Source organism: Vanessa tameamea, chromosome 30, assembly GCF_037043105.1.
Source record: "Vanessa tameamea isolate UH-Manoa-2023 chromosome 30, ilVanTame1 primary haplotype, whole genome shotgun sequence".
Classification (NCBI taxonomy): Eukaryota; Metazoa; Arthropoda; class Insecta; order Lepidoptera; family Nymphalidae; genus Vanessa; species Vanessa tameamea.
The window spans coordinates 2381216-2512440 of NC_087338.1; the positions used below are offsets into that span (position 1 = coordinate 2381216).

The following is a 131225-nucleotide window of genomic DNA, read 5'->3' on the forward strand; positions in this document are numbered from 1 at the left end:
TTTTCAAGTGACAGTACAAAAATAGGTAAATCCTCCTAGAAAAATAGTTTTTAAACAAATTGAACTACTTCCTACCTTTTTAAAAAGGTTAAATTTTTAGGTTCATATTTATTTATTAACTTAATTATTTAAGAAATAAGGTTAACTTATAAAAATAAAAAAAAAAACATTTAAAAAACAAAATCACAAACGTCCGTATAACTCCGAAGCGCATATTCTCAAAACAAATTAATATGTACGCTTGCCTCCTGGTTTTTGCTGCATTTCGCGGGGCAAGGCGTACAAGGTCTGAGGTACTGTTGCCTAAACGAATGTGACAGTTGCTGTTTGGATTTTGATTTAATTTGCTCGCATGCTGAGACACCAATTGGTCGGAACGATATTTATAACCTACGATACGATTAATTCGAGAGATATTAAATATAAATAGTATTCATTGTCTTCTGGGCAGAATATTAAAAAAAAATGGTTGTTTACTGACAGACTCTGTAGTTAAAATGGTGGAAAAGAGTAACTACTTAGTTTCTAAGTAGAATCTACTTTCCGAACCGGTGGTACATTTAAATTTAATTCAACAATGTAACATGACGATTCAAAAGTGCTTTTATGAGCCTACTTGAATAAAGTTTTTTTTTATTTTTATTTTGATTTAAATAATAAATTGTTAAAACTAAACTTACAGTAGTTTATATGAGTACATAACAATAAAAAAAGGAAGACGTCATACTGTTAAATTTATAAACGAAGAGACTTATTTTTGTTTTCAAACGGTCATTTTTTATATGTAATAAGTAGGCGGATCGGCAAATGGGTCACCAGGTGTTAAGTGGTCACCACCGCCCATAGACATTCATCATCACATCATCAGCCCATATTGGTCCACTGCTGGACATAGGCCTCTCCAAATGCACGCCATTGTGGTCTTTCTTCGGCAACTCGCATCCAGCTCCTGCCAGCCGTCTTGCGCAAATCGTCACTCCACCGTGCCTGAGGACGTCCTACACTACGCCATTGACTCTGTCTAAAAAAAAAACAAAAATAAAATCTACTAAACATACTACTCTTCTATCAGAAGATGCATCGCGTTTTGCGTTCATAATACCTAGCAGAAAGAGTCGCCGACGGTTTTGCTTGTGTCGTAATTCAATCAAAATCAAAATATACTTTATTCAACTAGGCTTTTACAAGCACTTTTGAATCGTAATTTAACACTATATTAAGTGAAGCTACCACCGGTTCGGAATGCAAATTGTACAGAGAAGAACCGGCAAGCAACTCAGTAGTTACTTTTTTTCAACATTTAAAAATACAAAGTCATGTTAGTTGAATACAATTATATATGTACGTAATATATATCCTGCCTAAAAGTCAACAAGTATTAGCTCCACGCTTTTTTATCATCTATATAATCTTGTATTTACTAATGTGCCTTCTTTAGCATTGTATTTTTACAAATGATTTGAATTTATGAAATGGAAAACTTAAAAATGTCTGCGGAATTTTATTATAGAAACGGATACCTGGCCCCAGGAAGGCTTAGTTGTCACTAATCGGTTTCGCTCGCGTTTTAGGGTTTGATTATCAGGTGGGGGTATAAAAAGTTAATGCCCTTCCTTAGGGTTCAATATTGCTACAAATTTCATTAAAATTGGTTCAGTTTAGTGTAACAAACATACCTACTTTCACATTTATAATATGACATGAAATTATATAATTGTTTTACATATAATAATAAATCAATCAAGCACACGCATTTTTGACAAAATTATAAGTGCTAGTGTTTTTGGGGTTGGTTGTCATGTGTTAGGCAAAAAAAGTAGTCTATGTCCTTAATTGGAGTTCAAGTTTGCTTCATAGCCAATGTCATCAAATTCGGTTCATTGGTTTGGCAGTGAAAGAGCGACAGACAGAGTTACTCTCACATTTATAATATTAAGTATAGAAGTATAGACTACTTACAAAAGTAAAAGACTTATAACAGTTGCTCAGTGGGTGTTTAGGTAAAGAGATTTCTCCCTCTGTCTTCCAGGGGCGGATTTAGGGGAGCCGCCCCTAAACCACACAACCCACAGTAGAGTTTAAAACAAAACTATAATTCAAGCCTTTTTTTCACACAAATCAATTTGTAAACGTATTTAATACCTTTCGCTTAATAACATAGTTTTTAAATATACACAGTGATATATGAAATTATGTTCAGAATATTGTAATATATGAATTATGTCTTAGAAATAATGGAGTGCAGTTTGCAGAGTTGTTTTTTTATGATATAGGTGGCAAACGAGCAGGAGGCTCACCTGATGAAAAGTGACTACTACCTATGGATATCTGCAACACAGGCGGGCCTTTAAGAAATGTGTAGGCTGTTTTCTTTAGGTTCCCAGGTCGCATCGGTTCACGGTCGCACAGAGTGGTTCTACGAGGCAGTAAAATGTTTAAAGATCGCGCTGTTGTGGATGTTTAGAGAAAATAATATGAAGCATGTTACTTGTCATTATGATTTTTCAGTAGAGCGATTTTAACTTTCATCTTTGCATTGTTCAGCCACCAAATACAGTTTGTGATTAATTTTGGACAGCACTGATTGTAGGTTAGAGTAAAATAAGACATTTTCATTAAATATAAAAACTCATATTTTAGTAAAAAAAGTGTGAAAAATAAAAACTGACTGTTGGTATTCTTTGATACAATAGTATAGTATTTTTATATATAATTTGAGAGTAAAAGTATCTGTCTCAGTAGAATATATGTTTCCAACCTGTAGATTAAGATAAAATGTAATGTTCAACATTAAGACAAGACGATTAAAAAGATCTTACTTTGTGCCACCTAATGGTAAGCTCACCATATGTAAAGCTGCTGTAAGAAATATTAATCATTCCTTATATCACTAATGCGCCATCTTGGAATCTAACACGTTACGTCCCTTGTGCCTGTAGTTACACTGGCTCATTCACCCTTCAAACCGGAACACAATAATACTAAATATTGCTGTTTTGCGTTAGAATATCTGATGGTACCTAACCTAACCAGAGTGGCTTGTACAAAGCCTTATCACCGAGTAAAAGACTTAACAGAACCTACTCGAATAAATAATATTTTGTAAAAACGTACGACAAATCGTACAGTATAAAATCTCGATACGTTTTTAGCTCACAAACGCTTATAACGTTAAAGTAATTATTTTAGCAGCATTAAATGAGCTAATTATAGTAAATAAACCTGCAGCAAGAAATTAAATAGGTTTTTAACAGCTTAAGTACTGATTACGACCCTGTAAGTAGCCGTGGCACCATATTAGGAATGACTTACACAAAATTTTGTTGTAATGCGTTTAAAATGTACCCGTTTAACACATTTTAATAGGATACCTTGATGTAAAAATACTTTAACAAAATTCGCTGGTTACTGTGTGATACAAGTATTAAGTACTTTTTGCGATGACAAATCATTGGGATACTTGAAGTCCTAAGACTCCATTGAACTAGACGACAGTGTACTATTCTATTCTGCCTTGAGCTTGACTGATTTCGTACCAGTCATAACCAATAGTCTTTACTGCTGGATAATTATCATTATTGAGTTATTTATTTATTTATTTAATATTTGGGAAACAAACAGATATAAAATATAATCTGATTACATAATACAATTTAAATATCACATTATCCAGCGAAGTTTCCACCGATTGATAAAACATAACATGCACTCAAATATTTTAACACATTTATCTTGTTAAATTACTATTTCTACAGAGACATGGAGTCTACTCTAATATAGCCCTCTGGCGTACTGTCAAATATTATATATATAACACTCATAGACAATGAGATACAAATATAGACAAAACTATTTATTTATGCTATCATGACATTCTTAACAATTTCCGCCAGAATAATTCGTCTCCAGATATATTTAATCTTGATAACTGCTTAAAAAGTTCATGATGAAATCTTGTAATAACGAATTTTTTTCGGGTACTAAACCAGATATTACCAATATTAGGGAGGTCAAGGTCAAGGATCCGAAGGAAGTATTTGAGTCCCTCTTCCACTATGGATTGTGACATGTGATAATACTTCCGATACAGAGGTTACGAGGGTTCAAATTACGTTTTTCTTAGCCAAGGGCAAGGTGAACACTTCTTTCGTTTTCGTTTAGTTGTGGTCGGTGCAGTTTATTATATTACATTGAAATGAATTGGGAGACGCTTACTTCCAGTAGCCTGTGTGTCGCCAACTCGTGTTGGTAATACTTTTACGGGTTGGTTTTGTCGCCAACAAATCCATTGGGACGCAGTCTATTGTGCAGGCAGAGGATATCTAGCAACTATTGTGGAATCATTAAACATATTGAGTGTTTTGAGAACATTTAAATAAAATAGGTAAACATACATTTCACTGCGGTCACTTGGTGGAAGACCTTGTGGAAACCCATCTGGGTAGGTACCACCCACTCATCAAATATTGTACCGCCAAGCAGCAATAATTATTATTATTGAAATGCGGCTTAAAGACTAAGTGAACCAATGTTACTCAAGGCACAAAAGAACATCAAATCGTCCTAATTCCAACGTAAACAACTAAGAAATAACGTTGTAGTTGCTAACGTTGGCAGCGCATTGGCGATGTAAGGAACGGTTAATATTTCTTACGTCGACAATGTCTATAGGCCGTGGTAACCATTTACCAATAAATGGCTAGTATAAAAGTTTGCCTACCTATAACCTATGCTATAAAATGTCCTATCAAGTAAACTTGACTTGATGAGTATGAGTACCAGCTGGTAACAAACTTACAAGTCATTCTTATTCTATTTATCGAAACGTCTTTCATTTTTCATTATGTCACGACATTTTTAGTCGTCTGAAATCCTTTAATTCTAATCATCAACTTTTTTACGTAGTTTCTGAAACGCTGATCAAAGGCAGATTAACTGATTAATAAACTGTCATTGGACGGATTACGGTGACGCAATTAGTGATCAATACTATACGGATTCAGATTAATGCTAAAACATATGTAGTTAATCTGAGTTTGAACAACGTTTTGAAACAGGTTCTTTTTGCGTAATTCTAGTTTTAGATAATTATTCGTATCACTTCAACATCGCGTCAACGTAAATTTTATTTTAAAATTTCGCTGTCACAAATAGTTTCAGAAATTCAGATTACTGTCACTAGATGGCGCTGTTTTGAATCCATACAAATTGCAGTAAATGAAAATAAACCGGTGTTATACCTTAGTAATACTATATAAATATATTTAATAACAAGGTTTTCACAAGAGTGTCCATGAACTACAACATAGCTATCTAGTTATTAATAGTAAAATTACAAAATTAATTCCGTAATAAATACATTTTGATTCATCCAGATAAAATATTAAGAAAAAAAAATCACTATTCTTTGAAAATTAATTGCCTAATGCAGTTTAGATATTCTTTTATAGATGTTTTTAACATATGTTTTCTGACATAAGATCACCTCACTGTAGACTCATTGTTAAATTTTTTAACTTAAAGTTTCGGTATACGATACTGTAATGGTATAATTTATTACACACTAACGACCAGCCCCGTCATCGCACAGGTGCTATTTATTACAAAAAGAAAACGATATGAAATAAATATAATTTATCATCATTAGATCCTGAGATTACCAGCTACATACAAACAAAACAATTTCATTCCTATTTTCCTTTATTAGTATTAGTAAAGATTCTATTAAATCCTAAAAAACAGTCTGTTTTTGGGCTATACTGTATTGCAACCATAAGAGGAGAAAAGCTCAATAAACAACATTTGACATCAAATTGACGCGATATCATTGGCCGAGAGCTTGATTAATCTATGATATTCAACAGACGGCAAGCAGATATTAATGTAGTCAGTTTACGCACAGGGCATTATGTACGTGCTTTCCACTGGATTGTAAGCCTTGCCCAACTCAACTTTCAACCACGGTACTGCCACTGAGAATTACGTGGCCGTAATACCCTGTAGCGTAACCCAGTATTTGTAGCCAGCACATCAGAAGCCAGAAGTTATGAAATTCAACACAAAGTATTAATAAAACAATTTAATTTTAAGTTATTTATTTAAACCAAACCCAGTATTATAAAATCACAATTCTGTTTAAAATACTATAAATTTACAATTACTAACTCGACATACAGAACAGAAGCGTTTACATCAACTACATGCAGCTTGCAATAATTTAAATAATCGTTACAGGTTTATTAGCAAAACCGCCATTTGACAATATCATCAGTGACATTAAAATTACAAGAAATTTAATCAATCAAATTTGAATATAATTACAACGAATGACAAAATTCCTTATAAATAAATTATCACAACTGATTAAACTATCAAGAGTTTCGCAGTAAAACCGTGACAAATAGATGAACATGAACGAGAAAGGGACGAAACGATCGTGACGTCAGAGCTTCGTTCGAGCCTATAATACCTAGTTGACAAAAATTCGCAAAAACACTGCGTCTCTTTCGCTCAAAACTTTATAGTTTAAATTTATTACATGAACTTTAGCCTTGAAATTTTTCCATAACTGCTCGTGAACAAATACAGAATAATTTGAAATAATGTTGCATAGACTTGCAATGTTACATATAAACCAAAACTGCACGTTATTGATATAAAATAGTATGTGTATATCTAAATTTAATATATTATTATTCTTTATAATTATACAATATTTACATATCGGCAAACGTTTCTACAATATAAACACATATATAATATTTTTTTATAATAATTTAAAAGAAAAATTGTGAAATATACAAAAAAAAAAAAAATGCTCAACTGTTAAACAAACCATAAATTTGAAAGCATATACGTAGCTTTTTAAATATTATCTTTCTAGAAATACACTTATATTGTTTTTTTTTTTTTGCAGAAAGCCCTAAATAAATGCAATGACATAAACCTGGACAGACAGAAAAAAAAAAATGAGTTGTCGCTTAAAATTTAAATCTGTTGATTACAACAACATGAAATAAAAGCAAAGTGAATTTAAACAAAAAAAAAAAGCAAACATTATATAATTTTTTTTTTACACTATAAACAATTAAAAACTAGATTACATCTAATTTATTACATATATTTTTTATATAAAACATAGTTTCTATTAATAAATGTATGTATTTATACATCATACAATTTTCCAATTTGCGTTTTTTTTTTCTTAAATCGTAAATCGTTTTCAGTCTAAGATGTTAGGCACTTAGCATCCTCATTTTTATACAATATTATTAAATTAGTGTGCCGTTCTTGGTTGTCGTAATCTTCGCAATTGGTATAACCGTGTCTCGAAGATAACCTCCGCAACTTATGAGACAGATGTTGATGATACTCAAATTCGACCTTGAAACTCTACTCAAATCCCTTCTCCTCTCCTAGCAATCTCCTCTTCACTTAAATTGAGACCGTATACAGAACAGTACTTATATTTTTGACATGATATTTATTTCTTTTCATATATCCGTTGACGACAATATACAATACACAACAAAGGAATAACATATATTTCAACATAGTGTATATACATACATGTTTTTGAACAAATTGTCCTATAACATAATATTGCACCAATTTTTGTAAAATATATAGATTTGCATATAGTTTTATTATACGCATGTAGTTTTGACTAAAAATATGAACAATTTTAGAGACCTAATAAAATAATAAAAGTGTGCTGAGAAAATTATATTAATAAATATTATTTAACATTTTTTTTTTGGATTTTTCTTGTAATATCATCCATACCTTTACCTTACTTTATTCAAAATATCAACATACTCGTCTGGAAGTTTTAATAAACAATATTATTCTGACGGAACTTTATTTTTTATCGATATTAGCAACAATTTAAGCGCCAGGATCGTGTCATTGCGAGGCACGACTCACCTCACTCAAACTATTACTAAATTTTAATGTTTTTTTTTTGTGCTGGCAACACATTTTCTTGCTTCAATTTTTTATCTGCATTTCATATTTTCAGTAAACACTTTAATTCTTTTGCTATATACATAAAATACAAGTCATTCTTTGTATATATCGTACTTCAAATATTTTATTATTTATGTTAAACGTTTCGTTTCGCTAGTTTTAATTGGTTCAGATTTTTCCTATATCTGCAATTATCGTTTATATATCCGCCAATCAAACATTAAGAATTCGAGAATTTGAATTCCAGTCGAGGCTTTTTGATCCTCGAGTAAGTTTGAAACACTCTAGCAGCCCCAAGCGCACCCCCTCCTCCCTTCCTCCTCAAACATTAAATATTGGTTGTATAGTTACACAGTCTGAATATCTTCCGGTCTTTCCCAAGACAGAGGAATTTTTTTCCTGACCGTTGCTAAATTATTGACACTCACTAAGGAAAGTATAACACTTCTATATCTAAAAGATAAATAAATCTAACATTGTTTTGATTCAAATTTAAGTCTTTTCTTTAATGTGACAATACCACAGGTTTAGAGTAAGCTAGATGATACTTTAGTTTGGGTTCGTGTAATTGTTCTGTTATAAATTGTAAGAACTCTTGTAGGGAAGAATTAGCCAATGGAAGTATTACCACTGGTAAGTAATTTTGTTGCTCAAATAGCTGTAATTAATTTTGAAATCATTCATGATGTTCATGAGCGGCTGAGGTGACGTCGTCGGCAGAAAAGATGACAAGCTTGATTTCCATTCATCTAGCCTACTCGATTTGTGGTCAAATCACTGATGTGGGCAGAAAGAGATGAAATATCAGTGTAACTATTCTTTCATGATCACTAGCGAAGCCGTCAATATACCTTTTTATAGCATAAAACACATTTCTCTGTATTGTAAACGTAGGTAGGACAGGATTATTGTGTGATCGAAGTTCGTAATTGGCCGTTATCAAAGATATTTAGCATTGATATGGTTTTATCAATATGACATTAGGGACCATTATCATTTAGAATATCAACTTCTGCTATAGAAAGAATGACTTCTTTAAAACGTTTATAATTCGTCAAGTATCAACACGGCCGTCCGTTATTAACAAATCACCTATTTTAATAAACAACATATCATTATTTGTTGTTTCATTAGAATTATTTATTTCATTCGAATAAACAAAGTCATTGCTATCATTATTATAAGCTTGAGTATTTAAATCATTTCGACCCCTATCATTATCATTATTCGGTGATTTAAAAATGTACCCATCGACGGGCAATTCTGTATTTTTACATTTCTCTTGAGTTGTGTTGTTGTTTAGAATATAACCTTGATCAACATTTGCTGTTGTAATGTCACTAGAAATTTTAACAATTTGTCCTTCGTTCTGATCATAATCTGTTTTATCTGAACCTGTGCTTTCGTCTAAACTAGCTTTACTGCCGTTAACGTCTGATTTATTAATTAACTTACAATTATCTGCGTCTTTTTGATCTTCTGTTTGCAATTTGAGGCTCTTCTCTCTTTCTTCTATTTCTTTCTTCTCCGCTAATTCTTTCCGCTTCTGCGCATTCCACCACGGTCTGAATCTTTGGAATATGACTCTTGCACGATGTTGGGGCTTGAGAACCCACGATATTGCCATTTCTACATCCGCTATCCTGTAACGGAATTGATTAGAGAAAATTAATAAGGGAAACCATTTGACATTTATTAATTGTATTTAAAATCATTTGACAATTTCAAAATTAAATTAGTCGCAGTAATTGCAGTTTTAAAAGAAAAAATATATAAGGGCTTTTCAATAAACAAATGTAATCATAGTTACCAATGATACATGTTTGATAAGTAAAATTTAAATCATATCAAAGCATACGAGCAACATACATAGCTGGTACTATTGCCAGTAATAGTCATAAAACTGTTAATCAGAAAGTTTGAAGAATATTCCACAATGTTCTTCCAATGAGTTGTCGTGCTCATCCAAGCCTACTTAGCGTAGCTGCTCTTATTCTTATGTAAATTACCTCCTCTTGAATCTCTCCCGGTCAAGCGCGTGCCTCTCCCAGTGCCCGGCCCTGGCCTGACGCGCTGCAAACGCCCAGACCCTCATCACGTGCACCTTTGGTGGCAATGTTGAAAAGTGGACCTAGAAAAAGTAAATTAAACCAGTTAAAGATCAGCCTCCGAAAAATCTTGTGACAAAATATTTTTTCGTCCATAGTTCGGGCTCAGGACCAATGGACTAGTATACCAGTTATCAACAGAATAACTCCATAATACTTTACTGACCCGATACAGGGTTTGAGCCCGGGATATCTGGATTTGTAATCTTATAAGTAAACTGGTCAGACCGACGAGATACTCAATTGGAAGCTACAACAAATCGATCCGTATAATATCAAACGACTAGTAATTACGGACCTGGTGAAAAAAGCCACATTTGGTTTTCTCCTAGCGTGCACTCTGTCAATTGCGCCAACTGTCAAACAACTGACAGTTATGTCAATCGCTATACGGTTAATTAAAAATCTATAATTATGATCGTCAATTTATGGTTAAACTTTCTAATGTTCCTCGTAACTTTTTTAATTTTTCCCTTCACGAAAACCTTCTCCAGACACAATAAAAGAAGTATTAGCAAAATTGGTTCAGCCGTTAACGGGTGATGCCGTGACCAAGGTAAATAGGGTTTCATTTATATATATATATATATATATATCTACGATGCATGCACAGTAATAATAATTCTCAATGATGTAGATAATACACTTTATTCAAGTTGGCACTTATGAGCACTTTTGACCAGTCATTTTAAAAGATATTAAACTATTGATCGCTCGAGGATTCGCTCCCTTTTTAAGGGTTCGTAAATGTTCGGGTATAAAAAAGTAGCATATTTCATTCCTTGGAGTTCCAGATTGTTTCATAGGAAATTTCATCAAATGCGCTTCTCTGGTTTGGCCGTGAAAACGTAACACAAAGTTAGACACCGGTTTGTAATATGGATTCTACGGATAATCGACGAGGAACTTAGCACTTTTTTCCAACCAATTCAATATTATATGTCAATTTTAATAAAATACGATAATATTTATAAATAGGTAAAATAGCTAAAAATCAACAAATAATAATTCCTAGCTTTTTTCGGGTATATGATCTTGTCTAGGGTTATATTTTAATTATTAACGACATTTAACAAATATATATTAATAGAGCCGTAGAGTTCATTTGTTTCTAATTTTTAATCTTTGGAAATATCAGTCGGATTAAAAAAAACTTTTTCAATTATAGTCCAAACGTAAGGAAGGTACAGGCTATTTGACATCACGCTACGATCCTCTCAGTCGGAACGTTTAAACCGAATGAAACTACGCGAAGCAGCGAGTATATTAATAGATATATACTCTATCATTGTACATATATAAATGAAGTACATATATCCTTATCATAATAAACAAGTTTATACCTACATTAGGTTGCTTATCGTTTATTAATAATTCCTTCTATGTACAATTGATTTTATTATTAATATATACTAAAATTTCTCACAAAACAAACTCATTTACATGGTGATAGAATCTTGTTCTAGTCTTTCAAGGTATGGATGATAACATCCTATCATTGAACCAGCGAACGACATGCCCAAGGGACATAACATTTTAGTTCCCAAGTTTGGTGGTTGTGAAATTTCTTGGCACATTTTCCGAACTGCCTACCGTCGTGTTTCATATATTTTTGTCATAAATTATAAGGATATATGTAATTATATCCAAATATAATGCATTGTGTATTTTTTTTTCGTTCATCTAACGCACACTAAGGCATCTCGTGAACACTAATGCACGCCGATGATTTAGCGTGGAGGGGCACGCCTTCATTACTGTCGTGTTTTCCAAGTAATCTCAATCGCCTTGTACAATTTGATAGGTCTCGTTCAATGCCGTTTGAATAAGGCTGGGCGGACCACCAAGTGAGGTCATACTGGACATGACATCAGCCGTTGGAATATTTGTAAACATGTACATTGTTTAAATTGATAGACTCATTGTATTGAGCTATACTTATTTGAACTAACTACTTATTTAAATATGTAAGAAATGTGATTTTATGATGGCAAGATTTAAAGGCATCGTCGGACCCAATGAGAACCAACAAATTTTCTAAATTGTTCTTCATTTTTCGAGAAGCAGACTGTATTTTTTTGCACGTGTATATGCGGGGCATACGGCCGTGGATCCGTGGCTGTCAAGACAAGATCGAAAAAATATACATTATAGAATTTAAGACTTAGAACTATATTTGATACAATTATATACTATGCTAATTAGAATCGACACATTTATTCATTAGTTTATTCCAACCATAAAAAGACAATAGTCAACTTAACAACATTTGACATAGAATTGACCGACATCAATGGTCGAGAGCTTAACTAATCTATGATATTCATTATGGATTTTCGGAAAAAATGCGTTTTTAACGTCGACGAAGCTGTTGTCGTAACTATGGACGTAAAATCACACTGGTAGTAGTAAAATTTAATAGTGCTATATTATATATAAAGACATATTGATCAAGAAATATTATTGTAGCTGTGCAAAATAGCTGAGGTTTGTTTATATGTGATTCCTTCTTCGGTTGGATAATCAAATTTTTCACTGGGGCCGACATATATGCCTATAAAGGCCCCTTAAAAATACTAGAACAAAAAAAAAATCTTTACAATTTAAAGTATCGATATAAAAGCCGAACGATACTTGGTACGAAATAAATGATCGCTTAAATAACTCAATTGAAAGAATGCACCAGACATTTTGGACCGCCATGTACGTAACGTAATTACGTCGTTACAAATTATTGATGGACTGCTTATCATGAGAACATCGTCGTCAAATCGATTTTTGCTTATTGTAAATAATATTTATTTACTTTCACAAATTATATAAATATAGACAATAATGCCGAAGCTTGATTTTCTAGTTAACCCTGAGTTCAACAGAGAATAACTTGAATTGAGCATAGACTCGTGTTCTACCACCAAACAGCCAGTGAAAAAAAAAAAGTTATCCCAAGGAGAGATGCAATGGTTAGTATTTCGCACAATCAGGTCAGCTTGCACGCTTAACTATATGAAAAAAAAAAAAACATTGTTTGACCTTAGGAATTGCAGTAAAGGTCGTCTGTAGGTATGCCAAAAATATATAGATATCAATTTACGTTACAAATACACATAAAAACATATGTATGTGTGTGACTTACTTAAGAACACGTGATTTGAAATATACGCATAAAAATTAATGTTTTTATGTTAGTCCTTCAACTTCAACAAGTCTACATAACAATTATACATACATACATACATATATATGTATTATGTATATATACTATGACCATATGGTTATTTATATCCATAACATAAAGCAGTGTTGTTTACTAGAATACCCAAGAATACGAAATTATTTCTAGCTGAACGTAACACTTCGTCATCTTAAAACGAATGAGTCATCAGAGACGTCACCAGTGACGTCACCGCTGAGCAGCTAGTCCAATTTAACCGGTGAGAGTCAGATCATTAACCTCAGTCGTGACTAACGGATGATTTTATAACTGGGTTACAATTGTTAAAATATGATTGACATTAGTAGATTGTTTAAGGAGATATTCGCAACAAAGATATCGTATATCTTGTTTGTCTCACAATATTCACCGAAATCAGCCACCGACTGGTGGTAAATTGGCACTTGGCTTCTATTATATATTTATTCCTAAAACTATGGAAATAATAATAATTATTATTTATTCAAGTTACCAGTGACTCATAAAGGTTAGTATACAATATATCTTACAGACTATGTTAGTTATATTTACAATGATACCCCTGGTACTGCTGAGCTCAGCTCAGGTCAGATCGTTAACATAAATGTCAAAAAGAGTTGGGGAAGTCAAACCCCCTTGTCTCACGCCACACTCCAGGCCATACGGCTGTGACAGCGCCCCCCTCCCACCGAACATTGTTTATCTGGTTTCCATACCAATACTTAAAAATGTTAACGAGCTCTACATGTAAACCGCTATTCTTTAGTTTCTTCCACAAAATATCATATGAGACCAGATCGAAAGCCTTAGAGAGATCAAGGAAACATGCAATGATTGGCGTCTCTCTTTGCGTAGTAGGAGACAGCACTCTTAAGACACAGCACTGCAGTTTCTGTTGATAGACCCGGTTTAAAACCAAACTGATTGTCGTGTAGTTGGACGTACGCATTAAGCTGTGTATTAAGAACGCTGTCAAATACTTGTGAAATGACAGTTGCCAACGAAATAGGCCTATAGTTATTCTTAGCAGCGCTGTCGCCCGTTCTATTTTTGACTATAGGAACCACCACTGTACGCATCATATCATCCGGCATATAACTATGACTCAGGCATAAATTAAATAATATACTCAAAACACGGGGTAAATGAGAACCAGCCCACTGTAAATGCTCAATGCTAAGACCATCATGATCAGGTGACTAGCCTGTGGTCATTGACATTATAGTTCGAGCAATACTTTTCGTTGTGATTTTTGTCAACCTGTTCACTCCGGCCCCAGCATCCTGCACATGTTTTGACCTACCAAGTGGTGACTTCACCGAAAAGTATATATATATATATATATGTATGTATAAAAGCTCTTAATATGTAATAATAATTTCGTGCAGGTCTACAATAGATCCGATCGAAACCTATCCACAATTATAGATCGTTAAAAAATAATTATTTTTTATTCGACAACGTAAATCAGCAAAATTCGAATAATCGAGATATTTCGACATTAAATCCATGAAATTCAATGACATGACATTTCAACGGGCGGCCATGTTTGACGTTTACGGGTGATGCTTAGATGTTTGATAATCACAATGTTCATAATAAAGTTATATGTTATATGAAAAGTAAATGATAAATTTATTTAGTTTTAATTATTTTACTCGGGCGAAGCCGGCTTTTCATCTTGTATATAATAATAAACCACTCATTGTTTTTTTTATTTACTTTTTTCAATTTCTCCTCTTAAGCTGTGTAATGGGCGAGAGAGCGTTAGAAACACAAAGTCCTCTGACTTCCTCGGATTTGAACTCGTAATCTTCGTTTAAGATTCACGCATTCAAACCACTAGGCCGATTCGACTCAATAAAAAGAACATGAGTATTTTTAGACAACTTTTATTATTAATAGCGATACGCTTTAAAGGTCACCGGATGACTTGAAAAACGTTCGTAACCAACCAGATTTATATTAACGACTACGAAATGTGCGGACACATTAAAATAACACAGAAACACACACATTACAAAGTCGCAGCTTGTTGGAACTAGTTAATCTAAGGATCTATTAATATATGTATGTATGAAATAGTATATATATATATATATATATATATATATATCTTTACCTAATAGTCTGCAGTCTGTGTGTTTCAGGGACGGAGTTGGTGCCGGTGTTAGGTACTTTTTTTTCCGGGATTTATGGTTACCCTATGGTCTATCTCTGTTCCAAATTTATAGTATTTCAGACCCGTTCACCTCTTCCGGTGTAATTGAGTTACAAGCAGCCATCAATCCAAACTTTCGCATTTATGATATTAGTATGATAACATCAAGTCAAATGGGAAGCAGTTACAAAAAAAATGGTCTGTTTGTCCTCTAAGAATTTCTAAACTACTCATTATTAGTAGCATATTTAAATGTGTTTAGATTTATTTATTTTACCCGAGCGAAGCCGGGTTTTTTATCTAGTATATAGATATCCCAGCTGCATTGGCGAAGTGACTACACAATATGTCATAAGTACCAAATTTTGGCAACTAACAACGCTTTAAACAATTCAAACTAAACGTAAATTAACATTATTCAGTGCGCAAAATGAGATAAAGGAACGTGTCTGGTTGTACGCCAATGCTATTAAGATTATTACCGGACAGATTGATTTATATTTGAAAGTAATTAGGGAGCGTTCACAGTGCGGCTTTTACGAGGGCAAGGGATAATTTGATAAGTAATTTAAAAACATATAAAATGTCCAACTCAATTCATAAAATTATTGGTTGTAGGGCTTTGTGCAAGTCTGGGTAGATACCACCCACTAATCAGATATTCTACCGCCAAACAGCAGTACTGAGTACTGTTGTGTTCCGGTTTGAAGTTACCATCTTAGTTTCCAAGGTCGGTGGCGTATTGGGGGTGTATGGAATAGTTAATATATCTTATAGCGCCATTGTCTATGGACGGTAGTGACCACTTACAATAAAATTGCCTGAGAATTTTTATGAAGAAAAAGATCGTCTCATCAAAATTAAGCTACCCACGGAAAATCAACTTGACAGTAATCAATTGTAAAAAACGGACACGGGATCCTGGACTATATGACAATACCAAGAAATAAATGATATTGTTGCTAATAAACCAGCAGAACCGGACATTAGAACGAGTTGAGAACTTGACACAAACGATATTAAAAATTCAAAAGAATATTCAAAATCAGCCAAACGTCCTCTACGTCGGTCGAAAGAATATTTATGACTTAATTAACATATTAATTCATATAAATTTGCTGAAAACCAGATCTGTGACTAGTAAACGAAAATAAGAGCAATTACAAGCAAGGGTAATGACTTCTTAGTTCCGAAGGTTGGACACCTATGACCAGACAACCGCGTTGGGGTTGGAAATAAACAACAACATTAACAGCCTGTAAATTTCCTACTGTCTCTAAGGCCTCCTCTCTCTTTGAGAGGAAGGTTTGGAGCATATTCCACCACGTTGTAAATACACATCTGGCAGAATTTCGTTGAAATTAGACACTTGTAGGTTTCCTTCACCGCCGAGCACGAGATGAATTATAAACACAAATTAAGCACATGAAAATTCAGTGGTGCTCGTTTGGGTTTGAAACCGCTTCGGTTAAAATTCACGCGTTCTAACCACTGAGCCATCTCGGGTTTGAAATAAGCCAGTAATTAATATAAGATACAATTGGTTCCTTTTGCACATATTTATTACTAAGTGGTAGGGCGTTCTGCAAACCCGTCTATGTAAACACCACCTACTATCAAGTATTCTATCAATTCTCAGCATTGTTGTCTTCCGGTTTGAAGGGTGAAGGTTTGTGTAATTACAGGCACAAGGGAGATAACATGTTAGATACCAAGTCTGTTTCGAATTGGCGGTGTAAGGTACGCTCATTATTAGTAAGCCCCAATGCGTAATACTATATTTAGCTAATATGACTTTGTATTTTTGAGAAACGTTGAAAAAGAGTAACTACTGTATTTCTTGCCGGTTCTTCTCGGTAGAATCTGCATTCCGAACCGGTGGTAGCTTCTAGCTAAAGCCTACTTGAATAAAGTATATTTTGAATTTATAAAAAGACCTAAGAAAGAGTCGTTTAAATGTAGGCTACGATTGTGATTGTCATATGTCAAACAGGAGTTTGAAATTATATTTGATGCGAGTTTCTCCTGACAGATTGCGGTCACTATTCTCAAGGGAGGCTAGCCAACTGCGCAGGACATATTATAGTGGACAAAAGTGTGCCCAAACAGAGATGCACTCTCTATTCCCTCAGTGTAATAATTCGATGCTTTACCAACAATTTTACGTGCTTTCTCAGAAACTTCCGACTCCGGACTGCTACTCGGAATTTTTTTATCGCTTCGCACTGGGGGGGTTTGTACCCAGAACCTTGATTTCTGCGGCTACATAATCCAGCCGCTAACCAACGGGGTAGTCAATACAATATTATAACAGGAAATATTCACAGCGGCAGTCAACAAAGGCTTCAATTGTTGTAAACAACGTATTGATCATAACGATAATGTTTGTAACAAGCTTACAAACACATATAAAATTTTACTGATGTACAAAACAAACAAAAGGCTAACGCAATCGTATTTACAATTTGTAATGGGTTTAGTATTTCTGCTAACATCCGTCCGCCATTTAAATTCTTTCTGACGTCACATCGTCGATGACATACGAAACGCTTAATTTTTTTATACATTATAGTAGTTACACATTTCATCATCCTCCTGCCCTTATCCCAATTTTACTTGGGGTCGGCGCAGCATGTCTTCTTCTCCCATACATCTCTGTCTGACGTCATCTCACAGGTAACATTCTTTCTAACCATATCGTCTTTCACACAATCCATCCATATATATGTGTGTGTAACTTAATGGTTCATCTGTCAACCGGAAGAGCGAAGTCGCAGGAAGAAACTACCAGTCTAAAAATGTCCATAGAAATCGTATGAAATACTTTAAAGGCGGTAGTAAAATTTCGTCATAATTAAACAAAATTACTATCAAATGTTAGTAAACATTAATCACAGGTTGTGACTAATGAGTGCCACGTGGACAGCCTGGGGGAAACCACTTTGAACAAACACCCAAGTCATGCAGAAATTGCCTTTCATGCAACGTTTGTAAGATTCAAAGAAATGTTATCATATATACGTATAGCCTATTCCAATGGAAGTAGGAAAAAAAGTTAAATGAACCTTATATTTCCGTATTTCATGCGATTTGCTATGTTGTGCACTACTAAGAGTTTATGATTAATATATATTTATTTATAATACAACACTATCACACTTAACTACTTATTTCCACTTTTATTTTACATCCAAAATTCCGATAACAGTTTCGTCGACGTTCAAAAGTTCAAAACGCCATTTTCTCGCAAATCCATAGAGAATATCATAGATCAATCAAGCTCTCGACCAATGATATCGCATCGATTTGCTGTCAAATGTTGTTTAATTGGCTTTTATCCTGTTATGGTTGGAATAGAGTATAAATTAATATCCCTGTTATAATGTTTGCCAGTATCAACGGACAGACAAAACTAGATTTGTTATAATTGAATGGAACTGTGTAACACATTTTTATAGTCAGATTAAATTATATAAAACCGTAAATGAATTGTGCGTGTCGAAGTTATAAATAAAAATGTTTTATGTTACGTAGCTCAGCATCTTCAAGAAGGATTTTATGGAAATTTCAAGTGTTAATGGAGTTAGGACTTCCGTAAATGGAAACATTAATTTTATCGCTTTTTTTTTAATATGACTTGCGGAAACTAGGGTGTCAAGTAACACGCGCCTGTTACACTGGCTCACTCACATTTAAAACCAGAACACAACAATAATGAGAATTGCTGCTTGGCGGTTGAATATATGCCCATCTATCTATGTGGGTGGCACCCAGATGGGCCTGCAGAAAGCCGAACCACCAAGTTAATTTGTAGGTGTAGGGACGGGCGTCTATATATAGTCTATAATATGTCGCAGCCATTTGGTTAAATTAGCTATTCAACAAAACGCCTAGTCACAAAAGGCACCGTTCGCCCAGCGACCTGGATGACATCAGCCAGAATATATGTGATTAATCCGTTTGAGTTCAAAGTTTTCACAATATTTGTTTACAATTGTGTGAAGTTAATCTGACATACGAGCCGAGCGACTCATATCGATAAAATTGTTTACAAACAAAACTAGTAGATTTTACATATAATATATATATTATAGCCCCACTATAATCGAAGTAGTTAAGACTAAAAAAACATATAGGGCCGTATTCCCTGCAATTTCCTTATATATATATACTTGTTATGATCTCCTACAATTGAAGGAGCACACGACTTGTAACCCTTACATTGCTTAATTTTAATAATTATATATTCTTCAGTATGTCTTGTTGGAGACTCATAAATTAAATAGATAAACATATCGAAATATTCCTCATTCAAGTAGCATCATAAAAGCACTTTTGAATCGTGATGTTAGTGTTAAATTAAGTGGAAAGCTACCAGCCGTTCCAAAAGTATCTTAAGACTATATGCCTTTTATCTTCCCCAGTAACAACAACTGAATTTTACTGCCAAAGTCCTGACAACAACTTCCCCTTCAATCAACCCCATTAATTCGACCAACTACATAATCATATCATAGACAATTCAAGATCACGATCAATGATATCGCGTCAGCTCAATGTCAAATATTGTTTATTTTACTTTACTCCTCTTGCGGTTGAAATAACAACATTACACGTGTTAATATCATGCATATATACATGTATGTTTACAACGGTATTACATATAATATATTTTATATAAAACTATTGCATCATTCGACTTTCGTTTCGACCACAACCCACCTACGCGAAGGTCACACACGCTGGTGATCCTCGCACTATTTTTATGCGCATTTAGAACCGCCAAAGGACTATACTATGTACCTGAGTACGTATAATAGTACACACGCAGTATGCCGCGCTAATATATGTTTCTTACTTGATGGTAGTGCTTGGTGTTAACCCACCTGGGTCTTATTAATATTGCATACATTACCATAAAACTGTTAGTTGTCCAATAAATAAGAATAATAATAAATATATATAATATATATTTATAGTTAATATCGACATTTTTAAACAATTAATTATAGCAAAAAATAGTTTTAATATAAAACTTTAATTTTTTTTAGGCATCAGTTTTCAATCACGAATCCTCGACTAACTTCATGGAACCGGCTGGACCGACTAGGCCTCAATATTAGACCGCGTAACAAAATGATAAAATTATTCCCAAACGAAAACCACATAATAAAAATGGCGACTATATTACGATATCGGTGAAACATGCGGGAAGGAAAGATAAAATTATAATTAAGGTTGTTTTGTACAACACGTTTACCTACAAGTTATTTGGAAACGAAATGATGAAACATTTTGTAAATTGATAAAGTTTTTACTAATTTAACACGTAGTTAGTAACAGAATCACATTTTTTTTTAAATTATTTATAGATATGTAGCGTAAGACCCACGACCTCCTCTACTATTGAGAAGATTTGAAGAGTATCCCACCACGCAATGGTTACACAAGTGGCAGAATCACCTACCTTCACCGCCGAGCACGAGATGAACTATAAATACAAATATTTTTGACTATTGAGCATATATATACAAAAAAAAAAAATAATATAACCCAATCGACCCCCAATTACGGCGGATAAAGCTGATTTTTAGTGATATTTTGGCACGCAACCAATGTAACCGGTATACTTCCCACGTGTAAAGGCGCGTGAAAGATCAAGATATCTGTATAGTAAATTGCCAAAAACGATACTGTAAAAAATATTCTCAGAGAACAATAAAGTTTTCTAAAGGCATACATTTTTACGTAAGTATCTTCTCCTAGGTTCAAACCTAAATCGGTTGTGTTGCTGTTATAATGATTGTCAGATCGACCTAATACCATTACAATAATTATGACCATTTAATACGCTACAATATAACAATAATACCGTCGGAGACGGGAGAGTATAAAAACTATTGTGACACACGCGCGGTCGTCTCGGCTTAATCACTGGACGACTCTGTACTTTCCTTTCCGTCACTGTGACATAGTTTCAGTTTTTCATATAATTCAAAGAAACAATTAATATTTAAACGAATAGATACAACAAGAGAAATAGAGATGAATGATTTTATTCGTAGAAATAATTACCATTCAAACGAGATACGAAGATTATGACAAGGTTGTAAAGAACTCAACGAGCGTGAAGTTAACGCAACAAACAAATCAAATCTTACACCACAATAAACAAAACTTGCGAATAGATGGCATTGCACTCAATGACGTGGCAGATAGCCCCGATTCGCAGCAAAGATGACGTGGAAAAGATATGACAAAATATTGTAATTCGAAATGTTTGAAACACAAATGTTCTGAGAAATTCCATATAGAACTTTTTAGAGGACATTACGATAGACATTTTGAGAAAACGACATTAACTTTTATTTCCTAAATATCTTTGTGTACGTCTAGCTTTAGAACTGTTTTTTTTTAAATGTAGAGTACAATTCAGAGTATTTGTATCTGTGCAATCCGGAAAGAAATGGCCTATTAAAACATTTCAAAAAGAAACATTATGCGTTTAAATCGTTTCACGGGTTGTGTTGATGGTGCAGGTGTAGGGATAAAGTGACCTATGTGTTATTCTAGACTATAATCTATCTCTGTATCGAATTTCATTCAGATCCGTTCAGCCGTTCTATTGTGATTGAGTAACAAACATCCTTCCGTCCAAACTTTGAATTATTATTTTTATGTGAATACCTTCTGCGTGTTAGAATCAGGTCGTAGATTTTAAATATAAAAAGTAGCCAATGTCCTTTCTTTGGGGGGTTCAAGCTCGCTTTATACCAAATTTCGCCAATTCGGTTTAATAGTTTAGCCGAGAAAGTGTAAAGATAGACAGACAGGGTTACTTTCGCATTTATATATAAGAATATTTGTATTCATCAGGGTGATAATTATCATGATAATAACAGGTTGATAATTATCAATTGATAATAACAAAAAATTGCGCCCGTGAAATAGAACTATATTCTAAGTATCCAAACGTGTATTTCCGCACTTGTTGCGTGTATCCGAAGGCACGTCTAGCCGCGACACGAGAATTCCCGCAATTCACAAAAAAAATCAGTTGGTGTTACGTAAAGCGAAGTGAACTCGAATGTTATTATTTTACTAAGTTAAATATTGTTTATTGTGTTGAATTTCAACAATGCCACGCGAGAAAGATCCAGTGTGGTCATACTTTAGTTGCACTAAGACAAAAAATACTGGGTTATGGGCTCGGTGCAAAAAATGTAACAAAGAGATGCAAGGAATACTAAATAGAATGAAATCTCACGTAAAAATATGTCAGCCGCAAGTAAAGATAACAGAACCAGATTCCCAGCCATCAACCAGTTCCAGTTCAGTTCAGCCTCAGTCACAACATACTAAAATGCGTCAAAACACAGGTTTGGCATTTCATGTTTCTTTATTAAGAGTTATATTTACAATCATAAATCATAATAAATAATCACAAATTGTTGATACACGAGAACAAGGTTCAGTACTCAGTTCACACAAAGACGCAATAAGAGGCCAGTAGTTTCAAGCAGCGCGACTCCGCGCGGGAATTTCAAATTCTAGTACCTAAATGAATTTGTATTTTGTATCGCTAATAAGATTTGTACGCGCGCCGGGTCGCGTCGCTATGTGTAGTGACTGTCTCTAAGTAACCTCAACCTCAGTTTTTAAGAATACCTAAATAAATTCGTTTTTTTGTTTAGGCAAAACAATAGAAGTTAGTGAGGAAACTGGAAGTGGCCGAAAGCAGTTACCTACACAATCGAAAATACTATGTCTTAAAAATTCCGAAGTCATAACAACAACCAAGGAATATAAACAAAAAATTGATATGCAGGTCGGAAAATACTTTTATGCGACTAACACTCCATTCAATCATGTTGAACACGAAGAGTTTAAAAAATTGTGCGCTCTTTTACGGCCTGGGTATAGACCTCCATCAGCATATGAAATAGGCAATCCCATTTTAGAAAAAAAATATGCTGACACAATGTCTATATGCAAAGAAAAACTTACGAATCAAACAGTTTGCATATCTCAGGATGGCTGGAGCAATGTTCACACTGATCCTCTGGTTTGCAGCAACATTGTTACTGCTCAAGGCGACTCAATGTTTGTAGAATGTGCGGATACAAAAGAAAATCCACATACAGCACTTAATTTGAAGGACATCGCACTAATGCAATGGCTAAAGCTAAGCAGGAATTAGGCGTTACTGTTAGAAGTTTTGTCACAGACAGTGCTGCAAATGAACGATTAATGCGGAATCATCTTGAGAAAACTGAAGACGTGGATATAATACAATATGGATGTTCAACTCATATCTTAAATCTTCTGGCTAAAGATTTGGAGATCCCTGCCGTTACCAAATCGATTATCAAAGAAATAAAATACTTTCGCAACCATCACATTCCAGCAGCTCCATACAAACAAGAAGGCGGTAAAAAGTTAGTCCTCCCTCTAGAAGTACGATGGAACACGATGAACGACGCTATTCGCTCGTATCTGGACAATAGAGGAATTTTAGTTCAAGTTAGCCAAGACCATAAAGACAAAATCGGTAGGGAGGTTATAAAAATTGTGAATGACTGTCAGATTACAATGAATGCTGTAGATTTCCTTAAAACATTGTCACCCATTACAACAGCTCTCGACAGGATGCAACGTAATACTACCACAATAGCTATAGCTGTTGAAATGTGGAATAAACTCGAGGTTGACCTGTTGGGTAACAGTGCATACCAAAGTGCCAATACAAAGAAAGTATTTTTGAGCCGCAGAGCAATGGCGCTGCAAGGCTTACATTACGCTGCGAATATGATAGATCATAGGTTCCTTGGTCGAAACCTAAACAATGAACAGAAAAAACAAGCGAATGACTTCATAACTGCTGGAGGAGTTGATGAAAACTTCGCTCCTTTCATAATGGCACTAACAGCAAAATCTCACCATTTTCCGAAATTCATGTTTGGCGAATCGTTCAAGAACACCTGCCCTATGTTGTGGTGGACTTCCGTGACTCTAGAAGATGAAGAGAGATGGCCACAAAAAGAAAAGTTCATAAAGTTTTGTGAACAGTTATTAACCGCAACAGCTTCAACTGCACCATTAGAGAGATGTTTTTCAACATTTGGGCTTGTGCAGTCAAAGCTAAGAAACCGACTGGGCAACGAAAAGGCTGCAAAGCTGGTTTTTCTTGTTTAAGTATTACAACCAAGAAGACAAAACCAAGAAGCAAGATCTAGGTTGGCTTTTAGAAGAACAAATAAGTTCTAGTTCTACTGAAGCTATATCAGCAACAATGCCAATGGAAATAGAATCATCATCTGATGAAGATATTCCTTTGGCTTCTTTGGTCAATTAGTTTAGTTGCAAATCTGTCAAATCTGACGAACACCGATTTCACCTTTAATTAATTATATTAATGTTGATTTGTATTGTATTATGTTATATAAAAAAAAATTAACATATAGTTTTTGTTCGTTTTGAGACAATAAACCATCGATATTTCTTATGAAACAATTTAACAAATGATATTTTAATAATGGTGATAATTATCGGATAATTATCGGATAATTATCACGGCTCGTTATTATCTTGATAATTTCGAACCCTGGTATTCATTGAATTCCAATTAAAATACAAAAACAAATATTGTTAAGGTAAACTAACGAGAAACAGTTAACGTTTAACTCCATCCTGTTTTGTATCTTGAGGTCGTTCTAACTAACGACCTTCAATTTGACATTGCAATACGAACCTTATAATTGAGCAACAAGAACGATTATAGAATAAATAATTACTAATTATTGAAAGTATATTAATATGAATTTGTGCACGCGACTTAGATTGCGAACGGACAACATTTTTAACGAGCAATCTCAAAGAATAACATCTGCGTGTGAGATTTATTATTTATAATATAATAGTTGTTCATCCCTACTTCGTACGGGTAAAATTAATAAAAAAAAGTCATGCCCAAAGGAACCGACTACACAGGACACATTATAGTGCAAAAATGTGTGCACAAGCAAAGATTTCATTTCATACCTCATTATAATAATCCAATGGCAAATCCCACGTCGGGTCTACGTGTTTTTTGAGACACGGAAAAGTTAACACTTTCAACTTCTTGATTCCGAGCCGCTCCTGATGATTTCTTGACAGGAAAACCCAATAACTTTTTGTCGGTCCTCGAGATCAGCGACGACAACGACGAATAAACAGACTGGCCGAATACTATTCAGACCGGCCAAGAAACCAGAATCCCAAGACGACGAATCCCCCTTCCAATTTAAATTGTGATACTGTCTGGTAACAAAAATATTCAAGCTCACATAAAAAAAAATACTACTCGTTTTAGGGGTTGGTCGTCACTCGTCAGCTGTTTGGCATAAGTAAGTAGTATGTTCCTCTTCTTTCTGTCTGTGTTCTAGTTATGCTTGTGTACTACCTTGGAGCTCAAGCTCGTTTCATAAGAAATTACATCAAATTCGATTCAGTACTTTGGTCGAGAAAGAGCAACAGACAGACAGAGTTAATTTCGCATTTATAATATTAGTTTAGTTAGTGTACAAGTTGTGAATGGGAATGTATATAATGGTTTAGTAGTTCTATGGTATGTTCGAGTTGATTTTTTGATTAACTACAATATAATCACATTTCATCGCATTGTACAGTAACAAAGATACGATCACTTTAACCTGCTTTCCAAACCAGTAGTTACATGTCTCCCCAATAATTGATGTACACTCCTAGCTAGTACCAACCAAACCAGATTTCACTTGGATACAATATCGAGATATTTTAAAAGTTATGACCTTGAAAAACAATTAGCGTATATATTTACGATAACATTCGTTATCAGCAGAGAAAGGGGGGGGGGGATATCGATGGGACTATTTTTAGGAACCCGATGTCTTTTTCTGTAGCACTGAAAATTTGTATGCAAATTTCAAGAGTATCGGTTGAGTAGTTAAGTCATAAGTTATTATATAACAAATTAATTTGTAAGTGTTGACCTTGAAAATCAAATTTGCGCTTATCGTAATCGTTATCAACGAGTCAGTACTTACACAAAATCTATACTAATACTAATATTAAAAATGTGAAATTAACTCTGTCTGTCTGTTGAGCTTTAACGTCTACACCATAAAGTTGATTTTGATGAAACACGCTTAGAGTCCAAGGGCATACTTTTGTGTAATTTTAATTCAAGGGAGTGAAGTTGGGGATGTATTCGTTCCGTAACTTTCTTGTCCGTGACAGACGATACTATGAACTGACTTTCTTAACGATTATTCTCAGTAAAATACAAACTAATACAGCACTAACCGGTGATAGCTTTACATACATTTTTTTAAAATGACGATTCAAAAGATTCATGCTTGAAAAAGCCTACTGGAACCAGAATATATTGATATTGATATAGATTGATAAATGTTATCTAAATAACGTTAATTATTATTACAGTGCTTATATATATGTTTTTTTTTATTTTATTTATGTCAGTGGTGAGTTTAAGTCTAGTACTCACTCTAGATATTAAAGCTGTTAGAAATATTAACCAATTCCTATATCGAGAATACCACGCTATTTTTTAAATTGACTAACCCTTAAAGCCGAAATTGAACAATATTAAGCATCGCTGTTTGGCGGTAGAACATCTGATTTTTGGGTGGTACCTATTACTATGTTAGCCGAGAGCTGTAGTACATATATATTACTAGTTATTGTACAAGAGAATGAGAACACGTCGAAAGAAAAAATATTGTCGAAGAGTTGATCACTAAGTACACGCACACTAGTAAATTAGAGACGTTTGGGAGTGTCAAGCTGTCACGAAAACCAAAATAATAAAGTTGGTCCTTTTCCTTTAGTTCTTTATTATTGCGACCCTCTTTTGATATTGCTTATATAGATAGCTATATACATATATAAATAATCTAAGATACGTACTATCAATGTTTATTGTAGGACGAGAACTTTTTTTGTATATTAAAAAAAAAAAAGTTGCAAATGACGCGTAACGTACTAACGATTCCTTATCATCCCTGGGTTTGGATTTTTTTTTATCATATTATTAATTTTTATCTTTTCATAACAGCGGCAACGTTTACACGTGTTCATTGAAAATTTCAACTGCCGAGCTGTTGAGATTCTAAAGATATGTCACATACAAACAGACGCCGTAGTCATGATAATAGGTTATTTACTACTTTTAAATAAACAAGTGCGAGTAGGACTCGCGGACGAATGGATCCGTACTATAAAAAAACGGCCAAAAAAACATGTCTGTTGTATGGAAGTCCCCTTAAAAAATTTATTATACTTATTCTGTTTTTTAGTATTTGTCGTTATTGCGGCGACAGAACTACATTGTATATGAAAATTTCAAATGTCATAACTATAAGGGTTCCTGAGATACAGCTGGTGATAGACGGACCAATAAAGTACGTAATCACCATGAATATCATTAGATACATAATAATGATAAGCATTATATATACAACAACATCATTGTTAAGTTACAAGAATGATTTGTCTCTTTCTCGTCTTTGATAAATTTATAGGTAAAGACGCTACTGGTTTCTGTTTGAAGAGTAAACAAAAACAATACTTCATCAATATAACCTTTTCCACATCCTGTGTGTTGCATATCGTGAATACTGTTTGTTTTATTATTTTATATTGGTCTGGTATGGAATAGATGATAATATTTAACAAAATTGTTGGTGTTTTGAGTATATGTATATACTATATACTATACAATACATTTGTTTTTGCCTTTGATGAATCTTGTAGTTCATGTCATAATTCAAATATACAAATATGTTGAAATAAATTAAAGATATAAATGCATATAATTTTCCATAAACACTTAACTTTTGCCAGTAACATTCCTATCAATCATATTTATCAATGATTGATACAAGTCATAAGCTACACTCATGGTGGGCACAATTCTCAATAATGAGGAAACGACTAGGAAGAAGAAGATACAAGTCATAATTTGATGATAGTTATATCACAATTTATTAAATTTATTTAATTAATTGTTGAATTGTTTTATTGAATTTTTTATTCATGTTATAATCACTTTTATTTATATCTGAAAATATGTTTCAAATAATTGAAATTAAATTGTTGAGAAATTAAGTTTTGAAATAATATATAACTGTTATGTGACAGAATTGTTAATTACGACATTTTAATTACTATAATATTTCATATAATTAAAATTGTAATTATATATTGTAACTGTATGTTATAAAAATAAAACATTACTAATAATCCTATTCCTTGTCCAGAGTGTAAATACAATAATAAATTGAAATAACTAAAAAAACAAGCGAAATATCAGTACTTTTTTTTTTATGCTAACGATCCTGATAAGGATGATAGCACAAACTTATTAAATAATTGTATTGTCATGGTCCTTAATAAGGGTTAAGATTCAAATGAATCCATAACAATGAAGTAAGCAAATATTCCAATGATTCTGTTAAGTACTTACAGAGGAAGCTAATAAAAACATATTAATAAAGTTATTTATGGTATGCCTACACATCTTAAATATCAAAGAAGGATTTTTCAAATATCGCTTACCTTCTTAGCTGGTAGTTTCTTCTTTTGATTCTTTCTTGTTTCATCGAGAAGTAACCCCGTCTTTTCCTTTGTCACCGCACTGGGTGCACTCATTTGCACACTGTCCACAACATCCTGGCTATATAAGCTATTGTCTGTCAAATCACAAAACGTCCTAGACAGATTTGGTGATAATTTACACGTAGCCCCACACCCAGAATCTTCATCGTAATTAGAGTCAGCATCTGAGCTATCATTATCCAGATCAATTTCATCTCCGAACACTTCATTCGACGTGTAACAGCTATCTGGCGATTCTTCAAATACAATAAAAGAGTCTTCAGACTCACAATCAGATGATAACCGCTTTCTGCAATTCTTTGGGCTATCGGTAAAGACTATTTGAAACGAATCTTCACTCTCAACTGATGAAGAATTAAATTTCCCAGTTACTTCGTTGAAATAATCACTGTTTTGAGAACTATTTGAATTTTGTATGCCCGATGAATTAATTTCTGAACCAAATACAGTTTCAATTGGAAGTTCTGGGCTTGGTATGGCAATAGGTGCTGTTATATCTACTTCTTTATTTGTTTCTTTGGTTGTAGACTTATGACATTTTGACTGTAACAAAGCTTTGAGTTTACTAATTTTATCCTCACATGACGACACAACTTCATCGTTTGTTTTAGTCAGGATGATTTCATCTTTTAAACAGTTTTCAGTGTTTAAATTTTTTTTTGTCTCTGAAGGTTTATTTTCCGTATCTTCTTGTAGATTTTTAGTAATGTCTATAGAACTGAAAACATTCAAATCAGTCTTTATTCGTGGGGCATCTGACACAACCAATAATTCATCGTGATAACTAAACGGACTGTAGTATTCTATAAATGTATCATTTGGGAGATGTAGAAAGTTTTCTGGCGAGAAAGCATCTTCAAAGCTTTCTTCTACAGAACTGGCTTCTATGAAAGCTTTCTTTGGTCTTCTTGAATACTTACTGCTTTTCGAATTTTGAACATTTTGTTTATTTTCATTACTGAGTAGAAGTCTTACTTCATTTAATTTCTTTTCACAATGGGTGGCAGCTGTTCTACAATCAACGTTCATATCTGAATCCAAATTTGTATGAGAATCATTGTTACTTTCAAACAGCATGTCTGCTTGTTCATTTTTATTTTGAACCTCAAAGTTGGAAGTCTGCCATATTATCGACGGCGCCAACTGCTGGTCATCGTAATCACTATCAAAACTATCGTAGTACTGTGAAGCGGGAGAACTCGCGCGTTTATGAAAAATAGTACCCATTATGTTGAGAACTCCGGAAAAGAAATTTGTAATTCCAGCCAGTGATGGATAATAATCCGTTCTTTGAGTGTTTGGAGGCTTAACAGCCTCCTGCGTTGCATACTCCTTTGTTTCTAACATATTTTTCTTTTTTTCCACGCCTGTTATCACAGAATCGGCCAAATTTTTCTTCAACGGATCGGATAGTAGATGGAAGTTGCGAAACAAATCGTCTTCAAACGTATGCTTCATTTCTGACTTTATATGAGCGTCAGTCGAATAATTAGATCTAGGAAAATGGTTCGGAGTGAAACCTTTTATGTCTAGAAGGTTGCGCCTATTACGCATAAGACTACCACTAAAATTATCCATTTTTACAAAAATACAATAACTTTACAATATCAAAGAGGATGCTAAGCCATTTTAATTCACGCGTACATGTTCAAAACGTAAAATCTACACTCAATATAATCAGGGAAAGGCTTGTGAGTGGTTCTAGAGCACTTGTAATTTACTCCAACACTTCGGGGATTCCGCGGTCCCGAGTCACAAATATTCACTTTGTTAATCGCGCTACACACTGTATCACCACAATTGACGATGTCTGTAACGTCCGAATAACTTGTAAATTCGATTTCTTGAGAATAATAATCGTTTGTTAGCTCCATTGTAACGATATTTAGAAAATACACGTCTTTACAGTTCAGCCATTTTGTAAAATAATACCATTTCTTGACTTTTGCGAATTGATATAAATGTGAGCACAGATTACTAATAACTTATGTGAAAAGTCGATCAATGATAGTTGACTCGATTATTTTTTAGCTATAAATATTTTTTTTATTGGTTACATGTTCTGATGGTAATAATATTCTAAGGAAAACTTATAACTTTTATAAAACAATCAATCAGCCTATACCAGCCACAAGAGTAAAACCAAATAAACAACTTTAAAATTGAATTGACGCGATATCATTGGTCGATATCTTTAATAATCTATGTTATTCGTTATGGACTTGTGAAAAAACGGCGTTCAGACTTTATGATATCAACGAAGTTTTATTTGAACTTTGGAATTAAAGCGAATTTAAGTAGGTTTGTGGAATAGCGTTGTATTATGAATACATTTATATTAATCAAGAACTAATGATTGTTTTGATTAAAATTAACGTATTAAAATTTAACAAAATTGCACCTAGCATAAAAAATATTTATAAAGATACGCTTTGCCTCCTTGTTTACAGCACTGTTTGATGAAAGCATAAAGTCTATTTTAAATGATGGAGATCTTAAATTCCCATATACCTTAAAAAACTGTCTTTTTGTTCCAAAATTAATGTACATTCTATGCGCGGGCCCAATCTGGAAATTTTCTAGCATTATCGATGAAATCGATGTCATCCTTAAAAAACCATTAAGAAAAATCCTAAATTTTACGCCCGATGCGTATTTTTGGACTCAAGCTAAACTTTCCATTCCATATGGTGGCATCGGCGTGAGAAAAATGTCAAGTGTTGGTCAATATTTTCGGCCTTCCTCTCTTCTGTACATTTCACAAATTTGAAAATCAAATTCAGTCAAAATCACAGAGGGGATAGAGAACTGAAAAACGAACTCAAAAACTTAAGGATTCGCGATTGGTCCACATTGCACTTAATAATTCGACACAATATTTAACAAGTGCCAAAAATTGTGCCTGGCTTCTAATATTATCAATCACTGTATAAAAATCTTGGGATACTTTTAGACAATGAATATTTTCCCATATCAATAGGGCTCCGACAAAAAACATCGCTGTGTTTGAGTATAGATGTTCGTATGGAAAAGAGGTGCGCTCTTTCGGATTAGATGGTCTTTCTTGTCCAAGGAGTTCAGGTAGGCTATTCCGCCACGGTTTTCTTATTGTTACAATAACCTTGGTTCCCTGAGAACGTGAACGGGCTTCAGTGTGGAACACTAACTGCGTCGACACGCTGGTCACATCTCATATCAGAGAATACATATTAAGAACCGGAGCCGAAACGAATAACCGATCCAAATTTTCTTTCAATCAACCATTTACTTATTCAAATTATGTCTTTGTCCCATTTGCAGTTGCAACACTTGGAGTAGTAGTGCAAAAACGTTCATTAAAAGTAAAACATCTCGCCTTATTGCTTCCACTGGTGGCCAGATGACTAGAGCATTTTTTGCCCAGTAGATCGGAATTGCGATTAAACGGATAAATACTGCTAGCATTCTTGCCACAATTCTACGCGGTCATGATTTGTATAATAACATATTTTTTTTGTTAGCACCTTAATGTTAGTATTTCTTTAAATATATGTATTGTACATGTTAAATAGATATCAACAACTGTCTATAGTTCAAAATATAGCAGAGCTACTAGCATGGAATGAATAATGAATAATAATAGAATGGAATAATATATAAATCTAAGGTTTACACATTACTTAATCTACTTTCTATCCTTCTATTGGAATATGCTCTATCCGACAGTATTATGCTTACAGAGTACGGACGTAAATACACGCCTTACGATTTTTTCATAGGTTATTAACCTTCTAGGTTAATACCTACTGTCTTCATAGACATTGTCGATAAAGATTTATTTAATTATTTGTAGTCATTTTCATGTTGTCTTTGTTATTTGCAAACTTCTAATTTTTATGTCCCATCGCAATGATTGTTGAAATTTTAAATCGATAATCAATACTTCAAACTTAGTATTAATTCGTAAATAATTTTATTCGATTCTACTTTTATATTCAGCGAATAAGTCCAAGGGCATTTGTACCATAGACATATTTTTACTTTTTCTGATGCAATCATTTATTAACGCTGTCAAAATTATAATTAAATTATATTCATATAATAATAAATTATTATACCTACGAATATAAAATGTAAAAAATTAATAATTCTGTTCTGTGGGTTATGTAATAAAGTTTTAAAATGCTTACATTACATTACCAATAGTGTTGTCTTCTCCTAGTAATAACAAAGCTCTTTTCTGTGTTGTATGTTTTTTACACAAATTAACTATTTAATTGAAATTTTGAAATACCGGCAACTTAAAAAAACTATAATATTCTTTTTGACAGTTAAAACAAAAATAAAACTTGAAAACCATGAACATGTTTTACGAAATGTGGTTATTATTTTAAAAATATACAAAAAACCAAAAAAAAAAATTGTAAAATTCTAATATAAAAGTGTAACTTAAAATAAAAATTAATTATTTTCTAAATTTTATTTAAATCCATAGCTTTCCGTTTTAAGTGTCGACTTGATAGCAAATAACAATACGAAATGGCAGACAGAAACAAGTAAGATATTTTTTATTTTATTGTAAAAATAAATCTATTTCGCTCTATGACAGCTCTGTAATTTATAGTTTTTCTTTTAATATTTATAAAATTCCTAAAAGAAGATGCGTGGTAAAGGAAAAGCACGCAATGTATTTAAAAGAAAAAGACGCTAATTATCAAGTGCCGCTAAATTTGTATAGTTGTGAAGACCCAGCTTCAAGTAAATAGGAACGTCAAATAATTAACAATATTTAATATAGTTTACAACATTTATTTTTCCAGTTTTTGTTACAATCATCCATTATCTTCCGCTTTCCAACCCCGATTAACAATTCCCATGTCAAATTCAAAAATATTCTTCCTCTACTTTTATTATAAAAATGTCAAACCAAAAAGTATTCATCACATTTATATAATTCTGTGATTGAATATAACTCAATAGCTAAAAGCTATACAACCTTAAATGATTATTTATAAATATTTTATATAAAATAATTTATAGGCTTACAGTTGTTTATTAGTGAAGGTTGACATAGATCGTAGCACTTTAGAAAGGCATACAGAAGAATGCTATCCAATATTAAATAATATTTTCTTTACGTGAAATTTAGGACAGGTAGTTTTTTTCATTTCATTTCAGGGTAGTTCAGCAGTGCTGGATATAGGTTCAAATTTTTTATTGTTTGATTTTTTTCATAAAAAAAATTCTAACGATACGACGATCTTAGGATTTACAGCCTTTTAAAATTTACTGCCTATAACAAAAGTCAAATTAAGACTATCATAAAAAAAACGTATATATTACATACTAAATAATAATAATAAAAATTATTTACTACTCTGTATAAAAGTAATTACTTTAACAACACGTTAATCATTATTAACTTGTTGTCTGAACGATTTTGAAGTACCTAGATACCGGTAATTTTAATTATATTTGTTTTTCTAGAGGATTAAAGGGTACATACTTATTAACGCAACCGCAGCAAAAAAAACTGCGAATGCGCCAATATATGTTAGAAACACATAGAAATAAATAAAACTAACCTAACCTAACCTTTTTTTTTGCTGAGGTGGCTTTAATACGTAAGTACCGATTACCATTGTTGTATTTGTTTTAAAGCCTTTAAATTATTTAATTTAAGAGTGTATTGTATGTGGTGTACACACTGCATCAGTCAGTGTATTTTGATCAATTTGTTTTTGTATATATTATGTTTATGTATATGCCGATGGTGTTTCTAAATAAAATTGTAAATAAATAAATAATATTTCCAAGGTCACAAGCAGCTGGCGATGCACCAGATAAGAAAAGAGATAAAAGTAAAACTAGAATAAGGGAGGAACCGCTTTTCGAACCAGACGAGCTCCCTAAGACACCGTCGCAAATTGCACGCGAGTATGTTATTTTATTTAATCTATATTTTGATCTGGTAACATCTATTGGTGCACGTAATAACGCCTCTTGTGTCTGTTAATGTTAATAATATTTTTTGCGTGTATTTGAGTTAGGATGGTTTAAATTGGAACCGATAGATGGCGCGACGGCCAGGAAGTAAATAACACTCTGATTTCACCCGGAAGAAATCGGGACAGGCGGCTTTACTTGTAAATTATTTAAATAGCCAATTCGATGTTTCTGAAGAAGAAGATTTATATAATTATTATAACAATTTATCCTTACTGCTCAGTTGCGTGGTTTCGTCTGGGGAATGTTAAATATGATAACGATAGCGGAAAGAAAGAAAAGAAAAGCTGCAGCGCCAAAATGTACTTTTGAAAAATGTGGTTTACTTACTTAGAGTTAAAAGTCATTTCGCAATGGTATCATTTTGGTGCTTAGGCTTTTCTTCCTTTTGATGATGATATATTAGTTAGTAGTGACATACCGTCGCAGTTTGGTGATTTCAAAATGGTGTTTATAGATATGCATTTGTTTTGTTTTTCGTTGTAAAGTTACAAAATAGGTATTCTTCAAATTTCATGTCTCTGTAATAAAATAACAGTCTATTATTTTTTTAGTATAGTATTAGATGAATATTTTCTCTTTTTTTTTAAATATGTATACAATTATGTACATAATATATACGAATCAAGACTACGTGAATTTTTGGTATATAATAAAATTGTTATGTAATTGTTATGTAATTATGTAATTAATAGTGCAGTGGTAACTGCTGGGGTAGAATCTTATAAGTGTTTTTTTTTTATGATTCGTCCCCTTTTGTTGGTTAGTTTTATCGACTTGTGAATTATAAGATCGGAAAGATGTGATCTTTTACAGAGAGGCAGAATACAGATCGATGTTACGTAAACAACGATTTAAGCGACGATGGCCGGAGGTCACCAAGGTGACGATTCGAACACGACCCTGGAGACCACCACCACCACCACAGAGATTGCCACGTATTGTAAGATTTAGATTAGATTTTATAAGTAACTGTTTCATAAGTACATATGTTTTCATTCAGACCACAGATGATGAACAAAATGTAGATGGAGCATGCTTAACATTATAGTGGATCAACAAAAGCGAATACAAAACCAATAGCACATACAAATTTCCGTTAGGGTGAAACGTCGCGTCTTTTTGTTAAGACGTCAACAGTGCTGGCATTTTAATTATTAGTTTTATTGACGTATTAACAAATGTTGATCAGTACACACACTGCCAGGGTGTGCATTTGTTTCTGAATTTTTGACTAAAATGTACGTTTGTAACAATATCCTTTCTTGGTAGGGCTTTGTGCAAGCCCGTCTGGGTAGGTACCACCCACTCGTCAGATATTCTACGGTCAAACAGCAGTACTCGGTATTGTTGTGTTCCGGTTTTAAGGGTGAGTGAGTCAGTGTAACTACAGGCACAATAAGTGAAAATCTGTAAATAAATATAAATCTTAGTTCCCAAGGTTGGTGGCGCTTTGGCGATGTAAGGGCGATGGTGACCATTTACCATCAGTTGGCCTATTTGCTTGTCCGTCGACCAATATCATAAAAAAAATTAAGCTAGTGACCAACCTAAAATACTATCATGCCACTTAGGATGATCATAATTCGTTACGGCGTCTCGTGAGCGAATGAGAATTTGCAGTATAAAGGACATTCCTTTGTACACATAATATTTACAAACGAAAAACATCTCCTTCGTTGATAAATATTACGTGATTAATGTTACGTACGCTTAACATTTATATAAAACAGATGATAGATCTACCGGAGCTGACAACCCGTAAATGGGTACCTCCGTATATGAGGCGTAGGAGAAGAAGAAGGAAGCTGCCGAGAATAGCTCCCGAGGAGATCACGCAGCCGTTGTACGAAGGAGCTAAATTAAAAAAGGTACCCAGTTCCTAGTACATTCTTATTTTAAAAATTTAAGTAAAGCTTTAGTAGTACCTAATAGTCTTAAAAGAAATTTTTATTTAGGATGAAAAAAGTTTAACAGTATGTTGATGTTTCTTATTTAGTAACCGCTTAGATATCCGAAATTTAGAATGCGTGTTCTGAAGTTCTAGGAATATGTTTCCACCATGGTATCAGATATACTATATATAATGTACCGGATGTTTGGTGCAAATTAATTTATGGTACTCACCGGAAGACGGTTCAGTATATGACCCTACGATCTGGTGTGTGATGATGTCGTTTTGACAGATATCCTGCTGGATTTCGGCCACGATGGGGATTCTCCTCAAGCCTCAGAAGTTCTGATGTTTTGTTGGGATCAATAGTTCAGTTTCAGTTATGACGTCAAGTGACAAGGACAGTCTCCTTGTCCACGCTATATCTTTTCATACCATGACGATTCTTGGAACGTGTCAGTAAAACACGATTATTTTTGAAAAATACGAGACTATGCAACATGGTCGACGAGAATATTTTGGCGGTACTGTTACGCTCTGTGCATTCGCGTGGTCCATTATACGCGTTTATGCTACACTGTTGATAAGTTTTAGTAGACATAGTTATCTTTGCGCCTTACTTGAGACGTTAGTAGCACGGATTTGTTATGGAAAGGTGTAGTTAGCCGGCTCTTGTAAAGTGCACAAGTGTACACGCAAACACTTTTGCAAGTGCACTCTTTTCTATGATGGTAATTATGACACGTCAGGAAAGAGTTCAAGCCCAAGAAGACTTACGAGCAGACTTGGTTTGTAGTAGACTAGACATTAACTGGATATGAGTAACTATATATAGGCTTGTTATAAAAACTATAATGCGATTTGACAATGATTTCTTGGTGGTGGGGCTTTGTGCGATCCCGTATGGCTAGGTACCACTCACTCATCAAACATTCTACCGCCAAACTAAAGCAGTACTCAGTATTGTTGTGTTCCGGTTTGAAGGTTGAGTGAGCCAGTGTAACTACAGGTACAAGGGACATAAAACTTAGTTCCGTTGTAAGGAATGATTAATATTTCTTACAGGGCCATTGTCTATGGGCGATGGTGACCATTTACCATCAGGTGACCCATTTGCTCGTCCGCCAACATATATCATAAAATAAAAATAAATATATGAATATTTTTGTCAGATATGGCATAACTTCAGTCAAGTGGAGAAGAATAAGATGATACTTCAAGGGAACATTGGATGTAACTCGAAGAAATATTCATCGACTGCTTGTGGTATGAACGGTAGAATTTACGTAGCAACACGCGCTAGCTAACACAATCGTGCTTAAAACAAATCGTTTTTCGGATACTTTATTATATTAGCGATTTAAGACCAAATCTCCTATATATCCCAATGCTGGTTAAAAGTCTCCTCCGTTTTTTTACAGTTTGGCGAATACAGATTCGATAGACTTTTATTCAACACATGCAGGTTTTCGTACGATGTATTTTTCAGTCACGTTCGCCTGAAATCTATAAGGTTTAAGGTCCACATGTCCTATCCGTTGTAGAGCCATCGTGCGTTTTTCATTATGTTCGATGTTACATTTTGATGGTTATCTTTTTTGAATCGCGATACGCAATATTTTTCTCCAATTTTTCACACGTTTACATGAATTTTTCCGAATTCCTTGTCAGGAGCGTCGCCTTTTAATGAACCGTAGTTTCTTATAGATTTATTAGTCTTCTCATTAGTTAGATATTTTGAATTAGATTATTTATAAAACTAGATAGAGCCGCACTACAAAAGAACTAAAACCAACGGGTCAACTTTATTATTTTAGTATTGCATGACAGCTATTCTTGACACTCGCTGAACGTCATACTAATTTACTAATGTGCGTGTTTAGTGGCCACTGTGACACTATTTTTAAATTTAAATTTAATAATTAGACAACATCACATACATTACTCTGATCCCAATGTAAGTAGCTAAAGCACTTGTGTTATGGATAATCAGAAGTAACGACGGTACCACAAACACCCAGACCCAAGACAACATAGAAAACTGAAGAACTTTTTCTACATCGACTCGGCCGGGAATTGAACCCGGGACCTCGGAGTGGCGTACTCATGAAAACCGCGATCGCGTCATAAAAATGATCGCGATTTTTAATAGTCTATCTAGTCTATCTCATAAACGGTAGGTAAATTACCTACCAATATTAATAAAGTAGTATTTATCTCTTTAAAGAGTGAGTGAGTGAGTGAGTGAGTGAGTAGCGTGGAGTTTACCATGAGACAAAATAAAGGGTTTAAATGGTTATCAAATTTTTACGTAAGTAAGTTAGTTATGCAATCGATTAATATGTAATTTTTCTCTATTATACAAAGGCGCCCAAACTGCTTGCATAGCGGTTATATGCCGAGCTTTTCTAGAAGAGAAAACTCCAGCTGAATTCGTTAGACAAGATGTCGACGAGCTCATTGAATCTGGTGACAGATACTATAGACAGTGTATGCTGTCTCTTAAGTGCTATAAAGGTAAGTTTAGTTTTTTTTATTATATTCTCGCGAATGTGAGTTGGTTTGTAACGACTTCACGCTGTACTGACTGATCGACTGAGTAGTCGATCATCACGCAATTGTATTCAAATTGTTTCTGACCTAATATTTACCCCCCGACCCCTCATAGACGGAAGCTGGTTAGCCACAAAAAATGTTTGAGATGAAGAAAGTATCACTCAGTATCAGGCTACTGGTTATGTTTGAAGGTAGAGCCCTTAAGCATAAGCTACTTTATATATGACTAGTTGGTCGGTGCTTATTGGAATATCTCGACGACTACCTACGTCATGCTTTAAACCTTATTTCGTGACGTCACAATATTACCGTTACAGTAGTTTAAAATGACCAAATACTTTTTTTAAATGAACCAACCAGAGCAGTGTTCGATTTGTTTTAAACCAATTACATTTTACAGGAAAACCTCAATTACAACTTAATCAGCTTTTAACGTCTTTCTTCTTCCATGACAATAAGTACACTGTCAAGATGGTCGAGATAGAGAGGGGTTTGTTAGCAAAGCATCCGGATAACATACAGGCTGGGCCAGATTTGATGGCGTTAGTAGATTTATGGTCTAATTGGATATTGATTTTATCTTGTTGATCTAGTTATCACTTTATTAGGCTGCAGATCACGAAGTCGCATGTCCAAAGTCTTGTCTAAAATTTTTCAATTCTGGCCTGAAATTTAGAAGCCAAGTTGAAGATCATCATCAATGTTCTACTTATCTGTTATAATAGTAAAAACTTGCTCGGAACTGCTGAGCTATTCCGTAAACAGAACTCACCGCAGAACAGGAACGAATATCTCGTTCCTGTTCTGCGGTGAGTTCTGTACGGATTATTTTATACGACATTATGATAATGATGGTAGCTTCACTTAATTTGACGACCTCCGTGGTCGAGTAGTGTGTACACCGGTTTTTATGGGTACGCCACTCTGAGGTCCCGGGTTCGATTACCGGCCGAGTCGATGTAGAAAAAGTTCATTCGTTTTCTATGTTGTCTTGCGTCTGGGTGTTTGTGGTACCGCCGTTACTTCTGTTTATCCATAACACAAGTGCTTTAGCTACTTACATTGGGATCAGAGTAATGTATGTTATGTTGTCCAATATTTATTTTATATTTATATACTATAGTTTTGTAAAATTACGATTCAAAAACCTCCTTGAATATAGTATATTTTAATTTTGATTGATTAAATTTACTCGTCAAAATGGCGTATCATCTAAAATCGATTGTCAATATTTCAAGAGTGAGAAGTGAATTTTTACAGAACTATATCCCATTATGTATGTTTACATATAATTTATCATAAATATAGATTTATTTAAAGATGACATACGTGACTATTCATATTATATTGTATGTTAAATGTTAAGTTAATTTTAGTCTTACTTTAAACGATTTTGTCTTCAGATTTATGGAGAAACGTGTAGGAACTTCGTATATGATGATTTTGTCAGCCGGGGACCGCCACTTTTTGATTTGGGGCCACCCCCCATCACCGGAGAGTGGGAGTCAAGTGAAAACCGTTTGCTACATATTAGACCCTCACATGTTGAATGAATTGGGACAACCGCACAAGTTGTAAGCATCTAATATTCCAAGATTATTTTAGATTTACTTATATATGTAGCTGTAGCTGAACGCGGCTTTAGTTGGTGAAGTTTCGTAAAATCCGTTGTTAGCGGATGTCTAAACCCTGTAAGGATCAGAGTTCCCTTGGCTTACCTTAAAAATTTAACACATCAATAATAATAGCCTTTTTCTTACAATATTATCATGAACCAGATGTCAGTGTGACGGTGAAGATTTTGGAGAAATTAATTCAACTGATATTAATGTTGAAGGTTCGGAGCTGGTGCGTTTCTCCGTTACGCCGGGATAACATCATTTGTATTGGACTTCCTAGCCAATTACGGTGACCTGGATGCTGCTAAAAAGGGCACGCCGAAGCCTGTCATAACCCTTACTAATATCGAGGTAAAAATAATGGAGAGCTTTCTGAAAAAAATTGTACTTATCGTTCGATTTTAAAAGTATTCATACTTGTTTGAACTAGTTGTCGCCGCTCGTGGGTTCGTTTGTATGTCTTCTCGTGGAACTTTGCATTTTATTTTCAATCGTAGTTATCTGAGAGATATGGCGTTATTGCGTGTTTGTAGTCCAGGCGTCGCCGTTCTTTTGCCGCCAAAATAACTACTACAAGGGTAAATGTAAAAGACCGAGACACATTCAATTTCATCATACACATTAAACAAAGTCGTTTTACACAGACAGATATAATTATATATATATATATTTATGGCGAGCGTATACTTACGGGACCATGTTACTCCTTGTAACATTAAGAAGAAACTCAAATCACACTTTTTAAGTAAGTTATGATAGTTTATACACCATGTTTGACTGGCATACGTGTTCTGGTAGATAACGAACCTAGATTTAACTCGTATGTTAGCATTTATTACAAACCTGGGTGGTTTTCTGATGCTAGCTATAAGTATTGTGTTTTGTAAACTTTGTAAAATGTATAAATAAATAATAAAATATTGTAAAGGATTTGGAAGCAGTTCTTTGAAATGATATGAAAAATAATTCTACGATTATCAAAATTTATATCCGTAATATATTGTTTCACCTTCACGTTCCGAACGCACTTTTAAAACAAATGGCAGATGAAGCGTACGGAACTATAATCTGAGCATAATTCCAAAATGTTCTAGATTGATACATGAATATCAGAAACTATATTAATTTTAAAAGGAGAATAGGAAACTCAGAATATCTTCAAATTTGTCAAATATTGTCCAAGAAAAGTTTTGATCACACGCGTAGTAAAATTGTTTAATTTTATCTCAATGGCTTACTTATATGTATATTTTCAAGACCATTACTAACTATAGGTTGTGCAAAAAGAACCGCTTCTCCGTGATCCGAACTATGAATTGGATTTGAAGGCTTTAAAGGTGCATTGTAAGAGCGAATGGGAGAGCATGAACAGGAACGCGCTGATTGAAAAGAAGCTGAAAGAGGTAAGTGGAGTGATGACGTCATTACAAAGATATAATAGATGTATCTATCTCTGTATGTCTTGCAAATAGATGACAGTGACAATAAAACCCCTCTGTCTGATGTTAGTAGGGTGTGCTATTTTAATTTTGTTTGTAATCAAAAAGGTAGGTACTCTGGAATATAGAAAACCGATTTTTGGAGCTAAGATGTTAAGTGCTTTGTGTCTGTAGTTACTGTTTTAATGACGATTCTAACGAAAAAAATATTACGTGTTGCTGTTTTGGGGTTGAATAAGCGATGTACGGGTGGTACTTATCCATGCGGACTTTTATAAAAAAAAATGACTGAATATAGACAAATTATGATATTCTTCGAGATTATTTCGAGTATTAGAGTGATCGTCTATTTCAGGGTAAATATCCGCAAGGTTCGTTGAGCGCTGTCAGTTTAGCAACTTCAAGGGCTACTTCCAGGAAGAAGGTTCAAGACTTTTATCAAAAAACACCGAAAGAGGTTATTACATATAATACTAATAAAATTAAACAATAAAAGAAAGAATTTAATATTAAAATTTAAAGTTAATTTTGAACTAAAATGTGTATGAAATTAATCAACAGCATCATACTGGCATAAAACCATTATCCTCCTTAATAAACTTCTTTTATAAAGTACTTTGTTTTTTTTTTCTCATCATGTTTTATCTGTATCACATTTTTTAATTTTTTAATCTTAAAAAAATCCCTTAACGTTGATACTCTCAGTGGCCGCATGGGAGATTCTGAAAATTTTGAGGAAATTTACGCTGAATTATTATCATTTTTAGATACGTTAGTTTTTTTCCTGCCTCATTGGTTTAGCGGCTAGATGTAAGGCCGCAGATCAAGAATTCCTGGATTCAAATCTCAGGGTCGTTCTACAAAAAACTTATTGGATTTCTATCGAAAAAAAAAACTCAATAATCGCCCGGAGTCTGTACATCATACTATTTTGTTTTCATAAGTAACCTCTGCGTTAACATAATTTTGGTAAAATACACATTCAATTGTATTTTATAAAATATATCTTTTTTTTCTATTCACGCAGCCACCACCTCAACTGCCTGTTCCACCGGAGCGAGCTCCTCCAGCTCCGACTCAGGAACAGATAATGCAGCTGCGAGGCGAAGACTTTTTCCTGTACTGTCCCAAATCAGACGGACATGCATATGGCAGGTGTGTGAAAGTACAGACCGGATTCCCGATTTTTTATTTTTTTAAATACTTACTTCTCTTTTACCAATTTCAAAACAATAATAATAATAATGATGATTTATTTGCACCCAAGAAACTGATGTACCTACATCATTTGTTTGCAGTATTATCCACATGTAGGGTTTGAATAGGGATTGAAATTACATTACAAAACGACCATGATTTGATTCAGCTTAATTTAGTATTTGTATCATACTAGATTTAGCCTACGGTCTCGCTTGCGTTTAAAGGCTTTGTTTTCAGGTGTTAGGCATAAAAAAAGTATGTCTGCCTATTCCTTCCTTAGAGTCCAAGCTTTCTTCATAGCAAATTTCATCAAATTCGGTCCAGTGGTTAGGCCGCGAAAGAGCGACACAGATACACAGACATCAGTTGTAATTAGTACTTATTGATTTTAGAGATGATATGATACCTCGACCAAAATCCGAGACGGTATTGCATAGCGTGGTGGAGATTGCTGATCAGAATTATCATTCTCAATATCATCAGGTGGATGTGGACAAGTGGATCCTGAGAGCTACGAGACACATGGCTAGCTACAGGTAGGTAAGGGGGTAGCCAAGCCAAACGTTGGTACGTACGCTATCGTGGATCAGTATACTCTCTCGGTCTTGTTCATTACAAGTTATCGTTGGTTTAACACCTCGTTAGAAGTAGATTGTAAAAAGTGTTATTCATAAACGTTCGATAGCTCTCCGATAAAGTGTCTTTTGATTTATACAAGCTAGGACCCTACTATAAACCTTTGATAAACGAATGTTAGCAAAAAAAAGAACAGCTGCGCAGTCAACTGACGTTTGCGATGGCATTTGATTTCTATCGCAATTTTTATTGTTAAAATAAATCTTAAGTATTTTCTTAAATATGCAAGCATTACAAAAACTTTGAAGTAAGGGAGTTTAGAGTATAATATTTATTGTACTAAACAGATACCAAACATTTAAAACATTTACGGGCGTTTCGTGTTGCGTTGCCGCCTTGGCGATGTTGCGTAGACTGAGAGCTCGGGCTTGGAACGAGGACATCCTAGATGAGACCTTGGACATTGGGTATAATTTCTTTAGGGTTAGTCATGCTTTAATTAATTTTATAGCTTAAGGGAAAGAAATTCAGATCCTATTCTCTATTATTAACATAATATTCAACGATTTAGCGTTACAATACTGGAGAGTATTCACAGGAGGTCAGAAACACGCAAAATACCTAATTATTAGGAAACTCTAGACAATCTATGAAAATTCGCAAATGGCCTGTGCTGAGATGATGAGTCTTCATATATGATAGAAAAATACTATGTGTGTGTACAATATTTTCCCAACATTAGGTCGAAGTAATGTGATCATTGTAACAAAGTTTTTCCCAAAGTCTACTACCAAGTATGTTAATTCACTGATCACTGACATTGGAGCAGCGTGGTGAAATAAGTTCCAAACCTTCTCAAGAAGATGATTTAAGCCAGCACTGGGAAAATTACATCTTCCTTTGTATTTTTCTATTTTCTTTGTGTGTTGTGTATGGGTGTTTGCAATAAAGTTTCCTTTTAAAAATAAGGTTTTATAATGTCTTCTATTGTCTCTGGACACATGTCATTATTAAATTTTTAACTTTAGTAACATTTGCCTATTGCATATTCCATATTGAGGGAATAAATAACTTCTCGGTTACTGTGTTTTAGGAAGACTATAGGTTATGATTAGTGTTTCATCGCGAACATGTAAAATTGTGCTCGAACTGTTTTTTGATGTTGCGTACCCAAGTGTAAATGGACCCTATTACTAAGACTTCGCTGTCCGTACGTCTGTCCGTCTGTCACCAGGATGTATCTCATGAACGGTGATAGACACTTAAAATGTTCATAGATGATGTATTTCTGTTGCCACTATAACAACAAATTCTGAAAAGCAGAATAAAATAAATATTTAAGGGGATTCCCATAATTTTTTTGAACTGATGTTTTAGGAGTCACTGGTTGAAAGGGGTGGTCCGATAAGACGGCTCGTATTAGGAGAATTGAAAGAAAGTTTCACGATCAGGGACAAGGACTACATGCATAAGGTAACTGAACTTTATACCTTGATGAAATGTGAATTGGTTAGCGAGAGTCTTCTTGGGTTGAGTAGTTGTTAAACTTATCCCACAGACAAAAGCTAAATGTGACTTAAAATATATTGATATACAGGGATGTCGTTGACCTTGTTCGATTGGGCTTTAACCTCACCCCCTTTGTCCTGTAATTGCAGAAAAAAAGTGTCACGGGTCCGTTGAACACAATGTCTCGTCCCGTTATAATTTATTAGGTGATAAAGCGGTTGCATCGCGATTTGCACGTATCGGTTTCGTAAAGTAATCGTTAAAGAAATCGCAAAACTAAACCGAAGGTTCATTAGTATTGTGCCACTTAATATTATTAGAAAACTTTTAATAACAAATTTATAGGGTACTTGCATATTTATTTCTCTTAATTGTCATTGTTTTTAATATTTTTTTGGAGAAGAGGAATTGCTATATTTTATTTAAGTTAACATAAATTAAGTTTTTTCGAGTTTGATTTTTCCTTTGTTTTACTTAATGTCTAAGTCAATTAATTCTTAAGAGCATATCTGGTGTGATAATCTCAATTTAAAAACAAAAGAACTTATGCGAATCAATTTATTTGCAATTCCATTTAGGAGCGAGGAATAGCGGTTTGGGGCAAACTGATATCAACCAATACAAAAGTTTTCGATCTCTGTCGAGGGATCGAGGCTTTTTTCAAGGAATCGGATACTGGTATACTCCAGGTATGTCTCACGGCTTCAAATTGCTATAACGAATTGTCACAGAACTATCACAGTTTTTTAATAATAATTTGGAAATTATTATTGTATATCTGGAGCTGAGATGGCCCTCGTACAAGCACTACTGAATTATCATATGCTTAATTTGTATTGTAAATTCATGTCGTTTTTGGTGGTCAAGAAAAACATCGCGAGGATAAGGAGAACCTGCATGTGTATCATTTCAAGGGAATAATGCCACACGTGTATACACTGGATACGTATGTGTGCATTGGAGCAGCGTGGTAGAATATGCTCCAAACCTTCTTCTCAAAAGGAGAGAATGGCTTAGCCCAGAAGTAGGACATTTACAGGTTTCTTTACTTAAACTTTTACACTTGTTGCCAAAATGACAGTTCCTGACTGCTTTCAAAGTAAAGGTGCCTGTGATGCTTAATGGGGACTACTGGAGAATCCTGATACCTGATATTTTTAAATAAGATAAATAAATGATTATGCTGCTCTAGACGCACACCCTTATACCAAAGTCTTATGTAGTGGATGTTCTGCGTGGCGAACGGAAAATAAACAACTTATTATATCAAATATCGACGGTTCCTTACTTTAAGAATATATTTTCTTAAATGTGCAATGTTGTGCAATGTGCGTGATAAGTGACACAACATCTTAGCTGCCAAGGTTGGTTGGGCATTGGCGATGTAAGGGACTGTCAAAATTTCTTGCAGCACCAAAGTCTATAAGGCAGTGGCGATCACTTATCTGCCGCTGACATTATTACAAAAAAGAGTCGTGTAACGGTAATGTTGTCTTCGATACATTTAGATTCCTGGGGAATTTGAAGTCGCTATCTGGAACGAGGGTGGTAAATATTACGTTTATCATCCCTGGCCGGCCGACAGATACGGGTATAAGGTGAGTTTAACTTTAATGGTTTGTTGCTATTTTTATGGTGTTGTTTAAAACAATAGTTTTATTATTGTATACAATGTACTAGTATTGTTCGTTATTTTGATAATTCTGATTTGTTCTTAAGTTAATATTATAGCTAGACTTTACTTACGAATGATTTTAAATTTACTTTTTGTTTTTTTTTTTTTTTCTGAATTTAGTAAGCTGTAATGCCTATTAATATTATAAATGCAAAAGTCTGTCTGTTACCTTTTCACGATTAATGCGCTGGAATGTGCGATTTGGATGTTTTGGAAATGGTTTGGGATCGAAGGACAAAGGATAGGTTGAATCGCGATAAAATTAAGTCTATGATAACGTAGTCGGGGGTAAAAGCTAGTTGTCCATATATCAGAGGAATTTAAGTATCTAAACATTATTGGTAATCTATGTTATGTATTCAAATGTTGTTATTATTCTTTCATATTGAAACATTTTACGTTCGAAAATTGTACGAATTAATTCGAAGACCAAATATTTAGTTTTTATTTATATGGCGAACATATATAAAGAAAATTTAAACTAAATAGTAAGTTATAAATTTAGATAAATATTCAGTCGCTTATCTCCTGTCATGTAATAAAACAGGTTGGCCTACAAGATGGCGGTAAAGCCTGCATCCTCAACTTCAACCGTGTCTCGCGTCTCTGCGAGCATTTCTTGGATAGCGTCGCAGACTTGAAGAGGAAGCCGTTCAGTATATCTGATGTCTACGTCACGGAGAGGGGGGACATGCCGGAGCCGGTCAATAAGTTGAAACGTGAGACCCTCTTTGAGAATATGGTGTGATAAAAAAAAGTCATGTTATTGTTTAGTTGTTTAAGGTCGAGTTAGAACCATCTAGAAGAAACTTTTGAAGAATTGTACCTAGTATTATGAATCGGTGTTTTAATCTAAAATTACAATTAGCCGGATCCAATCTTAGAGCTGCGTCTGAGCACTATAAAATGCCGCCACATCTTTATGTGAAATTTCGATACACAAATATTTAAGTAAATAAAATGATACGGAAAATTAATAAAATTGTTCATCTTTTGGAAGGTAAAGCATTTTCGATAGGGCAAGGGCTTTTTTTGTCAACCTCCTATTTTTACCGCCCTTGGTACTAAGCCCTGAGTGTCCCTATTGCAAATCCAGCGCTGTCACCATTAATCAGTTGTTCGTGTATCCGAAGAAAATAGAATATCAGAATAGGTACAAATGTTTGATAGGATTATTTTGATATATAGTGGTTATATTACAAAAGGCATCGTTTAAAATCATATTCAATCAGATCGTTTTAGTTCCAATAATACTCTATTTGGAATTATAAATAAATTATTATAAATGCCCCATATGCGTAAAGTTAAAGGCCAGACACACATAATTTTTTCAACAGCGGTAGCCCCCAACCGGTGGGTGATTCGTGGTAAGTTTCACGAATCGGACCTTCGATTTCCGGAGGAACACCGTGGAAAGCAAGCGACGCCGGTATCCATAGCGGCTATCGCTATGGCGCATGTTCTAGAACCTTCGAATTGGACAGCTGACGATATTGACGAGGTTAGTTATTTTTCTTGCCTATTGTTTCTTATTTCCATATTTGTATGATCTAATAATCTTAAGAAGTGTATTATTTGCTACAAATATATTTTAAATAATATATTCTGATTCTCATTTTCATGGGACTGGTAGCAAAAGTCTCAAACTCTCGACATATTTAAAGATATAAGATCACATGACAGCAACAGAACAATTTGAAATCCGCAATGTAAATAAGAAATCTATGCCTCAGGTTCGGAGTATTTCGATTATGTAATTTTACTAAAATTTTAGCCATATTAGCAAGTCGTAATATTCTTACTAAAAATAGCTATAAATATTGACTTAGGCATTAAAAACAAAAGAAACCACAAATTGTTTCGGCAACATTTTTAACGTGAACAATATCTTGCGTTAGGTCCATAAATTCCTCTTCCAAGAACATGAGCACTATATATATTAAGCCAGACATATAAACAACATAGACTGAGGTTATAAATCATGACATAATATACTATGATTAGCAATAAAGACGTGCATAGTTAGTTCATATTAAACGTTTTCGAAATAGACCCTTGTTCGAGGCGACATTCTTTACCAAAATACAATGGAATATCTCGATCGTATGGGAATTACACTCGAGACTCCTCGCGGAGAAGAGGAGGCAGAAGAAGAGGAAAAGGGTAAAACGGGCACGTTGGCCGCAGCTGACGTGCTGACTAGGTTCAAGATATCGGAGTATGATTGTATCGAGACTGAGGTCATGGACAGCGCGTATAGCGGTTTGACATTTATTTTGTTTGAAAATCATTATCATCATCCTCATAATCATCATCATAATCATCTTCATCATCTTCTTTATCATCATCATAACCATCATCATCTTCTTCATCATCATCATTTGTTAGCTCTTATTCCGCTTATTTGTGATCGTCGCTGATTGCATGAAAACGGATTTGACAAACTGTCCGGGTAGTTTCCGGGTGATGCTTGTCGGTTGATTTCCCTCTGTCATACAGATGATTAAGGCCCTTGAATGCTCGATGATATTGATTGTTAACAAAAAACCTTAAGTGCCGTCTTAAGTCTGACTTTATCCACGAGGTTATTTGAGAGTTGTTTTATATGATCTTCTTAGAAAAAAAAATTTACGTCATTTACATTTGTTATTAACATTTATTGGGTACGTGCATGGTAGGTATAAGTTGTCTCTTCTGTGCATCATGATATAATTGGAATACACAGTACACAGCTTTGCGCCGAACAATATATTTTTTACGGAAATGAACGTATGATCTTTGTTCGTAGTATCGACCTTTCTCTACCAAAAAAACTTATTAGAGAGATTATCAAGTTTGGAAAAATTTTGTGCTTAATTTTCGTTATGTATTACGTTCAAAAACTTGCCTTTATATGGACATATTATCTAATATTGTTTATAACGTTAATCTTCCAGGTCAATTAAACCCAGAACCGGGTAGTGGTATCGTCGCTCTTAAGGACTCGATTCGGCAACTGTTCAAAGAACACACTCACGCCGTTGTCACGGCCAGGGGAGGTTCAACGGCTATTTGGAGGTTTGATGACAGTTACTACTTCTTTGATCCTCACGGTTGTGATGAGAATGGTAAGTGTTTTGGATCGTTTTTTTTTTTAAATTACATTGTTCGTAAATCACACTTTAATAGGGGAAAATGTTGGTTATAATTTTTCTTTTAAGGATTCAAGAAGTAAATTTAATCTAGACTTAAACCAGATAATTTGATAGTCGCTTTGTTGTTAGGTACTTTATTGTTGACTAGCGATCCGCCCAGGCTTCGCACGAGTGTAGTTTGTTAATAACGAAAATGATATATAAATATAATTTATACCCTACTGCGCTCGGGAATAATATGGCATATGGCGGCGAAAAAAAATCGGATCGCATCATTATTTCGGAACATTATCCCCTACATACCAACAAATAAACTTTAACTGTTTATAATATTAATAGAGATATAGATTTTTTTTATGTGATTAGAGTAATAAACTGGTCTGATCACATAATAAACAGCTACTTTTAAAAATATTAGGTTATCCGTCCGAAGAGCCAAGATCAGCGGCGTGCCTGGTTAGAGTAAAGGGAACACCTGATGATTTAGCCAATGTGATTCTGGGCAACTTGGCTCCGGGACTTGACGATAGCTTTAACATATCACCAGTGGCAGTTAACGCAAGTAAACTTAATATGGAAATTGGTGCGCCAGAAACGAAACTAGACGTGAGTGTTGGTTTGATTGAAGACGATCAATTAAATTCATACTTGACAAATGACTAGGAACTTGTTAATATTATTTAGCTTTTATATTTATTTCGTGGTACGGCTTTGTGAAAGTTTATCTGGTGAGTACCTCAGGTGGGTGGTACCTCATCAGATTTTGTACTGCCAAAAGATAATACTCAGTATTGGTGTGTTCTGGTTTGAAGGGTGAGTGAGCTAGTCGAACTACAGTCATTAAATTATGTTTCTTGTGTTCTCAATTCCACGAAGTTTTCATTCTTCGAGCCAGAACATACTACTACAGAGAGATTATTAGTGATACAATCAAGATCTCATGTAAGACGTACCTATCAGAGACTGTTATTTATTTCTTTTTTTCTCTTGGAGATATGAAATAGAGAGGATGAATATTTGGAGTTTATGTAAGTTTTATGACCAGATATATTTGTATGATAACTGTTTTTGATTACAGAGTAAAGCATTCAATTGGATAGCAAAAGGCAGCGCCGCCATCATGATGGGACCGAGGGGAGAGAACACAGCAATCGGTAAAGCTGCTGAGAAGGCCGGCATTACCGTGAGTTGTGATATTAAATATTATAAAACTATCTAAACAACTTAAGCACAGTAAGGTTCTTAATGAAATGATTTGATGTTCCGTTGGTTAGGTATACTAAAAGGGTATTTTCAGGATTGAAAAGTAAATCATAATATATGTAGAAATATACTTGAATAATTTGATTGAGTCATAAAAGCGCGTTATTAATTTATTATATTGAAATTTTATTTTATTTAGTCGTAATTTTTAGTCTGGTTATCGCCTAACCTAAAACACGAGTCGCCATCGCCACGGTGTGCAGTCAGATAGGTAAAAACTGTCATTTCGATATCACCTGGCACTTTGATAAACAAGTTTTCTAGAGTTTTAATGTTTAGTTTAGTATTTGTATATTACACTCCAACGAATAGTGATTATAATTCATTATTTTCCCAAAAAACACCAAATATTTGTAATTATAACTGTTAACGTTGAATGAATGCCATTTTCACACAACTGTTGTTTTTATCAATTTGACGTCACCAAAATGACTGGCAGCGTTTTTGCGGGAATAAAAAAAGGTTAAAATTTTATTTAATTTTATGGCAAAAAAACGTGTTTATTTTGCCGAAATATATTTTTTTGTGGCTTTTTATTAGGGAAACCGACATTTGGAAGTACTTTTTCAAACATAGTGAAATACCCTATTGCTTAATTTGAAGAACTCGTAGGAATACGTGAATCCTCATCGAAGATAAAGGATAAAGAGCACCTCAAAATCATTTGTTGTGAAGGAAATCTTCGACATGTGATTCACATTAATTGTCGGTAGAAAATATTTCACAGGTGTATAAATAAAAAAAAAGATTACATTTTAAGCTTATCATTTCTATTAGGAGTGGGGACGACAATAGCTCAAAGGGTGAGGTTCGATCCTGCGACTTCTTACATCGCTAGCCGGCTCGTTTACCATTGCGCTATGATGCTTGAATCGCATATTGGAATAACCTTATCTTCAAAAGGAGAGAAAGACTCAGCCCAGCAGTGGTACATTTAAAGCCTATGGTACTTTAAAACTGAATAAATCTGTGAGGCTTTGAGGAAAGATTTCTTTTTTCAAGATGTATTCAAGTCGATTATGACGATGAATTTGATTTTGACGTTTCAATTTAATAGGACGAAGATATGGCGGGTCGCACTTTAGCGCTGCCAGTAGTTGCCGCCTTTGCCGCTGCTACCGAGGCTGTTCCGCCACCGCATATGCATCAGGATCACATGTACAATTTTCTCGGTTAGTTGTCATTCAATTCAATTCTGCCGTTCAATTACACTCAAATACCTATCAAAGGCATCAATAGAACTATTTCCATGAGACGGTAGTAGTCGATGTTGGTCTTGTAAAATTACACTGGATTTGCTTTGCGTTGATACATTAATGATTTCTTTTAAAGATACTGGGCATAAAAATATCATTTGTTAATTTTTTTATCATCAACTGCCAAAATAAACTTAAATATTTCCATTAAATTTTCAATTATAAAAATAACACTTTCATTTTCGTGTTCATCGTTTGATTTTCTTATAATACCTTCAATTATTATTATTATTATTATTAAGTGAGCTTTTGAAAAAACATTATACTGTTTAAAGCTGTCAAGAAAAGTTGAGTTTCTATTATCTGTTTTTTTTTTGTTCGTGTATAAAGCACGTGCATTGTTATCATGCCGTTCTGATGTTTTAGAAAACAGATAAATTATATAAATTGCACAATTTCAATGTAAATTGTCAACCCCAGATGCTGGTGTTGAATATTATTTGAATCACATTAAGAAGACTGGCCGTAAGGAAATTGAGCCAAATGATCTGACGGAGAAGTTTGAAATGGGTGCTAACACATTCTCTATTGAACTTGACGACTCTATCCGGCTACCGTTAAGGCTTCCCGATGAACCAGCAGGGGTAAGTGGGCTGATGCAGCAGGTATGAGGTTTCTTGGTTAGTTTGGGTGCAACGATTGTACAGGATTGAGCTATTAAAAGCTACCAAGTTGAGCATATAATTGCGAAGGAACTCGTAATGGAATATAAACTATGAATTGAGCCCCTTGGTGATGTTGTAATCATTATTTTTTTGGTGTGCGTCATGAGTCATGGCACATAGGGTGCAGTGGAGGCACGTAACAATTATTCGAGTGTCTAGACTGCGAGTGGACGCATAGACAAACAATTCCATAATGCTGACGGAGCCGCTTGCTCTATCACTCAGGACCAGTTGTAGTTAGCGTTAATGGTAATTTATTATATATACCAAAATTATCAAAATCTGGAAGTTACTTTGTCTGTGCTTGGTATTATGATAGATTCATATGTTAAAGTCGCCTTAAATGAAGATAAATTATTTTTAACTGTTTAGGAATTTAAAACTCTTTACAGGAAGGAGGCGAAGAAGAAGCAGCCGAAAAAGAAGAACTTGGAGAAGAGGAAGAAGAGAACGAAAAGGAACCGCCCATGAAACGTTAGTTATATTGTCTATCCAGTAAGTTCGTACGTGAGAATATTGTGTTTTTTAATTTTATATTTTTATAAGGAAAATGTAAATGTGTTTTTTATGGCATTTGCTATTTATGTTGTCCGCTTAAATAGGTTTTGAATATTTGGCGAGGATTGTATTAATAAAAAAAGTATAATTCAACAGAAATTAAGGATGCTTTATTCAAAATGTGGTACGATCCGACGAAGCCTACATCGGTATCGTTACTTGTTGGCGACTACCACCAGCTGGGAGTGTGGGTGTCTGCTGGAGGGAAAGTGGTTGCATTCGATCCCGCCCCAACCTTGCCCAAGGGGATGTTGACAGCACAGAGGATACAAAAGGGTGAGTGACCTTATATATATTTTAGTTTCGAAATAATTATATCTTTTAAAAAAATCAGTCGATTTAAATTTCAAATGTATGCAATGGCGCAAGATAAAATCAAACACAAACGCAAATCAAACACAAACTCTTACTCTAGTAGGTTCATAAAAGCATGAATTCGTGAAAGTACCCTTTGAATAATCATTTTACAGTGTTGAATTAATGTAAAAAATATATAATTTTGTATACAAGTGTGCGGGCAAATACAGACCCAGTGTCTTTTCCCTCATTCAACATATGAAAAAAGTTTAAGCGCCACTGCCAACGATTAAATTCCGGCCTGCCACTGAGCGTATCATGAAATAAGCGTCTGTGATATAAACACGCCCCGCGTTTTTCTGAAATCACGTAGACATTTGTCAGGGTCTCGTGGTTCTGCAGCATTTTGATCTATCAATGAGACCAGATTCATAATTTCTTGAAAAAGTTGTTGATAAAATTGTAGCTTAAAATAATACAGTTAATAATAATGACAAGATTATTGTAATCAACGAACACTTGCTTCGGTCGGTACAGCATAAGATGAATGAAAATATAATTTGGTAGATCGCTTTCCCGAAAACAATTCCCGTAAAGGGTTGACACCTTTTTGGGAAGGTCTTTTTATGTTGGTTAGATTCGTTTACAGAAATAAAATTTACAGATTGTTATTATTGTAAAGAATATTAATTGTTGTAAAGGTGACGAGTTGCGCATTCAAAGAATTAAAGATGAGATGGCCGGCGAAGGTGGCGGTGGTGGCGAAGAGGAAGGAGATGAAGAAGCTGGAGCAGGTGAGAACCCGGATATGTGTATTACTTTGTGTTAAATACAAAATATAGACTGTACGTCTGTACGTACGTGTATGTTTTAATAAATTTGCTATTAACAAACATACTTGTATGCCATCAACAAGTAACTTCAAATATGTATAAGTAATATCTTGAAAAGAGTCTTTGTTTATGTTGATGGGCAAATGGGCCACCTGATGGTAATTGGTCATTACTGCCCATAGATATTAGTTTAAGAAATATTAAACATTCCTTGCGTCGCCAATGCGCAACCGAGCTTGGGAGTACACTAGCTCACTCACCTTACAAACCGGAACACAATAATGCTAATTATTGTGTGGCAGTAGAATATCTGATAAATTGTAAACTGTTGCGAATTAATATACAAATATTAATGTTTGTATGTAGTTCACGTACTTCTTAAATGGATGGTTAATTTACAGAAGGCGAAGAGAAACCAGAACCGGAACCGGAATTCGTTCCACCCGAGGCTTGTCCAGCTCTGATGGTATTTGCGAGCCCCGGAGAGTTCATCGACAAACTCAGTAAGATGATCTATAATAAAACTTACCGATGCGTTTTATCTGTTGCCCATTTTATGTTTATAATCGCACCGCACGTTTTTCAGACCCTTGTGATATTATCTGTGTATGATAACAAATGACAAATTATTAATATAAAAAATAAAATAGGTAGGTAATTATTAATTATTCAAGTAGGCTTTTGAATTGTCGTGTTACAAAATTATTGAATGTAAAGCTCTCAGCTCCGTAACCGAGAATAGTTTGTGTTTTAATTAGTCGTTGTTTAAGTTGTATTACCTAAACTTTATGTTTACAATCTTAACTTTTTTGAATCTTTATAATTATCAAACAGCCCTTCAAGGAGGACTCGATAGGAAACAATGCTTGGCGCCCTACAAACTGTATCCGGTTAAGATTACGAATGAATTGACATCAGTGTTGAAGGAGAGGAAGGGAACAGTACCCAAGGGTGATGATGATGAAGCCGATGATGAAGAAGGTAGAGTTACTAATAATTATGTATTTAGAGTCGTCAAAAAGTTCGTTCGTTAAAATTTGATAATAGTGAAACAGGTTTTAGACAAAAATCTCGCTGAATTTAAGTAATACAATTCATAATGAAGGTCACCTGACAAAAATATTCTCCACCTGATTGTTTAATGTTTGAGTATATCAAGATCTTGCACTTGCAAGAGAACAAAAATTACTCTGCATCGACTTGAAGTTGTAAAACTAATCTACACTTGGTTTTATTTTAGGTTTCGGATAAATCGATTACAGGCTTTGCAAATTCTTACCTGCTAACTAGATCCAGTTGATATAGTTCAGGCTAGTCACTCACAAACAACACCTCTCCCCCCCCACCAAGTTAACCTTAAAAACAAAGGTAATCATGTAATCGCATATGGATTATTTTGCTGTCGTTACATTTATGTTAATCTTCTTACACACATTAAGATGTCTTGTAAGCACGAACGACGAAGGTCACTCATACGAATGCACGCCGATAATTTAACGCGTGGGAGCATTTCTTATGATGGTGATCTAGAACTACAACTGGCTTATGATGATGTTTTACATCTAAAAGAATAGATTTGTCGGTTCTATACTAGAGATGAGTGTGTGTCAGCGAAAGAGAAAATTTACGAGTTTGTGTGTGAGAGAGTTTATTTTTCTCAATTTTAACAATTCTTTTCAAGAGGGAGAATTGCTCATAGAGCCTTTGGAGGACGCAGCCATTGGCAAGTATTTTACAAGGATCGGAAGAGCGGTTGCGTCGGTTCGAGGTCGTGTCGCGCAAAATGAGGATTACTTCTTGGATCAACCAAACAGAGATAATCAGGTAGTTATTATCATCATCATCATCATTAAAGCCTTCTAAAGATATATTGGCCTCTCTTGCCATAAGCATATTCTTCTTCGGTCCTAAATACAGTAGTGGAAAATTTACAGGCTGTTGTTAATTTGTAGTTAAGGCTTTCATTGTAATGAGAAATATTCGATTAAAACTTTACGATACTGGTTAAAATGAATATGCAACCGCTTGGTCAGCAGTTTCCGGAATATACAGAATAAGAGACGACGGGTATTTAATTTAACTTTGATAATGAAAAGAATATTACCACCTGCACCATCTACTCAGATTATGTTTTAAAATCTCTCTAAGATTGGATTGTCTGGAAGAAATGGATAATTAGCCATAAGTCAAATATATTTTTTAGTCCAAGGATTTACGTGTGGAGGAAAACTAGGTATACAATAATTATATTTTTTGGGTTCCATTCGTTTGTTTGTAGCGATTTGTATCGTATTTAGAATCGTTTGTATAAAGTTTGGGTGAGATATGTAGGGATACGAAAATTTCGTCACCAAAAGGTAAAAAATGTTATGTTTGTGGTGTCCGTGTAAGTAAAATTGTTTTTATGTTTGTCCACTACGCGTTCTTAAGCCATTAATCCTATTGTGATGAAGATTTGGTGGGTTCTACTGCGTACGATGCGAAGGTTACTGGATGTATCCGTTTTATATTTAACCTTATTATATCTCGCTCTGTGAGGTTGTGATGGATAGGTAGTTTAAAATAAACTACCTATCCAGCGACGTTCTTAATTGTTACATTTTAAATATTTTTACAGTAGTTGGAAATATTACTAGTACTCCTTTAAACGATAATATACTACACAGGATGCAGCTAACGCCATAATGGGCATCGTCGTGGACCACATTGAGCCTTACATATATTGGAAACCGAAGCTCTTAGATGCGATACTGAAGTACGGTGATCGTCTTTACACGATGTCTTTACCTCGAGCTTCAGCTCCGCCCAGACTAACTCCCGATGAAGTAAAGAAGGAGTTTCATGTTACTACGTTCAATGTAAATACAGTGATATTATATTTATTGGTATAATTGAGTGAGCCGAGATGGTCCAGTGGTTAGAACGCGTGCATCTTAAACGATGATTGCGGGCTCAAACCCAGGCAATCATCACTGAATTTTTATGTGCTTAATTTGTGCTTATAATATGAATTATAATGAATTATATCGTGCTCTGCGGTGAAGGAAAACATCGTGAGGAAACCTGCGTGTGTATAATTTCAACGAAATTCTGCCACATTTGTATACCAACCCGCATTAGAGCAGCGTGGTGGAGTATGCTCCATTCCTTCTCCTCAACGGGAGAGGAGGCCTTAGCCCAGCAGTGGGAAATTTACATGCTGTTACTAAGAGCGGGGTATAAGGTTCTAAATTATATTCCAATGGCGGAAAGGGTAAAGATGAACAAACCTTAGATTTCTATACGATTTTCGTAATTTCAATAATTTAGATTTAATTTTTTTTAGGTTAGATCAATTTTAAGGTACCAATTTTTAATTTTATACCTACAGGTCAGGTTGGAAATAGAGAGTGATGCAGTGACAGGTGATATCAAGGCTGGGGAAAGTGGAACTCTTCTGAATCTTCGAAGGGGAATCACAAAATTCTTTGAGTCGGTAAGACTATTCATCTTTTTGTTCTTTCATGTTTTTGTAGTCTTCAATTCGTATCAATGAACGTTGCCTCCCATGTCTGCATGTTTGTTTCCTCGCTTCTTTTGAACTATTCGTGTAGTTCACATGACGCATTTTTGGAGATTTTCACGATCACGTAGTAAACCGTCCCAGTTAGAACAGTACAATATATTTTTATAAGCGTTTGAAATGCACAAGTTAAAATAAGTTTGAAGTAGCTACTGCTAGTCACTGAAGTTACAGTATAAATTTGCCGACTCTGACGAGCGTCGCAAAGCTTATCGCACAGAGCACTCACTTCATCCAACCGGTGCACGTGTCCGCAGCACAAGTACGGCGTGGTGTGCGCGAAGGGCTACTGCGCGGGCGTGTGGCGCGCGGCGGACGAGCGCGCGCTGTGCCTGTGGGACGCGCACGCGGTGGGCCCGGCCGGCGTCAGCGCGCCCGGCGGCGCCGCCGCGCTCGTGCTGTTCGCCACGCCCGACCAGCTCGCCCAGACCTTCGCCAGCAGCCTCGAGCGCCTCGCCCGTCCGGGGCCCAATAAGTGAGACGCTACTTTACGTAGGGTATTTGGGGGACCGTGTGTCGGAGTACCATCTAATAATCTAGGTTACTTAGTACAGGGTTCAAAAGTTGGAGATCTAATCAACGATCTACCGCGCCGGCTTAAAATAAGTACTACCGTAAATACTTAGTGCGTGTAAGGATTGAGAGATTGGCGAAGCGCGATTGTATCAATACACATATGAATATGCAAAATGTTTACCTTAGTTCGACTTTACTCAACTTGAGATTGTGACGAAGACGTAAATTATTTGAGCTGAAAATGCTTCTCTTGGGTCGTTTTTGATGTTCTTAACCAAAATACTTCGCATCAACAACGTGTCATCTACAATTGTTGTGATTGTTTGGTAACTGAAATTGTTTTAATTGAATTCATTCACCAGATATTCGATATCGGCGGTGAAAGTATTCTGGGAGCTGGCCAAGTCTCCCGGGGCTGTCACTCAGCAGGGAGCCGTGCCTGATGAAGGTTATGAGTGGAAGGTAGGTAGTGATTTACTTTCATAAAAAAGGCTTTTAGAATTGAGTCATCTGATGCAATAAAAAAGCAGCACACATCGCATGCACATCAATCATTTATACACATACACATACACATATACATACATACAGAAACCCATAAACGCATCTGTATAACTACACCACAGCCCACCACTGGACATGACTACTGTAAGTAATGTTTAAACTAAATCGTTCGTTCCCACAAATTGTACAAATATTGTGCGGTCCGTACAACCTTTTAGTGATAGTTGATTGTAGAGTGGACTGAAAGTCTCTGATATATGATATTGATTGATATATTGATTGATAGATTGATTGATAGATTGATTGTAAGTAATTAAGAACTATATGATATAATGATATGAGCGCGCGCGGTATGATTGCTAGCTTACTCTTCTTCACCGTTTGGCGGAGTAGTATGAGATGGGGGGGGGGGGAGGCTACCTAATCAGACTTAAATATTATTCATTTTCGAAGTAAATTGATAGTAATTTTAAATAAATACAAAATTATATTCCAACGATGGTGATTCTCTGTGGAACAGGTGTTGACTGCGTTTGTAGAGACGGCTCGCGGTCGTACGATACTTCGAGGAACACGACCTCCCGACCTAGTGAAGTGAGTGGATGTCATTATTTTTTTTTAATTTAAAATGGTCAGGCAAACTAGCAAGTGGGCTCCCTGGTGGTAAGTGGTCACCTTCGCTCATAGACATTGGTCTTGAACACTTACATTGCTAATGCACAACGCAACTTCGGAACTAGAAGATGTCAAGTACCCTTGTGCCTGTATACACTAGCTAACTCACCCTTCAAACATAAGAATACTAAGTATTGCTGTTTTGGTGGTAGGATATCTAAAGAGGACCGTTACCGTTTATTACATATCGACTTGCAAAAAGTCCTACCACCAAGTAAAATTATTAAATAAATTGACTAAACAATTCTTTGATTACCAATAATACTAGATTTACACGGGATGCCATCCTCCAGTCGTCTTGTGGGGCGATTGTCGGTGTCTGTATGTCGCATGTGAGGAGACCACATCTCTGGACCAGGAACACAGTGGACGAGGTCATGGTCGTAGCTGGACAGCTGTTCTCCGCCTCGTTGTGTGCACTGGGCTACGAGTTTAGACCTGGTGAAGATTTGCTGTCGCCGTTACAGGCGAGTTGTGTTTGAGCTATTTTTGATCAGAAAAATATTATGTATTTTGTAACTGGATAATAACGATCGGTGTGTTGAAGCATCATTGCAAATGCACAGTCGTGATGTAAACAGTTGGGAAATATGGTTAGTTAACGGATTTCAGTGACAAAAAAATAACTAATTATGGAAGACATGTTTATCCCTTAAAGAGCTTTCTAGAACTCAAGAAGGTAAAACTAATTTGGATATATTAGAGGTGTGGGCACGTAAAATTATAGTATTATTACTTTTTTAATTTGATGATCGCAGTCCTCTGTGTGTGTGTGTGATATAATTCCTCTTTGGTAAATTTAATTTTTTCAGTAAAAAATACAATTATCCTAATACGACATTTACTAGTTGGTTAGAATGAAGTATATCTATCTATTTTGATTTGAATGCGTCATTAATATTTATAATCTCCGTTTCAGGTCTTGAAACGCTTTATCTTAGGGGTCAACTATGTGCGTTACGACTTGCAGCTGGTGTATTCGGGTAAACTCGAGCAGAGGGAACCCACTGAGATGACTGTCAGGTAATGTTTATTCATCATAGCGAGTGTAATGGCGCAGCGAGCGGGCTGATATTTTCTAACTGTAGGTACCCTGCACAATCAATAATAATAATAATAATAATAATTTCGTTTATTTTAGACAATTAATAGTCCACTTGTTAGTTACAAAAGACACATTACAACTATGTTAGTACAACAAAAGATATTACGACACAAAAAAGCAAAATACAAAAAAAAAAAAAAAGGATATACGTATATTATTTGCTTAACCTAACCTGCCTCACCAGCACGTTAACGAAGTGCTGGAGGGCAGGCTCGGCCAGCTTAGCACTAAACATTTTCAGAATCAGAATAATATATCATAGAAAAAGTCTTAAAAAGTTTCGAATAACGCTTGAATCTTTAGGAACTATTGTGTTATATGTAATATTTTTAAATTTTTTTACAATTTTTAAAATCATTAAATTAAGAAAATATGTTGGTCGTTGCAAAGTTATTTCGATCAGAAAAATTTACATCTGTCAAAAAGACCGAGCTGACTTGTACAGGGTATAATACAATAGCAAATTAGTCTTGTATCTGTTAAATTGTTATGTATTTAAATCTATGAACTTTGAAATAAAAATATCAGCGATAAAAATGTGTCACGAATATTTTAAATATACTACTCGGTGGTGGGTTTTGCGATTGGTGGTAGGGCTCTGTGCAAGTTCGTCTGGGTAGATACCACCCACTCATCTAGCGCCAAGCAGCAGTACTTAGTACTGTTTTGTTACGATTAGAAGGGTTTAATGAGCCACTGTAACTGCATGCACAAGAGATAAACCGCTAATGAATGATTATTACTTTTACTGCGTCAATTTATATGGGCAGCTGTGACCATTTACCATCAGGTGGCATATTCGCCAGTCCACCTACCTATCTAAATAAATGATGTAACTTGGCTGCCGGGGTCGCAGATGCGCGCTGGAGCGCTTCTTCGAGCGTCACGCGCACGGCGTGCTGTGGGCGTGCGGGCGGGCCGTGTCGCTGTGGCGCGTGGCCGGCGCGCCGCCCTACTACATGCTGGAGCCGCACGCCTGCGGGCCCACCGGCCTGCGTGTCGACGCGCAGGTAAACCTGCTTACGTTCTAGTTTCTATCTAGAACGTTCCGGCCTGGCACTTCACATTGTATGTTTTGTATGAAAGGACGTTTTGTATTTAATAGTTGAATAATTTTTAGGACGATGGCGCTGCTTGCGTTTTGACGTTCACGTCGGCAAAGATGATGGCGTTTGCGTGAGTAGAAGCACATTTGTTTTATTTATTTTGTGATCGGAACGAGTCACGTGAGCTCGTGAGTTGTAACTTTTGATCATTGATACTGGTACCACATAAAATATAAATCACTTCGTACACCATCAATGCGACGCCGGGTACAGCATCTCGGCTGTTATGTAAGAATTGAAAACACATCTAAAAAAATATTGACATTTAGCAGTAGAATTGCAACCAATTTTAACTCATCGTTGGTCTAAGCTAGCTTATAAAAATGTTATGGTAGATTTTTGTAAGTCGGCGGTACTGACGCTCCCCTGTCTTATAAAGCATGGAATATTCTCTGAATTGGTTTACCTTCCCGTTGGATTACAGCAAGTAATTTATTTGTGTACACAGATATCTACAAAACGTACCGGTCACAGAGCGACCTAAATACGACTTTCAATTATACGCAATGGCGGTCACGATTCAGCCGATCAAGAAACTGGGTGGAGTCGATCCGCCTCTAGTTCGAGCACCGCCGGGAGTCAAACTTGTACCGGCAACGAGTAAGGTAACATAAAAATTTAATAACTGCGTGGATTATTTGATCAGTGGTCTTCGTAACAGAAGGTATTCTATTAGTACTACTATTACAGTATACTATTATTACAGTAATTCCACCGCAGTAGGTGCGGCCAGGTCTAGGGGATTCCCTTTACCGCATCCTCCTAAGAATTTATGATACGGTAGTACGTGCTAGCGGTCCCATGGTGTCCGACGAAGAGACGGAGAGGGTGCCGTTGATTTTTTAGATTGTATTTCATTTTTGAGATTGCATGAATGGCTGGCGCCGGAATCTCATACCCCACACCTCATATAGAGAGGGGGGGGGGGGGGTTCCATCGAGTTAAGAAAGAAATAGTAAAATAATTTTTACCTTAGATTTTAAAGTACTGAAAGGACAAATGTTTGGTGATTATTTCAATATTAAAATACAATAAACGACTTAGATATATAATTTTGATTTCAAAAAGTAATGTAAATTGTTATTAAAGTAAATATGTCAGTATTATTGAAAAAAATTTAAGATTGGTATCGACGGAAGTAAGCGTCGCGCAGCCGAGGGCGAGAGGAAGCATCCTCCGGGGAGCGCCACCTGCGTCGACGCGCAACGAGCCGCCGAGAAGAAGGATCAGGAAGAAGGGAAGTTGAAAGGTTAGATAATGTCAATGACAAATTCTTCGTTCCAAATTTGTCGTATGAAATAGTTGCATATACTGCGGCTTCGCTCGCATTTGATATTTTTCAAATTTCAAATTTCATCAAATTCAGCCCAGAGATCCGGTCCAGAGATTTGGTCGTGAAAGAGCGTTAGACGGACTGAAATAGTTTCTTTCGCATTTATGATATAGATTGTGTTATTTGACAAATTGCTGAAGTTATTGTTATCTTTAATGTAAAGGAAATAATTTTCATTAGTTTTTCTAAAATAATTGACTATATAACTCGTACAACACTACAAAAGATAAATTGATTGAGAACTTTGAGGAACTGTTTTTTTATTTATTGTAATCAAATTTATTAACTTTACAATCTCATGAGGAAAATAAAGGTTCTTAATTTATCGTGGAAAGAGTGGATTTAAACGTATTGTTATGTAGGAATGGGAAATTGCTCCATAACTTCTCACAGGTGTCGTTACGTCTCAGAAAAATCTAACTATACTTTATTCAACTAGGATCTTGTGAGCACCATTGAATAGTCGTTTTTTTAAGATTAAACTAGTACTTTTTTTTTTTTAGACTTACTGCCGGTTCGAATTGTAAGATTTTTCGGATGTTTTCCGTAGTATCGGAAAAATCTCGGTAGTTAAGACAAAATCATTTTTCCGACTTTCAACTAAGACTATTGAGTACAATTGAATTATTGTTTATCTTGCATCTTGCATTTACATACATTTTTTTAAATAATATATGATATCGTCTGTCCGATTTCGGTTACTGCCAAACTCATGGATGACCACCAACCAATCCGATGACAGACAACCAACTACGCAGGATATATAGGATTATAGTGCAGAAATGTGCGTCCAAGCACAGGGACACTATTCCCTCACTCTAATACTCCGATGGGACGGCAAAACCGACACGACCGGAAAGTGTTGAGGCGCAGGATTAGCGGGCATATATGCTTTCCGTGGCGCAGGAGTGTACATATTTCGAATTTCCAGACTTGGGGCTACTGTTACTGAGAATTTTTCGACAGAAAAACTTAATATTGTTTATCGATCCGATCTGGGGTTTGAGCCCAAATCCTCGGGATCTCTGACCTCATATCACGTCATTGGATCGACGAGGTAGTCAGTAAATAAATATTTGTATAGCCTGTACCAATGGGAGTAGGAAAAAAGATAAACAAACCATAGATTTACGTTTTTCAGGCGATTCGCTAACAGCTCAGCTATATTGTGCACTACTAAGAGCTTATGATCAATATATCTTTATTTATAATATTAATCAAGCTCTCGACCAATGATATCGCGCCAATTTGCTGTCAAATGTTGTTTATTCGGTTTTTCTCCCCTTATTGTTGGAATAGAGTACATGGTATATAATTGATAGGATATCAAACGTCTCATGAAAATCTTTAAGGTCAACGGAACACCAGTGGATGGTTGGTGCTCAATGATGGCACGCAGTTCCTGTCGGCGCAGCACTCGATGAGCTGTCGGAAGTTCCCGTACGCTTCAAGGGGGAATCAAGTTAGTTTAAATTTTCTCACTTAACTTGGATTACTTACCTAACTTACTTACTTACTTAGTGTTACCATTTTATTTGGAATACTTTGATCGCTTGTATCTTATCTTACATTAGCAGCCTGTAAATTTCCCACTGCTGGGCTAAGGTCTCCTCTCCCTTGAGGAGAAGGCTTGGAGCATATTCCACCACGCTGCTCCAATGCGGGTTGGTGGAATACACATGTGGCAGAATTTCGTTGAAATTAAACACATGCAGGTTTCTTCACGATGTTTTCCTTCACCGCCGAGCACGAGATGAATTATAATCACAAATTAAGTGTAGTATATAATAATTTTGACCCAAATATTAATTCGTATGCTAATATTAAATAAAAGTTTTGATATATATAAGAAATATTTCATAGTACCACAGAGAACCAAATGTTGATCGGTATGCTAATGTTGCTCTGAATATGTGTAGTTGATATTTTTTGTAATGGAAGTTTTATTATAGTCACAATGAATAGGAGAATTTTCGTAATTCATGACTCATGTTATTTTGGTATGAATTGCATTTGTTTAATATTTATTTGATTTCCTCCAAGGCTCTGGCGTGCTCGATAATGGCTGTAGCTATGTCCCGGGTCGAGGATGTCTGTCGCTGGTGTTCCTCAACTCTGGATCAAATACTGGAAAGCGGAGATCAGCTTTACCAGGACAGTTATCTACACTTCCGACCCTCTGGAAATATCCTTGCCATTGAACAGGTATAAACTAAAACACATTTATCAGGCACCCTGAATTTAGTTACGTTTTTCCATCTTAGCTACGAATGTTGAATCACTTTTAATTTAAATTCTGTACATTCAAATTTCTTTTCGATTTTCGTCCAATAACCAAAATCGTACCATACATAGTGATATCCCTATATCCCTATCCCATAATTAGTGTATATGTTACTGTACGAGCTACTGTAAATTCACCATCATTCACTTGGTAAATCTTAGGATTAACATGATAGGTTAGGTTAGGTTGGAATGGTAAAATTTCGAAAAAGTCGTCCCTTTATAATAATGAGGCCGAGTGTGGCACTATAAGTCAGCAGATTGGGATGGGATGCGGTCCTTCTTTGCATCCTACCCATGGGGGCAGGTTTGTTTCTCGCCGGATGATCCGAGCGCTGTTACTGACTCTGTCGCCGATGTGGTACTTCAGGGTATGGAACTGTTCATTCCGTATTCTGCGGTCCCCATCGGTGGCAAGTCCCAGCCCTGGTTTGGTCGTTTCTGCAAAACGGCTTCACGCCGAAATTGGAAATGCTACCAAGACTGGGCTAACGCATCGGTGTCTCGTGATGTAAATACCCGCACCCTTCAAAAACGTGATTGCTAAAGCGAAGACGGAGTACATTGGCAGAATTGGCGAGAGACTGGTGCACCTCCCTTCAGGAATACGTGCTTTCCTGAAGGGACTGGTCTCTCGCTAAGGCTGTCTTAGGGAATTTCTGTCAGCCCTCTTTTCCATGTTTGCACAGGGACGGTGAGTCATTGGCCCATACCGCGAAGGAGAAAGCTCTTAGGCTCTCTCTTCGCGGCGAACTCGACTCTGGATGACCGAGGAAAGTCACCACCAACAAACCCGCGGTGCGATACCACGATGCCGGAGGTTAAATTACGGCAAAGTGCAGTTCGTAAAGCACTTTTTTCCTTGGATATTCATAAGTCGAGTGGACCCCCGATGGCATCCCTCCAATCGTGCTACAGACTTGTGCTCCCGAGTTGGTGCCGGTCTTAACGCGTCTTTTCCGGAAATCCTATGCATTCGGCGTCGTCCCGAACTCCTGGAAGACTGCTTTGGTGCATCCGATCCCTAAAAAGGGCAACCGCTCAGACCCGTCCAATGATAGGCCTATAGCCATCACCTCTTTGTTCTCCAAGGTAATGGAGTCCATTATAAACTGCCAGCTCCTGCGGTACCTAGAGGAGTACCAGTTGATTAGCGACCACCAGTACGGTTTCTGTCGGGGTCGCTCAGCCGGTTATCTTCTAGTTTACCTTATTCATAAATGGGCGGAAGCAGTTGAGAGCAAGGGGGAGGCATTAGCAGCCAGTTTGGACATAGCGAAGGCCTTCGATCGCGTGTGGCACAAAGCGCTTCTTTCGAAGCTTCCTTTCTATGGGCTTCCCGGGAAATTATGCAATTGGATTACCAGTTTTTTGGCAGATCGGAGCATCAAGGTCATTGTCGACGGAGCATGCTCAGACCTAAAATTCGTCAATGCTGATGTTCCACAAGGCTGCGTTCTATCACCCATTCTGTTTCTTCTTGACTTGACATATCAATGACTTGTTGCAAATCAGTAAAATTCACTGCTATGCAGACGACAGCATCGTGGACACCTCATACACCGGCCGTGCTAATATTTCTCGGGAAAACGTCGAAGGTGTCTGAAATCGAATCTTCGTTAAACAAAGTCTCGAACTGGGGCCGGCTAAACCTAGTCCATTTCAACCCCAAAAAGACGCAAGTTTGCGCTTTAACTGCTAAAAAAACACCATTTGTCGTATCTCCACGATTTGAGAACATTCCGTTAGCCGCCACAGCTAGTATCGGAACACTTGGCGTCGATATTTCGAGCCTCGTTCAGTTCCGCAGTCAATTGGAAGGCAAAGCCAAATTGGCATCAAAAAAGTAAGTAAGTCTTGATTAGGAACAGTAACGTATAACGTATTCCTGACTCCTGTGATGATAGTGGCATTATTTTTCCCAGGTTTTGCGAAAATTCTATACGCCTGGTAACTGCGTGTGTCGCGTCGTCGTGTACCAGCCGAGACAGAAGGGGATCGTCGATAATGATCTGGAGCAAATGGTACTATTGATATTCTATTTAAATTAAGTTTAATCGGAATAATAATTTAAAAATGTAAAGTTTTGTGCTTGTTATCCCAATACGACTGAAGCACTGAACGATTTTCATGAAATTAAAGGAACAATTCCAGTGATAATATGTGGAATATGAAATAAAATATACATGGAAAATCCCCAGAGACATGTCGCAGATCATGGCTACATTAGTCGGAGCTCATTGAAAATATCGCGCGAGGAAGTTGTGGTGCGGTTTCTTTTGCTCACATAGCCGTAGGAATGGTAGGAGTGTTTTGGGTGTTCAAATAAAATGAATTATTAAACTCTATTCATTCCATCCATCCTTATGCATCGTACGTGACGAGACGGGCACTAGTGCCGATTTTATGCGGTCGTCAAGAAGTACCCTTGTGGAGCACATCGGATTATGGAATTTTTTGTACAAAAAACAGGTGAATGACACTATATTTCGCGATTGTGATTTAAGTTGACGCAGGAGATGAAACACGAAGGTCGCATTTGAAAAGTGGCAGACAAAATGTTCAATACATCAGCGTTTTTGTGCAAAATGTAATTATAAATGTCTGCGGGGACATCTTCAAGATATCCAGTCTGGGGAAAGTCAGTTTTTTACTGAAAAAACTTTCCCCGCATTGGATTCTCTGATTGACGAAACAATAGACATTTCTAAAACTGAACATTGCAGATACATATATCTCGATAAAAAGTTTTTGCGTGAGGATTTTCTACAATTTATCCCTATTTCTGATCTTACTGGAGAAGGTGTCACATCATGCATAATTATCCGGTTGGTAATCAATGGAATAGATACTACAGGTTATGTTGGTAAAGGCTATGATGGTGCATCAGTGGCGAGTGAAAGTTTCAGCGGTGCTCAAGCTATAATAACGAGAAAACTTCCACAAGAACTTTATTTGCACTGTATTGGAAAATTTTTAATCCCTTGGCACTGTACAACTTCAAAAAGTCTTATGCCAGAGTCTAGACACAAGACTAATAATTTAATAGCAATGTGCGATGGGCCCAAAGACACAACGTGTGATTTGTTTTGATAAAATTGTTTTGCCTATAGCGCATGCTTTGAAAAGATAAAGCATCTGATAAAGAAGATTTCGCAACTGTCTGAACACGTGCTGGTCACGATTCAATGTAAAAAAAAATCATCAATCTCAATAAAGCCAACAATAATATTGATGATTTTTTTCAATAATGATGTAATTATTTACAAAGATGTGTGTGTGAAATCTCGGATGCATGTGATCACGTCAACGATGTAATAACTTCTGAGTCACTATACGATAAGTGAACTGAGAATCAAGCAAAGCAAATAAATTGCTTTGTGTTTCCCAAAGAGAGCGAGGCGCCACCAGCACCAAAGGAACGTAGCTGCTGACACTCCCGAGGAATATTACAGACGCTCCATTTATGGCAGTTACTGACCATATTATTAGTCATTTAGAAGAACGTTTCGCTTCTCACAAGCCAGTGATGGCCTAGCTATAGTAGCGGCACGCTATGATGGCCGTTTTGACGTTTGCCCGCTCATGAAGTTTCGTATTTAATAAATAATTACATCAAAGGAGCAAATTGTTGTTCTTTATTGTCAATAGTGACGTGCAGTTAGTCATAAAATTTATCGAATGTGATTTCTAAACTACAAATATTAGGGTACCGCGAAGATAACTTTTTTATTTATTTTTTTGCGTAAATTTGTACGTCACACTCTCACACTCGACCTCGTAGTCGGTGTTATATTTTGTTGACAGTAAATATTTTATATTTTGATAGTAAATGTTTTTGGTTTCTTTTTTTGTATCAATTTATTTCTTGTATGTAATGTGTTTATAAAGTTATTCATTCTAATTCCAATTTTTGATTTAAATTGATTTCGTTCGAATATATTACTTAAACTTATTTTATTTTTTTTTTATTAAACCTTTTTAATCAGATACTACTTGCAACAAAAACTTGAATTAAATTACTTGCAAAAAAACAAAGATTTGAATATATTATATCGATAATAAATTTACATTTCACATCACTTTTTTAATGTGTCAAAACGGCCATCGTATCTTGCCGCTAGAATAATAGCTATCATCACTGATGCCACAGAAGTTTAGTACCAGCACCTGTGTAGCGCAGTCTAATTTTACAGCCTTATTATCCGTGACGTTACAAATTTTGAAGGGGAGTTTATAGTGTGGCGAGTGAAGTGGTCAAAAATGGTACTGCCTACTAAACCACTACCACTAAAGCTCTGGACAACTTTAAAGTAGTAACTATACCCTATGATTCACAAGCTACTTGTGAATAGGTAGCGTCGACAGTCACGATTAACTGGATTGGCCTTTAAGAGAATCCATCGCAACGAACTCATTATCTACGTTGTGTCTTTGAATTGTCAATTTAATTTGTATTTATTTCTTTTAATTCATTTTACAATTACAATTAAATTATTTAGAATTTAATTCCTTATTTTAAAATAAAATTATCACTCGTGGTTGTTAAATAGTTATAAAAAATTGTCAACTGACGTTTACATTTTTTTATTGAAAATTAATTTTATGTCATTTTTATCATACACAAGTCATATTTAGCCTACTGTTTGTTATTCGTAGCAAATTCATAGCAAATTTTTGAATAATGCCTCGTAGACACTATTCCTCTACCCGTAAGTAAAACGACTTGTTTCTTAAATATAGCCATCTCGCTGTCTGTCTGTCCCTGTGTATGCTTAAATCTTTAAAATTACGCAATGGATTTTGATGCATAATTATTAAATAGATAGTGACTCGAGAGGAAGGTTTTTATGTATAATACATGCTTAATATAGTAGAGAATTGATAATTTTAGAGTTTTGAAATGTGACGTTGTAAATAAACACATTTTTTGCGCTTACATTGCAAACGCTGGTTGAACCCTGCGAGATAGATGAAAATAATCTAATACAGTATTGTACACCTTTAAAAGGTCTACAGAAAGTCCGCGATGGTAAATGTCTATCTCGTAGGAATAACCCACAATAACAATTTTTGATGAGAAATAGTGACGAATTGATTTCAAGCAATACAGCATGAATCCTTATCCAATTAAGTACTTTAAATACATTGTGCATTTAATATGGATCAATATGACCCTGATTGAAAAAGCTGTGAACGTTGTATATTTAGGTAGTCTATAGTATATTTTGTATCAGCATTGCACTTTTGCGAAGCTGGGGTGGATTGCTATTGAAAAACACAAAGAGGTTAGTTTCAATATTAAATCGAAGTTAAAATAGTCTAGTCAAACATTAACGAAAATTATACAGTTTCAAAACAAATCAATTAATTAAAAAATGTGAAATTCAAGGCGGCGATCTTTAAACTGTAACCTGTATTGTCATTGAATATCAAATAAATTAAAAATACAATAATTCTAGTAATTAGGTGAATTTGTTAGCAGCTACTGATTTTCTTGTCGTTTCTTCATGGTAGAATCTATTTTCCAACTCGATCTTAGTTTTACTAATACTATTGAATTCGGTACTGTTCAAAAGTTATTTTATGAGCCTACCTTTTTTAAGGCATAGGTTGGCGAACGCCACATCTCCAAAGCGCCACCGACCTTGAGAACTAAGATTTTATATTCCTTGTGCCTCTGGTTACACTGGCTCACTCTACAAACCGGAACACAACAATACTGATTAATGTTGTTTAGCGGTAGAATATCTGATGAGTGGGTGTGGTGCCTACCCAGACGGTCTTGCACAAAGTCCTACCACCAAGTATTTGGATCTATACTAATATTATAAAAGCGAATGGAACTCTGTCTGTTAAACTGCTGAACCGATTTAGATGAAATTTGGTATTAAGACAGTTTGAGTAACGGGAAGGGCATAGGCTACTTTTGGTGGTTTACCACCCATCGAGTGGGTAAAATGGAGTGTGACGTGTGTGAAATAGGTGAAATTTAGCTAAGTTATAATCATGTTCAGCCAGTGAAGATAATTTGGTCTCGCTTGTCGTTTGTTTAATTTTTCTTCTTTTTTTTTTTTAAAGGATACTAGCAATGCCCCATATTAATGAAGGAATTACTAGTATTCCTATTTAAGCTTATCGCTTGTGTTAGGAGGGGGGGGGGGACAAAAGCCCAAGGGGTCAGGATCGATCCTGCGACTTTTTACATCGCTAGGCGGCCCTTAAACCATTGCTTTATTGATGCTTAAATATACATTTAACAATTTTATCTTCGCTACCACATTACATTGATCAAAAATCAAAAATCAAAATCAAAAATCAAAATCAAAAATCAAAATCAAAAATCAAAATCAAAAATCAAAATCAAAAATCAAAAATCAAAATCAAAAATCAAAATCAAAAATCAAAATCAAAAATCAAAATCAAAAATCAAAATATTACTTTATTCAAGTAGGCTGTTACGAGCACTTTTGAATCGACATTTAACAAACTATATGAGTATAAGCGAAGCTACCACCGTTTCGGAATGCAGATTCTACCGAGAAGAACGGGCAAGAAAGTCAGTAGTTACTCCTTTTCAACATCTATAAATACAGTCATGTTTGTAAAATACAGTTTTATATTCTTTGATCTCTTCTTCTTGCCTCACCTCTCTCCGCGATTCTCCATTTCAGTCCGCCTACGAACTCTGTTCTCTGTTCAGCGAACATCATAACGTCATTGTTATAAAAAAAATCGATTGGGATGGACTTATTCGTGTTCAACTTATGATTATTTATTATCGTTTAACCTTTGACATTATTTGCATTGAAATTGTTAATACGGCACTTTGTGTTACTTATGTGTAATGCAACACTTTATGCTGGTTGTGTGTGTGCTATACCCTGTACAAGACAGCTTGATGTTTTTGACAAATGTAAATTTTTTATGATCGACGTAACTTTGCAATGACGAAGATACTATTTTCTTAATTTAATGATTTTTAAAATTGTATTTATTTATATATTATTATTTATATTTAAAAAAAAATACATATAATACAAAAGTTTCCTAAATATTTTAAGAATTTTTCTATTATATATATTATTGATTCGAAAGTAAAATTTAAATAGAAACACTGTAAATAATAGACGCTTGTACAATGTTACATCGGTCGGACGGTAGGGACGCGAATGACAGGCAGTAACCGATACAAATATCGATTACAAAAATCCTTATTAAAGATCATTGTTAAGTTATTGTTACCAACGGGGGTCCTTTTGGTTGGGGTCTCTTTAGCTGGTATAACTCTTTTTAGAAAAATTAATTTAAAAAGTTTGATTTCTAATTTGAATTACGCATTCCATCGTTCCATCGACTGTTATATATGTTATATTTTCTGTTTCCCATCACTAGCCCGTCTATCGAAAAGATGAAGCTAACTTGAACGGGGTATAATGTGTCGTAATAAAATGATTTCGCTTTATAGATGATGCAGTTCTTCCGCGAGGAGAAATCTGGTGTTCTCGTTGCCGGTAAAGGTGATTTTGCCGTGGCACTCTTTAGGACACCACGAGGTAAGTGTCAAACAGCAATACTCGGTGTCATTGCGTTTGGATTGGATTTAGGTTTGGAGGGTGAGTGTAGTGAACTCGGGAAAGCCCAAGTGGACGTAGCATCTCAGTAAGGTTGGTGGCGCATTGATTATGCAAGATTGAAGAGCAATGTTTCAAATTACATACGGCGCTGATGTCTATGGACAGACACTTATCATCAGATAGTCGATTTCCCGTTCGCCTACCTATGCCATGGAAAAGTCTATGCGCATCTTAATTTGTTTATGTATTACTATATTGATGTATTTGTATATTTATGTTTAAACCAATATCTTGCAAATGATACAATTGTCCACCAACCGGCATTGGAGCACCGTGGTGGATATATGCTTCAAACCTCAAAGCGGTTGAAAAATTTACCGGCCGTTTATGTTGGCTCGATATTACAGTTGAGGAAAATATGTATAACAATACACATTATTATTAAAGACAAAATGGCGGGTTTTTATCTTCCTTGACTAGAATCCTTACCGAAGATTCTGAAATCAAAATGCCTCTAGTGGTTGGTAGTAAACTATGGTAACTTTCATGAAATGTTTATGAAATTACGTTGCATTTATCTCTAGTGCCCTCTAATCTTCATTGGAGTAGCGTAGTGGAATGAACTTTAGGGAATGCCTGTATCGTGAATTGTGCACACAGATACGGTTATATACGTAGGAGCATGAGTCTTGTAACTTTTTCTTGCCTCAATGAGAATTCCCAAAGTCTTATGACCTCAGAATGTAATCAGAACATAAAAAGGAACACGAAGTCAAGTTTTATTTATATGGGCAATGTATCGTTTGACTTGTTGCTCCAACTTTTTTGATTAGTCAAATTTACTCTTCAAAAGCTCACTTGCTTAGCAACTTGAGTGGTGTTCAAGATATGGACGAGCAGATAAGGGATAAGTAGATTAACTTAATCTGAACATTATTAGGGTATTATATGTTCGACGCGGCTGATCGTGACCGCTACGGTCGCGCGGTGGCACCACCTTGCATCGGACACGCTCGCGCTTGCTTCTCTCAATATTCGAACGTTAGTATTACTTAGTGTGTTATCATTTTAAAGGTTTTTTTGTATCTTTCATATAGTTTAGATAACTAGGATGCTTTTCAAATGCCATTTGAAATATTTCAGGTACCATCGTTGGTTGAGAAATTAGGTTCAAATATACCGCCACTTGTGAAAGAAACGGACGACGATACAAAAGACGTATGTAACACAATACTAGGGTTTATAATTGACGTTTCAAGTTGGTATACCAATGTTCCAATATTTATGCCAATTATAATAAACTATGGCATTTTTTTGTTATATTGGGCAGCACATGGTTAATTTCATAGAATTTCAATAGAATCCACCAATCCACATCGGAGCAGCGTTGTGAAATAAGCTTAACGATGAGATAATACCTTATTCCTATATTTTTAGGTTCATACTTTTCGTGGATAATTTAATATGGTACATTTTGTTAAACGATGAAAGGAATTGCGATGACTTTCTTTGAATTTGTATACAGTTCTCTGTCGATCTTAGTTGTCTGAATCAGTAATATTCCTTGAAATATCTGTCTCCAACTCTATGTGTACTTTTGTTTGAATTTTTTTGTAATTTAATTTGTTTTATTATAGGTAACTGTGATAGCTGATGTATCGAAACGCGAGGCGCAGAAAGATGAAGATAAGGAGGTCGGTAGCCATGTCTATTGCAAAAACAAACAAGATTAATTATTTATTCATCGAGATCTGTTAGTGATTAGAATCTGAATCGAATGTTGTGTTTTTAATTTCGTGCAAGCAGTACTTTGCAGCGGCCCCGCGCCGGTGCGAGACCGTCACTTTTGCGAAAATGCAATTTATCAGAAGAAGTAAAACTTTGACATTTTCCAAGCGTCTCCGTGATTCGCGTCAAAACCATAATGACACTCGGGCTATTTTACGCAAACTATTTCTACTACAAAAGTAAGGTTATTGTACTCCAAGTAAAGGGTTGCTTCAGGACACTTATTAGGCATTTTAAAATTTTTGCAAAAGTGACGGTCTCGCACCGGGGGTGCGATATGCTGAATTTATTATTATAATTCATCTCGTGTCCAAATTGGAGCAGCTTGGTAGATGCTTATCTACCTTCTCTCAAAAGGAGGGAACCCCTTAACCTTCAACTTAGCCTAGTTTTGGAATATTTGCAGACAAATATATGTATCAATTAATTTATGTTGAATATTAATTTTAGGTGAGGTTTGAAGAACCGGCCTCATTCACCATATACGGAATGGAAGTTACAAGTTTGAGAAGGCTTAATAAATACGAGAAATAATGAAATAAACGGACAGGACACTAGACGTTTCTATATATACATACGTATGTATAACGTACTCGTACAGTTCTGGATAGTTTGTCTTGTAATATGTCTGTCTTAACAACGCTTTGTGACGTAATATTGATTCATATCCTGTCTTATATAAAAAGCATATTTAAAACTAGTTCATTTGTAACACCAGGTGGATGTAAGGATTTAGCTTATCGTAAACATAAAGACACTGTTTAGCATCTGTCTTTAAACGAAATCTAACTTTGTTAACAAGGGCTACAATAATTATATCAATGTAATCTGTGAAGATCACAGCCTTGTCACGTCACGTGATTTACTATATAAAACTGTACAAAATGTAAACAAAGGGTACGATTGTAAACTGAGAGTCAAACAACATTTTATTAAAAATATCTCGTTGCTGCTGTTGATCAATGAGAAGTTCTTTCGTCTGGAGCCCATCCTGCACGTAGAATTACAATCAGGTCACGCATATCATAAAAAAAAAGACTTTTTTATCGGAGCTGAACACATGTGGATAGTTCAATTATGTAGGATACGAGGAAGGTTTCAATTCAGCTCGCAATATTTGACATATACTAACAAATGTTGCAAGTTAAATAAAAGCTTGTAATATTTATGTTATCCTAAATTAATAAACAAGTTAGTCTTGAACAGTAGACGGAATCTTAATTTCAACGTGAAAATGGGATTGGTTTTGAATTGATTTAAAATATAATATATTTTTGGTAATTTACATCCCATTAACCGTTTCACGAATTGTTAAGCATATTTATACCATAACGTTGATTCGGAAATTAAACTGACAATGTACAAAAAAAAAAATTGCGCTCCATATTGTCTTCAAAGATTCGGGTTTTTGATATCAAATATTATTATAATTTATTTAGTAAAGGCTGTATGATGTTATACGTATGTCAACGATAAAAATAAAAAATAAAAAACACTTGAAGGTTACATGTGATTACCATAATTGTTATACATACATACATACATACATACATACATACATACATACATACGTACATAATCATTAATTACCTACTTTGTTTACAATTTGAACAATTTTTATTAAAATATGTGCGAAAAGTTGTAATTATTTCAGCCACGTTTCGTCGATGTGATGGTATTGAATAAAAAAATTATTAAATACTTTGGTTTTATTGCAATATTTATTTTAGAAGTTCTTATTATACTGTGCAAGTTAAAAAGCCGTTAATAAGGGGTTTGGGTCAAATTTTTATGTTTAAAATATTGTAATAAAAGATAATCTAACTGCATATATTAATAGTTGGTATGTTTTGTTTTGTACTATATCACGCAAAAACGGCTAGACAGGTTTGGATTAGAGGTAGCTTAAACATCTGTCACAGTTCTCTGATTAAGAAACAGCCAGTCCTGAGGGTGGTGTAATAGTATTGAATAACGTCGGCCTTGTGTTTATTTTTAATATTTCTTACAGCGCCACTGTCTATGGGCGGTGGTGACCACTTAGCATCCGGTGGCCCATATGATCCGCCAAACTATACCATAAAAAAGTGGTTTATTATTATTTTTGACCTGATGGAAAGTCGTCAACACCGCCCATAGACATTGACGCTTTAAGAAATAATAACCATTCCTTACGGCAGATTGTATATTTTATTGATTTGGGTTTGTACGAAGTAGATTTTTAAGCTACTATACGTTACTAAAGTCAAGAAACAGGGTACATGTGGCGTCCGATAGCTATATTTAAGAAACAAGTCGTTTTGCTTACGGATAGGACTAGTGTCTACGACGCGTTAATCAAAAGTTTGCTACTGTAATTTCAGTAGTTCGGGACGGCAAAATAAAATTATGTTTTTACAATGATGCTCCAAAGTCTCTATATATCTTTACAGTCCCTCATAATCCTCCAATTGTTTTCCTTATGACAGCTCAATCATTTTTAAAATAGGAAATAGTGTTACATGCCAGTATTAAATGTTATCCCATAAAATAATATTAACTAAAGTTGTACAAATTATTGATCAATTAATTACAATAATAATTGTATATATTTATAATATGTGATATTATTAATGGTATAATTAATTGTAATATCCTATGAGGTAGCACCGTATGGAGGCTAGGGCTAGTCTCGTAGCACTACATTGCTATTAACTATCCGAAGGCTACGATTAACGAAGGCTTATGATAGGCTGTATATGACGACATAAAATTAATTTTCAATAAAAAAATATAAACGTCAGTTGACAATTATAAAACTATTTAACAATAAAAAAAAAATCTATTTTAAAACCTTTTTTTGTAGATTTTTTGGCATTTCCTTTTAGATCCTTTATCCATTTAGATCCATTAGATAGATAGATAGATTTTTTTTACTATTTTTAAGTATATGACATGCTCAGTGTAAAGCGTCATGTTAAATAAAGATCTTGATCATCATAAGACGAATTAATTTAAAAGCTATGGACCGACATAAATTACAATTTAATTATTATTTTTTTTTCGATTTAAATCAAGCTACAATTATTATTGTAGTTTTTTTTTGCTCCAAATTTTGAAGACTTTTATTTTCGTACTGTTTTTTTTTTTTTTTGTAATGATTTAAGTTGATTTATGTTTGTTAAGTTTGTAATATATGTGTTATCGACGCACACATCTTTTCCTATTATAAAAAAATACTTGATTTATACAGTGCATCACATTTTCTTACGTCAGTAATTATTTAGCACAGACAGTGGAGGGTCATTAGTGCTTTTTAACAAGGAATTATATTATTTATATCTGGGTAAGTATTTATTAAATGTAATACTATTTCTAAATTATAATTTATGATTATGCTACGATTATTTTCATATTAGGCAGAATAAAGTTACTCATTCGTTCAATTTATTTGAATTCGAAAATGAAAAAAAAAAAAATTTTTTTGTAATTATAATTTGATGTTTTCCATTTTATTTTCTTTTATATCAAATTATATTGTGATAGTATTTTTTAATTTTTTATTCGTTTAGGATTTAACGTTTGTTTTGGTCATTTTTTGTACTTTTTAACATATTCAGTATGCAGATAAAAAAAAAATTACATATTGAAAAGGAATTAACTGTTGGTCGTATAATGCAGGCAAACAAAAAAAATTTAAATACAAATAATAATATATAAATATTAATAAATTGTATATAAATTAATATTAATAAAAATGAAAAACAACATCGCATGTGTTAACAACATAAATGTGTAAACAATATTATGGTGCCATATCTATCTATTGATGGTGACCACTTACCATCAGCCCATTTGTCAGCTTTAATTTAAGTTCTAGTTGATTTATAAATACTTTGCAAATATAAATATACAATCAGGGTCGTATATAGGGGAGAGAAACTAGATCAACTACGCTGGGGCCTCCACTAGAGAGTCCACTCTCTACGGCCTCACAAAAGAGAGTCATCATTCCTACGAGTTAATAATTTTAATGTAATATATCAAGATATAGTCAAATTATAATTAGGATATAAATTTATATTTTAATAGTTACCGATACAAAGAAAAAATATTGCTTAGCGACCGACATAAAAAATATTCAAAGTAATTTGTAAAATAATAATTACACCCTCTTTGTGGCCCCAGCACCTCCAGACTGTTATCCGGTGTATGCAACTCATAAAATGTAATTTTAATACAAATCATAGAAATATACCAAACTCACGGACAACGCATCTCCGTATGATTAGTAGATAAATAAATATGACGAACTTAAAGTGCAAGATTAAAGACACTAATGTTTCCTTGAACCACTTAAGAAACATAAAACTTACAATGTTTTATCTTCGGGTATATTTTTAATGAGAGCATATTTTTATATACTTTTTTATGTATTAGTAGGCGGGCCGGTAAATGGGCCATCTGATGTTAAGGGGTTACCACCGCCCATAGACCGTAGCACTCTTAGAAATATTAACCATTCCTTACTTCTCCAATACGCCACCAAACTTGGAAACTAAGACGTTATGTCCCTTGTACCTGTTCCACTGGCTCACTCACCCTTCAAACCGGAACACAACAATACCAAGTATTGTTGTTGGCGGTAGAATATCTGATGAGTGGGTGGTACCTACCCAGACGGGTTTGCACAAAGCCCTACCAGCAAATGGGTTAATATTCTCTCGAATATAATATTTAGATGCGTTATTTATTAAAGTTTAATTTGTTTGAACTTATTTTAGTTCTTGGAGATTTTTTTAAAATTAATTATATTTCACCTGATCAATATAACATACCACAAAACGATTATATCCTATGAGAGATCATTAATATATATGAGTTTAAAAACAAGGACTAACTAAAAACCCTGTGGAACACCCATCCTCTACAAATGGAAGATCATTTTTCTGAAATCTTGAGTATACCTGATACTCGAAGTCATACAAGAAGTCACTGTCGTCCACAGATATTGCCAATGAAAGTGCCAACTACTTTGCACAGCCAATGATCATCACATGATCTTAGATATCTTGAGCTTTTCTATCAAGGAATTGTTAATAGCAGATCAGATCAGATATTTTTATCAATGCGCCACCAACCTTGGAAATAAAGATGCTGATGATAAGACCCTTGTTCATGTAGTGTTATCGTCCTGACAGATTATGACTATGGCAACAAGTATCAAGGGAAACCAGTAAACCATACAGGACATAAAGTGCACAAGTGGGTGTCCCAACATAGGGCTACTTCGTATTCCATCATTGTCATAATCCAATAAGACGGCGAAGCCGAACGAAATGCGTTCAGGTATATGATTGTCTAGATTCAGAAATTTTGCAGAAAACCCCGTATGTTTTCACGTAGGAATATCCTTCCAGAACCCGTTTCTGCGACCTGATCTGTTTGCGGTCGTGTCGGATAGCCGTTGCATCGAATTATCACAGTAACATATTTAAAAAGAAAATCATGTATTTGTGCATACAACCGTGCGCCATAATACGTCGCAAGTATATAGTCTCCATTCAAAATGGCCGCGATGCCGTAAGCCGTGAGGCCATATATGCATATGAACATTCATATTATGGCGTGCAAAAATATTGTAGTATTGCTAATTCATTCTTATTTAAGTTAATATTTAATTGTGATAGCACTGGGGTCGATCACATTTAAATTTACTAATAAAATTACATATACGAGCGGCAATGGATTCGGTACGAAATACTTTCCGAGACATTCTTAACAATCTACTCCAACCCCACATTCGAGAGCATCTTTCTTCTCACCTCACAGGGTCCACGTCTCTGAAACCTAGAGAAATATTGGAACGGTTAGCCGGGTTTTCTTCTAGCCTTGGTTATGTTTCAGTTCTTCCATATATATCAACGACTGACTTAAATATAGTAATTCCAATAATGACATTAATAAAGCTAAATATTGCTTAGCTTTACACGTAGTATCAAAACATCTGATAGTCGCGATATAAAAAAAATTAAATTATCCTCGTGTGACCTTATGTGTTACGGATAAAGTATTGATGTGGACGTTTTAACAAATGCCCGTAAAGTATAGATGGTTATATATGTTATGTCTTTTTTTATAATGTAGGTAGGTTAGTAAATGGACCACCCGATGGTAAGTTGACACCGCTGCCCATAGACAATAACGCTGTAAGAAATATTAACCATTCCTTACATCGTAAATGTCCCACCATCCTTGAGAAATAAGTTGTTATGTACCGTGTGCCTACAGCTACTAACCCTTCAAACCGGAACACAACAATACTGAGTACTAATTTTTTGTGGCAGAATATCTGATGACCGTTGGTACCTACCCAGGCAGGCTTACGCAAAGCTCTAAAACAAGGTAAAGTCACGTGACGTTTTCCATATGTTACATAATATCAGGGCACTGTGGTCGATGGAAAGTAATTTTCGTTTCAATTGGAGTCTGGAGAGGTAAAAAGAATTCAATATTCATGGGTCTTCGCCCAAAAAGCTGTCTACCAAAGTGTATGAAATAAAGACGCAAATGAAATTGCCAGAATCGTTACTGTAGAAAGAGACCATTACTTTTTATTTATTAATTAAGTTTATGAGTTTCCAACAAGAGATACACACTCAAATACATATTCTTGAAATTAAACAATATAATTACGAGTTGCTCCTTCAATTTATAGGACACACAGCATGCACTGTTAAGCAAAAAATATTTAAATACAACAAAGATTAAAAGTGAAAAAATAATAAAAAGCAGTAAAAATCAAATATAAATTCGAAACTTAAAATTAAGAATAAGCTTATTGATTAAACTTTTTATTTTTATTAGGTCAAAAGTTAAGTGGGACACACTCTGAATTTGGAAAAGCTGTAACGACGAATATCGAAGTTTTTATTATTTCTAGATAGTGTGAACTTTTATAAATCGGCATTTATGAATATGTTTAACAACATACATATAACATATAATAACTACCAACTGACGTCAGAGGCTTTTTCGCACAGCCTTCTTCTTGGTCATGTAATTCTAACCGAACTATGGCCTCTATGCTAATTCCCTACAGAGCGTCAACAACACGAACGAAAAATAAGGTACCGTCCAACTTCGCGATCTATGCTGTCTCTGTGCTCGTCTCTTGTGCCAATATCTAGAGTACGCTGCGCTCTCTCCACCCCACAGCTAAAGTTACAGACACTTAAATATATATAAATACCGATTAAGTTACAAATTGACTTTATTTGAACTCAATACGTAACATTAAGTTTTGCATTAAGGATTCCAGTTCTACTTTTTATAGGTACATTACGAGGAACACAATTTTATGGATTTTCTGACTTATAGTACGCGTAACTTGTAAGTTCTATTTAATTTTTTTTTTTTGGTGATAAATAATTAATAATTATATAATAATTAAATAATACAAAGTTATTTATTGAATATACATGGACGATTCTGATGCTAATTTCAATGGAGAATAAAGTTTGGTCTGCATTTAAATTAGAAATCGCATTAAATTTCATAATTAAATAATATTAGCGCTGTAAAAAATATAATGTTAATATGCTTTATTGTACACAACTAACATAAAGAAAAGAGCCGAGATGGCCCAGTGGTTAGAATGCGTGCATCTTAACCGATGATTTCGAGTTCAAACCCAGGCAGGCACCACTGAGTTTTCATGTGCTTAATTTGTGTTAATAATTCATCTCGTGCTCGGCGGTGAAGTAAAACATCGTGAGGAAACCTGCATGTGTCTAATTTCAACGAAATTCTGCCACATTTGTATTCCACCAACCCGCAATGGAGCAGCGTGGTGGATATGCTCCAAACCTTCTCCTTAAAAGGAGAGGAGGCCCATAGCCCAGCAGTGGAAAATTTACAGGCTGGTAATGTGTGTAATGTAAACATAAAAAAACAGTAATATTAGGACTTAACACAAAAAAAAAAACAAATCAAAAATATAAGTAATACTAAAAATACAAAAAATTTGATGATTTGTTCAACGAGTGGACTTATGGTTAATTAGCCATCCCTTTCATACAACCGAATTCTGATAATATGCCATTTTGATACTTGTATCATTTAATAATGAACGAACCTCTCTGACCTCTGATAGTCGAAAACCTATAATAATTAATATTATAATAAAATTATCAAAATTATATCGAAAACGAAATCGAGTTTGAACGTTTACTTTAATTTATAAAACTGTAAAATCAAAAAATCTATCCTCTCTCTCTCAGCCGAAGGACGTCCACTGCTGGACATAGGCCTCCCCCAAAGATCGCCACAACGACCGGTCTTGTGCAGCCCGCAACCAGCGGCTTCCCGAGACCTTAACCAGGTAGTCGGCCCACCGTGTGGGGGGCCTACCCGCAAATAAAAAATCTACAAAAATTTATAAATAAATCTATATTAAAAATTCTATATAATAAAGTCTTAACAAAGTATACAAGTTGGTTTTCCATTGATTACTTTATGTAAGAGTAAAACGTTATAAAATCCTTAACGTTATCCGCCAAGGGCGAGAAAATCTTAGATACGTACGTAATATATACAGAATTATTTACAGTTTAACTAACACCGTTCGGGTCATATTAACCAGATGATTTTCCATTTCCTTGAAATTGTAGGCATATAATATTCATTATTTCACTTAAAATTGAACAAACTTATATCATACCCTGTTCAAGTTCGCTTGATCTTTATATTTTTAACTCGTGGAGTTATATTTCGGGAGGAAATTACATTATTCGAATGAAATACAGTCAAATATCCATACTAATCCTAACTCTATCACGGTCCACGGAACTGAAATTGATAAAATTTGGTATTAGGCAACATTTGAACCCCAAATAAGGACAATTTATATTTTATCATCCCTTAAAACATGAGCGAAGCCAGACAACTAGTTATTTATAAGGGAAGAGGGAAGTTCTTGTGATATTATTTACAGGCCGTTATATAATTATCATTTTTTTTTTTTAAATGAATACTACATGGACAATTTAATCAGGAATAATTATTAGTAAACGAAGTCATTTGTTAATATAATTAAATATTATTCTAATTAACATGGTAATTAACATATTACAGCACGGTCAGTGACAATGTATATATTTGAATTATATCAATAGCATTAATTATACAGAACCAAAAAAATCAAAGTAGCTTATAGTTTTAGTATTGTAAAAATTATGTTATACATAGCAGTTTCTGGCCGTGGCTTCGTCTGTGTATTATGGGGGGGGAGAGTAGTGTGTTAGTATATACGGCCATGTGGTAGGGCAGGATATAAGCTATCACTGTCTAAATTTTCATCCAAATCAGTCCAGCGGTTCTCGCATGATTCAGTAACGTACATACAGATATTTACTTTGAAATATTGATAGTATTATTTTATATTTTAAAAATCCACCATTGGATCCGGACGTGTAGCTAAAGTTGGATAAATTTATCGCGTTATAGACCTGTATATGTGTTTGAGAATAATTTAACTCTACGCGATGTAACGCGATTCATTATTAAACAGGGTATGATGGCCTGGAAGATCATAGGATGAGCGATGTTTTCGGGCATTTTGACAAATCATTATATGTTATAAACAAGAAAAAACTTAACGGTAAATTCTGATAAAAAAAAATCGCCGACAATAATGTCTATTCTAATATTATAAATGCGAAAGCAACTGTCTGTTACCTCGTTTTCACCACTAAACAGATTTAGATGAAATTTGGTACGAAGATAGTTCGAGTCCAAGAAGAGGACATAGGCTACTTCTTTTAAATCCCTCGGGGGCTTAAAACTGAGGAATGACGGTTTTTTTCGCGGGTAAAGCCGCAGGTTCAGTTAGTATTAAACATGTCAAGTATTTCTATACTGAGGTCATTTAAATATAACATACATATTAATAACTTGCAGATTCACTATGCCATCTATCAGCGTCACGGAGTACTATGCTGGGAAATCGATCTTCATCACTGGAGCCACTGGTTTCATGGGCAAGGTTCTGGTGGAGAAGCTCCTTAGATCATGTAAAGATTTGAAGAAAATTTACATTTTGGTCAGGAAGAAGAAAGGACAAAGCGCCGAGAGTAGACTGGAGACATTGTTCTCGTGTCGGGTATGATAACCTTTCATACGGTACCTTATCTTCTCTCCAAATCTTGGCAACGGATGTTCTTTCAAAGGAAATGCAGGAAATTTGATAGTGCATACGTGCAATCATTTAATTCGCAAATAAAAAATAATGCTAAGGATTTAAAACAGACATTTGTTCCAATCAATTTGTATCGAATTGAGAAGTTCAGAAGTAATATCATGGCAAAGCTCTCATATTTACAATTAAATGATAATTCTAATGAGCTTTATAACAATTTTTTTAAATTAATTAAAACAGAATTTAATGCCACATTTACTTCCAAGACAGTCTATTCTAGGAATTTTCTTAAATTTAATGATTGGGCGACTGTCGGAATTCACAAAAGTAGGCAGAGGTTGTATGAACTTTATAGTGAAAGATCATACAACCGGTCTTTTTCATTTATCAGTTATGTTAGTGCCTACTCTAAACTGTTCAAACGTGTATGTCATACAGCCAAATCATTGCATATAAAAAAAAAAATTATTGACGCACCTGATAAAATTAAAATGACATGGAAAATTATTAATTGTGAAACTGGAAGAGTCAAAAATAACATCTCCGACTTTAGCTTATCTATTGACAACAATTTATTTTCCTCAGATCGGGATGTTGCAACTGTTTTTGAAAAATTTTTTGCTGACATTCCATTTTCGACTACTAACTCATTAAATTCCTCTCCTACCGTTGCTGAATCATTATTAAAAAACCACGTGGAAAAATGTAATATTAGCTTTAAATTTAATACAGTAAGTGTAAGTGATGTAATAAGTTCCTTCAGATCACTAGATATTAAGAAAACGGCCGATCTATGGGGGATCTCTGTCAAGGTAGTCAATTCAATAATTGATGTAATCGCACCCTACCTTGTCACTATATTTAATAAATGTGTCCTTAGTGGCGTGTTTCCTGACCTCATGAAACATAGTAGAGTATTACCAATATTTAAGTCAGGTAGTACATCAGACCCCAACAACTATAGGCCCATCTCTGTACTACCAACTCTTAGCAAGATCTTTGAAAAGTTATTACTAAATCAAATGCTAGTACATTTTAACAATAACAAGTTGCTACACAAGAAACAATTTGGATTTACAAGGGGTCGCTCGACAACTGACGCTGGTGTTGAGCTCGTTAAAAATATTTACAGGGCCTGGGAGGAGTCACAGGATGCCTTAGGGATATTTTGTGATTTATCTAAGGCCTTTGATTGCGTGCAACACGAAACTTTGGTCAGGAAGCTACGTCATTATGGAATTAGGGACACTGCACTCAGTCTTCTGATTTCGTATCTGAGCAATCGGATTCAGAGGGTTGATGTAAATGGAAAGAGATCTCCCGGGTCTCCAGTTACTGTGGGGGTCCCTCAAGGATCAATTCTTGGACCATTCCTCTTCCTTGTTTATATAAATGACCTGCCACATCTCCTAGGTGATAAACTCGAGATAGTATTGTTTGCTGATGATACTTCTTTAATTTTTAAAATAAAAAGACGTCTTTCAATATATGACGATGTGAACAATACTCTCTCTGAAATAGTAAATTGGTTTAGTGTTAATAATTTAATGTTAAATAGTAAAAAGACTAAATGTATTAAATTCACTACTCCCAATGTAAGATGTGTCAAAACGAGTGTACGCTTAAACGGGGAAGCATTAGATGTTTTAGAATCAACAGAGTTCCTTGGTATTACAATAGACTCTAAGCTCCAATGGGGCCCCCATATAAATAAGTTGGCGAATAGACTCAGCTCTGCAGCCTATGCGGTAAAAAAAATTAGACTTTTGACTGATGTGGATACGGCTCGCCTTGTGTACTTCAGTTATTTCCACAGTATAATGTCGTATGGCATCCTACTCTGGGGTAATGCAGCTGACATTAATACTATTTTTGTACTGCAGAAGAGGGCTATTCGTGCAATTTATAACCTGGGCCCAAAAGATTCGTTAAGAGATAAATTTAAAGAAATTAAAATAATGACTGTCGCTTCTCAATTTGTTTTTGATAATGTTATGTATGTACGCAAAAACATAAACGATTTTCCCAGAAATTGTGACGTACATTCTATTAACACTAGGAACAAGAATAAACTTGTTACTCCAAGTACCCGATTACACAGGGTTAGTAACTCTTTTTTGGGGCAATGTATACGTTTTTACAACAGGATCCCAGAAAACGTTCAAAATTATTCAATTATAAAATTCAAAAGAATCGTTAAAGAGCGTTTGTGTGCTAAAGGATATTACAACACTAATGACTTTTTAGTTGACTGCACACCTTGGGAATGAAATGATCGCCTCCAGGCTGTTTCAAATAACTAAAATATAATTATTATTGTACATGCAAAATGGAAAAAAAAAAAAATATCCCGCTGAGTTTCTTTCGCCGGTTCTTCTCAGGTCCGAGGTGCTAAATTCCGAACCGGTGGTAGATTTTTGACAATCAATAAGCAAGTGTAAACACTTCTATATTGAATAAAGATTTTTGATTTGATTTGATTTGATTTGTGTGTTCAGCAACATAACCCCCCTATTACTTCGCTCACATAACCCACCTTGTAGCTTGCGCCACCAATCTTGGGAACTAAGACGAAGTTACGAGCATATCTGGCTACCACAACCCTTTTCCCAATTTTTTTAATTTGTGATACAAGAAAGTTAATCCGTGAAGTTGTCTATTTCGAGCGACTTGACACTCATTTTGTGATTTAGGGACCAACTATATCATGTAGTTTTCATGACGTCCTGTACCATAACAAGATAACTAATCATTAGAGGTTCTGTCGCTCAGGTATGGCATGATGGTATACCACCAAAAGTCGGTTGTCGACGTTTCACGATTACGATACGAAGCTAGTTCTTCCAAATAGCATTTCAAGGATTACTTATCGAATATATATTTTCAGATCTTCGAGAATCTTCTTAAACAAAATCCAAAGGTGGTGAACAAATTGAGGGTAATCCCCGGTGATATATTGGAGGAAGGTTTGGGGATATCTGCCGCAGATATGGTGGAATTGGAACAGGAATGTCAAATTGTTTTCAACAATGCTGCTTGTGTCAGGTAACTTGTCTTCGTCTATTTATCTTCCATTACAAAAGTATGTACGCTTAAAACGAGTAGTGTTTGGTGCATCAGGTTGGAACGCATCTTCACTGTATAATGTACTAGCTCATTCTGCGGCTTTATCCGCACAAAATTTAGAAAACACAAACTTCCAACCCCCGTTTTAGCCCTTTAGGGGTAGGGTTTCGTCAATTCTTAGCGGATATAGACACCTTATAAGGAACCTGCCAGATTTTATATTTGGTGTTGTAGTTTCTGAGATTTCGTGATTAATCAATGAGTGGTATTTTGCTTTTACATATTATGGATATAAATTAATTAAAAATCTTTATTCAATATATAAGCATTACACTTGTTTATCCATAAAAAATCTACCACTGGTTCAGAAATAAACACCTCGGACCTGAGAAATACCTAGTATTAGTAGTATTTAAGTCATAATTTCTGGAAAAATCGTTTATATTTTTGCATACATATAACAAGTCGAGAAGCGACATTGATTATTAAATTTATTTAAATTTACGTCATAACGAATCTTTTGGGCCTACGTTATAGGTATTAAAATGGTATTAACATGGGCTGCATTACCAAAGAATAGAATGCCATAAGACATTATAGTGTGGTAATAACTAAAATACACTAGGTGAGCCGTGTCTCCATCAGTCATTAGTCTAATTTTTTTTCACCGCTAAGGCTGCAGAGCTACGTCTAGTCGTCAATATATCTAGATGGGGGCCCCATTGGAGCTAAGAGCCTATAGATATATCGAAAAATTGTGTATTTTCTAGAACATCTAATGCGTCTCCATTTAAAGGGCATTCGTTTTGATATATAATACGTTAGGAATAGTGAAACAAATACATTTTGTCTTCTTTCTATTTAAGAGTAAGTTATTAACATTAAACCAATGTACTATTTTAGAGAGAACATTGTTCACATTGTCATTAATTGTAAAACATTTTTTATAAAAAGTATCATCAGTAAACAATACCATTTCGTAATTTAAAAGATGTGGCAGGTTATTTATATAAAGAAGGAAAAGAAATGGACCGAGAATTGATCCTTGAGGTTCAGTTACAGATATGGCCCTATAATATAATGTAGTTAAGTAATTATTGATACTAAGATATCATTTTTGAGTAATTATGTTATTATTTACAATTTATATATATAATAAATATATATTACTAGTAAGTAAATATTGTATGATTATACAATATAATTGAGATCAATGTAGTTGTACTTCTAAAAAGGGATCGATATTAAAGTTTAAGAGCAAGAGCAAGAAGTAGACACCTTGTCTATAGTTTCAAAGAATAGTATCATAAAAATGTTTTTAAAAATTAGGGATTACATTTTTATAAATGAGCTTATATCAGCAGCGATATGTAATAATCGTGGGATCTGCTGATAGTGTGCAGTGACGTCATTCAAGTAATGTGTTCAGTGATATGAACAATAAAATTGATGACGATAAATTTTTAAATTAAGTTAAAACTGTAATTCCTTATATGCAAATTTTACTTTTAATTATAGGCAACAGCGTATTCTACTCTGTTTGAAAATGTACTTCAAAATATGATTTCCTAATAAAAAAAAAACACAAATCATATATTTCCATAAATAAACAAGGTTTTCTTGCTATAAAATTAAATTAAATTTTAAACCTTTTTTTATTCTTCCCGCAAAAACGCCGTCAGTCATTTCGGTGACGTAATATTGGTAAAAACAACAGTTGTGTATTTACGAACGGCACTCATTCGACGTTAACAGCTACAAATATTTGGTGGTTTTTGGAAAAAGAATAAATTAAAATCACTATTGTTGAAGTGTAATGTACAAATTCTAGCATTAAACCTTTAGAAAAGTTGTTTATTAAAGTGCCAGATGATATTGAAATGTCAGTTTTTGCCTATATGACGTCAAACAACGGCGGCTCGTGTTTTAGTTCAATTCACATTACAACATTTAATTTTAATAGAATAAAACAATGATGTGCTTTTATGACTCAAAATCAGAATATTTAATTATTTCTATGTATATTTAAATTTTTTATCAAATTTCATAATCTATTTTTCACTACCGAAATTTCTATTGGCTAGATTACATAAACATTAAAATTAAAACTAGATGATATCGTCTCATAATATTTTCAGCTTCAAAATGCCGATCAGAGAAGCAGTTAACCAAAACACAATTGGAGTTCTGAGGACCTTGGAAATAGCAGAGAGGATGAAAAAATTGGAGGTGATAATTTACAAATTAGATAACCTCTTATACCTACAGGTACAAAGTTGTTTCCAAATGGGACACCTGATGGTTGGCCTTGGCATAGCAAATACACTAACCTGTATCATCGATCCACCACAAACCTTGGGAAATAAGATACGTGTCCAATGTGCCATTCTTTGTATTTATTGTATTTTCTTGGCAATCTAACAGGAATATTCAAAATAATTGGGGATGATGCTGACGACACTCGATTGCATTATTCAAAAGTTTATGTAAAATATCTTGTCTCTGAGTTGTCTCCGGTAAACTTGTGATAACATTTGACACTCAATCAGAGGTATTTCGTATTGAGGTATCTCTATTATTGGGATTACTAGATGGATCCTCTCATACCGTCTGGTATGAGAGGAATTTGAGGAATCATGGTGAGATGGCCCAGTGATGAGAACGCGTGTATCTTAACCGATGATTGCGAGTTCAAGCCCAGGCAAGCATTCATGTGTTGAATTTGTGTTTATAATTCGTCTTCTGCTCGGCGGATCTGTAATGCAAATTATCCAATTAATGAACAGTATACATTAGTTATCCAATTATTAAATTCGTACAAAACAATATAAATTAATACATATATATTGATATATTACAGCCGGATAAGTCGTTATGTATAAATATAATTAATTTATTATTTTATCAATTAAATGTACATACATTCATGTTTAATATTTGCTCTGTAATTATATTATGTATTTAATATTATTGTACATGCGAAAGTAACTCTGTCTGTCTGTCTGTTACTCTATCACGGTTTACCGCTGTATCGAATTTGATGGAATGGAAAAATTGATATAAGGTTGGAATCCCTAGGAAGGACATAGGCTACATTCTTATATCTGTAACCTGAAGGCCAACACCTAAAACGCATGCGAAACCTCGAGCAACAACTATTTAAATATATATATCAAGCTATATATATATATACGATTCCTATCATCTTCCTGTAACATGTTATCTGGATCAGACTACAGTACTGTAGAAAGAACATCATGGATGTTCAGAAGATTGTTTAGAACATCATGGAATAAAATCAACCGCTTTATTCTTCGAGTAGTTTTCTACGGACAAATTGTCAGTATTTCTTTGTATCGTTTCTATAATTTGCATTTTTTTTTATGATATCGGTAGGCGGACGAGCAAATGGGCCACCTGATGGTAAGTGGTCACCACCGCCCATAGACAATGGCGTTGCAAGAAATATTAACCATTCCTTACATCACAATTAATGTTTTAGGAATATTGGTGATCATATTCGTATAGGACTTAATGACGTTTTAGTTGACTAGGAATGAATGAATGAAAAGGACTAGTTGAATGAGTCAATAAAAGGTGCACCGGTTTTTGGCGTAGACGGCTACAATTTGAGATTTGTCTTTGTGGCCGAATTTTTATCAACAAGATCTTCTATATATTCCAAGCTTTCTCCTAAAGGTCTTAGCCCACCAATGGGACATAAGGGGCTGTTACTTTATCACTAAAAAGCTTAGACATTGTAAAAATGCTTAATTTTAAAAACATATTTTCTTGTTTAGGTCTTTCTCCATGTTTCAACGGCTTTCTGCCATGACGGTATTGAAGTCCTGGAGGAAAAGATGTACCCTTCGAAGCACGACCCCTACCGTGTAATTGAGTCCTTGAAATGGATGGATGATGAGCTACTGGCTACCTGTGAACCAACGTAAGTAAGAAGATATGTAGGTAAACGTATACAGGGACGGATTTAAGGGAGAGCATTCGGATTTACAGCCCCTGCGCTTCAAACAAAAGGGGGCCAAATAGGGATTTTTTTTCTTTCCTTCTTTCTTTGTAAAACAATATGTGCCCTCATATTCGACTCTTAACGTATACCTAAATAGCTTCTAAAATCTACTAATCACGAATAAATATTCTGCTACTCCAACAACGAAGAAGTAATTCTTCGTTGTTGGAGTAGCTAGCTTATAAGTCTACAGATCGAATTGAAGATAAAAGTCTGATCGGATTCGGTCTCGTAAAAAAGTTACTAGTTTAATTTGGATTCTCAAGAGTAAATAGCTCCACCAGCATAATTTCGAATTAGTTCTTATAATTATTATAAAATGTTATCTTAAGTGAGTTATATCGGAATTTAACAAGCCGAGATGGTACAGAAAGTAGAACATGATTAATTTTAACCTTGAGTGACTTACTCAACAGTTTTCATTCGCTAAATTTGTAATGAAAAAAATGCTATATTTACAAATACTATATGAAGGGGATATACGAGAAAAGTACTGGAATAAGCTTCTCCACTGTTGACTTGCCTTAGCCCAGCAATGGGAAATGTACAGGCTTACTTTAATTCACAAAGTTTGCAGATTAATAAAACCATACCCGAATACATATGGTTACACGAAGGCTTTAGCTGAGCAGATTCTGACGTCGTTCGTCGGAAAATTCCCCATCGCAGTTGCCAGACCTTCGATTGGTGAGTTCAGTGCTTTAATATATATCTGTAAATCTTTGTACGTAAGTGTATGTATGTATGTATGCTAATTATGGCTAATTAGCCATAACTCCGCCTGTTTTGCACCACGTGCAAATATATCAAATTGAATGTTGAGAGTTACAATTGTAAAATTATGAATTGGCACTTTTACTTGTACAAAGGTCCTATCGATATTTGAAATACAAATAGCACTCAGAGAAAAACTCTGGAGGAAGTCATCAATCACTCGTTCCCTTGCGAGTGCGCTCAATGACACCGAGCATGTAAATTGAAGTTTAATCCATGGTGTGATGGAGGCTAATGTAATTGGAGCCTATTAATTTAAATTTATATTCTTGACAGTGATACCAGCGTTAAAAGAACCCATGCCAGGTTGGGTGGACAATACAAATGGACCTACCGGTGTTATATACGCTGCGTCTAGAGGTAAGCTAATTTATGAAACTAGTGTTTGTTGCATCTTCGCTCGCGTCTTAATGATTGCTTAAGTTTGCTTTCATACCAAATTTCGGGTCAGTGTTTGGCCGTGAAAGAGCATCAGACAGTTAACAGCCAGAGTTACTTTCGCGTTTATAATATTAGTATAGATGCAATGAAATAACATTAAGTTGTTAACGCCACACAAAACAAACATATTACGAATAAAGTGAGAGTCTGTATATGTCGCACTGTTGGGCCAAGGTCTCCTCTCCCTTTGAGAAGGTTAACCATTAAAGCTATGTAAATCTTATACCTTATACTTATACCAGAAGATGCAGCGAAATGACAAGAGCGAATTTTATGTTATTGCCAGGATAAAAAAGCAATCATATAAATATTTAAAAAACAATTATTTTATTTATTGATAAAATAAATAGAATTATACCTACTTACGTTACAAAGCAACGAATTGGCTAGTACTGCAATTGATGGAACATTAAAGTTGTTTTATTGGTGCCAAAGGTGTAACAGGCAGAAGGGGCATTATATCTCAGTTCCCAAGGTTGGTGGTGCATTGGCGATGTAAGGAATGGATAATATGTCCATAGTCAGTGGTGACCACCAAGTTTATTTCCCTTTATTGCAGTTTTATAGGCTTTCGGAATGTATTTTTTTTATTTTTCAGGAGTCTTGCATACAATGCACTGCTCGGATTCAACTAAAATCGACACAATTCCCGTTGATGTGACTATAAGTGGACTGATTTTGTTGGCATACTTTACTGCCATAGAAAGGTAAGGGTACGTTATATATTTATACTAGCGACCCGCCCCGGCTTCGCACGGGTGCAATGCTGATACTAAATATACTACAGAATGTCTTACAACGTTCACAGTTTTCCAGTCATTAGACAATACAAATCGCTATTTCACTGCGTTTTAAATCTGTAACATCTTCGAAAATATTCATTTAAATTACATGCTGTAAAGGGCCATATTGATCTATATTAAATGTGCAATGTATTAACGTAATTAATTGAAGAAGGATTAATGCTGTATTGCTTAAAATCGCTTCGAAAATAAGCCTCCATTTCTCGTAAAAAGTAAATATAAAAATGGTTATTGTGGGTTATCCCTAAGAGATAGACATACCATCGCCGACTTTTTGAAGACCTTTTGAGGTGTACAATACTGTGGTACATTATTTTGATCTGTCTCGTAGAGTACTTATACAACGTAATGTTATTGTCATATAGGAGCCACAGTCATGGTATTTTGACAATGAAGGATGTGCGAGATTGTATCCCTGCATAAGTACGTAACATATACATACCTTGATATCTATATTAATAATTACGTCGACGACAGACCCAATCAAAACCTACCCACAATTATACATTGTTAAAAAATAAAGATAATTTAGTCGACAACGTGTATCTGCAAAATTCGGATAATCGATATATTACGATATTAAATCCATAAAATTCAATGACATGACAGGGCGGCCGTGTTTGACGTTTACGGGTGCGTTCGGAATCTGTGTTCAAAATAATAATTTCGTGCAGGGGCACGGAAGACTCTTTGGAAACTTATCCACAGTAAATTATAGAGTAAAGTTTATGGAAATGTTTCATCTTGGATGAAATGTAAAGGAACCGTATTTATTTAGTTTCATCTATTTTAACTTATAATACTTGAAGCACTACAAATAATACGCAATGACTCTTTCATATTTATATTAAAACATATATATATATCTGTCTCTCTCCCTTATTAGTTATTGGGATGTCAATTGACCAATGAACGCGGAGAATGTTTTCGCGCCATCTTAAAGAACTTCTTGAATCTGCGATGGCGGCGGTCGTTGAAGTACATAATTGTACGTAAAAATAAACGAAAGAGAGCTCTCTTATTTAGAATTTAAAATTTAATTGTTGTGTAAAGTCAATACAAGTAATCCAGGACTCTGGGGTAAGCTTAGGATATAATTTATGTATTATATTTTTGACTACGATCTATGTCAGACCCAAACTGAAAAGCGACCGGTATTCGCAACATTAAGTTTAATTGATAAGCGTTTGGTGGAATTCCACCAGAGTTTATAGCAAGGAAGATTTCCCAATAATTTGAACACAGAATTTAGAGTTTAATATGTGGACGAAATGTTAGCAGTATTTTATGAATATATCGGAAGAATCGTCACGACTGTAATTATCTTTCGTATCAGACATGGTAATATTATCGACTAACGAGGGGAGGTAGTAACACAAACACAATAATCGTCTATAATTTAATTTGGTTCACAATTAGCACAATAATTTAATCACGAGTCTTTAACTAGATATATGTTTAGAGTAACCGAGGCAAACGTTCCGTCGGAGGAATGCGAGTGCACCCAACGCTTGTCGACCGAGAACTGTCTTTCCCGACTCTGCGCTGGCCCCGACGTTCCGTTAGTGCGAACTGCCACGCCATCTGCCGGCCAACTACGCACTGTGCCTCTAAAAAAAAGTCAAATCAGTGTCTTTTTATTATTTGCACCGACAAATATATAAGTAACATTATTAGCAAACACGTGCCTGAGTCAAGGTTTCACGGAAATAACTACAGTGCTTGGTTTACGAATGATTATTTTAACATGTCTACGTATTTAGATAAATTATAACAATGTTCCACGAGATCTTATCATTTGAACTACTAGAAAGAGATTTTAAAAAATATAACTAACTTCTTATGTTAGACTTTAGCTTCTTTTTAGGTAGGCGGACCGGCAGATATGCCACCGAACTTGGGAACTAAAACTGTTACGTGCCTGTGATAACACTGGCTCACTCCGCCTTCAAACAACCTACATACTGAGACTAGAATCTGTTTTAAAAATGATTTCCGAATTGTTTCGATCGACTACGCTGCTCCAATGCGCGTTAGTGTTAGTTTCCTCACGAGGTTTTCCTTCACCGCCGAGCACGAAATGAATTATAAACACAAATTATGCACATGAAAGTTCAGTGGTGGTTGCCTGGGTTTGAACCCGCCATCAATCATCGGTTAAGATGCACGCGTTCTAACCACAGGACCATCTAAGCGTTCACTTATAATTATTGATATTTTCAGGCCGAATGACATCCGAGTATGTAATTTAACTCAATCTGGAATAAATGCAATCACGTGGAAGGAAACTTCCAACTATTGTAAGTATTTTTTTGTAAATAATATTTTAGTATTATTATCAGGGCCGTCTACTCATACTTGGTTTATAGGGCTTCGTGTTAGCCCTTCAGAGTAGTCACTTACTTATCATATATTCAACCGCCTACCAGCAATACTCGGTGTTGTTGTGTTCCGGCTAAAGGGTGAGTGAGCCAGTGTAACTATAGGCACAAGGTACATAATAGCTGGGCCGTTCTTAATGGAATTATTGGCTACACTGAACACAGTCAACTTTTTATTTTAATTCAAATGCTACAGCACCTTAAGAGTAAGGAGGGTGGTTCGTATAAGTAACCTAAACTCCCTTTAGTTACTAAGCGAGAACCACACAACGATCTTATGACACACGTGATCACCGTTAAAATAAAAGATTGGAATCTAAATAAAATTGGTAATTGTTGGCCATTTATATTTTTTCTCATAGGAATCGTTGTTACTCAGCTTCAGGATAATTTTCTATCAATACATGCTTATCTTTTTTTCAGGGAGGAAATATTTGAAAGAATACCCGTTGTCCTACAGTCTGTGGTATCCGGTAGCGACGGGAAAAAAATACAAAATTGAAAATCAAATTGACGCATTCTTTACTCACATCGTACCAGCTTACTTTATAGATTTAATTTTGTTCATCCTGGGCAAAAAGACATTGTAAGTTTAAGTTATAAGAAATTTACTTGGTGGTAGGGCTTTGTGCAAGCCCGTCTGGGTAGGTACCGCCCACTCATCAGATATTCTACCGCCAAATAACAGTACTCTGTATTGTTGTGTTCCGGTTAGAAGGGTGAGTGAGCCAGTGTAATCACAGGCACAAGAGACATAACATCTTAGTTCCCAAGGTTGGTGGCGCATAGGTGATGTAAGGAATGGTTAATATTTCTTACAGCGCCTTTGTCTATGGGCGGTGGTGACCACCTACCATCAGGTGGCCCATATGCTCGTCCGCCCGCCAATGCCATAAAAAAAAACTTAGAAATCTAAATATTTTTTTCCATACATATAAAATTATATAATCTTTTCTTTGTGTGAAACTATGATCATAACTGACCATATACGGTTTGTGGGTATTAATTTTTTGGATTCCTGGTTGTTCCTTCTTTCTTTTTTCTTATTTATTGCTAAAGCGAAGCGAATCAACCAATGAGCACTGATTATTAATATCTAGATCGACTCGACGGATAGTATCGACGGATTTAAAAGCCTATTACGAGATACCTCAACTGATTTGACAATCACTGTGCTCAATTAGCCATGATCTTTAAGCTCACATGAGCATATACGAACTTTTACTTATATTTTAATTTGTCCAGCTTATTTTTTGTATGAAAGCTCCAAGTATATACGAACATCAACAACATCGGCGCGGCGTGAATCCCGCATTTTCACTTCAATAGTTACGTGGGCTTTATTCCACTGCAGGCTGTAACTTTTTTTTTAATAATTTCAGCATGATAAATGTGATCAAGCGTCTTCACGCTGGTCTCGATCTGTTGGATTATTACACTGCGAGAAATTGGACGTTTAAGAATGATTACTTTCTGTCTTTGGAAAATCGTATATCAAAAGAAGAACGTGAAATATTTTATACCAATATATCGGTATGTACTGCTTTAAGATTTAGCTAACTTTGTCTCCGAACGCGGCATCACATACAGATGTATATATGGTCTATTCCAACCATAAGAGGAGAAAAGTTAAATAAACAACATTTGACAGCAAATTGACGTCGAGAGCTTGATTAATACATGATAAACACTATGAATTTGCAAAGTAATTGCGTTTTGAACGTCGACGAAACCGTTATCGGAATTTTGGAAGTAGAATTAAAGTGGAAATAAGTAGTTGAGCGTATTAGTGTTGTGTTATAAATAAATATATATCGATCATAAACTCTTAGTCAGTAGTAGAATTATTAGCAAATCGCATGAAATACGTAAATCTAAGGATTGTTTAACTTTATTCCTACTTTGATGTATCCGTATTTATATACCTCGAAGAAAGGAGAAAGCGGGAACTATTGTATTCAATGCGGTTTTTTTTTTAAATTTCTATTTCAGATGATAAATATTGGCGACTTTATGAGGAATTACATAAAGGGAATACGTGTATTTTATTGTAAGGAAGATGAATCAACTCTGCCGAAAGCCAAAAAATTGCACCAACGGTTCGTATGATCAAATCAAACCATACCGTATTCGAGTAAGATCTTAGAAGTGGTGTTTAAAAGGTTAATTTAGTTTCGACCAAGCAGATACCGCTCACATATACTAACGCCAAAAAGCATAACCTAATATTTTTGTCAGGTTTAAGTATAACCACGGGCATATTTTTCATATGATTTCGATAGGTGGACAAGCAAATGGGCCACCTGATGGTAAGTGGTCAACACCGCCCATAGAGAATGGCGCTGTAAGAAATATTAACCATTCCTTACATTGCCAATGCGCCACCAACCGTGGGAACTAAGATGTTATGTCCCTTATGCCTGTAGTTACTGACTCACTCACCCTTCAAGCCGGAACACAATAATACTGAGTACTGCTGTTTGGCGGTAGAATATCTAATATAATATGGGACATAACATTACATTAGCAGCCTGTAAATTTCCCACAGCTGGGCTAAGGCCTCCTCTCCCTTTGAATAGAAGGTTTGGAGCATATTCCACCACGCTGCTCCAATGCGGGTTGGTGGAATACACATGTGGCAGAATTTCGTTGAAATTAGACACATGCTGGTTTCCTCACGATGTTTTCCTTCACCGCCGAGCACGAGATGAATTGTAAACACAAATTAAGCACATGAAAATTCAGTGGTGCTTGCCTGGGTTTGAACCCGAAATCATCGGTTAAGATGCATGCGTTCTAACCACTGGGCCATCTCGGCTCTCGGGACATAACATCTGTAGCCAAAGTTCATTGACGTTCGATTTTCAAACAGTCACACCGACTTATAGCGGAATATTTGGTTTTAAAAAAAAATCTAAATATATACATAAACAAGCGACCCGCCCGGGCTTCTCGCGGATGCAATGCTGGTAGTAAATATACCACAGAATATCTTTATGCAGGGTTATTGGTTATTGGTATTCCCGTTAGGAGGTAATAGGGGTGACTATTTGCGATAGTTTTAACACTCATATGCATGATGCAAAAGTGAACCGTTTTTGAGTAATCAAGTTTTTTTTAAATAAGTCAAAAATGCAACTTCAAATGTTTATTTAATCATTGAGTGGTCTAATTTTTTTTCTTCTGATTTAAACTATTAAACACTGGTTATTAATCAATATTAAAACAATAATTATCGGTCCAAATTTAAAAATACGAGACGACGATGACGGAAAACGATATTATTTGCGACTTTTTTAAGGCGTACAATACTGTGGTACATTATCTGTATCTATCTTGTAAGTTTCAGCCAACGTTTGCAATGTTAACGCAATAAAATGTGTCTATTTACGACATCACTTTAAAAACCTCTAAAATAATCAGTGTTTTCCAACTATATTGTGCATGTATTATACATATAAACCTTCCTCTTGAATCAATCTACCTATTAAAAGAAACCGCATCAAAATCCGTTGCGTAGTTTTAAAGATCTGAGCATACACAGGGACAGACAAAAAGCGGGAAGCGACTAGTAACCATATATTTCTTTCAGATTGTACTACCTCCACGAAGCGACGAAGACAATTGTATATGCATTGTGCGCGTACGTTATGTATCGTATTTATATAATGTTTCTTTAATATATGATATGTTTTTCGCATGTAAAATATGGTGACAAATAAATTGTTAATTAAAAATAAAAAAACTTGTTAAGATTTTTTTGTTTTATTTTAATGTTTTGACAGTTTATTTGCTTTTCTTCTACCTATCTTTAACTTTAAAATAACATGTCCAGTCAAAACTGATCCATCGTCACCGAGCGTAAATTAAAGAGTATACACCCACTAAGGAAGGAATTTTAGATATTCTGTCCCTAAAGGGTTGAAATAAGGGTTGAAAATTTGTATGGAAATCCGTAATTTTTTAAGTAACAAACATGAAACTTTATATTCGAGATACTGAATAACTGAACTGAATATAGAATAGATACATATTTAAGCGTTTCTGGATAGTCTACCCAAAGGGGTGAAATACACCAATGTGGTATACAAAGACGTCTTAAATTAACGTAATATTTTAAATCTGTAAATATATTCAACTTCCACGCAAGCAAAGCCGCGGTCAACAGCTAGCATAATATATGATTTAATGTGTTCTCTACAGACTTAAAAGGCCTTTATGAGTTTTATAGATAGGCTGACTGGCAAGTGGGATATCTGTTACCATCACCCACAGAAACAGGCGCTGTAAAAATATTACCCATTCCTTGCCGCCGACCTTGGGAACTAAAGTGTTGCGTCTCTTGTGCCCGTGGAACTAACTGGCTCAGACACCCTCCAAACCGTAACACAACAACGCTAAGTTATTGCTGTTTTAAGGTAGAATACGTGATACGAGATTTTTTTGACTTATTTCAGTTTTTGACTAAAAAGTTTAATTTATGTTTAACAATATAAAATATGTTAGGTTAAGTTTGTATAAAATAAATATATTTTTAATTAAGACAACACACGTGCAGACGATTTAACATGAAATACACAGATAAAAAAAACATAAAAAAAAATCTAATAATGACTTAATTTTTAAAAAAAACGTCTTATCCACAAATAACTTAAAGTGAAAATAAAATTGACCATTTAAAGGCCTCTAATATATTGCCATCCGAAATTCGAATAGATCTATACAGGGTCTAAAGATTCAATGGTAAATGTTACCATGTTAAGACAAGTGTTTTAATTGTATCGCTTTACACGCGACGTCACGAACGATAAATTAGGACGATTCTGACAAGTGTATATTCTTTATGTCAATTTGATATACAATGTCAAAATAATAATAACATTATTTTCATTAAAATTTTCCATTCTATTTGATTCATAATGTTTCGAAAAATAATGTTTAGAAATTATTCATTGGGCAATAAAAAGGTTTTTCGAATATTGACAACGGGAGTTCTTACAAGAAATGCTATTTTAAAGTAACGCACTGTTTATTTGATATGGATGGGACCGTTTTGAGTGAGATATACATATTTTTAAAAAAAAATTTTTTTTTCGTAGGCATACTAGTAATTGAGCCATCTGATGGTAGATCAGTACCGTCCATAGACAATGGCACTATGAGAATTAATCACCATCCCTTCAATCGCCAATGCACCTCCAACCTTGGTAACAAAGATGTTACGTCCCTTGAGCCTGCAATTATAAAACTGCCTAAACTAAACCCTTACCACCAAAAATTGTTCAAGGTCTAAGGTAAGCGAGGACTAAATTGATCATTGTTAATAGCTGTAAAAAGAGATGATGATGTCCTTCTGATTGATTCTTAAGGGACTTCCATCATTTCATAACCTGATGGCAAATCCAATATGACCATAAAGAGTTCACGAGCAGAATCAACGGGTTCACATGCATCCACACAAAATGTACACACTGCTAACATTTAAATTCCGAGCCTGTTCTAATATTTTTTTATAAATAATTTAAAATAATTACCGGCCCGACCCGTGGTGCGAATCAAGACCTTTACAAGAGGACATTTATGATTTCCAGATTCTGAAGTTATATACCACCAAATGATAAAGAAAATATGCGATAAATATAACAGAGTATATACGAAAGCTTTACAAATCAAGGTTAGCCCTTTACGTCCTTAAGTATTCAGACGTTGCACTGAATCGAGTGTCGCTTTCAGAGTGCTTGTATTATCGTGTGCATTTAGCCAGTTTTCGTTAAGAATGGCTGTGTTCGTGGATAAGAAGACATAATATACAACATAAAACAAAAAAAAAATAAGGAATAAACAAAGATTTATTATTATTGTAAATGAAAATGCAATTCGATATCAAGAATTGAATCGGTTCCCTTCGATTTGTCGTTGTCAGCCAACCATAAACTACGTTGAACAATGTTCTCAGCCTTCCGCATCCAGTTGGGTACCGGGTATTTTCAGGAGTCAGGTCAATGTCCCTCCTAACTGGATTCCGTTTGCCGAACCGCGGTGTCCACTCTAGTACTCGCCTACTTCAACGGTCTTTATATAAATTTATCTCAAAACATTTAAGGGTTTCAGTGATAGTGGCTGTATTAATTCAAAATTTTGCAGTTGTACGGCGTTACTGATAAACAAATTTGCGAGACTGTGGTCAATGAATTGAAAATGCCGATATCGACGTACGAATTTGAAAGGCAATTGGGAGATTTAGCTGAGAAACTGTTACCGAGTGCGCCGTTACAAAAAGGTAATTTAGTTTTATTTGAGGAAGACTAGTATAATTTTTTTTTCGCACTACGAAATAGTTTTGCGTAATCTGTAAAATATTAATTCACAATTAAAATAATAAATATTAATGTAAAAAATTCTCTAAAGGAGTTAGGAGTGTTGGAACTTTTTCCATTGTGATTTGGTGTTCCTTCTCCACCGAACCAGATTGAAAACCATAACTTTCAATTAAAACTAGGCTGTCACGGCTGTAAGAAATAAATATTTTTGATAATAACAATTGAGACTTTCTGTAAACAATTTTAATTTTGATTTTTAAATCTATCAGAATTTTGCAAATAATTTTGACAACGAAGTTTGTTTGGTGAAAAACTCGGTTATTCGCTGACGACTCAAGATATTTTTAAGACGATTTTCACAGCGTCAAAAGACAAATAAGTCTTAAGCCCCCAATTCCCTTTAATGACTTACAACATTATGTCATAATTCAGGAGCAGAGCGTCTCCTAACTCATCTCCACGACTATAAGATCCCAATTGCCTTAGCGACAAACTCAACCGAGCAAGCGGTTAGGCTTCATGCCACGGCGAGACCTAAGCTGTTTGGTCTATTTCATCACAAAGTAAGTAGAGGAGTTATCGACAGACCTTTCAGATAAGTGGTAAGTTATCCTACCACTACGGTGGATAAACATTAAAAAGTTATTATATGCTAAGTTAGTTGTCCCGTGCAGGACGCACATGGATTGCCTCCAGGGCAACGCTGGTACGACTCCCAGCTAGAAGAGGTCTCGTCTGTCTTTGCCGACCTTTCCTTCTGTAGCTTGGGGCAGCCTCCAGCATATGCTGTGCCATCTCTCATTTTGGCTACAGTGGTGGCCTATAAACATCATTTTGTGTTCGATATAGCATCCTAGATCACCTACATCATGTTAAAAGTTGTACGTTAAATTATGATTATTATTTATACTTAGTTTTTCACAGTAAGTAAATAACGATACAAATCTAAATGTATGTTTTTAATTAAGGTTAGCGTAACAGACCCGGAAGTTTTCCATGGGAAGCCAAAGCCTGATATATATCTTGTGGCTGCATCCAGATTTCCTGATAAACCAAAACCGAAACAGGTTGGAATTACTGTTATAATTATAAATGATAAGCGTCAATAGCGCAATGGTTAATGGCCGCCTCGCGATATGAAGAGTCGCAGGATCGACTGCCGTTCCTGACCCCTTGGGCTATTGTCGTCCCCACTCCTAACACAAGTGATAAGCTTAAAAGGAGGAGGTAAATAGGAATATTAGTATTAATTAATTCCTTAATTCATTTAGGGCACTGTAAGTATCACTAAAAAAATTGGTAGGGTTGAGCCGCTCATCAACATATCCCATGAAAAAAAAAATATAATTAAATTCTCCCAGTAAACAAAATTATATGTGGGGTAAACCAAGGAATACTAACACTAAGCTCTTTTATTAACTACATAATTTGATATTATTACGTATTACGTTATTGATTTAATCGACGGCAAAAAAAAGCGCTTTAATTTATGAAGCGTTTTGGAAAAATACTTACTTTCCATTTGGGATCATTTAAATTTGAGTTTTTTTTTTTTTAAATAAAATGTTTAGATTGATAGTTGACACTGACCCGTTGTAGGGAACGGACGCGTTATAAAGTGGTTGATTTTTAAAAAAATATTCGAGTGTACTTCATCTAGTAAATCATACTTAATTGCTGAATATGAACGAAAAAAGTGATGCGAAGACTCTAATAAAAGTAGTTGGTGGAAAAGTGATTCTGAAATGATTGAAGAAAATGAAGTTGAATTAACATGTCAAGACAAAACATCCGGAATGTTAGAGCGTAACGAAAAACGGTGTACGGGTAACAGCGAAGAGACCAGCGAAATTTACAAAAGTAATGAAGAAAACCCAAAAAAAATAAATAGAGGAGAGACCCACACAATGTTGAGTAAAAATACAAATAGTGAGGGTAGACATGAAAATATGATAAACGAACAAAACGAATCTACCCACGGTGTATGCATAACATCGTTACAAGTTTTACCGAAGTAGATGGCGTTTTATATATATATATAGATTTTACATGGAAGGTTACGAATGAGAGTATTGGTAGTGATCACCTTATCATAAAAGTGTCTATTAATTTTAAAGATGAATACATACAAATTACAAAACGTAATATTAAGCAGGCTGATTCGAAATCCTATAAACAAACAGTCCATCAATTACTATTAATAAACAACTACTACGGCTATGCAAATATACGAGAGTTATATGATTTTTTTGAAATGACTATAAATCAATCTCCAAACAACCATATTCCTTGGATAAAATTCAGCAACAAATCTGAGTCGAAATTTAAACCGAAATGCTATTTTACACCTTTGCATATAAGGAGACAATATCTTGCCTATAGATTTTGCCTAAAAAGTTTAGCTATTTCCAATTGTAAAACCTTTGTTACTTTAAACACATTAAGTCTTCAATCGAGCGTATATTATACAAAAAGGAAACCACCTTTACTAATGGCATCCTACAACGAGTTAAGAGACATGAATGTTTACTCTTCTGATTTATTAAACATGTTTGCCCCAAATATTTGGGTCACACTAATAAAGACGTCGGAAACTATTAAAACCGATTCAGAAAGCATGACTACATCAAAGAATTCTTATGAAAAATATAACCTTAAAGTGGATATTTTAAAGGCATAGTAAATATAATGGATGGTGTAATATATTTACTGATGGATCAAGGAATATCAAAGGATGTTGAGCAGCATTCTATGATGTAAGAAGGAGTTATTCTCGGGGCTTCAGAATAAAGAATAATGTCATTAGCATTATGTCTGTAGAACTTATCGCCATTTTGGAAGAATTGTCTTATGCAACTGATTTAAATGATAACAATATTGTGATTTTTTCTAATAGCAAAAGCGGACTCCAACATATCATGAAATGCGCCCATGGATCAAGGGCTGTTCCTACATCATATTATATATTGGACAAAATTTATTATTTTTTAAAAAAAGGTATCACACTAAGACTACAGTGGATACCCTCTCATATTGGGTTAAAGGGTAACGAGGAGGTGGATAAAACTGGAACAGATATAGAAGTAAAGCCATATTATTCGAAATATTTAAAAGTGGTTAGGACTAGATGCTTTGAAACCTGGAAAACATATGTGGAAGTAAGATCAACGGACAAAAGGAATATGGTATAAAACTATACAGATTGTCCCTCCTCATAAACCTTGGTTTGAAAATTGTGAATTGACAAAGTTGTATATAACGATAGGCTTAAGATGCCGTTCCGGACACATTCCATCAAAGAAATTAGCATATTTGATGAGAAAAATAGAATCACCCAATTGTGAATATTGCAACAAAGTGGAAGATTTATATCATATCTTAACAGAATGTGCCAAGAACAGAATAGAGAGCTGCAGCAATTACTAAATTAAATATGAATCTATTGGATGTCGGTGTTTTCCAAAGTATCCTAACAGAACCAACGGCATTTTCGGCTAAAACTATTTATGATATAGTTCTGGCACACATGCAGCCTCTCTAAAAATATAATTTAAGATATAGCTAATTAATAATCATGTAATTTCTAGAAATAAGTTGTTATATTGTATTAGATAAGGTAAATTGTAAGAGAACAATGGGACTGACATATTTTGTATAAATAAAAGTCCCTTAATTAAATAAAGATATATATATAAAAAAAAGATGTTTTATTGATTTATAAAAATGAAAATTTGCTAATGGCATTTATTTTACATTGCTTCATATTTTTCAGAATTACGGCAAATAATACGCAGAGCAAATACATGTTACATAAAATACATAATCAGCCTGTAAATTTCCCACTGCTGGGCTAAGGCCTCCTCTCCCGTTGAGGAGAAGGTATGGAGCATATTCCACCACGCTCCTCCAATGCGGGTTGGTGGAATACACATGTGGCAGAATTTCGTTGAAATTAGACACATGCAGGTTTCCTCACGATGTTTTCCTTCACCGCCGAGCACGAGATGAATTATAAACAAATTAAGCACATGTAAATTCAGTAGTGCCTGCCTGGGTTTGAACCCGAAATCATCGGTTAAGATGCACGCGTTTTAACCACTGGGCCATCTCGGCTAATACATGTTATCATCCTCTAATTGCTCACAAATCAATAAAATCAAATATGACGTCTACCGTCCACACTTGTTTCGCTTAAAAGCATTGCACTGGTTTTATCCGTGATAGCTTAATCATACACGCATATAGTTTAATGTCAAAACGACCTTAATCGCATAAATTTTACAAGTGACTTACGCTGTTTTATTATTTTCTTATCATTATTTTTATATTAGACTTTTTTAAGGATTGTCAATATTACAGTGTCTCGTCTTTGAAGATTCAGCAGTCGGTGTTACGTCTGCGATAGAAGCAGGAATGCAGGTAATCTGTATCTATTTATTATATAAAGTTGCACAATTTAAGCAATGACGTCCTACTTCGTGATAGAGCTTTGTGCCCGTTTGGATAGATACCACCCACTCCTTATGTACAGACAAACAGTAATACTTAGTACTGTAGTGTTCCAGTTTAAAGTGTGAGTAAGCCAGTGAAACTATAGGCACAAGCAGTGGCGTAGCTATCATTGGGCCAGGTGGTGTAATGCATCTGGGCCCTGGAGTTCTTCCTCTAACCTAAGCTTTGAAAAGAGCGGGTCAGCCATCTCGCCAGCTCCTGAAGCTAGACAACCTCGACCCTGTTCACAAGATATTTTTTTCCTATCTATAATTTTTAAGGGCAATATAAGTTAAAGAGAGGATGGAGAGAGGCGGTGAGGGCCCGATTCTTTTTCCATTTTTAACAAATAAATTAGGGTATATCTAATTAAGCTAAAGAATTTGGAGATGGCAATACTACTTCAATATCTTCCTCAGGTAGTCATGATTCCTGACACTCGTCTGGATCGGGAGCACACGCGTCACGCGACAATCGTCATCCAATCCCTCATGGACTTCCAGCCAGAGTTATTTGGTTTACCGCCATTCGATGATACTCCTAGACGATACAGTAGAATTGACGATAATTCGTCGTAGCGCAGTTCTAGCGTGTTAAACGCGAATTAAACAATTTAATTAACGCAATAAATTTAATTTTCGCCAAAATAGTCAAGTAATGTCACTCTTTCCAATTCTGTCAGGAGCTTAGCAAGGTAAACACGACGGTTTGAGTATACGCTCTTATTCAGATCAGGTATTTATAACTCTTAACCGAAAAATTGTGTGAACTGTCCATTAATTCAGACATTTCGTTTTGTAGTTAAAATATTATTTTATTATGTATAATGTATAATTATGTATAATTTACATTTGTAAATTTTATTGTTATTGAAAATCTTAAATGTTGTCTTATTGCAAATTTGCAATTTATTATACTGAACGAAAGACAAATAAGTATACTCGTTTTTTTTTTTTTACATAATAGTGACTAACATGAACTTCTGATCGAGCAAAATATTTTTTTTGATTTTTTGGCCGCGGATAGTCTCGAGGCAATAGCCATATACACAGGAAACAGTATAGTGTGCAAATAAGTACACTCTATTCCGTCACACTCATGTGATAGAGTGACAAATCTGACACAATTAGATTGAGTTCAAGCGCTGAAGCAAGTTACGTGCTTTACAGAATGTAAACATTACAAACTTTTATATATCAGAACTTTTTACGTTGTTTTATCCTGGATATTGAAGCCTTGAAGGTGTAACTTCTAGACCAAAGCGGTCAAAATTGTATAAGTTAATCTTCGAAAAACTCCAAATACTATTGTTATAGTTTGCTTATTTTAATTTAAAGTTTTCCTCCTTTTTGGAGTGTTAAGTTTTTCATCCTTTAGTAACAAACATATGTATTTCATTTCGGTACAGTTATCTGTTCTCTCGATATTTGTTTAAACAGCTCTGTAATTTAAGATGTTTTTAACCAAAAAGTTTTTATACTAACTAAATATATTCATGAAAAATAAAATTATTTTGGGCGGTGTCATGAGTCAGTCATTTACGTAGTACATTGACAGATGAAGTTTTATACATATATATTTGTTATAATCGTTATATTTTTACGTGAAATTGGAACAGACGGTAATCCTGAATTATTTTCGGAAGCCGGTCTAGAAAGTCCGAATGCATCGTCGATAGGATTGATATTTTTTATAAAAATTAATAATACATCACATAATAGCGATTACGATGTACAAATAACTCCAGATATATGTTGTGTTAAAGATGTTGGAGGCTTTGATTGTGATTATTTAAATATTATAGGAGGATGTTCTGATGTGGTTTTAAAAGGTAAGTAGATGATGTGATGAAAACTATATTGCACTCGACGAAAAATGTTAAACAAAAAGGGGAAAGTCGTGTAGACTTAATTAACAGTCATTTTACATATGTATTTCTTAATATTGAAGAGGAAATTAAATTTTCACTTAAATAATTGTGATGTTACAAATGCAAATGCTTATTTCTAAGATTATTTAAAAACTAGTTAAGAATTTTTATGCTCTATATATATTTTAGGTGGAAGTAAAACTTTAAGGGTTGCTGCGCCTCTATTAGATGTTTATGGAAGAATTGGTTTCTGTACTGTGTTCATAGACTCGAAATCAAATAGTGGTCCCAATAAAAGAAACGCTGTGAAGATAAATTTCGATACAACATTAGGAAATAATGATTTTAAGTTTGTTAGGAATTTAAAGCATTGTAAAAATAGAGATGAGGATCCATTGAACGATTGCAGACCAGTCAATTGTGATACATATTACAATGGAATTAAGCCCTATTTTAGCAGGAAGCGTAAAAGATGTATATTAGTACCTTCTTGTGTTTCTGATGATGAATCTGAATATCCAACTGTTATATATAATCCAATTAACAATCAATGTGAAGGAGAATCAATAAATGAAGGAGATTTAGAGGAAGTCAAGGAATTGAGTAGGAATAGAGGGAACAGACACCCTAAAGACGTCTTAATCATAAGAAAATTCGAACCTAATAATACAGAAATTGAAAACACACTTGATTTAATAGATAACATTATAAGTATAACCACTTCAACACCAACGAAACATAAATTTGAATCTGAAAATAAACACGTGAAAAATTTTTGCTTAAAATCCTTTTGGAAAAGATATTTCATGGACAATAAGTGGACTCTAATTGTTCTTAGTTCTGTCGTAACAATACAATGCTTTCTGATTTGTACAATTTTATATTGCTTGACTAAAACTTGTAAGTGTAACGAAGAGAAAAAAGTCGTTAGGAAGTTTTTTAACTACCGTCAAGACGTTTCAGTTACGACACCATTGATTGGTACAAGTAATATTGACATTGAAACTGATTATCAATATTTAAGTGAAACTTCCAATAACGCCGAGCAAAGAATCAAATGCTACAAAGCATGTCAGAAGGAGAATCAAAATTTGAAAACAAGTATGTCTGATGACATATTATCTAAATGTTTAAATAGACGAGATTGGAAGAAATTTAAATCGGAAGCAATTACTGAAATAAATAAAGATGCTGAAGTTATCAAGGTATTAGACAGCCCAAATGCAAATGATGCTGATTTATCCAAGACCGATAGAGTAAAACGAAATTGCGAAACAAAAGTTGCATTTGAAGATGAAAAGGCTTTAGAGAAGGACAAGGCTACAGCTGAGAGTAGAGTTCATAACATAGAGAAATTGGAATTAGAAGACTCTGACGGCGAACCCAATAATATATCTTCGGAGAAAGAAATTAAATGCCACAGTTATAATTGCTTCGATGTATCTGAATTAAGGCAGATGAAAAATAACAGTCGATACAAAGGTGATTTTTCTAATCCTGGTGCTCCGTCTATTTCACCGGAAAAGGGTGCACAAATTTATTTCTCCAATGACTCTATTGACGATTTCTTATCAGAACGAGGTGTTACTTATCTTGTGGGAGAAAATATATCAAAATACACCTTTTCCAGTGACTTTAACGATGTAAAGGAATCAGCAGCATCTACGGTTTCAAGTAAAGCAAAGAAGAATATAGTTAAAAGTGTATTATCTTTACTGCGTAAAAAATCCAAGCTCGCCTCTTCTTCGGATCCCGGTCGGAATGAAGAAATGGACGTAAAATTAATTCACATGTCGAAGGCATCCGTATATACATCCAGCAATGATTCTGATTACGTTAGAACATTAAAGAGAAACAATTCAAGGACATCCTTCTAATTTATAAGGTTTTTCATTTTGTATCGTTTTAGGTGAAATAAATTAATAGATACCTATATTTTAAAAGTTTTTACTAAATTCTTACAAAGGCAGGTCCTCCACTATCAATTAAGATAATATGTGGTTACGGCATATATGTTCAAGTTTTACATATGAATATATGTATTATACGAATGTTAATACTGACATATATATTTACACAAGTATATATACCTAGATAAACATATTATCCCTACTAATATTATAAATGCGAAAGTAACTCTGTCTGTTACCTTCATGATTTAACCGCTGAACCGATTTCGATGAAATTTGGTTTTCACATAGTTTGAGTTCCGGGGAAAGACGAAGGCTACTTTTTTTTTTTCACCGCTCGAGGGCTGGAGCTTAAAAGTTTCGCGCAGGTAAACCCGAGGCTAATATTCAATGATATAATGTATGAGTTTATGTCCGCATAAAATAACTAAAGTTTAACCTTTTTTCTTTTTAATGATGACAGAAATAAAACACAGGCCGTTCTAAAAAAAAATGTTTAAATGACTAAATATTTTTTTTATAATTGCACGGTATATTAGTTTAATTATATTTATAATCATATTCCATTTATTTCTTCTCTATTTCGTTATCACTCGGGCAGAGTTTACAGATGCAGGGAGGACATAATGTCGAACTAGGTTCCGTGGGTAATGTCACGTATCTTTCAGGAGTCACCTGTAAAAAAATAAGTGTGATTATCTCGCTTCATAGAATTCCTTTTTTAAACTTAATTTGCAGTTTCGGTCATTCTTGGGGATGAATACACGACTGTGTCACGAAATAGTTCTGTGGCAGGACCGAAGGCTTTAGGTGTTTGCTTTCTGAGGCATGGGAATGTAATCAATGTTTGACTTTAAGACGTAGTTTCCGACTCTGCAAAGTCAATAGATCCTTCTCGGGGCCAGGTATTCTGTTATAATATTCCGCAGATATTTTTAACTTTCTCGATTCATAAATTCAAATAATTTGTAAAAAATACATGAATAAAAAAGTATATTATTCAATACAAAATTATATAGACGATGGAGAACTTTGTATTTTAAATATTGAAAAAGAGTACCTACTGAGTATGTTGCTGGTTCTTCTCATTAGAATCTACATTGCGAACCGTTGGTTGCTTCACTTAACAAAGTTTGTACGATGACGATTTAAAAGTGCTTTTAAGAGCCTACTTGAATAAAGTATATTTTGATTTTGTCAATTTTAATACGCATAACTGTTACTAAGAATATGTCGACTGAAAATCTATTGATGTTTTTGCTCAGCCAGTCTTTGAGTCGAAAACAGGATTTAGCCGCCGGATAAGTGAGAAATACTATACAGACATATAATTATTATGTTAACTGATAATTTACTTGCTGGTAGGGCTTTGTGCACGCCCGTCTGTGTAGGTAACCCATCAGATATTTAACAGCCAAACATTAGATCTCATTCATTCTGGCGTACTCATACTAACGAACCGAATACCGTTTGATAAAGAAACGATATCAGCGTGTTAACTTGATCATATTCCTAACAGTATGTTGAGTATTTTAAAGAAATATACCGTGTACCTTTATTTTTGGAAATTTAATATTCCCTCTCAATTTGAATAATGATATTGGCCCCCGGGTCACGCATTCACACTGAAATATTTTATTTAAACATTTATAATTAACTAACCACTACACTAAAAGGCAGTTAATTTATGCTCAATTAATTCTACTAGAGTCGAGATGGCCCAGTGGTTAGAACGCGTGCATCTTAACCGATGATTGCGGGTTCAAACCCAGACAAGCTCCACTGAATTTTCATGTGCTTAATTTGTGTTTATAATTGATCTCGTGCTCGTCGGTAAAGGAAAACATCGTGAGGAAACCTGCATGTGTCTAATTTCAACGAAATTCTGCCACATGTCTATACACCAACCCGCATTGAAGCAACGTGGTGGAATATCCTCCAAACCTGCCTTAGCCCAGCAGTGGGAAATTTACAGTCTGTTAATGTTGTAATGTAATTCTACTAATTTACAATGATACGTTCTATTCATAACTAGCCGTGTCCGCGACTTCGTGCGCGTTCGAATTTAACTAAAATGTTATTGTTAACTTCGCAATTTTTACTATAACTTATTAATTCTGTATTAGACAGCTTTTGTGATATTAAGTCGCCGGTAGGAGGCAGCCGACGTGACGGCGGAGTGGTGGCACGCGCGAGGACTGCGCGCGGTACTGGACGTTGCGTGACTTTATTATTATTTTATTATTCTAAATCAAAGGTAGCCTTAGTTATTCCTTATTATATCAGCTATCTGCCAGTGAAAGTCCCGTCAAAATCGGTCTAGCCGTTCCAGAGATTAGCCGGAACAAACAGCCAGACAGACAGACAAAAATTGTTATTTTGGTATATGTACGCTGTATACATATGCATTTAGTAAAAGGCGCATATCTTAACATTACAAACAGATACTCCAATTTTATTATAATGGTTACTTTAATCTTTCGATTCGATTGCGATCAAGTGAAGATTTGTTGGTCATCGACATTTATCGGGTCAACAACTCCCTAACTAGTCGTTTTTGAGTTAAGAGTAACAAGTATTGACATATTCTCACGTTCAGCTTAAATAACTTAGAAATGATTTCGATAGTTACGAAACGTTTTTTATAGGCACGCTTTTGAATTACGCCTGATAAACAAGTCTACGATTCGTAAGAGTAATGAATCGTTTCTTGAATACAATATATGGATATTATAATAAATATAGAGTAGATAGCAAGATTTATTGTTACGTATTGCTTATAGTACGTGTACATTCCAATGGCAGGACGAGCAAATATAAGCAAAACTTAGAACCAATCAGATCATGGCACGCAGTTCAAGGTCAAAGTTGTTTCTATATGCTGTTCTTGCTATTGCAATCAACTGTATGTTTATAATATTTACTTACCCCCGGCTGTTATGACGTAATATCAATTATATTTTATTTTAAAACATTTATATTATGTTGATTAATTGTACTTATAAATAATATACTTACAATCTGAAAAAAGAAAAAAAATTATATATAATAAAAATATTTTTTAAAATTAAAAAAATAAAATCAAGATACAATGAAAAAAGATTAATATATTATACAAATATATACAATATAGTACATAATATAATATGTTGGATTATAGTTTTACCATTACTAGTTGGAATTATTCAATATTTTAGTAAACCCACCCCTTTCCTACTAGTTTCGTTATTTGTTACAAATAAGGGTAAGTAATGTAAATCAATAAATTAACTTACTGCTCGACCCTGGAAATAATATTATTATAATATATTATTACAATAATTATTATTTAATTTATATACGCGTTATATACTTACGATCGTCTGAAAATATAATTATTAAGATTTAAATATGTCACAATAATAATGGAACGTAAAAATAAATTTAAATAATTATAATATTGGTCGGCAGACAGATGATTGGACCAACTTCACTCTAGACACTGGCGTCGTAAGATTTATGAACGATTCCTTACATGACCAATGCACCACCAACATTGGTAAAGAAGGAATATTATTCGATACAAGAGTATATTGATGAAAAAAAAGCGTGGAGTTAATGCTCGTTGATTTCCAGGCAGGAGACATAACATACATATATAATTGTATTTAATTAACATGACTGTATTTTTAGATATTGAAAAAGAGTAACTACTGAGTTTCTTGCCGGTTCTTCTCGGTAGAATTTACATTCCGAACCGGTGGTAGCTTTACTTTAGTTTGTTAAATGACGATTCAAAAGTGCTTGTAAAAGCCTACTTGAATAACTTATATTTTGATTTGATTTGATTGGGAACGCATATTATGCCTGTTACACTAACGTAGGGTGAGTTCAAACGCGAACGCAACAATATTAAGGGTTGCCGTTTGGCGGTAGAATATCTGATAAGTGGGTGGTACCCACCCAGACCAGCTTGCACAAAGCCTGCCTGTTTCATGTTATTCTACAACCAAGTAAAATAACATGAAACAGATTCTAGTCTCAGTATGTTGCTGTAGGTTGCTTGAAGGGTAAGTGAGCCAGTGTAACTACACGTACGAGGGACATAACATTTAAGTCCTCGAGATTGATGGTGATAATGGTTAATATAATACATACATACAATATTTCTTACAGACCCATTATACATGGGCGGTGGTGACCACATACCATCAGGTTACCCATTTCCTCGTCCACCTATCTACATCATAAAAAATGTAAACTTACTTGATACTGAAAACATATTAAATAATTGAATAATGAATAAAGTTGTGTATATAAGTATTACTACATTTAACCTTACAATAATATTATTAATTTATACTCACAGTGACCTTAAAAGTATAAAAAAAAATTATTAACATAATAATTATACATTAAATTGAATATATCAAATTAATTATAATATACATACCCATTTCTACGAAAATTGAGCAATATTTAATTATTAGTAAATATAATAAACGATTAAATTCTTGTAAAATAATATTTAAAATATTACCTCTGTCTGTAAAATAAATTTACTTTCAATCATTATTATATAAACGTTCATCTTATTTGAGCAAACTTGTATGTATTTTGCGCAATCAAGCGCGTGTGTAAGCGCGTGCAAACTGGTCTTGCCCTTATTTAAAAACTGACTTTATTAAAAGACTGACAATGACAATTTAAAAGAGCCAATCTCTGGTAAACTTCTACAAACAAAAACGTATAGTTTCTAATATTATGCAGATATAAACAATCAAACAAAAACCATATTGTGAAAAATAGTTGTGAAAAACGTTCATAAATCTTACATATTTAAGCTAAATTATTGACCATTTTATTTAAACTTATATTTATTTTCCTAATCACTTTATATTTATAGCAAATATAGACATACTTTGTACCTATACATAATATAAATTAATAGTTAATAGGCTGAGGTATATATTATATTTACATGTAAACATAAAATGGACACTTGTCACGTATATAATCTAAATTAAAAGAGATTGAAACTGCAAAGCGCAGATGTTTATATGTATGTCATATAATATACTTAAAACTCTTCGCGTTGCATCTACCGGTATAAGTTTCACATATACTGGTTCAGTAGTTTTTTTCAGATAGACATTAAAAATATTTATTAGTATGTAAGCTAAAACTTGTGACAGAGTGGTTAGCACGACTGAGGAAAAGAAAAAAGGGAAGACCAAATAAAGTGGAGAGATATTTTCACTCAGAGATGTGGATCTGATTGGGTGCAAAAGGCACGAGAAAGAGATGTATATATATAGAGAGAGATGCAAAGGCGACTACTACTAACATTATTTAGCATATATTTATATACACAAATCTAATATATAATTTAAGTAAACTTTATTATAACCTAGAATAAGTAATCCAGTGACAGTTTTTTGTAGTAAAAATAAAGGCTACCTATTTTTATTTTTATTTATTTATTTATTAAGCTAATATTGACATGATTGAAAATGGTTATTTTCAACACTAACTTTATACTCTAGCAATATTAAAATAAAAATCAAATAATTACCATTAGTTGCTGAAATTAGAATATTATGAATAATTCAATACAAAGCATTTAAATACACTAAGTACATTTTTGTCCTATGTACAATGTACAAACATATATTTGATAAATATCTTCTAATAACTAGATAACTTATGAATTTCACATTAACACATATGTATATATATATAAATAATATATTAAGACGACAACCGTGGTCGTATCACCTTGTCCTAAGGAGCCTTCAGTAATATCCTAAAATATTTTGTTCAGTTAGCATCTTACCAAGTTGTCTACATAAGAAATAATTAGTTGAATAGTTTATTAAGAATTTCCAAAATAATACTTCTTTTTGGCTTGTTTAGGTTATTTTTCAGTAAACGGGTTTTAGCTTTTAAACTTATTTTAAATAATGCAAGATTAAACGTATACAAAGTTCCTATGGTATGTTTGTATCTCGTCAGACATGTTGTTCGTGCCTTTGGTGTATCTTTTTTATTGTGTTCCTACATATTTTAATACCAGACAGCATCACAATATATTTTTGGAAATTGATTATTATTATTATTATTTTTAACTGTATTCATAAACATAGATCTAACTTCCATGATGTTCTAAATTGAATCGCATGGAAGCCACTTAGAATTAGTTTTTATATCAAGCATTGTTTTAGCCTTTTATTAATGTAATGCTCTGTTTATTTAGCGTCTATAGCATATTATTTGTTACCCGCAGTTTTTTTCGTATTTTTGGGATGTTAGTTCCTTGGTGTTTAAGCTTGCTTCATAGGTACCGAATATCATCAAATTTTGTACAGTGCCTTGGCCGTGAGAGGGCAACAGAAAGACAGATACAGACAGTCACTCTTGCTTTATAATATTAATATAGGTTATAAATTTATTTTGTTTTATATATCTATGTAACTAGTGATATCTCCTTTGTATAGTATACAGGCACGGAAGTGTAATTCTCTAAATATATATATCTTTTTTTATTTTACAAATAACGTTAAATTGAATTAAATCGACGCGACGTTTATAGATTAATAGAACAGATGTTAAAGCAATTGAATCATACTAACCAAAAGCTGTAACAAGTTGTTTAAATTAATTACAATTTATTTTTGTGGAGAACCAGTTCAAAGGAACGCTGTCCATACTAAAGATCGTGTTTGTTTATATTACGTATATAGCAATGACTCGTTGGTCCAGTGTGAATCCTAATTTGGATCAATAGTATCATTGAGTTTTTTTGTCAATAAATTTAAAGAAATTAAGATATTAACTGTTGCTTCTCAATATATATTCTGTAATGTTTTGTATGTACTTAAAAATATTAATGTTTTTATGAGAAAATGTGATTCTCATAACATTGGTACAAGGAACAAACACAATGTTGTTAATCCTGTTACTCGACTGCATAGAGTCAGTAACTCTTTTGTGGGGCAATGTATACGCTTCTACAACAGGATCCCAGAAAGCGTTCAAAATGCTTCTGTTGCCAAATTAAAAAAAAATTTGTTAAGGTACGCTTGTGTGCGAAAGGTTACTATACAATTAGTGAGTTTATGTTTGATAGCACACCTTGGGAATGAAACGATCGCCTCCTGGCTGTTTCTATTCATATACAATTATGTATCTAATTAATTTGACAAAAAAAAAAGACCCGCTGAGTTTCTTTCACCGGTTCTTCTCAGGTCAGGGGGTTTCTTTTTTCCGAACCGGTAGTAGTGTTTAATTTGACCATCAATAAGTAAGTGTAATGCTTCTATGTTGAATAAAGGAATTTTGAGTTTGAAAAAGAAAAACGGCTACACGGTCTTCAATACCATCGAAAGAGAAGAATTAAAATACTAGTGCTTGCTTAAATTTTTGAGTACTAAAATATATTATATGCATTGAGAACGGTCGCCCTTACCGAAATCAGATAAGTTCATCATATAAGATCATTATTATATTTCATTTTTGTTTAAGTACTTTAATCGAGGCTTATTTAGCCTTAACGTTACTCAGTAACTTTAAACTAGATCATTAATGAGCACTTCAACATGACCAGCAATTGCACTAATTAAATGATTATTTTGACGACTGTTAAACGTTTCCATAATAGTTAAACTAACTTTAATTAGAACTTATCAATGCTTTTAATACAACAAAAATAAAATACTCACATATTCATGCTAAACGAGGAAGAGAAGTAAAAGAAACAATTAAAATAAGCAAATATATGTTTATGTATATATACAAAACGAATTATTGCTTTTTTTTTAATATTGATACTGCAAATTTATTGAAATATCTGCTTACCGCGATCTGTAAATATAAGTTGAAATAGAAAATCAATTGAATTATCAATTTAATTGCAACCGACCATAAGAACTAGATATAGCACCGATATGCCTATTTGCATTAATAAACGTCTAATCTTTGGTGGGGAAGGTGAACACGTGAAGAGATCTCAAATTTTGGAGCTGCTTTGATATGTGTATCTATCTATGGCTCATATATTACTGATATATCTCATATATTACTCATAGACAAATATATATCATACATTGCATCAATTTAATTACTAAATAAAATTCCAGTTATTAGTATGTATCAGTTTATTTGCGTTTACTCGAGCAAACAAACTTAAGCAAACGTGTATCTGTGCAGACTGCGTGACAGTTTTATAATTCAATATTGTAAATAGACTTAAATCAAATTACAATAAATAACAATAGATAAGGTGTTCCAAATAATGTAATGTGTTTAAATATTTCGCTCATTAATGGACCTTAAAAACTAAATTGAATATATAAGCGAAAGACTGTTAACGAATATTTAATTACTTAAATAAAATATAAAATTAATAATTACCGATATCTACAAAAACAAATGTAAACATATTAATGAGAACGTATTAATTGATTATTAACAAGATATAATTTATATGAAATATTTAAATAAATAAATAAATATTGGACAACATCACATACATTACTCTGATCCCAATGTAAGTAGCTAAAGCACTTGAGTTATGGAAAATCAGAAGTAACGGCGGTACCACAAACATTCAGACCCAAGACAAGATAGAAAACTAATGAACTTTTTCTACTTCGACTAACCCGGGACCTCGGAGCGGCGTACCCATGAAAACCGGTGTACACACTACTACGATATCATTGAATATTTAAATAAATATTGTACCGTAGCCATTATGTGAGGTAATGTTAAATTTTGGATTTTAATTACACCTAATATACGACTTAAACACACACACAAACACACTCATACCTCACACATACCTACTGAACCGTCTTTATCAAGGGTAAAGTCTTGGACAAAGGGTGAGACGCCCAAGATCTTTTTAAAATATTTTTGGTGCCAGGAAATATTGTCATAACCCTGCTCGCATCCGTGCGCTTGTGTGATCAGGACCGGCAAGATAGGGCACGGCTAGACAAACACAAATAAATACTATGACTATACTTACGTTTCTCTGAATTAAAAAAATGGAACTGTTATTATTTACCAATAAACAAAGTTTTGACCATAACAATTTAATTAAAAAATTTACTTACGAGTTCCTAAAAATAAAAAAAAAATATCTTATATAATTTTAAGCCCGTCTGGGTAGGTACTACCCACTCGTCAGATATTCTACCGCCAAACAGCAGTACTCAGTATTGTTGAGTTCCGGTTTGAAGGGTGAGTGAGTCAGTAACTACAGGCACAAGGGACATAACATCTTAGTTCCCAAGGTTGGTGGCGCATAGGTGATGTAAGGAATGGTTAATATTTCTTACAGCGCCATTGGCGGTAGCCACTTACTACCATTGGTGGTGGCCCATTTGCTCGTCCGCCAACCGGTATAATTAAAAAAATATCAAATAAGACATATCGTGTATCACAATTAAAAGGTATTAAAGTAAGGAAATAACAAAAAGTTGCTTTTAACACTCTAATCACTTATAAACAGTGTTTATAAGTTTTTTTTTTTTATCAAGGACAACTTACAATACATACAATATTTATAGGTTTTAAAAATAAAGGTAATTACATTTTCTACTGAGTGTTGTTTGAATTAAAAGTTATCACGGCATGGAAAGGACAGCTTTATCTATTAACCGAACACAACTTTTTTTCTACTATGTTATACAAAAGGGGGGAAAAAAATTAGTAACAATAATAATACAATATCAAAATGCAAATTACAAAATGGTAGGTAATCATTGCTATGTTAATCGGTTAGTTATTTTAACCACCCTTGATATTTTATTAGTAAATAGGCGGGCAGTATGCCAAACGGGTCAGCTGGTAAATGATCACGACCACCCATAGCCAGTAAGAATGGTACTGTGAGAAATTAAGCATCTTACATCGACAATGCGCCACCACCTTGGGAACTAAGATGTTATCTCGTACCAGTAGTTATAATCACTCACCATTCAAACCCGAACACAAAAATACTAATTACGATGAGTGGGTGGTACACAGGCGGTCCGAGAGGATTGTTTTAGGGACAAATAATGGAAATAAAGAGAGACGGCTTCGAACATCTACGTTAAGGCGTCTTCGTTGAAAGATATTTATTAATATTTATATTATAAGAATTTGGCTCATTCTATTTATTTCTAATATTTTTATTTTTATACTTTTGGCTTTTACACGCACTTTTGATTCGTCAGTTTGAGAAAAAAACCGACTCAGCTGTTACACTTTTCCAACATTTGGAGTACAAAGTTACGTCAATTATTTACATAATACATATAATATTCTGCCTGAAAGTCAACAAGTATTAGTACCATTCTTTATTATCATCTATATAGTCTTATTATTAACGTTTTTTAACAAACACTTTGATTGGTTTTAATTTATGTATCGGCATTGAGGAATCTAATTTAAGAAATATGATGCCTTCTGCCCAAATGGGATTGCACCAAGCTCTACCATCAAAATATCATTAACTAATTATATTTAAAATGAACTATATTATTTATTATTTAATAAATATTAACAGATATGTACACTAGACTTAGGTAAGCCTTAAGGTACTAATTAATCAATATAAATATTAAGCTTTCGCTCAACCACTCTATGGAACCAGCTTTCGTCGGCGGTTTTACCGAACTTATACGACTTGGGCAGGGCCGGACCGTAAGTTTTAGGGGGCCCTGGGCTAACACTACTTAGCCCACCTAAGATATATCTGAACGTAGACATGAATTAAATTAATTGACTTAGCTGGGACCCCCTTGAATCCACGGGGCCCTGGGCTGAAGCCCAAAAAGCCATATGGTAGATCCGGCCCTGGACTTGGGAACCTTCAAGAAAAGAGCGTACCTACTCCTTCCTTGAACGCCGGCAACGCATCTGCAAGCCCCCCGGTGTTGCAGATGTCCATGGGCGGTGGTAGTCACCTTCCATCAGATGAGCCTCCTGCTCGTTTACTACATATCACAAAAAAAAATTAAATACTCACATTAGCCTGTAATATATTTGAAAAGGATGAAATATTTTGTGTAATTGCCACATTTAAATTGCCAAAAAAGAAATCATTTACTTAAAAAGGTACATTAACAATATACATATTTTACACTAAATAATAAAAAATATTAACTTCGTAACATTTACTGATATGTATGTCAATTAAAAATCTACACAATATTCACAAATTTTACCGTGTTAAATAATTTTAAATATTTTTTTATTATATGTCGACGGGAAACCACATATTTAACGAAAACACGTGCCCAGAAATGATTATTTTAATTATTTTAATAATTGAAAACTGTTTGATTATTAAATTAATAATATTTAGTGAATTTTGATATGTTAAATTAGTTTGAAATATTTTAGCATCCATAAATAGTTGTTATATTGAGTGAATAACTTTCCCAGCCAATTTTGTTATAAAAGGCCGAGCGAGTATCAAATCCTGACATTCGTGACGTCAGCAATGACGTCATGTTTTGTAAAAACAAGCTGGGACTACCAACTCCGTCATATATATAATATACAATACAGAAACAACGAAGTAATTTACTCATAATAATAGTGTTTGTTTAAAACTGATTTAAGTTATATACACACATATATATATATATATATATATATATATATATATATGTGTGTATATGTGTGTATTGTATATCATAGGAAAAGTATTTTTGTGATAATTCTTATGGGAATGATGAGTAAACCGCTTCGTTACGTAACGCGTTACGGCGCCAGTCTGTCCGGCTTAAATAACCTTTCCATATATTATCATATTATAAAACATGAAATTTAAGTAATAACTTAATCTGTTCTCAAGTACAATATCGATATTTAATAGTTCAACTTAGATTAGTTTAAGTTTTCACTTCTGTCGGGCGTCCCGAGACGCACACATGTTTTAATATGTGTGCGTCTCGGGACGGCACATATATAAAACCTAGGTAGGTGTTTTAGATATAAAACTACCTAAAAAGACAAGGCGTCATCCAACACCTTTAAAAAAATATTACGTAACAATGAGAAGATGAATTGTTGTCATCCAATTGCAAGGATTTTCTCCACCAACCGCATTGTGCCGCGGTTGACTAAGCTACAAACGTTTTCCTCAAAGGGAGGCCTTAGCTCAGCAGTGGATATTTACAGCGTGTATACTTTAATTGCAAGGATACCTTTATTACTTAAGTCATGAACAAGCTACTGCAATATCATTAAGTTTAACTTACCTTCAACTAAAATGTAGAAATTATTTTATGAATAGAAAAGTAAATGTGTTTATTAATAAAAAAAACTAAATCAAAATATACTATATTTAAGTAGTTCGGTCGTTCCATTTTACAAGTTAATTTTAATATCTGACACCGTTTAGGAATGTCGATTCTACCGAGAAAAACCGACAAGAAGTTCATCAGTTAAACTTTTTTTATTGAAAAGATTTACATGTTTATTTATGACGTATGACCTTCGACGAATATTAACACCAAGGTCTTCTATAACTTATTATATATATACAGTATAATATAACTTATTTGCAGTTAACTAGTAACAAGTCTTATGACTTTAATTTCAAAGAAACTAAGTCTATAACGAATACGAATTACATATATAGACATTTCATTCGCAATATCGGGATTATTCAAGATAAGTGGGCGTATATTCAAACGATTTTTTATATGAACGATCCCCAATTCAGTAAGTTTTTAATTAAACAAATCAAATACACAGATACATGTATTCACAATAGTCATCAATATCGATTCGTTAATAAATCATATACACAAACACACATAAACCACTGAATTTATTACAAACGAATAAAGAAACTGTCGGAAATTAGCGATTCGGCGCATACGTGGTGCGCGGGAAATCTTGAATGTAACTGTGGATCCAAGATGGCTGCCGCGCCATCGACGCGACGCTTCACTAGAGCGCCGTTCAACTTCCATTGACACTCTTTTCCAACCAGTATGAATAAACAAGATGGCGCACCATGCGCCGTCATATATAATATACAATACGGGAGTTGATTTGATAATGAGCAGCAAGCGTTATCACTATTTCATAGCGCTTCGACGTAGTCTAGACGGCTACACTGCACTTCAGTGCCAGCTGCCGTACAGACAACACGTCAACAAACTGTCTTAAAACTCGTTGTAATTATTATGTTTGAAGTATTAAGTAATTCCGGATTAGCCACACTGTGTCTGATGGTAAGAACGTCCACTCAGATCAACCTCAACTGTCATGTATACGATTTCATATACGACGTTTAATATAAATTACAAGATTTGTATATGTACTTACTGGACTCTGAAATTGATATTTAATATATTTAAGTGTTTAATAATTTATATAAAATAAAATACGATTGTTTTAATTGAAAACTACTGAACGAACTGAAAGTACTGAACGTGTACGTTACATATTATACCAGACACCACTTCGTTGGAACATTCGATGAACATGATCATCTAAAAACGTGGGCTACGGAACATTTGTAAGTTTTCGCTCTACTTTGTTTCGAGGTGGTCTTATCCAGACGGACTTGTATAAAAAGCTTATTCAAACCATATTTGACATTGGTGAAATTACTTGTGATCCGTCCCACTGCTGGACATAGGCTTCGGCCCCTCTCATCCACTTCCTACCAGCCTTTCCTACCTACCTTTTCTACTTTTGTAATGTAATCTACTTATACATTAATAGCGTAACCCGATTTTTGTCCCAATGATAATGGGTCGATAGCTGCACATCTTTATGGTTATGTTCTCATTTCGAAGAGCTCCAGCCGTAGATGTGCAGAAAAATAAATTGTTACAATTAATTTTAGACATAGGAAAAAAGGTACTGGCCGGTTAGAGAGCGGTACTACGGCTGTATAAGAAATAGATAGAAACGTAAACTGAACTAAAGAGAAAAGTTATCGACAAAGTCCAATTCCAACTGAATACTATTTAACATTAAAATAATTTAGATGTTTGACTTTCAGTTTTCAATGAAACGAAATCAAAATAAAAACTGTCATAGATTACGAAATTTCTAAAAAATCTTTTGTTATTTAAAAAATATTAATTTACTCACTCCCTGATTTCCTGGAACAAATTATTTTTTATTAATATCTTTCTTACATTAGCAGCCTGTAAATTTCCCACTGCTGGGCTAAAGCCTCCTCTCCCTTTGAGGCGAAAGTTTGGAACATATTCAACCACGCTGCTCCAATGCGGGTTGGTGGAATACACATGTGACATTTCGTTGAAATTAGACACATGTAGGTTTCCTCGCGATATTTTCCTTCACCGCCGAGCACGAGATGAATTATAAACACAAATTAAGCACATGAAAATTCAGTGGTGCTTGCCTGTGTTCGAACCCGAAATCATCCGTAGATATCGCACGCTTTTTGAATTCAAGTAGACTCATAACAGCATATTTTTACAGTTATAGTATTGAATTAAAATTATTAAATAGTGAAAAATGAAAATGATATTCAACGCGCACGGAAAGAGTTCAAGCAGGACCAGAGCTAAAGAGACAAATTTTCCGACATAAAACTCCAATTTTTCTTGTCCTTGTACGGAAGGGGCGTATGCGTGTTATATCGACAAGATCCCGCAACCTCTCCGTTCCGTGTCGATAACGGCCGTAGTGTTGGTATCCTACATAACCCGATCCCACAAAGTGGCGCGGGAACCTTTCCGAAGGTTTCCATTGCGTCAAAAAAGGTACTACACAAACGCGAGCGTAAAGTTTTACGTTAATAACATTAGGCGTGTTTAATTTATCAAATCCCATTTTCGTATACGTAATAAATTATTTCTGAAAATCAATAATTAATAAAATAAATAAATAATTTAATAATTTAAATCCACTTTTAATCCTTTCTCTTTCGATAATTGTATTATTTTAAGATTACTTGATTTAATTTATTATCTTAGTCTAATAATTCAAATGGATGTATTGTTATTAGTTTAATAGTAATGAATATTCAATGTTATTTAGATAATTAATTGCTGCAATTTATTAATTTTTGATTATTACATAAAATAGTACAAGACTGCATTGATATATAATTGATACGAGCATGCCGTGTACACATGCTTAGGAATGTAATCTGGCTCAAAATTGTGTAATTCCATAATTTTAATGTATGTTCTGTTTGTGTACCTATGAATAAATAAAAATAAAATAAAATAAATAAATAAATAGATAAATAGATAGATAGATAGATAGATAGATAGATAGATAGATAGATAGATAGATAACTTACATTTTTCAGAACAGCGCCAACGATTATGAAAAATAAATTAGTTCGTTACATTTTTCATATAGAATATGTCGACGTACATATGGGCCACATGGTGGTAAGTGGTCATAGACGTTACCAGAAGAAATATTAATCAGTTACATCACAAATACACCAACCTTAGGAACTACACTGTTCTGTCTCACTCTTCAAACCGAAACACAACAATACTAAACTTTGCTGTTTGGCGGTAGAATAAATATTGACCATACCTTCTATCGTCAATGCACTACCAACTTCGGGTACCAAGAAGTTTGTATCTACACTGGTCTACTCATCCTTCAAATCGAAGCACAACATTACAAAGCATTGCAGTTTAGTGAGTGTGGTACCCAGACGGGCGGGGACAAAGCCCTACCAAGAGATTAAATGTCATTGTATCATGTTAAATAATTAAACTTCATACTTACATAGTGGTCCTAAAATTAACGTTTATATTTGTAAAAAGTTTACGCATAAAAATAATTTATATTAATGTATTATATAAAATAATTGCATCATCCGTAACTTTGTCTATGGAATAAACTATTAACAATCATAATTTGCCTAGCCTGCCTTAAAATGTCTGTTGCGCTTTCGCGGTAAAACCACTGAAGCAAATTCGATGAAAGGCAAGATTATTAAGCAAGCTTGAAGGACATGAGTGTTTTTCTCACACTTGAACAGGGTATAGACACTTATAAAATTAGTAATACACATCTGTTAGTAATACTTACTTATTTTACGAAGTTACATAAATATTATAATTATATATACTTTATAATAATTAAAATTATATATATTTAATAATTATAATTAAATCAACTTTATATATTGGTATTGTATCCGATTTCATAAAAAGAATTGTAATCGATTTCAGAACGTCATTCGCGTAGCTTTAAGGAATAATGTTTCCCGCGCAAAATTAGAAATATGACAAGTGACAGTCACTCGTGTAATGTTAATAGGAGATTTTTGTCAATTGGATTTTATTTTAACTTCAGGATTGTAATATGTATTAAATTAAACAAACATTAAAGAATATTCTGTGTACTGGTGTATTTATTACAACCGATCTCGTGGAATAATAAGGATTCCAATTTTTTGTTGCGTGACAGATGTCATTCCTGTGTGATCTTCTAGATCATTAAGAACTTTACCATCCGTATGTCATTAGCGCAATATGTGTAGAATAATCTTCAGAAGAAACCGCCGGTAATTTTATACCTAAGACTAATTAAAATTAAAAGGTATGTAACTAGTTACTTACTGTAAACTGTAAAAATAAATGCAATGAAAGTTAATTATGTAAAGTTATTTTTTTAGGTCTGGTTACTATATTCGAGAAACGACTCGTTTCACTCACGGACAGTAAAAATGTCTACGGGGCGTAAATTAGAAGCTTTCCTTCTATTTGGATATTAGGGCAATATGCTCGGACATTTTAGGAGAGAAAAATAAAACAGGTAAGATAAATCCATGAAGATAACAGATTCTGAACTCCGTTCCACGAGTTGAACTCCTTAGGAACAAAATACTCGCACCGCATTGGTCGATGCGCGCGGCTAGAGATAAGCGAGACGAATCCGGCATGTAAGACAACCCTAAGAAATGATTTGGCCAATGAAGGTCACGCGGGTTAACCAATGAGCGCACGAGGTTAATTTACTTTTGAGAGCTAGTTTCGTGGAGTTTAGTATTTCAATAAAAATGTAAGTCAATACACTAATATCCGTAAGCAGAATCGTTTATTGATTTTTATAGTAACCGGACATCAAACAGAATGAAAAAAAAAACACGGACTTATATGTGTTGTCCTTTGTCATTTATAAGAAATTTAAAAAAATATTATCTATATTCTTTCAGATTATAAAACAAAAGGCAGATACAACGATATATACAAATATGGCGTTCCGTGTAATCACTATGTTTGTCTTAACTGAGACAGTTCACCTGACAGTAGGCGCGTGCAAAGCGACGCTAATAATTGCAAAATCCAAATCAAAGTATGCACTTAAATAACAATTCAGTAGTCAAGTAAGTAAATTTACTTGTTATTCAAGTATTTAAATACCTTGCTAATATATTATATCACACTAAAAAATATATATATTTAAAATGACGTCATCTTACAATCTGTCAAATCTATAGGGACGATATATTGTTACACAACGTTTAACGAAAAGCGTAAGCGCCATGAAATTCGCAGCGCTTACGACGCTTTGCCGCTTGGTCGCGAAAGAACTATTCTCTATAAGCGGTCTAGCGCTGTATTTTTAAATAGTTTAACTATATGACATAAAGATTTAACGCTGCAGCGAACTATATGTATTTTATAAGTCATTCTTTTTTAACTGTGTTTTGTAAATTTGATGTGCGCACATGCTCAAAATTGCCACATAGCTCGTGACTGTTGTATATATATATATATATATATATCCTGTTCATTCTGTCAACCTGTTTTGTGTGCCATATTTAAATTTTAATAAAAGGTATACTTCAACGTTTTTGTGTATCGTAAAATATAATTATGCAATGATGGAATAGAAATTCAATAAAAATTTGCAATCTGCTTTTTGTTTTATTTTATTCTAGTCGAAAATGAATTGATTAAATAATAATTAAATCTACTTACCACATTCTATTAAAAAAATAAATAAAATATTACTATTTTTAATTCTTATTTGTATAGTTAAGGCCTTGATGTTATTAATTCTTATGTAAATAAAGAATTTTTAATTTTTAAGCTATTATTGTTTAAATGGATTTTGAATATAGAATAGGCGCCATTTTATAGGACGAATGAATGTAGATAAAACAATGATTACATTAATTATTCTGGACTTCATTCCAAATTCCAAGATTAGGTCTGTGAAGTCTAGGTCTGCTAGAAGTTGCTTAGTATTCCAGGTGATTTGGTGTTACTAAATTGTGAACTCGGATGACAGATACTTTCTAAACTATATTTATTTGAACCTAGTAACTTGGAAATTATATTAGACCGTCAAGCTTCAATTATATTTTCAGAAATGCTTGCATTTCTATTCTGTTTTTTTTTTATTTGATCGCGATTGTCTCTGGAATTGCTATTTCAATTTGAAAAAAAAAAAAATTTTTTAATTGTGACTTATAGCGTACGATAGAGGAACTCATGATTTTTAAACTAGACCCGGGGTTGAATCCAAAACATCACATCTGTTTATAACAAATAATTTATAATAGTTTTAAAAACGAAACATTGTAACATTAACCTATCCAAAAAGACCGTCCAGTCTAATATAATAGATCCATTTTTAATCAATATTTATAATTTTTTGTTGTAGGTACACTTACCTCTGGCTAAAAGTTATTTTATACAAATTAATAAAACAACGTAAGTTTGATGGGTTTTAAATTTAAAAAATGTATAATTATAAATGCACATTCTGATCACAGGTAATCTGTGCTATGTGGAGCAACAAATAAAACATTTTAACATTGAATTGAGACGATATAATTGATCGAGATCTTGAATGAAATCTTTCGTTGTTCATTATGGATTCGCGAACAAATAGCGTTTTGAATTTCGCGTGAGTTTTCAAGTGATATAGATGAATAAATAATTAAAAACTTATCGAGACTATTTACCTATTTTTTGGTATGGTGTTCATAAATCTAACCAGGGTTTATATAGTAT

The 131225-nt window shown here is 34.4% G+C and overlaps 6 protein-coding genes across 6 annotated transcripts; 5 read left to right on the plus strand and 1 right to left on the minus strand.

The window, feature by feature from the left end:
* Positions 1 to 8102: 8102 nt before the first annotated feature.
* Positions 8103 to 31018, minus strand: LOC113391573 (uncharacterized). The gene is made up of 3 exons (XM_026627569.2): positions 29030 to 31018; positions 9978 to 10099; positions 8103 to 9611 (listed from the first exon to the last, which is right to left on the minus strand). The coding sequence occupies exons 1-3, from the start codon at positions 30665 to 30667 to the stop codon at positions 9023 to 9025; spliced, it is 2349 nt and encodes a 782-aa protein (XP_026483354.2). The 5' UTR covers positions 30668 to 31018; the 3' UTR covers positions 8103 to 9022.
* On the plus strand, positions 23606 to 24625 carry LOC135194473 (uncharacterized). Its single transcript, XM_064219941.1, has one exon. The coding sequence runs from the start codon at positions 23606 to 23608 to the stop codon at positions 24623 to 24625; it is 1020 nt and encodes a 339-aa protein (XP_064076011.1).
* Positions 31019 to 33430: 2412 nt separating the features above from the next.
* Positions 33431 to 76899, plus strand: LOC113391651 (uncharacterized). The gene is made up of 50 exons (XM_026627685.2): positions 33431 to 33624; positions 34886 to 35005; positions 35891 to 36017; positions 36808 to 36945; positions 38141 to 38234; positions 39336 to 39485; positions 39925 to 40066; positions 40928 to 41098; positions 41362 to 41494; positions 42418 to 42546; positions 42938 to 43039; positions 43610 to 43737; positions 44175 to 44318; positions 44706 to 44841; positions 45736 to 45831; positions 46446 to 46556; positions 47376 to 47465; positions 48090 to 48261; positions 48880 to 49043; positions 49594 to 49804; positions 50479 to 50649; positions 51095 to 51282; positions 51755 to 51859; positions 52997 to 53111; positions 53616 to 53779; positions 54253 to 54334; positions 54515 to 54694; positions 55417 to 55509; positions 55950 to 56051; positions 56383 to 56529; positions 57230 to 57372; positions 58215 to 58406; positions 58919 to 59023; positions 59368 to 59585; positions 59989 to 60088; positions 60651 to 60724; positions 61074 to 61272; positions 61725 to 61828; positions 62767 to 62920; positions 63031 to 63086; positions 63465 to 63621; positions 64139 to 64265; positions 65702 to 65811; positions 66393 to 66554; positions 68558 to 68656; positions 74101 to 74188; positions 75150 to 75250; positions 75353 to 75427; positions 75847 to 75903; positions 76448 to 76899. Exons 1-50 carry the CDS (start codon positions 33608 to 33610, stop codon positions 76529 to 76531), a joined length of 6327 nt encoding a protein of 2108 aa, XP_026483470.2. The 5' UTR covers positions 33431 to 33607; the 3' UTR covers positions 76532 to 76899.
* A 2358-nt stretch (positions 76900 to 79257) lies between these two features.
* On the plus strand, positions 79258 to 101391 carry LOC113391721 (putative fatty acyl-CoA reductase CG5065). The gene is made up of 13 exons (XM_026627781.2): positions 79258 to 79322; positions 85937 to 86138; positions 89062 to 89219; positions 91379 to 91469; positions 93041 to 93186; positions 93845 to 93954; positions 94318 to 94401; positions 95081 to 95189; positions 97509 to 97585; positions 98090 to 98252; positions 99049 to 99199; positions 99659 to 99765; positions 101259 to 101391. Exons 2-13 carry the CDS (start codon positions 85944 to 85946, stop codon positions 101344 to 101346), a joined length of 1479 nt encoding a protein of 492 aa, XP_026483566.2. The 5' UTR covers positions 79258 to 79322; positions 85937 to 85943; the 3' UTR covers positions 101347 to 101391.
* A 1872-nt stretch (positions 101392 to 103263) lies between these two features.
* Positions 103264 to 109085, plus strand: LOC113391741 (probable pseudouridine-5'-phosphatase). The gene is made up of 6 exons (XM_064220004.1): positions 103264 to 103340; positions 103811 to 103946; positions 104419 to 104549; positions 104955 to 105053; positions 108346 to 108405; positions 108897 to 109085. The coding sequence occupies exons 1-6, from the start codon at positions 103281 to 103283 to the stop codon at positions 109053 to 109055; spliced, it is 645 nt and encodes a 214-aa protein (XP_064076074.1). The 5' UTR covers positions 103264 to 103280; the 3' UTR covers positions 109056 to 109085.
* A 949-nt stretch (positions 109086 to 110034) lies between these two features.
* LOC113391742 (uncharacterized) lies at positions 110035 to 112231 on the plus strand. The gene is made up of 2 exons (XM_026627801.2): positions 110035 to 110308; positions 110537 to 112231. The coding sequence occupies exons 1-2, from the start codon at positions 110035 to 110037 to the stop codon at positions 112222 to 112224; spliced, it is 1962 nt and encodes a 653-aa protein (XP_026483586.2). The 3' UTR covers positions 112225 to 112231.
* Positions 112232 to 131225: the final 18994 nt, after the last annotated feature.

Bases quoted from the DNA above. Each gene is read 5' to 3' on its own strand.
- LOC113391741 (XM_064220004.1), top strand. From the start codon at position 103,281: ATGATAAAGAAAATATGCGATAAATATAACAGAGTATATACGAAAGCT. The intron at 103,947-104,418 runs GTAATTTAGTTT...GTCATAATTCAG, and splicing joins GAGTGCGCCGTTACAAAAAG to GAGCAGAGCGTCTCCTAACT. The intron at 108,406-108,896 runs GTAATCTGTATC...TATCTTCCTCAG, and splicing joins CGATAGAAGCAGGAATGCAG to GTAGTCATGATTCCTGACAC.
- LOC113391651 (XM_026627685.2), top strand. The intron at 51,283-51,754 runs GTGAGTGTTGGT...TTTTGATTACAG, and splicing joins CGCCAGAAACGAAACTAGAC to AGTAAAGCATTCAATTGGAT. The intron at 58,407-58,918 runs GTAAATACAGTG...TTATACCTACAG, and splicing joins TTCATGTTACTACGTTCAAT to GTCAGGTTGGAAATAGAGAG.
- LOC135194473 (XM_064219941.1), top strand. From the start codon at position 23,606: ATGGCTAAAGCTAAGCAGGAATTAGGCGTTACTGTTAGAAGTTTTGTC.
- LOC113391742 (XM_026627801.2), top strand. From the start codon at position 110,035: ATGAAGTTTTATACATATATATTTGTTATAATCGTTATATTTTTACGT. The intron at 110,309-110,536 runs GTAAGTAGATGA...TATATATTTTAG, and splicing joins TTCTGATGTGGTTTTAAAAG to GTGGAAGTAAAACTTTAAGG.
- LOC113391573 (XM_026627569.2), bottom strand. From the start codon at position 30,667: ATGGATAATTTTAGTGGTAGTCTTATGCGTAATAGGCGCAACCTTCTA. The intron at 10,100-29,029 runs GTAAGCGATATT...TACTTTTTCTAG, and splicing joins AGAAACTACCAGCTAAGAAG to GTCCACTTTTCAACATTGCC. The intron at 9,612-9,977 runs GTAATTTACATA...ATTCCGTTACAG, and splicing joins CGGGAGAGATTCAAGAGGAG to GATAGCGGATGTAGAAATGG.
- LOC113391721 (XM_026627781.2), top strand. From the start codon at position 85,944: ATGCCATCTATCAGCGTCACGGAGTACTATGCTGGGAAATCGATCTTC. The intron at 93,187-93,844 runs GTAAGTAAGAAG...CAAAGTTTGCAG, and splicing joins CTGGCTACCTGTGAACCAAC to ATTAATAAAACCATACCCGA. The intron at 99,766-101,258 runs GTTCGTATGATC...TATTTCTTTCAG, and splicing joins GCCAAAAAATTGCACCAACG to ATTGTACTACCTCCACGAAG.